Source organism: Orbicella franksi, chromosome 13 (genome assembly GCF_964199315.1).
Source record: "Orbicella franksi chromosome 13, jaOrbFran1.1, whole genome shotgun sequence".
Classification (NCBI taxonomy): Eukaryota; Metazoa; Cnidaria; class Anthozoa; order Scleractinia; family Merulinidae; genus Orbicella; species Orbicella franksi.
The window spans coordinates 17,301,021-17,441,020 of NC_138157.1; the positions used below are offsets into that span (position 1 = coordinate 17,301,021).

General features: G+C 39.0%; 7 protein-coding genes, 1 long non-coding RNA gene and 2 pseudogenes across 15 annotated transcripts in view; 3 read left to right on the forward strand and 7 right to left on the reverse strand.

Annotated features, from left to right (window-relative positions):
* The window catches only part of LOC145466423 (rotatin-like), a 193,396-nt gene extending 177,934 nt beyond the window's left edge, over window positions 1-15,462 (reverse strand). For all 3 annotated transcript variants that reach the window (XR_014041887.1, XM_081450137.1, XM_081450136.1), the window contains exons 1-14: window positions 15,223-15,462; window positions 11,978-12,165; window positions 10,169-10,409; window positions 9,764-9,991; window positions 8,552-8,754; window positions 8,020-8,170; window positions 7,107-7,212; window positions 4,991-5,276; window positions 4,236-4,439; window positions 3,297-3,509; window positions 2,786-3,157; window positions 2,028-2,586; window positions 1,117-1,345; window positions 273-419 (exon numbers count right to left, since the gene is read on the reverse strand). Coding sequence is in view for 2 of the 3 variants with exons in the window: in XM_081450137.1 (XP_081306263.1) it covers window positions 273-419; window positions 1,117-1,345; window positions 2,028-2,586; window positions 2,786-3,157; window positions 3,297-3,509; window positions 4,236-4,439; window positions 4,991-5,276; window positions 7,107-7,212; window positions 8,020-8,170; window positions 8,552-8,754; window positions 9,764-9,991; window positions 10,169-10,409; window positions 11,978-12,165; window positions 15,223-15,313 (3,218 nt within the window). In the remaining variant the exon portion in view is untranslated. The remainder of the gene's footprint in view (window positions 1-272; window positions 420-1,116; window positions 1,346-2,027; window positions 2,587-2,785; window positions 3,158-3,296; window positions 3,510-4,235; window positions 4,440-4,990; window positions 5,277-7,106; window positions 7,213-8,019; window positions 8,171-8,551; window positions 8,755-9,763; window positions 9,992-10,168; window positions 10,410-11,977; window positions 12,166-15,222) is intronic.
* A 67-nt stretch (window positions 15,463-15,529) lies between these two features.
* LOC145466486 (cytochrome b-c1 complex subunit Rieske, mitochondrial-like) lies at window positions 15,530-19,673 on the forward strand. Its single transcript, XM_081450216.1, has 4 exons — window positions 15,530-15,820; window positions 16,557-16,823; window positions 17,367-17,659; window positions 19,357-19,673. The coding sequence occupies exons 1-4, from the start codon at window positions 15,613-15,615 to the stop codon at window positions 19,402-19,404; spliced, it is 816 nt and encodes a 271-aa protein (XP_081306342.1). The 5' UTR covers window positions 15,530-15,612; the 3' UTR covers window positions 19,405-19,673.
* Window positions 19,674-25,975: 6,302 nt separating this feature from the next.
* On the forward strand, window positions 25,976-57,611 carry LOC145466451 (uncharacterized). Of its 4 annotated transcripts, XM_081450171.1 has the most exons (6): window positions 25,976-26,279; window positions 26,407-26,488; window positions 46,560-47,094; window positions 52,699-52,930; window positions 53,644-53,756; window positions 54,209-57,611. In XM_081450171.1, exons 3-6 carry the CDS (start codon window positions 46,663-46,665, stop codon window positions 55,013-55,015), a joined length of 1,584 nt encoding a protein of 527 aa, XP_081306297.1. In that variant the 5' UTR covers window positions 25,976-26,279; window positions 26,407-26,488; window positions 46,560-46,662; the 3' UTR covers window positions 55,016-57,611. The 4 variants fall into 4 exon arrangements, with proteins under 4 accessions (XP_081306297.1, XP_081306296.1, XP_081306298.1 ...); XM_081450170.1 differs by lacking the exons at window positions 25,976-26,279; window positions 26,407-26,488 and adding an exon at window positions 38,989-40,076; XM_081450172.1 differs by lacking the exons at window positions 25,976-26,279; window positions 26,407-26,488 and adding an exon at window positions 45,082-45,413.
* Window positions 57,612-57,705: 94 nt separating this feature from the next.
* On the reverse strand, window positions 57,706-76,467 carry LOC145466438 (eukaryotic translation initiation factor 2-alpha kinase 1-like). The gene is made up of 18 exons (XM_081450160.1): window positions 76,251-76,467; window positions 74,874-75,035; window positions 71,664-71,692; window positions 71,302-71,409; window positions 70,884-70,939; window positions 69,751-69,868; window positions 68,944-69,024; window positions 67,645-67,756; window positions 66,964-67,030; window positions 65,838-65,992; window positions 65,207-65,451; window positions 63,886-63,979; window positions 62,468-62,568; window positions 61,751-61,922; window positions 61,569-61,660; window positions 61,053-61,190; window positions 60,055-60,150; window positions 57,706-59,412 (listed from the first exon to the last, which is right to left on the reverse strand). The coding sequence occupies exons 1-18, from the start codon at window positions 76,330-76,332 to the stop codon at window positions 59,176-59,178; spliced, it is 2,145 nt and encodes a 714-aa protein (XP_081306286.1). The 5' UTR covers window positions 76,333-76,467; the 3' UTR covers window positions 57,706-59,175.
* Window positions 76,468-76,480: 13 nt separating this feature from the next.
* LOC145466445 (uncharacterized) lies at window positions 76,481-90,079 on the forward strand. 2 transcript variants are annotated; one of them, XM_081450164.1, is made up of 6 exons: window positions 76,481-76,569; window positions 80,158-80,290; window positions 83,581-83,650; window positions 85,086-85,189; window positions 85,885-87,205; window positions 89,033-90,079. In XM_081450164.1, exons 1-6 carry the CDS (start codon window positions 76,481-76,483, stop codon window positions 89,191-89,193), a joined length of 1,878 nt encoding a protein of 625 aa, XP_081306290.1. In that variant the 3' UTR covers window positions 89,194-90,079. The 2 variants fall into 2 exon arrangements, with proteins under 2 accessions (XP_081306290.1, XP_081306291.1); XM_081450165.1 differs by lacking the exons at window positions 76,481-76,569; window positions 83,581-83,650 and having other exon boundaries at window positions 80,257-80,290.
* LOC145466556 (collagen triple helix repeat-containing protein 1-like) lies at window positions 90,080-94,072 on the reverse strand. The gene is made up of 3 exons (XM_081450271.1): window positions 90,722-94,072; window positions 90,296-90,567; window positions 90,080-90,260 (listed from the first exon to the last, which is right to left on the reverse strand). Exons 1-3 carry the CDS (start codon window positions 91,019-91,021, stop codon window positions 90,173-90,175), a joined length of 660 nt encoding a protein of 219 aa, XP_081306397.1. The 5' UTR covers window positions 91,022-94,072; the 3' UTR covers window positions 90,080-90,172.
* Window positions 94,073-97,191: 3,119 nt separating this feature from the next.
* Window positions 97,192-103,623, reverse strand: LOC145465083 (uncharacterized). The gene is made up of 5 exons (XM_081448873.1): window positions 103,335-103,623; window positions 102,839-103,207; window positions 101,869-102,222; window positions 98,182-98,511; window positions 97,192-97,551 (listed from the first exon to the last, which is right to left on the reverse strand). The coding sequence occupies exons 1-5, from the start codon at window positions 103,449-103,451 to the stop codon at window positions 97,192-97,194; spliced, it is 1,530 nt and encodes a 509-aa protein (XP_081304999.1). The 5' UTR covers window positions 103,452-103,623.
* A 2,523-nt stretch (window positions 103,624-106,146) lies between these two features.
* LOC145465084 (uncharacterized) lies at window positions 106,147-109,126 on the reverse strand (annotated as a pseudogene).
* A 13,942-nt stretch (window positions 109,127-123,068) lies between these two features.
* LOC145466541 (uncharacterized) lies at window positions 123,069-127,818 on the reverse strand. Of its 2 annotated transcripts, none has more exons than XR_014041928.1 (2): window positions 126,999-127,281; window positions 123,069-124,470 (listed from the first exon to the last, which is right to left on the reverse strand). It is a non-coding gene; the product is annotated as an uncharacterized LOC145466541 (long non-coding RNA). The 2 variants fall into 2 exon arrangements; XR_014041927.1 differs by lacking the exon at window positions 126,999-127,281 and adding an exon at window positions 127,347-127,818 and having other exon boundaries at window positions 123,081-124,470.
* Window positions 127,819-137,946: 10,128 nt separating this feature from the next.
* The window catches only part of LOC145466506 (uncharacterized), an 8,730-nt pseudogene continuing 6,676 nt past the window's right edge, over window positions 137,947-140,000 (reverse strand).

The following is a 140,000-nucleotide window of genomic DNA, read 5'->3' on the forward strand; positions in this document are numbered from 1 at the left end:
CTTGTAAATACCAAGGAGACAAATGATGTAAAGCTTTAAAAGTAAGGATCAAGATCTTAAACTTTATACGTTCAGTTATTGGTACCAAGTGTAGGTCTTTTAAAATGTCTGAAGTTACAATGTCTGAAGCAGATCTTCAATTGCTCTGCAAAACGGAATGTGACCAGATGGAAAAAGAAAAAGTCTGTAATCAACTCAGGGACTCAATCTGAAGAACGTCTTTCTCAACAGACGAACTCCCTAGCAATTTGTAATCATTAACTTAAACATACCTTCTAACGAGGGATTTTGGCAGGCTGAAAGGAATACCACTATCACCATGAGGTAGAGCGACTGCAACCTCATCAAAGAGTAGAAGAACCATAAGGCAAGAAGCTTCATATTTAACTTGACCGTTTAGCTGGCACAAGAGAGAACACCTAATAAGAGAATAAAATTGTTTAAGTGTCCATTTTCTTTAAACGCCGGCTTAGATGCCTGGAACATGTCTTACCAATGCGGCCAGAGAGAATGCCCAAGGTTGCCCTTAGGTGGACACCCGCAGGCAAAAGAAAAAGGGGGAGACCCAAAACCACCTGGAGAAAGACAGCTGAAACTGAACTAAGTGAGATGGGTTTGTCATGGGGAGAGGCACAGGCAATTGCGAAAGACAAGACTCGGTGGAAAAGAGACATCGTTGCGGCCCCATACCCCACTGGGGGCAATAAGGATTGATGAGGATCCATTTTCTTTAATCGTACGCTAAAAAGGTAAAGAGTTAGTGAGGGAAATGTTTTAATCTTTTCGAACTCTAAACCAAGCTTACAGCTTCTCAAGTGCCAAATGCAAACAGATTAAAATACGGGGTAAATCGTGAACGTACGTCCATATTCTACAGCTGCAGATGAAGCACTTTTGACTTAAAGATACGTCACAGATCGCAGTGCCATGAGGTACCCTTGAACTACTACGGTATGCATATTTAAATGTTTTACTATTTTGTCTCCTCCTTTCTCTAATCAATACTGATATGTCCTTTCAGTAAGACAGCAGCAAAAAATGCTACTCTGTTATTAACAAATAGTCAAAGATGTTCCAATTTTTAATTATTTTGTATGTTTATGAGCTGTAGATTACCTTGTGATCAGACTGTACGTGGAAATTTTTCTTGCTAGCCTGTGTCTACAGGTAGTGTTATACTCTGCTAACAGCCTCAGAATGGTCAGGCAGGGAGGTATGAGCTCCACCCTTGGACAAGGTATGGTCGAGGAATGCAGAGGGGCATCCTGATCCAGTATTTCTTGAAGAGAGGACATGCAAACTTCATCTGTATGTTCCTGTAGCATAGGCTCATGCCATCGAGGGTCTAATAAAAACAAAATGGGAGAAAGAAAAGAAAACAAAAAAAGAACATAACCTCACCATATTATAGCAACACTCATTTTCCTTTACTCACTCAAGGTTGATTGTCTGAAGTTATTAGTAAGAAAGAAAAATTATGTACGAATGGGAAAATATTTGGCTAGAGGTCAGGACGTACATGTACGGCCGAGGGAGGCGAGGTTCGTGTGTGCTGCTGACTAATACCTCACTCAGTCAATAAGCATTTTATCATATGACAATTTCGTTGTTGGATTCTGATTAAGTTGTGAAGGTCGTCATTTTTGACGAGTGTTCACTTTCTTTCTGTGCTTTCGAAGTAAGTTGGCGACTGAAATAGTCCTGCATCGTCTGCAAAATTCGATGTCAGAATGTCTACATTCATCCGCTCATTTTGAAGAGAACATCAATTTTGCGGGGGCCATAAGCATTTCTAGTAGAGCCGTACGCGTTTTCTGGCCCAATCACGTTGACGCGTACGGCCCTCTTATGGCACCTTTTTTCACGGCTCATATGTTTAAAGAAAGTATGACAATAAATGGGTCCTCAAAATGAACCCCATGGTTCCTTTGTCATGCAGTTTCAACATGGTAAACATCCTATTTGGTATTGTTAATCACTTTCTCTCACTGTTATTCTTCTTTTCTAAATATTGTTTCTATTCGTACCTTGCAAAATGATGGCCAGCTGCTGTGCTGACGACTTCCTTAATGCAACATCCAAGGACGAAGATGATAAAATGGAATGAAGATTAAGAATTTCACTCTTATCCATGCTTGTGTGCGATACTGGGGCGTGTGCATGAACAGAAGTGGTTAGTTGATCCACAATAAATAGATCTGCAACATTGTCTGCGTGGATGCCATGAAACACACTTTGTCTTTTTTCATTGCTTGCTTCATCTGTCAAATGCCACACAACCGATTCCAAGCCCTTGCTGCGCAGTTTAGGGTCCTTTACAAACATAAGCCGCAGTGCACCTCTTAGCCTCTCTAGTGTTGGTAAAGTTATGATGTCTCCTTCAGCAGTGACATGTCCTCCTGTGGCACCCTTTGATGCTACAAGCTCCAGTATGCACTGGTCCAGTGCTGGATCAACCAACAGTGAACCCTGCAGCTGGGGAAGTGATGCCACCAGTCCATCTAAGAGTGTCTTCCACAGTTCTCCACTCATGCTTAGGCGGCCCAGAAGGAGGGTGGTGATGAGTTCTACTGCAACATCATTGACCTGTTTGCAAAATGTAGAACTCACCACTTAAGAAATGGGAAGAAATCTGGGGCAAACTCAACTCACAATCACTTATGGCACCATTAATGGGGACAAAACGGAAGACAAGAAGCCATATTGTCCCCAGTAACGGTTCCACAGGCAAGATGTGGCTCACTTTAGATTTCTTTTTATTTCATAAAGTAGTGAAAGAACTGACCTTTCCATCTTCATCATAGATCCCAAAACAGCAGATCTGATGCAGCACTGCCCTGTCCAAAATAAACAGTGCTTTTTGGCAGACAACAGAGAAGGGTTCGGTCACGTGACTGACACTGCAGGCTTCTTTCACCAGACTTAGTGATGCTTTGTAAGCTTGCAGTCTAACTTCAGAAGTAGGATGAGCAAGCAACTGAAGTACTATTTTCTGACAAACAGGGATGGCCCGTTCATCTGCTTGAGTTAATGGATCACAAACCCTACTACAGATCTTCAGAGCCTCGCAGATGAATTCCATATGCTTGTGATATGTCACACTTGGTACAGATTTTTGAACAAGGTTTGAGAGTTCTTTCAGGGAGTTTCCAAGTTCCTAGAGATAAAACAAGAAACCAGATTTTAACACAATGAATGTCATATCTAGTGGACTCCCATTTTTGGCAAAGAAACCCCATGCATTTCAAAGAATGTTAGATACAATGTACAAGGTTGTACAAAGACCCATCACCTACCTTGACTCTACATGCTTTTAAGAATTTGCAAGTGCTGGCCATCGACTCACAAATGTCTTGGGCAAAAATGCAAAGTTTGTGTGAATATGAATCCAGAACAGCCAGGTACTTCATTGCAGCAGGTCTTAGGTGAGCATGGGTAGCAGCCAGGAGCTCATCCATAGAAAGGAGCCACATGACTGTAGTTACCTCAGAAGGAACCACTTTACAAGCCTAGAAAATTAAATAACAAAATTATATAGTTACATATTTGTAAGATTATCAACAAAAATAATGGTCAAGAGTACAGTACAGAGTTTATTCATAAACTCAGGGTAAGGTCAAAACAGCTGCTGATTCATCACAGATAGAAGTAGATAAATTACATTTATTTAAAAGCCAAACACTGCTTAGGGTATTTAAGTGCCTGGAATATCACTGGTGAGCTCATTCTGAAGTATAGTCACTGATGATCAAAAAAATGGATTACAACTCGGTGAGTCAGGGTCTTCATATAAGCAGCCAGTGCTCCACTATAGAGTAAACTGTCATAAACAAGTAACTTGGTCATATAAGAAGTAAAAAGAGTTTCCAAATCAAGAGGAAATCAATAGCTTTTGACTATTTGTATTCTTATACAGGATTCATACCCTTTTTCAGAAACAATTTTCCAGGACTTTTCCAGGACTGAGATTGATTTTTCCAGGACTCTAAAATTCACATTAACCCTTTCACTCCCAAGATCTCAGTGGTAATTCTCCTTACTGTCTGCCATACATTTCATTTTTTTTTTTACTTGAGTTTAACAGATTTCCAAAACTTTCCAGGACCAGCAGCCTTTTTCCAGGACTTTCCAGTCCTGGAAAATGCCACAATAAAATTCCAGGACTTTCCAGGATTTCCAGGACCTGTGCGAACCCTGCTTATATTAGTTACTTCTCACATGACCATTGAATTTACCGTTTCCAGAGGCACCAAGTTCTCCAAAAATTGCAGCAGAAATGTTGCCAGATTAATAACTGTCAGTCGATGTATTGGTAGTGTATGCTTTAATGGCTTGACACCTTCCTCTTTATCGTCATCACGTCCTAGCTGAACATAACACTTGATGTGGTGCACTATACTCTCACCCAAGCTCTTCATAACATTAACAAGAGAAGTGGCCTGACAAAAAAAAACACAGAAATTTAAAGCTTTGTTATTTACATGTAGTTTATATTCAGAACCCGTTTTTGTACATTACATGTTACTCAATCAGAGGTGCACACCAAATAAACCTAAGACATTATGGTGTACATATCACATTGGTGTACAGGGTTAAACTGTGATGGCTGGTTGAATGTGTTTTGACCAGTTGAGTTCCTGATCTTTGATATAACTACTAGATTGAGGTCTTTACTGGATAATTTCAAACTGAGATTAATACGGCAAGGCTGAGGTTTGAGATTTTCATCGTAAAAAACTGAACACTTGAGGTTAATAAACTCTCTGTAACATGGCTTTTTGCTTTGTTTTTGCAGGCCCGTAATCCGCCTGTGGCATTACAGGAGAACAATGACCCAGAATTAGCCAATCACGGCATGCCCTCTATTGGCTACAAACACAAGCCACAGAACAAATGGTAGTGACACCTGCTAGAACTGTCTCGCACCTCGTCATTTTCAGTCATATTATTGACACATGCATGATAATGCAGATGAATCATCTTCACTAACCATCAAAGAGTTCAACTTGGTTCCACCTCTCCACAGATCAACAGGAAAAACTTTTGTCATTAAACTCAGAACTTTGTGTAACAAGTTAACTGCAGACTCAATTAAGGCTGAATCAGTACACAGGGGTCCCTGAAACATGGGTACAACTCTGGAGAGTAGAATGATGCAAAACTCCTCCAAGGAGAGTTGGTTAAATTGTAGTGCTTCTGTTACCATCTCGTCTTCATCTTCATCACTTGCTTGGGAGGCTTTGTTGTCAGACAGATTAGAATTTGACTGATCATCACTAAAATCCAAACAAGACAGAAGTAAAGTGTGTTCAACTGCTTGCTCATGAGAGACACTAGATGTAGTTAAATGCTTAGAGACAGCAACTGGGTACAAAGAGATTAGCACTGTACATCTTAACTAATAACATGTTTTTTGATAGTGTAGTTATATAGTGTGATACAAGTAAAGAGAGATCTAACATGTCAAAATGCATGTCTGAACTATTCCCCATTAAAAACCATGTTGCTTTTATATCCTCATTCTCCTTCCTGCCATAAGTCTGAAATGTTGCTGTTCCACCACACAACCCAATAGTCATACCCAATGTGCGTGAATGGGAAGCCCAAACTGACAGGTCAAGACTCATTCAGTTTTGTAAAGTCAACACAGAATCGAGATGTTCTTCCTTGTTTTAGCATGACCAGTGACAAGTGTGATGGCCTACTAGTGAATAGTGGGTCTAGCCCTTGATTGAATAGTTATTGCGTCTTGTGCTCTTCCCTTTTACAGGTCTTTTGTTTGTTTTCACTATGATCAACAAGTGCACAGTATAGTATCTGCACTTTTCACTGTATTCGTATCCTCCTTTTGGTAAACTTAACCAAAGGGTTACCCATCATTTACTTCTACTGAAAAAGTTTCCTCTGTTTAGTAGGAACTCATTCATTACAGGCAACAGCTGCTGAAAGCCACCCTTAACCTCTGTTACAGTTGCAAATCAAAAATTACCACCGATTGTGATTTCCACACAAAAGGAACCCAGTTACATTAATTAAGAATTAACAGGTCAAGTATATGGTCTCTCCTCTCATTTGGTTGTATGCATATACTTGTTTATAAAAACTGTCTGGTCCACTATTATACAGTGCTTCATGATAACAATGCACCAGTCATTTGAACCCCCTCACCTCCCTCTCTTGGGGGATACCCAAGGCATGCATTCACTTTCACTCTCAGTGAAGTGCAGTGAAAGCCCTGTCTTGCAGGGAAAAATTTAGAGTGAACTCCCCTGCCCTCTAAATATCAAGCACAGTTCATTAAATAAATTATAATTATTTTCACGACTGGAGCTTTCAAAGGATTTTTTTCATGCCACTGAAGTCAAGCCAAAGCATGATATTTCGCGATTGAATTCATACCTTCTTCGTCAATTGTTCAGCTTCCATGTTTTCTGTGAACATACAACTTGAACCTTGCCAGTCTTCTAAAAGAGGTCGCGAACCGCAAGTGAAATCCCCGCCAAACCCCCACTCATCCCCTGCATTGTGTAGTGAAGCGGTGAAAAAAGGTGCATTCCCTGACTACCAGAGAACCTAAATTGAGGAGGTGTAAACCCCCAGTTTGCCACTGGTATCCCCCAATTGGGGGGGGGGGGGGGTTGGGGGTTTCAAATGACTGTTGCATAAAGCACAATGAGCTTACCATAGACTTCCGAAAGTAATGACCCTTGTTACTCTCTGGATAAGCAGCCTTTGGGGAATGCTACTTTCAGGGGATCATTACTTTCAGGGGATAAGCGTTACTTTCCTTGAACAAAAAGCATTGTAAAAATGTTGGTGCAACAGAATTTCAAAAAAAGGATTTGTAAAACATGAATGAAATTCTTCATTCCACATTAAATTTATGTTGCTGCCACATGAATGGGCTCTTCATATTGGGGTCGCTACATTCGGGATTTATTAGTGGCCACAATTTTTGACATTACATTTGGAGGGCTGCTACTTTTGGGAGGTCATTACTTTGTGAAGTTTATGGAATAAAGGTTTTCCTGCATAAACCCTCCCTTATGGTTACTGCTGGATATGTTGCATGGTGAACAGAATTTAATACATATGCAAATACACACCTGTCAACGCCTCCATCTCCAGTTTCTCTTACATTTGCCACCTGATGATCAGTGCCTTGATTCTTTGTTTCCACTGATACAGTGATATGTCGGAATTTCCAGCAGTCTGTTCAGTTTAAAAACAACATGTTCATCTTAAATATGTATTAACAAATGCATCGCTAAATGGAGCTTGGGTGCCTGAGACATCCAGGAGCTTCCACTATTGGCACCCAGCTCCTAGATGGAGACCACTCGCATGGCTGGCAAATTCTGGAAACCAAGCCATGAGCACCCATGCCAAAGGGAAGACAGGCACCCGTCATACTGAATTAACCGTGGAAAGAGAGATGGAAGGGAGGGGGAATGTTTGAAGCTGTGTTCCCATGCAAAACAGCGCTCACTGTAAATGCTATGGCTGCAAAGGTCGTAAACCCGTCTCGGTCTAGGAGCACATGGAATTCTGGTGCATGCACACATCAAGACACCGCTGACAACTACATGAAGGCAGGCACTCTTTGTTGTTAACTCTGTTAAATTGCATTTAACTGCATTTAACAATAGACAACTCTGCAAAGGCGAAGTACATGTACAACATGCATGCAGTTTAGGGGATTGCAGTTGGTTACCTATGTTTTCTACAAGAACAGTGCATGGTCAAAGGAAACGTTTGTCAATCAGAATATCCCAAAGCACATGTACACTACACATGAAATTGTATGAGCTTGGACAGGAAAAGAAGAGTTTGAAGACTAGCCCATGGTGAAAGACATCAAATATTCCTTTAAGACTTACAGTTCTTGTAGAGATTGTTGGGATCACAAAGACACACTACCTTACTACCAAATAAATGTGTGCATTTACTTGAACATCTTTCCAAATACCATACAATGAACTAAGATACCAGCTTACTAAAAAAAGAAAAATATCAAACCTTGGTCAGGACAGAACAGTACAAGATCAGACACTGTCATGAGTCGCACATGGACATGACGACTTAGGTCACACAGACACTGTATGGCATTAAGCACAAGGGTGACATCATCACCAACATGGACCTTATCCTCCAGTAGTTCTAGGAGAGACTTGGTTAAACAAACATTACTTGTTAGTGCTTGAAAAGGGAAACTGAAAATGACAGAGTAGTCCCTTCAAGATGGACTAGAAGTACTTATTGAAAGTTGTAACTAGTGGCCCATTTTGATGTCATTTGCATTTTTAATGAGAGTATAATATCTTCCACATGACAGATCAAAGTGTCACACACAATTGTATATCATATCATTATTAACAATTAAATACACGTACAAAGATATTTGTTGGCCATTCCTGAGACCTGGTATGCTTTTGGCCATTGGCAGGCCATATTAACTCTTGCAAACAAAGAGTCGTGAGCATGACTCAAGTAACACATTCCACATTCGAAATATTAATCATATTTCCATAGCGAGAGATTGGATTCTCACCTGAAGCACACTTGGCCTGTGTAAGAAGATCTCTGCGGGGAAATCCTTAAACAGAACATCCCTGAGAAACTCACAAGACTTGGAAACCAAGGACGAGCTGCGACTCTGTAGGCGACTGGCTGTCACAGACAAAATGTGCCTGTCACTTGCTGACAAAGGTAGCCATGGAAGAAAGGTCAGGCTTGAATTGTCACTAGAGTTTCCTGTAAATAAATTATGGGATATGGAAAAGAGAAACAAATCAAGGTTCTGCGTAATTGTTCCCCTATCTTTATCTTCTTCTTAGTCTTCATTGACTGATTGATTACTACAATTCAACTCCTTTCTTCCTGTTTCTGACACTGTATAATAACAACTTTGTATGCTAAATAGTATAGTGTGTAATACCACTTCATCTGTGTCAAACCCGCCATGTTTACATAATATGTAATGAAGACACTGAGAGGATCTTTCTGTGTAAAATTCCACTGTGCAGGAGGTGCAGTGGTCTTACATGTACATGTATATTCAAACAACTAGGCTGGATTAACAATCATTGTTTGAGGCTTGGTCAGAGTTTGCAATAGTAGGGTTACTAGTGCTCAGTGAACTACTGAACAGAAGCATGCCATCTCCATTTAATGGAGTACAATGTAGCTACATGTACAGGTTGAGTGTCCAAGCTATATCATTTTAAAGAAACCAGAGTTCAGAACTGGCCTGGCCTGGCCTGTAGATGAGCTTGGGAACTGGTGGCTAAAGGGTTAGCAGGGAGCCAAGTGCCATAAGCTGAAGGGAGATATCCATGGCAAACCTCGAAGTGGGAACCAAGAAGCAACTGCAAACTGGCACCGTCACACTACAAGATATCAGTGGAAATAACTTACCTGACCGCATACTTACCAAAAAAAACAGCAAACCAAGAGGGAGGGAGGAGAGGGAGGAGAGGGAGCAAGAATCCACAAAGATTCACTAGCAAGAGCAGCAAACAATCTGCACATGTACATGTTACAGTAGTGCAATGAAGCACAAGAGCCCTGCAAATCCCCTGAGGGCTGTCCCACAGGTCATGTACCATCAAGGGAGAAACCGCTGGCTGCATTGGTTCGAGTCTAACTTTGCCTGATGATATTTACAGTAACCACATTTAAATATCTATTTTACAATTCCAGTTTTGAATCTGTGTGGTAGATTTGCTAGAATTAATTATTAATTGCAGCTAATGTTGCTTACTTGACAAGGATTCTGCACCATGAAGTGAGTTCACCTGTTGTGGAATGACATTATTTCGATTTGAGTCCTGCCCTTCTTGTTCTCCAAAGTATCCAGTAGCAGGGCTTATAGATGACAACACAGATATACTATGAGTGCTAGGATGGAGACCATTCTGAGCAGGTGACGACTGTGTGTTCAAAGACACTGGTGCACAGTGTGGTTCTCTGTGAGTTGTACTACGTTGACCTGGAAAGGAATTTATATCAAAAGAATGTAATTTAACTCATTGCAAAAACAACTTTTAAGCTCAGTAGTGAAATGAAGAAGACCCTCCAGGAGCATGGGACAAAGAGAACTTTTGAGTCCAAGATGGGAACTGTACCCATGACCTGACCACATGTACTGGCTTGAGTCGACACCCACCATAAGATTTGTCTTTTTCACTGTGGTTCACAGAGGTTTGGATGCTTTCTATCACCCCAGGGTTATGATCCTTATACAAGCACTGCTGATTGTGGTCCACAGCATCATCCTGTGGTAAGCTAAGCAGTTGATGTATCACACTATCAATGCCGCGATGTAACTCAGGATCCACATCTTGCCTCAAGTGTGACAGGAACTCTATAGCTCCAATGCTTAACAGACCTTCCGCTCCAGACACAGGCTGTTGAAAATGTTAAAGAAATACAAGTGGTTAAATTAAACCCATCAAAGGATAGAGAACCTAAAAGCAAATTCTACTCATTAATACATTTAGGATCTGAAGAATACAGGCTTCACAAATCCAAAAACAGACATACTTTGCAGTGTACAATGCATAATGGTCTAGGGAATTACAATATCCCAAATAGACACAGTTTAGGAAATTTTATTCTTAAAAACTTATTTTTATATTTAATTTTGGTTACAATTGTATTAATTAATGCAAGTACAATCAAGGATTTACACAATGAATATCTGAAAACTCTAAATTTCACCATTGTACAAGCCTTAAAGTGCTACTATGACAAAAACCGCATCTTTCCTATCAAAGCCATTTTAAAACATAAACAAGTAGCCTGTAAGAGAAGAAAAAAGCTGCTTCCTATTTTCAAATATCTCTTTTTGTTCCAGAGATATTCAAGTTTTTAAAATATGTAAATTAGCAAAATGATGACATCATACACTCAACCAAATTTTGATCAAATATGATGAAAAAAGATATCTCAGCCAATTTGTATCAGAAATGTTTGATTCTTTGCAGGAGGATTCTATTAAATGTGCTCTACAATACTAGCCTATCAGTTTTGTTACCATGGCAACATACTGGGTTCCAGACCTCCCCAATATTAAAAGCATTTCTGGCCACCTTTGCCGTTCCATTTTCCTATTTGCAAATGGTGCCTCATATGCATGATCCAGCAAGTATATAAATATGTTAGCTCCAGTTTGTGGCCTCACTTGAGGTTTTTTGAGCTAAAAATCACTAACATATTGAAATCAAGTGGGTGGGGACTGGAAAAGAGTAAGTTGCCATGGCAACAGAATTTTTTCACAGCTGTACGTGTGCTTCCTGTAGAGCTATTAGCCTACCAAGTTTTAATGGTCTGCGCTGCAAATTGGCCAAGATAGATCTATTTATATACTTGATATTATATTGCGTTGAGTGTATGATGTCATCAGTCACCTCATTTGCATATTTTACACATTTTTCGAACTGAAATATCTTAGGAACTAATGCAGATACTTGCAAATGGTAAACAGCGTTTTTATTCTTTCATTGAATTCTATGTGATACGCCTAAAAAATCAAGGGGTAAAAATTTGATCATGGTACCACTTTAACGCAAATATAATTTGAATGGATTTTCAAACATACAATGACTCATTTATTGTATAAAAAAATGTAATTCATGACTGAGAAAATTATTATGAAAAGTCTGCATGCATGCCTTAAATTTTACTACATGTACACTGCAAATTAAAATGAATAATAAAAAAAATTGCCTTTTCTCAGCCAATCACAGTCAAGTTATGTAATAATCATTGATATTAAATCAGTCATATTCCATTTGTGTGTGCAATACTGCAACCATCACTAAGCTAACAAGTACATGTTAAAATAAAGTTACATTACTGCCAGGTTCTTTGTTTTAAATTATGCTAATGAATATAGAACAACGGAGAATTAAAATCAAACTGGTTGGAAAAATTTGATACCTAGTAAACAACAACAACATGACATTGTATGTACCTTCGACAGAGTTCCAAGAATTCCCAGCACCTCTTTCTTTAGTGGAGCATTTGGAAAGTTGAACCATTGCAACAGATTAATCAACAGCTGCCTTTCCTGGACCAGATCAGCTGCACACACCAACTTGTGCTCAAGCTTGAACAGAATGTTCTTTAATGCTCTCACACGAATCTCTTCCACATTGTGCGCTGTCAAACGGAAAAAATGTCAGCAACCAAAACCAAAACCTCTGCAAGGAGTTTAAGCTGCTGTTGCCACAAGAAAATCAGGGTTGTCATTAAGTTTTGTGTCACCTGTTGCCTCAATCTTCACACTCATAATCACATGGCACCCCAGGAAATGATGTTCTTTACACCCAGGGCTGGAAAAATGTTCTGAACTCCAGTTGCCCAGGGGGCCAATAGATTTCAGTTTTCAGTTGCCCAAATTTAACCTAATACGAGAGCAATGTTCATGCCTTACATGTACATGTACCAACTGCATCATTTACTTAAGCACTGTCTATATAATCAGGATGAACGTGAGCAAAGTGTGCTTAGATTTTAAATTAAATGTAATCCATGTTTTCAACTCATTGTTTTACTCATCTTGCAGTCTTAAGTTTTGAAATTGTTTTTTATTGGAAATTATCACTAACAAGACTACTAAAGGCTAATTTCACTTGCCCACTGGACCACCAAATTTTCATTTTCACTTGTCCAAGAGAAAAATCTACTTGCTCCAGGCAATTGGACCTTATTTTTTTGCCTGCCCTGAATTACCACCTACACTGCAATAAATCCAGACATCTTTTCCACCCACAGTATAGGGCAACTACAGTGTACATGCAATACTAAAACTGACTTTGCTCTGACCAAGGGCCAATGCTCAAACCATCACCTTCCATAACTTGCTATGTTGGTACATTTACCTTGACATGAAAACACAAACTCAACCCCAGAGCTGAGAAGCAGGAGGAAACATCATAGGGAGGGGAGGGAGGGAAAACACTAAAAAGCTGCACATGTACATGTAAGCTTGACACCATAACAGAAGAACACAATGCCAACACAAGCATGTGGGAAGGTGCACAAATAAGTTTCATCTGGGGTCCACTAAACATAATCTTGCCTATTTATAAACCAAACAGGTAAGGTGCTGAATAGTAGACACCAGGGGCCCGTTTCTCAAAAGCCCCAGAAACTTTTCGGGCCCGTAAAGCCATTTTTAGTTCATCTGCATCTAAAAACAAAGAAGTGTATACACCTGACACCTCCTGTACATGTATGAAGGGAACATCTGTTCATATTAAGAATACGTGAATAAAACAGCTCTGTAATCGTAAGGTTCGAGATTTTGCTATGGCTTTTCTGGTGCGAAACCTTTTCAGGACCTTCGAGAAACGGGCCCCAGCATGCTAAAAATGCTTCACATGTTAAAGAACACCAGCCATCACTAATGCCACACGTGCTCCTCATTGTTAACAAAGTTAAATTTACATCTAACAATAGAGCATCTGAAAAACCAAAAGTAAAAAACTTGATGTAATCAATCACTAGGAATGTAGAGAATCCAGTGAACTACATGTAATAGCCATCAAAAGTCAAACCAAATACATGTATACTCTTCCTAGATGTCCCAGTTGTTTGAAGGATTGGAAACCCCATCCATCAGATACATCATTGGGGACTTTACGATACGCTACATGCACAGAGAGGTGCTACTACGGCTACTTTGGCCGTGAGGGGCTAGGCTGACGACAGTGTGTTACACCACCAAACTCAAATGATTAAGATTTTGCTGTACGGCAACAGTATGTGCAGTCTCTACGTGTCTTTACAAAAAGGACTACTTTCACGGAAACCAGAGATCATTCTACTTTCATACAAAACAGGCTTGATTAATGACAATGATTTCCTTCTCCCGTATCTGTCTTGCATCTTCCAGAACTCAGATTTGCCTTTTAGAACTTGATAGAACCGCCTGTAATTCCAACCAAAAAACAAAATATAAACTCTGACATAGAAAAGCTCGATTTCAACACGGACAGGTTTTTTGTACAACGATTACCTGATAAGCCCGAAAATACAAAACTTTCAATTAAATTAAAATACATTTTGAACAATAATATCATAGCTCAGCTTAGAACATACAAAGCCTTCTTATCTACGGCTGTTCAGCCCAATAATAATATGACTGAATTGATCATCTCGCAGTAGGTGTTAAAATCATTCACATTTTCTGTACAAATGACAAAGAAACAATGATCTTAGAACTGATTTGTGTGATTGAGAACTTTATCTTCAAACTAGACTGTTCAAACAGTGAAAAAGCGTTAAAATGAAAACTAAACAGCAGGCTTATACTCAAGTAGTGAAGAGTATGTGAAACCAGGCACTTTCCCATAGTAGAAAGCAAGGTTATGGCGGGAAAGCCGTACTGGTTCATACGTCATGACATCACCGGAAGTGATTTTCACTATCTGCTGCCGTACTACAACCTAGCCCTACCATATCTTAAAGTCCCTATTATCCAGTGAGTAACAAGTACAGAGGTATAAACAAAACCAATGACCCTACCTAATGCATTATGGTGTATTATCCAGGAGGTAGATAAGTATAACTAACTCCTTTGAATAAATGGTCAATGGCATACATGCACAGCATGTACAAGTCAAAACACACAAATAATGCTACATCTACACTATATGGCTGAGTTCTAAATAAACATCACCAGATTTTTTTGAGGAATTCACTTGAAATACATACCCACAAAAGGTTTCAATCCTCCACCCCACCTGAGGAAATTCCAGTTAAAGTTCATACTTTCCTTAAAAATTTTGGTGTTTAAAGATCCCTAGCCTACTTGGAATATCCAATGCCCTTCCATTGGGTGTGCCTTGCTGTTATCTTAAACTGCAGTTTAGCACCTCACCCCCCCCCCCCCCACCCCTGCCCCCACCCCCTTCAGCATTGTAACATAGTTTTTGCTATCCAAGTGGAGAGAGGCAGAACACCTCCAAACAGGGCTCAAAAACTCTAAATCTTAATTAAGCTTACAACATAACAACCATTTCGACCACCAAGGAAAGTAGCAAAAATGTTCTGGCTAACAAATTTACAATATCTAAGAATACCCTTAGGTGGGAATATCTAATCGACTTTCTTTGATACCCTGATCGGCCTTCTTTGCGCTGCTTTGGTTCGATAACGGTAGAGAATGCTACGTACGTCATGGATTTAGAGATGCTATGTTTCATTTCTTACCAAGTTTTGCAATAAACGGCTGCAGCGCAACACAGTTACCCGGTAATATAACTTGGTCTTTTCTCGCGTGTGACTTAGTCCCATCGTCCATGATTATCACTATATGCAAGCACTGACATGCAAATGGTCTTTGGTATCATTTTGCTGTGTTGTGGTGCGAAACAAGCGAAGTTTTCAAGACATCTGCGTTCCTAACTCAACCGCAACACTCACACAAAACTTCGAAAATGGCGCCTGATTTGCAGCACCAGTCCAGGCACCAGTCAGCGGTTTTCTTATCGACTTGCACAGCATTATGGGTAAACGTGACGCAAATATTGTCGGCCATATTGTAAACCTTCAACTTCGTCAAAGCATCGCGAGTTTTTGGCCTGAAATCTCTCGTCCAGGATGTTCTCTACTAAATGCTTATCACCTGGCTTTTCAAGATTTTTATCTGCCACCACTACCCATGTTGCACAGTCGTTGAAAGGTACTCCCGCTGTCGTGATTCCTGTGGCTGATACGGTAGTACAGAGTCCGCCGGCTACTCTCACAAATCACTCGTTAGCGAAAATTGTGCCGACTGGGAATCTTGTTGCCACGACGAAACATTTTGGTAAGAATAGTTTTTCATTTTTTGTTTGTGTGTGGAATTGAAAGTAAATTGTTGTTGTCTGGGATTTCCTCTCAAAGCATTTTAGCTCGCATGCGCTTTAGCAGTCCGATATGCAAGACTGAATTACGCAATACGATGTACGCAATATAGGTAATCTTGTCGTCAAAACATTGTGCTCACATGTAGTTTTAGTTTGGTAAGAATTGACGTTCGTACTGCATGGCATGGTATTCGTCAAATGTAGGGGATATTTATTGTCAAATTCAATCAAACCCAGTCCCTTGATTCAGTGACTAAACACTCTGAAAACAATTACAGCAGTCAAGCATACATGTAATCCAATGTTTGACTATATTGATTTTAAGTGGATGGTGAATAGATTGCATATAGCTTTGTCTTCATAATAGGAATGCAAGAAGTGTGTAAATTTTGTTTCCTAGTGGATGTTTAGCTTAATGTTGTACTCGTCCTTGCATGTAAGGACAGTCTTTGTTTAAACATCTGTATAATTTTAAGGTGATTCAAGACTGTGTAATTGGGTTCAATTGGACTTGGGAAGTGAGTGTACTCAATCACTCTTACAATTGTTTGATGTTCTAGCTTTAACTGAGGAGCAAAGATGGTTGAAATTGCAAGAGACGAGATTCACTGTACTGGCATACATGAAGCTTCTGTAGGAAAAGGAAGAGAACAAAAACATTCCAAAGTATTGAACACAGTATTTTTTTTATCCTAGGCAAAACACAAGTGCGATTCAGCCACACAGATGTTTCCATGCCTGACTTCAGTGCTTACAGAAGAGAAGTGTCACAGGATCCTAACAAGCCTAACACATCTGAAATCAGTCGGAGAGCATTTACTTATCTCATGGTCGCTGGCATGGGTGTTACCGGTTTACATGCTGGCAAGAATGTTGTGCTTGACTTCGTGTCTACCATGAGTGCATCAGCAGATGTCCTGGCTTTGGCAAAAATTGAAGTGGATCTTACAACCATTCCTGAAGGTAATAGATGCCCCTCCTGATGACTGACTGCATCCAAACTCAGTGTTACAGATTCAGCTGTAAAATAGGGGTCTCAGGTGAAACCCTTTTAAAAGAAGTTGTCTAGCTGACCCAAAAAAAGTGATAGAAAGTGTCTGTTCATTTGGCAAGGCTCCATTGATCTGGTGGATTCCTTATTGAGACTTTGCCTTTTGAAACACACAGGAATTTAGCAAACTGTAATGCCTTGTTGTAGATGAAACATCCTTCAACATATACAGTGTATAAAAATGTAAACTTTTCAATATACAGTATTGCCAGTAGAGATACATGTCACCATGGTTTAAATAACATTGACTCGCATTGTAGTGATACCCCCTAAAAATGTAAATTGATTTTCCCTGCTTGTTTTGTATAGGTAGATAATGCTTTCAGTTGGTACCTTCCTCATAATTCAGCTCAATGTGGTTGTTTTATGGTTCATTAAAAGGCAGTATTCATCCTTTGATTATATTGGTTAGCTTGAACTGTTATGGAATAAACTCTTGTCTCGTGTACATGTAGGAAAGAATATGGTGTTCAAGTGGCGTGGAAAGCCTTTGTTTGTGCGCCACCGCAGTGCTGAAGAAGTTGATGATGTCCGCAATGTTGATATGTCCAGTCTACGTGACCCTCAGGAGGATGTTGACCGTGTGGTAAAGGATGACTGGCTGGTAGTAATTGGTGTATGCACCCATCTTGGTTGTGTGCCACTTGCCAATTCTGGAGAGTTCGGAGGTTACTACTGCCCTTGTCATGGATCACACTACGATGTTTCAGGAAGAATCAGAAAGGGACCTGCACCCTTAAATCTTGAGGTGAGAGTGCTTCCACACTAAAGCCCTGATTTACAAGTATGTTCATGCCTGTACCCTCTTTATAAAATGAATGAAATTGAGGTTTTCTGTATGGCCTGTCCTACATGTATAGGCATGCCATCTGATAGGGTGTGGAAAAGCATAACAAATTATGTAAAAATGTTTGGGGGGAAAATGCGGAAAAATGCATCAATTTACTCAATTATGCAGAAAACACATTGAATTATGTGGAAATTTCAACAGTTAACAAAATTTATAATAAAGCCTTTCGAATGTACCGTTCAAAGGTGAAACCAAAAGCACTTCAAAATCTTACCCACAATTTAAGCTCTTAGATAGAATGCACATTATTTTCGCCAACTTTGACATAAGATTGATCTTTTTATGGTATTTGCTGACAGGTACATGTATTTCTTCATTTACACAGTTTTTCCATACAAATTGTAACATTTTGCATGATGTTGCACAAAAGCAACAACGAATTCGGCCATAGCTCAGTAACCAGGCATTTTTATTGGAACTTATTTCCAGGCTCTTCGCCTGAAGTAGGTTGGAACCTCTGGAGGTTAAAAATTCATCAAGAATGAAATGGTGTGTTTTCTTAACTGCTTTAGGAGAAAAACCACTTCAAAATAATCAATCTCTTGGGAAATATTGCTTGTGGAGTTGTAAGGCAGCTGCTTTTTTGCTAATATGGATCAAATTTTCTGTTTTATGCGGAATAAAACTCTGATTATGCAGAGGATGCAGATGTTAGCAAATTACAATGTGTGTGGATCCACACCGCCACATCCTCTCAGATGCCCTGTAGAAGGAACAAAGTAAATGAACAGTACTGTGACAATATTCTGAAATGAAATTCCACCATTACAAAAATTATACTTTGCATGTAGCTTGCTGTCAAAGACTCATTCAGTTGTGTATCAGATCATGTCCTTCAGTAGCCTCAGTTGCAAGCTACATGTACGTGTACCTTATGACATGAAATTTCCACAACACATTTATTTTGCGATTTTGAGGTGTGCATATTTCACAACACTTAAATTTTGCGATTTTGCGAAAATTTTGTATTTTGAATCACTTTAAGTTTGCGTCTTCATGCAGTTTATTTCCGCAGCAGTGTTACTTAAGCATGTCCTTGAATTTAGTAAACCGACTTTATCAAAGGTACAATAAGGTCAAAATTAACAAAAATGCAACGGCTGGACTGTATGTTAGCAGTAACATGATGTGAGTCACTTAATTTTCACATCTTGTTATGTTAGCGACACTTATTGTTCGCGTCACGTTAATTTTGTGATTTTTTTTGTTAAATCATGAGATTCGCGAAATTACATGTAAGGTGTCACAAAAATTTTATGTGATGAGATAGTTCCAGTCTAATAGTTCTAGTTCTAGTCCAGGAATAAAAAATGTTCTATTGACTGCTGTCAGCTGAATTTTTTATGATTAAAATTACTTGGGAGTCTGGTTTTTCAATCATGAGTCCTCAATGGTGCAAATTTGAACAAAATTAACAGCAGTCTTCCAAATCATTACAGTGATTAATTTACATCTATCATGTTAATAATTAGTTACTGTATGTTGTAAGTGTTTCACTTGCCTGCTGATGTGGCAAAACAGTTGTATGCAGTGATATCTGCCTTATTTCCTAAATGGTTATTTTCATGAATTCCCTCTTTATGTTGTGCTTCCAGGTTCCAGAGTACACGTTCCTTGACGAGAACACAATGGTGGTCGGATAAACACCACAGCATTGCAAAGAAAATTTTACCAGTTGAGTTTTTTTAAAGAGGACAACAATATTGTACAGTGGATGTGATCAGCTTTGATGGAGGAATCCAATGCTTCAGAGACAAATAAGGCTGTTGTAAATTAACACTTCCGCTTTACAAGGACCCTGCTTTGAATCGAGTGACAGGCAAGATAGATTATTATCAGCAAGTTTCTCTAGATTTGTCTTGAGGATAAAGTGTATCATTTTGAATAAACAAGGTCTGTGTCTGTAAACGAAGTGTGGGGTTTATTTTCTTGTTTACACAGCCAGTCTAAGACAAGAACACAGGTAAACAAATCAAAGGGTTCTCTTAGCCAGCATCTGAATGCAACCACACGGCTTAAAGTTAAAGTTCAACTGCCTTGATATTCAGATACACATTCTCTCCGTTTGAGATGTCGTCTGCAGTAGTTCTTCTTGTTTATTTGTATTAGCTTTCTTACTGTTCATGTGTACTTTCAGCAATCCCTTAAAAAATAGCTGCCTTTGTCCTAACCCTAGTCAATCCCCAGCAAGCAAAATTCCTCTAACAAAGCTACGACCCACTAACTTTTCTACCGAGTCATTTTTTTTTTTAACCCACTCCTATTACTCCTTCAGACAATACAAGCATTCAGTCGTAGATGTAAATTATGGGAACAAATCAGAGAGGACTGGGGAGAGTGATCGTGACCACCTTGATTTACTAGCCTAGTCTCCTTCACAGCCGCTTGGCTCGAGGTCACGCAACACTCAACGTCCCGAAGTGCTTCACCGTGACATACATTCCTTTTCCATTATCATGATCATGACCATCTTGATTTACCAACCTGGAACTAGTCTCCTTCACAGCTGCTCGGCTCGAGGTCACGCAGCGCTCAACGTCCCGCAGTACTTCACATTGACATACATTCCTTTTCCATTATTTGCCACATATTTACTTGGAGCAATCAGCGCCGGTGATTCTATAGGCTGCTTAAATAACAGCGTGGCTTGCTTTGATGTTTTCCCGGGAAAAACTGACCGGCCATTGATCGGTAGACATTTTTAACGCGAAACTCTGTAAGGAATGACATTTTGGTCAATAACCATATATAAATGTAGTTCTAAATGTAATGGTATGTTTGCTCTAATTCGTTTCTCAGATACGTTTTATCTCGTCGTTCCGAAATAATTCTTGTATTCCGCTTATATGCCTCGGATATAAGCCCCCCCGTTTGAACGCCCACCCAAACCCCTTATGATATGAAGTTATTATATATTAACGTGGGATTTTACGGCATTCAAAGAGTTCAGTCAAAGATAAGGTGAATGAAAATTTAAGCCGAAGAAAAGGTTGTTGTTATTCATCGTGGTAGATGCAATAATAAAGTGTATTATCGTTTGTCTCACGATGTAGTCACTTGAGATGTAGATCGCGACGTTTCGACTGCTTACTGCTAGTCTTCTTCAGGCGATAAGGTCGACTGATTGCACGGTATCATTTATATCACAAAGGTCGGCTGTGATTGGTGCATTTTGATCCTCCTATTGTTCCATTGTTCCGGCGAGTAGCTGTTCCCTCAGTGGTCCGCTGTTGTACCGTTTTCCTGTTGTTGTGTTTCTTGATCGTGGGTATCCATGCTTCAGGAATTTCAATTCCGCTATCCCTGTTGATGTTGTTAGGGTGAAGTCTTATGTGAATAGCTTCCTTGACCCTACGTGTGTACCAGTGAGGATCTCGATCAATAAACTTGACCTCATTCCAGATAGGATAGTGGCCGGTCTCGTGGGTGTGTTCAGAAACGGCCGAGGTCTGGGTACGGACGAGTCGTATATCCCTGTCGTGTTCTTTGATCCTCTCCTGCATAGATCTCCCTGTTTCCCCGATGTAGACTTTGCCGCACTCACAGGGAATCCTGTAGACAACACCATCTTGTTTAGCCGGGTTGACGGTGTCCTTTGGTCGCACTAAGTGTGACCGAAGTGTCGTGTCGGACTTAAAGACGGTGCGAATGCCTTGTTGTTCTAGGCAGCGGCGGAGAGACTCCGAAACTCCTTGGACATAAGGTAAAACGGCGGTGGATTTAAATTCCGCGACAGGCTCTCTTCTTGGGGTTGTTCGTGCCTTTGTGATCTTCTGTACAAAAGAGGAGGGATATCCGTTAGAAACAAGTACAGATGACAGATGTTTCTTCTCTCCAGCGATTACTGATGGTTTGGTCACGAGACGTTTAGCCCGGTCGTACAGACACTTCACAATACCGCGCTTTACTGACTGAGGGTGGTGTGAATCATACGCTAGGTACTGATCAGTATGTGTTGGTTTCCTGTAGACACTGGTGGTAAAGCGGCCATCAGGTTCTCTGTAAACTGACGTGTCGAGAAAGGCGATCTTGTTGTTGTTCTCGATCTCCATGGTGAAACGGATTGATGGTTGTTGACTGTTCAGGTGTTGCAGGAAGACGTCAACTCTATCCCGATCCAGGATGGTGAAAGTATCATCTACGTAGCGTTTCCAGATCTTAGGCTTGTAAGGTGCGGACTCTATTGCTTGTTCTTCAAATATCTCCATGTAGAGATTAGCAATAACCGCGGATACAGGACTCCCCATGGCTGTGCCGTCTCGTTGTTCGTAAGTCGATCCGTTGTACTGGAAGTACGTAGATCTTAATACGAAATTCAAGAGGTCCGCGATTTGAACTGGTGTAAGTGTCGTGCGGTCAGCCAGGCCTGCGTCGTTCTCCATTTTTTTGTAGCGCGGCTTGTACGGCGCCCTCGATCGGTACGTTGGTAAACAGTGACTCTACGTCGAAAGACAACATGATCTCGTGGTCCTGGATCTCTTCACTGGCGATGGTGGAGGCGGAGTCAGTTGAGTTCTTCACTGTGAAGTTCGAGTTACCTGCAAGAGGAGATAATACGTTAGCCAAGAAAGCAGACAGGTCGTATGCAAAGGTGTTGACACACGACACAATTGGCCTAAGCGGTGTGTCGGCCTTGTGGATCTTTGGCAGACCATAGATCCTGGGTGGTTGTTTGTGTCGGGGTCTGACCAATCACAGCCGACCTTTGTGATATAAATGATACCGTGCAATCAGTCGACCTTATCGCCTGAAGAAGACTAGCAGTAAGCAGTCGAAACGTCGCGATCTACATCTCAAGTGACTACATCGTGAGACAAACGATAATACACTTTATTATTGCATCTACCACGATGAATAACAACAACCTTTTCTTCGGCTTAAATTTTCATTCACCTTATCTTTGACTGAACTCTTTGAATGCCGTAAAATCCCACGTTAATATATAATAACTTCATATCATAAGGGGTTTGGGTGGGCGTTCAAACGGGGGGGCTTATATCCGAGGCATATAAGCGGAATACAAGAATTATTTCGGAACGACGAGATAAAACGTATCTGAGAAACGAATTAGAGCAAACATACCATTACATTTAGAACTACATTTATATATGGTTATTGACCAAATGTGAGGTAAAGATATATGAGTTATTGACCAAGTGTGAGGTCAAGATGGTTGGATATTGGCCAAGTTCTTTTTAGTGCAGAGTGCACTATTGGGATGGTTATGGGAGCTGCCTGCCGCTAAGGAACTAAGGCGCTATGGCCCTATGGGGCTATGGCGCTAGGGTGTAAACTTTAATGTTTGTGTAATTAATTAATTTCAATTAATTAATTAGTCTAGAGGCAACGAAGTAGTGGGGGTAGGGTGGGAAAGGTACATGTGTATTCTACGTAAAACACATTTCATCGCCGTCACTTAGATTTGAACATCGCAAAGCTATATATTTGTTTCAGGTAACCCCTTGCTCTCCTTGTGGTACCATTCTCCTTTGAACAAAACTAATTTGCCCTAAACGCATGCGTAGATTAGTTAGCGTTCGTGGCTTCTATATTAGGTAAAGGATACATTGCATATGGAATCACGCACAAATGTTGAGTGGTTTTCCTTATGGTAGAGCTCAACATGTAAGACGCATGCGTTCTAGCATCGTTAGTGTTATACACTATCTTTCCACATGGTATTTTATATGTCATGTCATGTGACCAAGGACGGCAGTTATTTTTCAGGTAGCGCCAATTGTCCCTTTTTATTGCAAAAGTGAAACGTTACTGTGGCTGCGTAGCTTTTAGAATTACACACAGGTCGGTTCAACAAATATCACCTGCTGTTTTCAATCTACAGTAATGTGCTTGTCAGGGTTCAAATGTATTGCTTCTCCTTTGCGGCTTGTTTATTTCTTGCCTTAATTGTGTCTGTAAGAGAGACCAAAAAGTTCCCAAGTTAGTGGCTTTAATACTCCGCAAATTGTAAATTTGTAACAAAAGAAACCAGGAAAATGCTCAAATATTGCTGCAGACACCGTGGTACCTGATGAAAGCACAAATTAATTTAATCAGTCTTTGAGGAGACTCATTCATATTGGCTAAGTAGCGCTGTTTATCTTCAATACTTTTCGTTGAAATGCTTCCCAGCCATCAATATCGTTGTGTGTTAATTTTGAATTGTTTTATTGTTAACAACAAAGGTGGCAACAGAAAAAGAAAGTGGTATTCCGTGACTATCTGATAATTAAATTAGTTCTTGTTCATCGGTAAAAATTTGCATTTGTAGTAAAGCAACATCGTTTCTGTTCCGTTTCTTCATCACTACATCAGATGTTTAACTTTCTTTCATTTATCTCCAAAAAACAAGGACATCTTCCGTATGTTTTGGAGAAAACAAGGGTTTCATATTACATGCCTTTGCGAGGAAAACAAAAGTATCAAGTTACAAAGTTGGCGTGAAGAGGTAAATTGTCGCGTTTGCTGCTTCGGCGTATTATTGAATTTAAAATGAACGAAAATCAACGTAAAACACCACTAGTAATTAAATTGTGCGTAATTTTTGGACCTTGAATTAAAATAGGACCTTGAAACATACACACTGCAAAGGGGAAAAGCCGTAGCAGACTACCAAGGTAGACACAAACCGGAAGTGAACCGAGCAGGGGTGAGTACTTATGGGACTACTGTACCAGAGCTATCAACTGCTCTCTGCACTATCTGAGTTGTCTCACTAGTTTTGCGTGTTTATGGACCGAGACGGAGTCTCGGTCCATAAACTCGCAAAAAAAAAAAGGAACGAGGACAATATCCAGGCATCTTGACCGAACAAGCTTGGTCAATAAAGGATTTATTATATGGCTTTCGGTGAAATTTTTCTTGCGGGACGCGGCGGTAGTCCCGAGCGGGCAAGATAGCTCCATCTTGCCCGCTCGGGTAGCCAATCACAGCGAAGGATTTGATTCATCTTGCCCGCTCACGGAGCTAGCCATATAATAAAATACATTTATGAAACGCAAAAGAAACGCACTTATACATTAGATGGGCTTATATCTGGGGAGGCTTATATCCGGAATAATATCTTTGTTGGTAAATAGCAGGGCTTTATATTCGGGTGGATTATAGCCGGGGGCGGTTAACGTGGGATTCTCGCATTTCTCGCAGCTCGTGGTGCAGCGCGGGAGGGCCTGCTCGCAGGCTAGATTCTTAAAGTGTTAAATCAACAGCCGATTCCCTGTAGGTAATTTTGCTATTTCAATCGCTATTTAACTTAGCATGCGGCCAACGCCAACTTATACCTACATGACAGTGACCAACTCAAAAACTCATTGGCTACTTTGGTCACTGTACACAATTAAATATTGTTTCTTCTAGTTAATTTCTATATGTATTTATTTTTCCTATATCATTGTAAACCAACTTACGCTAAGTTGTTTTTCTGTAAATAGTGTGCGATAATAAAAAAACTGTCCTCTTACTGATGATAAATTGCGTCATAACATTGTCAAAGTGGCTGTGGAACCACGAGCTACAGGCGAGTGGTTCCACAGTAAACTTTGACAATGTTATGATGAAATTTATCATCAATAAGAGGACAGACGTATAAAAAACTGACGTCAATTTGTTTTTTTACAATAACAAGACCCCAGAATGGTCAAATGCCGGGAATAAATGAGGGGAAAAGAAGCCTTAAACTTGCCGTAAACAAAGATAAGTGAATCACATTCAAAATGACGGAAGCATTGTCAATAGCTTTTCTCGCTTTTTGATTGGCTACTTAATTAAGTCCATAAAATCTCATTGGCTAAAAAGTTGACAGTTTGACAGCTGAAAGTTGAACTTGAAAGCTTGCATAAATTAAAATTTTATCCGTCTGTACTCTTATTGATGATAAAAATGAGCCAATCAGCGAGCGAGAAATTAGACAGTTATTGTGAAATAGTTCATTACAAGTAACGCAGTCCTATAGATTCAGCATTGAATATTTGGACCGACATGGTAACTTTTAAAACAGCTGCATAGTAAATAAATAAGGCCTTACTGTTTGGGAGTGTCAATGCGGCCACAGTGAAAACGCTATATAAGCACAACAAAAGCAACGAATAGAAAAAAATAATAATGCGGCTGGAGATATAAATTAAACGGCAGTGATCAAGATCTTTTTTTCTTCTCATAGCATCCATACATTCAGCTTGGAGAATTAAAAATTAACCCCGCGGCGAGATCGTTTCCAGGCGTTTTATCATTATGTACTCATTAATATTATAAAGTAGATCAAAAAAAGCGCTTAGCTAATAAACAAGTTAAAAGAAAAACAATTTTTTCAGTTTGCTGATGTACGAGACAAAACATGCCAAGTTCATCCCACACATTCCCTTATTCGGGTGATTAATTACAAAATTAATCTCAGAGCACATTTTTGTATATTCACCGTCGCATTATACTCTTGTTGAACCGTGTCTATTTGCATGTTTCGCGTAGGACGTTTTTTCTTTCCTCGACAAACAGTTCCCTGTGGATGGACAACACGCCAACGGTCAGTAAATTGTCTTATTAATAAGGTGTTTCAAATGATGATCTCTGGCGCTTGTATGTGTACCTAGTTTTGTCTCTGTGCACGTGACTAGTCGACGTTTTGAAAACTGGCCAATTTCTCCTTGCAGATTTTTCAACTACAACGTTTAAAGAAAAAGCTCGCCGCAAAATCACTGTTTTGAGCCAAAAGAGCGACAAGACACAAGCCAGGTAAAATCTATGCTTATTTGATATTGATTTGTTCATCTTTTTAGCATTCATTTGCGATTCTTCGAACCATTCTGTAAATCCTGTGTGGAAGGGATTTGCTGTGAAAAAGGACGCACATTCAAACAGCTTGTTTGAGTGCTGAGTGGTTTAAACTTGTACTTAATTCTTGGGTCTTTTTTAGTTCGGCATAGACCACTTTTAAAGACTGTGGCCTTCGGACGAAAGATCGGTTGAAATCTGTTCCACTTGTCTGAGAACAAAGAATGTCTCTGTACGTCCGTTACAGGGCGATCAAAACTGAGGCAATTTCCTTTTAAAAGAAGAAGAAGCCTCTTGAATCTTATCGGCGTAATAAGGGATTTTATCAAACATGTGATATTACATCAATGTATGCTTAGACTGATTACGGAACAAATTTAATACACCTGGTCTGTTTTCACCACGACGAGACTCTAAATTTCAAGCTTATTCAATTGTATAAATTCAATGCTTTTATCGATGTCTTTCTATAAAATTATAAAAATAAGAGCAAACGTATTTGCTGTTCACTCAACCAACGTTAAGAGAGTGTTAAATTTATAACTCTTAGCCAGGTGTGATATCTGTTTTGTTTACTTGAATTCTGGTATATATTATCTTATATCTCTGATTGTGCTATATCATTCAAACTGACTCGTCAAAGCGTTCCGGAAGAAATTTGATTTGAAGAGAGGATTTGTTATCTGAAGTGAAGCTTATTAATGGTTGCCTGTCTTGCCTGTCCATGTCTGCCGGTTACTTTTCCGTTGATAATTTTATTTCGGTCGGACTGAAACTGGTGGCGATGAAACACCGTCATGGTGACAACTGCATTATCGAAACTAAGGAAGGGTTGTGCCACGTCTGGAAGTCTTATTAGCTTGAAATAACATAAAATTGTTAATCCATTCACTGTAATTTTGGACAGCTGAATGTACACAGATAATACAGTTTGGGGGAGGCAAATTCCAAGTTAAGATAATAATTTGCTCAAACGTATAAATTTGAATAGTTAAGTGGCCTTTTTGTGAAGATGGGAAAAACTCTTTAACAATTTGAACACCCGAGTTCAAAATCTTTTCGAGACAAACTAAAATACCACTTCTTCTTTGTCAGTTTAAAAAATCATACGCGGTGTGTTTCCAAAACGTTGCGAAATCGTTTTAGAAAAGTAATTTTCTTTCTGTTTTAGATGTTTACTCTCAAGTCGACAGTGAGTCTGTTATCTAGAATAATTGTAATATATACGTTAATTGAAAGTGCTTTGGAGAGCAGAACAGCACTTGAACAACGTCTATAAAATTCGAAGAAAATTTTGCGTGAAACAATATTTTACAAATATCCTTGAAACAAAATTCAGAGAACGTGTCTTAACGAAGTGTATTATGTCTGAATTGAACAGAATTTGCTTCCTAATTTAACTTCAAGCTTGGTTATCGACTAAATTAGAAGAGTAAACTTCTTTTGACAATTTTCACGAGTTTGACGTTTGGTTATAAGAACCTATATAACGGTGGGGCACGACTATCATTTTTGTAAAATTTACACACTTCAAATTTTACATGGAGCTTTGCATTTTCGTTAAGATCCACGCGGAGAAAATTGTTATGAATGTTATTATGATAATCAATGTAAACGTCAGTTTTGTTGGATTGTCTAATGTGTGGCCTCTTTAATTATTTACCAGTCGTTAAGATGATACGGGGTCTAAATAAAACAAAAAATCCATAAGGCTTTCAAAAGGAGAAAAACTGCATGATGTCAGTTAATATTTTCGAGATATGTTCTTGAAATCCAATTTTGTTTCTTTTTGCTCGACTCTACTATGGTTCTGTCTACATGTGCAAATTTTCTCAGTGTTTTCATGCCTTAAGGGGATCCATGATCAGTATTCGAAGAAGAGTTTTAGTTTTTTAGTCGTTCGCAGTGTAAATTAATTTTGTAAGGTACGGTTTTAATTTGACAGCATGGGTAATTTATCAGCTACGTATTTAGTAAAAGAAGTCTACCTTTGAAATCGTATTTAACGGGCTGCATACTTCACAAGATATTATGAAAAACGCTTCCAGAGTTTGTTTTCATGGCTAGGGAGTGAGATTATACATAGATCTTATTTTAAAAGTGCCTGGGCCATCCTGAAAGAATACCATTAGCAGTTATCGAATATAGCTTGGTACATAAGGCCAATATTCTTTATTGTACGGTTTCGAGCAATTCAAGCTTGGCCGGTTTGCAAAAAATTTTATTACCCAGCAGTAGAAAGTAATATTCCAGGTCCGATACTAAGAAAACAGTATATTTTAAAAACTGATTTGTAACCAGGTGGTTCCATGAAACCAAAACATTGTCCATGGCTCCAAGACATTATATCGTACAGATAATAAAGCTTTCCAATTGGCTAATTTCAGTATTATATTGGTCTTGTTAACGGTCTTAGTCGTGTACACTGAAGGCCTAGGAAAACCTCCGGGTTATAATGTTTTATCTCATACGTTAGGTTGGATCGAGTTCACGATTTTACCGTTTTCTTCAACCAATAACGACAAAACTATTATAGCTCAAATATATGTGTATCCGATAACACATATCGATTGAAGCTTGCTTTGTTGTTCTACCAAGAGCGGCTGAATTTTTATCAGTGACCAGATCTGTAAACTATGACTTGAAAATGACAGCGTTTAAAGCCAAGCACCTGCCGAAGAGGACCCAAGGCGACAAAAAAAATTCATTATGCATAATATTTTTAAAACTGACTTGTAATTTATTGCGGGCAATGTCAAAAAAGCCAACGAATTATGAAACGAAACCTCAGGCGAGATCATCGGCTCTTTCGTAATGAAATATTCATGACAACTTTCTGAGCTAAATGACTTTTCCCCACAGTAAATGGAACATAGTTTTTCCTCCAAAAAGCACTCAAATCTGTTTAACCAGCTATTATGTAAACAAGTCCTGGAGTGTTCCATTTCCTTAGCACTTGCAATATACCCTTCGGGTTCAATTGGATGTTGACATTTGCTCTCTGTATCTCTAGTAGGATGTTTAATAAGTAACAGTATTGGCACTTTGCGGTATATACGACGGTCTGAAAACTAAGGTTATTGTCGGGCGAAATATTCTATCGTACATGAAGCACCTGTGGAAACGGCGATGATGAAAAAAACAGGTTAGTTACCTATTGTGGTATTAATTCAGCGAAATAATTTTGCTTATAGCATTCTATATAATTAGCTTTCAGCTACTTTCGTTTCCTAGCTAAGCGTTCTACCGCGAAACATTTCCAGCCTCTAAAAGACGTCACCTAATGCAGTTAATTAAGGCGGCTTCCAAAGGAAGTTAACGTTTCGGCGGTCCGTTTTTGAGTGGACATCAACCAACGATTTAATTCGACGCGGAACTTATGGCGCCGCTTAATGCTAACAACACTAACATAATTCAATATGGTATAATCCTCAATAAGATATTTTGGAAAAACAGAAAACAATAAATTCACGACAATTAAGTGCCGCATTAAAACTTGGGAATAATTTCAGAAAACATTGTTACTTACAGGAAGCTTTCATTGTACCTAGCATTGAGGGTCGGTTTTTAAGTTGAGAGCGACGCAAATATGAAAATTAACAATTAAGACAGAGGAGTTACGATAAAATTTGCCGTCATGCGTCCTGTTTGACGGACAATCATCAAGTTAAACAACAACAACAAAAAAAATACGCGAAGGTCTATGCCGAACTGAATTTTACCAGTAGGTTACATTGGCATTGCTTATTTTAAGCTTTTTTTCAGTGCGACATCATGTCGTTCAGACCTCAGACTACAAAATCGACGAATAATTCTAAGTGCCAAGGTATCCCGTTTTTGACATCAAATTTGACCAGATCAAAGGAACCTTCAGTATTCGTCAAAAGCTAAAAAACAGTTTCAACTTGTAGGCTAACCTGTTTCAGAATAGCGCTCACTTGGAAAGCTGCCAAGAAAACAGCTAACTCGCAAAATTTTGTCTCCAGTGCCCAGTCCCTTTCCGGCCCTATAGGGGTTGAACCTAGGCGAGAGACCAGGTAGACTCTCTTCTCCCGCCTGGGTTCGATCTCGGCTCTTTATTATATGGCTGCGTCTCACAAAGACTATGAACTACCGAATTCACGAATATCATTGGCTGAAATCGATATTGACCGCGGTCTAGATTTTCCCATCTAGACCGGCATCTAGCTAGACCGGTTTCATTTTGCGTTGACAAAGTAGCAAACTAAAATACAAAGATGTTCACCATTTTCTTTTATTTTCTTCTCAATCATTTATGGCACTGCCAAAAAGCCTGATGACAAAACAAACAAGTAAAGAGAACGAGCAAATTTCGGCAGGTTTAAGTTAAGCTCATCGCCGTTCGAAAGCAAACTGTCGGCAAACCAGTTACGTTAAACGAATTAAAGTTTTCTTCTTTGCCATATAATAAACGTCTTATTAACCGAGCTAAGTCGGTCTGTATGGGAGAATCTTGACCTCGGTCGTGTGTACAGACCTCACTGCGTTCGGTCTGTACTCACGACCTCGGTCAAGATTCTCCCATACAGACCTCCAGCTCGGTTAATAAGAGCTAAATATAGACCAGAGATGGGAGAGTTCATGGAACTGGAGTTCGCAAAATATTGACCGAAAATTAAAATAGGAGAAGTCCTTCTTTTTTCTACACCCGAAATCCTTCATGTGCATGCTTCTGCCAGTTGATTTAAAATTATTCTTATTTATGTCGTTGATGTCTTCACTGTTCTTATGGTGATGCGCATGCGTACTGAAAACGAAGCTTGTGTTGGCGTGCGCGATCTTTCCCACTTTTCGCACCAGTTTCTTGTTTTTCTTTCCTCGAGCTCTGATTGGTTCATTTGTTTGTTTTCGGAGTTTGCCGGATGTCCATTGATTCTGGCCCCTACGATAGTCATTAGCGATTGATCTGATGACCAATATATCCTTTCCATCAGGGATTATTGTTCGTATTACCGTGTAACTGGTATAATTTCTACCGTCGCCATAAAAGCAGCTTTCAGAAAGGCAATTTGTATTGCCTCTTGTTGATGTACAGTTCCAGAGGGTAAGAGTTGAAAAGGCAAAATTGTCGTTTTCACGAAGACTGGTTAATGATCAGTGGATTGAGGCTTTGTCTTCAGGTGTTGTTTTAAGTTCGATATTGGTTCTGTGAAAGTCCGCACATCCTGTAGGAAATTGAGATCTTATTTTTTTTGGAAGTTGAAGATGGCTCTTAAAATTGTTACCAACAGCTGAATGACAAAACAAAGTTTTCGCCCATATTTCGACGGCGTGTAATATTCTGACGAATAGCCAAATTCAACGAGGATGGGAATCTACCGAAGGAGAGAAAGGGAAATTCACTGACGTCTGCGTCATCTGGAAGAAAGTACTTCCGATACCAATCAAAAATATACGAGGATGGGAAAATCTGATAAATAATCATCCTGGGCTTTAACTGTCATATTTGTTTAGTGACTTGCCACGCTTGCTTTACAAGTCTGTTTATTTCAGCAAGTTAAGCGATTTCCTTCAAACTAAGCTCGACAAAGAAAGAAATGATCGTTTTCTCCTAAAACAGGTCGATTTATGAGATAATTTTTGTATAATGCTGTAAAACCACGTCATCAGAAAGTCCTAGGTATGCGGGCATCCTCCGTAAACAAACAGCAGTGTTTTTTGTACTCTTCAAATCAATGCCATTTGCAAGCTACTCCGATCCGATTTGGATCCTTAAGTTAAAAAGTTTTCTCACGATAGTTAACTATCTCGTTAAGAAACTGGTTACACTCAATAAAAATTTTGCGTATTCCTTCAAAGTCTCTGCACAAAGTGAATTTCCCATCTGATTACGTAACCCAACAATTCTGGATGCAGTTTGTGGCAGTCAATCACGTGTCTGTTTAGTTTGAAGGCCTTATATAAGTCCACTCCCCTTTCACCACGGTTAGTTCATTTAATCTTTTCAATGTTAAGAGTGCTTTCTTTCGCTTCTCATGGGCATCCCAGTTGTGATGTTCCAGCACTTCATCAGCAGCTCCCCATCACTACTGACCGCTGAGCTGACGACAATGTTAACAACAGCGCTAACCTTACGTAATTTTTGGGATTTATGACCTTGAAGGTCATGAAACACTTTCAACTCGCGATTGTTGAAGATAAATGAAGGATACTGAGTTAAAACATTCATTCCACTGTTGGCATGGTTTTAAAAGGACTTTTCGAGAAGTGATGGAGAGATATACGTATTGCTGTTGTTGTTTTTGCATCTACTGTTTTTGTTGTCGTTGTTATATCTTATTGTTGTTGGCATTGTTATCTGATATTATTTTTGATGTCGTCGTTACTACTACTTGTTTTGTCGTCGTTGTTATATGTATTGTTGTTGTTGTTACAAATGTTGCTTGAGTTTGTTTGAGGTTTAGAAACACATGGCATAAGATAACATCACTTTGTTTTAAGGGGTTTGCAATGATAGTTTCAAGCTTACAATTAATTCTGGAAACCATTCTGTGAGATCTTTGATGATACTGATCTGCGTCAATTTGTTGCTTTTCCATTTCTATCCTCTGTTTTCAGCAAATATTCTTCAAATACTTCCGATCTTCTGTAACTTCTCTACATTTTTTTTTATTTTGACTAGTTTCTCCATCTTTATAATCCATTTTTTTCCCTGTATAATACACTGAAACCATTTTATCTCAGTAGGGATAAGTCGATATCAGTTTTATTAGTGCACGACCGTACAATATCCCTCGCTGATATCAACAAGCGTCCTTTAAGCTCGGCAATAACAAGATTGCCCGTAAACATTGACAATGCTTTCAATCGCTTATGCTCACTTGAATGGGTGCAGTAAATTTCAATTAATAAAATTGTTAATTTATTTATGCAATTGTTTCTGACTCATCTGGATTGGTACATCAGACGAAAAGGTTTTATATTATAAAATGACAAGCACGTAATTGGTCACGCGGCATGCAAAAACCAAACCAAAACAAAACAAAACAAAACAAAAATCCACAGAGGTGCATCTAAAAAAGCGAAGTGTTACATTATTCAAATTTTTAAGGTCTAAGATAATTTTTCTGTTGATGTCGCTCAAGGATCCGTAGATATCTTATTGCATGTGTGTGTCTCTTATTTTTTGTTAGCTATGCATGCACTCCCCTGGCTTCTTAAGACAAAATAAATTCTACCACGGCAAATAAAATGTATCTTAGATGAAGAAAAACAACAACAACAACAACAACAACAACAACAACACTTACGCCAACTAAAACATAAAAGGCTTTTTTTTTGTAGCTGACCTGGGGCTCAAGTAGCAAAGTTTAAGATGGAAAAATGCTAATCAGTTGTAAAGTGCAAAATATGAAGAAACAGATATGCTCCACATGAAAGTACATCCATTAGCTTTCATTTAAATTATCGCACAACGGATTCAAAGTTCGAACGATCTTGAAATAACGTGCACCCCATGAACGTTCTCTCAACAGCTTTCACTTGAATAACTTCACAATTTGTGGAATCTATCACGAGATGTTAATGAACACATGCGAGCAAGACACGTGCGACTGACTCTTGAAGTAAAAAAGGTTTTAAGGTTGTTGTTTTTTTTTTTGCAATTTGGAAATTTTTGATGTACATATTATTAGCTTCTAATATCACGCTAGGGCACAGTATGCTTTTTAATTTCCAAAGTTGTATTTTCCATAATATTGTCTTTTTTTGTTTTTTCCAAACTAAATAGGGGAACTAGAAACAGGGTTGTTTAGGTTGCGGTTTTAAAAAAGAGAAACAAGAAATGACGTTATTGACAGTTTTTTCACAAGTTGTTCAATTCTTATCCCTTCATTTTATTTAACAACTGAAGCTAAAAACAGTTTTTTAAGATTCTCACTAAGTGAGCATGCACCTTTATATTTTCGCTCTTGGTTAGAAAAATATATGTATATTCAGAAAGAAGTATTAAAGCCATGTATTCATACAAATGCGACGGAGTGCAATATCAAATTGACGCCCTCAAACCCTGGAATTCTAAAAGGATTTAAGTTTAGCTAAGCAATCTAGAGGACTTTCATTAGCTCCACAGTTTCGTTATTAAAAGACTCGCCCACGCCAAATTAAGTTAAAGTAATGGCCATGTCTTTCCAAACACAGCTTAAAGGTAAACATATATTTTGATATCTTCATAGATTTTTGGGCCAGTAGTAAACAAGAATCTTGGAAAAAGAGCTGAAATGAGTAGGAAAAAATTGTAAAATTGTCACGATTTGGGCACGCATATTTTGTTACAAAATATACACAAAATATTCAGTAAGACTAATATATACGAGCTACGATTGCTGAGGCCCACGCAGACACAAAAATTATCCTTGTTTGTATTGGTTTTCAGAGAATTTTATAAACAACAGGTCTGCTTCTATATTAACTTCAAACGTTCCGTGTAAACAACTACTGGAGATCAGTAAATGTTCCCCACGGGCCGCAATTTTGCGAAAACAGAATTAGCATTAACCGTTAAATAGATCCTGGACGCTTGCTTGGCGTTATTACCTTATTACATGATATATCTACGAGGGTCTGTTTTGTGGATTGAAGACTTTAGGGGGTTCGTGGGGCCAAATTTCTGCGTTTTGGAAAGACTGCTGTTTCTTGAAGAGTTGTCTAAAGATTATCTTTTGTCTTTGTCATATCACGGTAAGTAAATGACAGAAATGTGGATTAACAGATACCATTAAAAATAGTTATTGGTTATAGTTATTTACTTCTGTCCATCGGTGAAAGTGGAAAAATATCATGCAGTATTGCTACTTATCCATGGGTTAGTTCTCTTTTAACCTAACACACAAAAACGCACTCTTTTTCTCAAGGAGATGTTATTAATTTCAATGGTGGATAAAAACTTATAGTAAAATATTGATGCTTGAAAAATCAGTATTTTGTATTTTTTGCGGTGTGGAAAAATTGAAACCCGTCTGAGAAGAACCTGTGTGTTTATTTAAAAATCAAAATTAAAATCAAAAGTTTATTCATCGTAGAAATATCAGCTATTTTATTGAACAAGAGGGACTTTTGAACTTTAAAAAATTCCTGAACATGATTACATACGAGATGGAAGAAATTAACGTTTGGTTTTCCAGCCTATTTCAATCGGTTTCAATTTTAATGGTTTCATTTGACTAATAAATCCAGGTTTTATTAACGGAAACATTTTGCATAAAATTGCCTCATTTTGTGAAAAAGAAAAAGAAAACAAAAAAGAAAGGTGAAAAACTAGCAGGAATAACACTTGTAAGTACAATTTCCAAAAAAAAATCTAAGAAAGATATCTTTTTAAAGTTAATAATTTGTTACGGAGCAAGCTGAGCTCGCTGCCTGTTAATAAACGAAATCTGAAATTTCGAGTTGTCAAGCTCCACTTTGACTTTCTTGACAATTGACTGCATCTCTTCCCTCTACACTTCCTGCAACTTGATTTCCTACTTGGAAAGGAAGCCACCAGAGAGCTGTTAAAAGGTTGAAAAGTTTTAAATCAACAATTTTGTCAAGAACTCGGCGTATTTCACTTTCAGGTGATCGATTATCATTTTAATTCCAGTTCTGAAGGCGAAGACAACACAAACTATAATGTCTCTGTGTATACCTAACTTACGCCTAACATTTATTAACATCGGTTTCTTTGAACTCCATGCGTGATTGATTAACACTTGTCAAATTATATTTTTGTTTTTATGTTATTTTTACTAAGGAAGACTAAACATTTTAAAAATGCATAATGTCAGTTCGAGTACATTTTGGATGTGCCGATGTGAAATGTTAGTCTAAGTTGTAACGGAACAAATAAGTTACGTAACAAAAGGAGAGATGTCGAAGAATATCAAAGGAAATTTAACTGGGTAACTTACTGAAAAGGGTTATGATCACGTGGCACGTTTCTAAATTATCTTTTTCAAAATTACGTCTGAGTTCTTAATATTGAAGCATCACCTTCCTTCATATTTTTATCATTAGTAAAACTTTAAATGGAGAAGACATTCTTTCTTTAGGTAATTCCTTAGAAATATCCCAATAGATGGCGATTTTCGACGATAGCGCTTAAGTGTGACACGTTAGCGTTACGTCATAAATATAGGTCTTGTCACTAAGCAACGAAGTTGTCAAAAGCAGCTCTTTCCATCTAAATTAGGGGTCATCCCATGTTGATAACAAATCAGTCTTTTTATGGTTTGTGACATTCAGCTGTCCGATCCAACAATGTTGTCTTTATGTCATCTTTGCGTTCGTCAGTACATTTAACAATTTTGAGGATTTAAAGCCAGCCGAACAACGGTATAGAATTACCCATAATATTTCTGCATCTTCCATCTTCCAACTAGAAATCGTCGCCATTTTGCAGACGACCTTCAACCACCGCACACTAAATTAACAATTAGATTATTTGCTTGAGATTTCTATCGCAGCTACGCAAAGAAGCGGCCGCCATTCTGTTAACAGCCGCACACTGCTAGGCTACTCACTATCTACACCAGAATAGAAGGTGGGTAGCGTAGCCAATAAGAGAACTGTATTTGTAGATTTGTACTAATGATTGTGTGCAATGGCTCCAAAAAGATTGCAGCATTTGCAATTGCAGAGTACCACTAATGATCGTTACATATCATAATTATTATTGTTAGGGTTTTCTTGTTCGAAGATCCATATTTATTCTAATTAGAACTGAAGGTATTGACGTTGTCATGACAACTTAACTACAATCTTTTGTTGGCGCCAATTCTAGCTGATTTTGAACATCTTGCCACTCGGAACGTCACATCCAAATTGTTTCCTATCGCGTGTGCCCAAATTTCATATTTGAATTTCCACGACGAAACATTTTTCTTTAAGTTAGATCCTTGGTAGATTTGTAATCGTCTTTTTTTCTCATAGGGCATCAAAAAAGCAATATAGAGCTTCAGTAAGTCTCAACAAATAGAAACAGGGGTAAAAACGGCGTTAGGACACAGAAAAGATAATTATAAAACATTATTTATATTGCTCTCCCGTCTTCTTTGGGGGGAAGGGGTGGGGGTGGGGGAGGGGTGTGTGACAGGTTTTAAAAAGACGAGAAAATGGTGATCTGCCTGATATCATGGAAATTTAATTTGGGTGAGCGTTTTACACTTGCATTGCTCATCAAATCCAAGACTCCTCGATGAGATTTTTAGCTATCGTACATTTATGCAATAAGCCAAAATTGCCTACAGTCCATCGAAAATGTAAGTTTTTAAAGAATTCAATGCATTGTTCTGTCTAAATAAACAGCTAGCCCCCCCCCCCCCCTTCCAAAAAAGAAAGCCGTTTGTTATCTAGGAAAGCGGAAAAAGTGCTTTAAGGTGGCTGACAAAAGCAAGAATTGTTAATTATTCACATTAAGTTTTATTTAAGGTTCCGTCTTTTGGCTGGGCAAGCGAACTAAGTATTTTCATTTATTATATGGCTAGCTTCATAAACGGGCAGCATGACCCAAATTTTACATTGTGATTGTCCACCCGAGCGGGCAAGATGGCACCCTCTTAACTGCACTTGCTGTGTACCGTAAAAAAAATTTCCCCCCCACAAAAAAATTTCCCCATATTACATCCTTTACTGACCAACCCTATTCGGTCAAGATGGCTGGATATAGGCCTTGTTTATGGACCGAGACGGAGTCGAGGTCCATAAACATGCAAAATAAAACTTGGCCAATATCCAGCCATCTTGACCTCACGTTTGGTCAATAACCCATATATACATGTATATAGTAGGGAGATTAAATTTTAAACCCTAATTTGGCCCAGCCGTTGCCAATTAGACAGGGTAATTTAACTTTTGAATGACTTGGTGAGTTTCTGAGCCATTTTAACGAAATGAAATTCAGTTTCTGTCCCAATATTAAGTTGTGTTTTCACTCGTCGGAAGTCTACGCTTGATCGTTTTAGCTTGTTGTTATTAAAAGAAAAATCGAATTGACGCCAGCGTTTTTTCCTCCAATAGCTATAACGAAGATTCTTTCATTGAATTTGTTGCTGATCCCCAAACAGGTTTGATCTATTACGCTGACAGCTCTATGTAACAATTTTGGGAACTCTCGAACATATTTATTTTTTTTACTTTACCTGCGCCTGCGATATGATTCAATTCCGTTTTACAATTGAGAATATTTAGACGATTTTAATTTGAGATTAATTTTCTGAAATGAAATGTTTCGCTATTGCATTACACATTAAAATGCTTTCAGTTCAAATTAATTCAAGTAAAAAAACAAAAAACAAAACAAAAACAAAACAAAACACTTTTTATCGATAACTGTCAATTTCCCATTCCCTTTTAAAGCAGCTGAATGCACCCAGTGCAGTATTTATAAATTCAAATCATAATTTTCTACTTCGCTGTCACGAAAATGATAATATGAGGTATTAGACCATGGTAGAAATAAACGCTCTTTAGTGGTTAGTTGATACTTTCCATACAATGGTGTAATACACGTTAATCTCATGTTATATTCAGAAGAAGAAAAAGACGTGAAACATTAAACAGAAGCCCCTTGCAATTTGCCTATTTTGACTGAAGAAGATAAAAAGACTTTACCAGAGTTCACGAGGAACAAAAGAAGACAGCAAACTCTACCAAACAACAAAACCAACGAACGGAAACAATTACAGGTCGTTTTGAACCTGTGAAGTACCCAGTGTCGGTTTTCATAATTATAATCATTGTAAGTAAGTAACTCGACAGACGAACGCATGGTAAAAATCTTGATTAATATTCGGCTTGCAGACTATGGGAGTAAAATGTTTTACAGAACAGGAGAAAAAAACAAAGCATTGTTCAAAGTTCCCCTGTTCGTTTAATTTTTAACAGTGTTCCATATTCGTAATTTCAGCGACGTAAAATATCGGACCCGGTGCAGAATTGTTCATTTGCACCTAATTTTGTATACTGTCAATTTTGGGGACTTACTTAAAGTGTTATTGTTCCTTTTTATTTACCTTTCACGACAAATGGCAGAATTTCGAGCACTTTCCCAAAGAAACTATCATTACCGTAATCACGCACTTTAAACAAAACACGCAGAAGTCAAGGTCTCTCAAATCTCTCACAATTATATTTAGTTCGTAGTTAATAACGAAAATCATATAATATTATATTTTAAAGACCCGAGGGTAAAACAGAGAATGTATTATGGCAAACACTTAGTTATGTTTTGTCGAGGGATTTCACTCTGTTCAGTTGTGCTTATTTCTGTCGTTCATCTTGCGTCTGATTGGCTGAGAATCAGCTGATAAGCATCGCTTCCACAAATAATTGCTAAAAGTCACGATCTCGAGCCGCTCTGTAAGAAACGTCTCTTTTCATGCCCAGACAAGTGGTAAATTTGACTCCTTAACTCGATGAAACCTGGCTGAAGAAACCTAATTTAGAGAGACGTACTATAGGCCAGTTTAAAGAAGTGAGTATTCTTGGAAAACTGTGCTAGCAAAAGTTGGAACTCATATCAAAAGGAATCGAAATACAATGTCTTCAAAAGGTAAGTTAATGTCAGTTGAATTGCAAATGTAAGAGAAGAAAACCTTTCAGTATTACACAGCGATGTCGATAGTAAGAGAACACTTAGCGAATGAGCAGTTAGAATAATTCTTACGGTGTTGAATCCACTGATAAAAACGTGATATGATATATTATTTTATTTACTGGAGAGCCCCTAGCCTTGCACAAAGTTGCAGCTTTTATAACGTAGTCGGTTGGCCAATAGGGGTATTTCAATTGTTTTATATTATTTATTTTTTTTTTTTTTTCGCCGCGCAATGTACGGACCCGTTCTATCGTAAAAAAAAACCAACGTGTTTTCCATTTTGTGCAGCAAAAAGGCAGCGCAGTCACGACATTTAGTGCGAAGAGGAAAGCTGCAAACACCTTATCTTTTGTGCATCTATTAGCAGCTTTTCTAGACCTCACTATGTACATTAATGCTCAACATCCGTTTACACTGGTATGAATTTCTTAATTTTGATTGGCCCTTTAATTTCATCTAAAAAAAAAGTGGCTTAAAATTTCCGTCCTGTTAAAAGCGAAAATAAAGTTCGACACCTCGTCGTTTATCAAAACTGCAATGCATACATCTTCCAAATTTTCCACTTTGGCCTCTGTTGTATTCACTAGACGCATTGACAATATTGAACTATTCGCAGTGAATATTAAGTAAAGTGATGCACTTTGTGTATGCTGTCAACAAACTAAATACAAATATGGCAAGGGATCGCAAACAAAAATGCTGCTGGTATACGTAGGGTCTGTAAATGATCTGATCAGCCAACAATAGAAATAGAATGTCAATTAAGCAAGGCCGATACCAAGTCGAAAACTAACACGGCAAAAACATGATAGAGAGTCCAAACTGAAGGCCAATATGAAAGCATGGACAGCTGTGTCCGCCTTGTTGAGTCTCATATTAGCATGGCGTTGACGAGACCCAGCCAGGTCGAAATACTGATCTGTCCAGAAAAGGCTTTCATTTTGGATTTCATCATGTCATCGCTTTACGCTTTCTAATTTAATTAACACAAACACGTGTACATATTTATTTACTGCCAATATGACAAAAAGTGCATTGTTTTTACACTGCACTGTGCTCACGTGCAGTATTTTCCGAAGAATTACAATTCCTCCAATAAAAAGTATTCTTACATGCAGTGCAACGTTCGCGAGGAAAGAATATTAACTCCCTCCAATATCTGGCCGCTTGTCAGCGAGTAAACTTGAAAAGTTTAGTTCAAAAAAAATGGTACCTATTTGTCAAAACTCACCATAGAAAGTCTGTAAGTTTCCCGTAAAGAAGGTATACCGGTTATCAAGTTTTAAAATGAAATTCACGCAAATGTAACCTGTCTAAAATCAAAATCAGCAGTAGTAGAAAAAAAAAAGAGATGTGTTCGTTATAACTGCAAGTCATTTCTTGTTTTTTTTTTTACATCATTGAACGATGTATTCTTTGAAAACAAATGCGGGCAAACTTGAATTGCAATTTTTGTGTCCCGCAATGTAATATTTCATGGCGAGAATGACCTATATTGGAGTTAACTTTGCTTATTCGTGCCAACTGCTTTATGTTGCCATGCAGTTTTGTGAATTTTATTTGTCTTTTCAATTTGTCGTCCAAGAAAGAAGATACAGTCTTTTCTCTTTTTAAGAATGTATGATTTTTTATGCCCAGGCTATTTTTCTGCCAACTTTAACTTTAGGCTGAAAATTTTCCTGTGTATATTCTCAGATTGCAGAATATAGTGCATGTATTTCAGTAAAATTAAATGGATGTGACTAGGAATTGAATTATCGAATTAAACTTTACGCTGTCTGTATCGTGTTACTTTGCCTACGTGCTTTATCTCTTTACCTTATTTACCCTTATTACCATAGTTTTCATAAGTAAAATATATTTCATTAAAAAAACATTGCGATTTGATTGTAATTTATTTTCTATCAACTCGCAAAAATGCTCTTAAGAAAATTTCGGCTTTGTGTATATTCTAAACATATTCTTTAAATTTGCTATTTTGAGCCTTGATATTGTTACAAAACAAAGGATACGAGAGTTTCACCACGCACGTTTCGCAGAATTGTCATATTTGCTTGGATTGCGAAACAGCTTTGTTTCTTCGAGCGATTTCTCATGACGTCATGGCGACATATGCATATTAGCGTTCCTGAACAATGGAATTTATTTCCTGTAGGAAATGAGTTCTTTTCGTATTTAAAAACTTCTTTTTCTGAATACCAATATGGCCGCCGGAAAAACGTTCTCAAAGAAAAATGAATCATCGTTAACTACAGGACTGCTGCACCCAGTTCCAAACTGTGCGGATCTGTGCGAGACAAAAGTCACTGGATTTTAATGATAAAAATTGATACAAAAATTGATAAAAATTTGATACAAATTCAACTATAATACCGCTTTTCGATTGTAATTAAAGTACCAATAACGTAAAAAAAATGTATAAAATGATGTAATCCTTGCATACGGTGGTTGCGCGCGCGGTACGAGCGGCAGTCAAAACTGAGCTGTCCTACCGAAATGACATGATAATAGTCTTTTTCCTCGCAGTTACCAAAAAACAAAAACAATGCTAACGTTGCTTTGGCCTCTTCTCATGCTTCACGCGTGAATTCTGAGTTTAATTTGACGAGGAGCAACATATGTTGTTCAAAATAACTTTAAAGGTTTATGGCACCGCACGATCGAGTCAATAGCACAACACAGGAGCCCATAACATGGAGCGTCCATATTGACTACATCCGGGAGTCATGCATGCAACCATTTGCGGAATCTTTTAATTTTTAGAACAGCGCTTCCTGCTAAGAAAGTATTGTCCAATGCATTGACAGTGTAGCAATGTAATGTCTTAACTGTATTATTTATCGGGCGTTTCGAAGTGGGGGCGCGAAAACTGCCAGATAACAGTAAATTTGGAATTAAGTTTGAGCCAGTATTCCTTTGGAATCATAGAGATTTGTATGAATTTATTTTTTCAGTGATACTTTCTTCTTATAGCTTTCGACCGTCCGTTTTGACTTAGACTAATCTCGAACTCAACCAAGAAATTAGAAGTGTGAAACGTGTTTGTCTCAAAGAAATTTGTGACTTTCAATCCTAGGTTAGGTCACAGTCAACCATTTGGGGGAACTTTTATTTTAGAATAGCGTTTCCCTTCTACTAACTATGGTTAGCTAGAGTTGATAGTCTCTGAACAATCCAGTCAGTACAACTTCTGTGCTAATTCTCTCAGGCTGCATTCCTCTTTTAGCCACTCGCTTAATGGTTTTCTTGCTTCTGGCGTAACAAAGCTTAATTTGCTTTTTCATAAAGCTGATACTTGGCAATGTTTAGTTCAGCCTGTCTTATTGCAATTTTGCTGTCCCGTGGCAAGATAAGCTAACTGTTTTTTTGTTAATGCGCCCCTAGACGTTAGTTGAAGAGCTGTCGCTATCGTCGTGCTGAAGCGTAGATCTCAATTTTACCTCATCAAGTGGGAATGAAGCGTAAGAGAAATAGCAACCATACACATGTAGGCCTTAGTCCTTCAATAATCCCTCACAAGTTAGCAGGCGCGCGAAATCCCGGGAGAGTATAAAATTAGCCAATCCTATGACGGGAAACTCTACTCACGTGGGCATCCCAAGTGGCTTTACACGCATTTTCATCTTCCACGAAAACATCCACGCAACGCTCGTGGTAACCCGCGGAAGAACTGGGTACCATATCTAAAAATAACTTCAAAGGGATCCCTTAGTAATGAGTCATAACTCTCTTATCCTTTATCGTGTCTTGCGAGGCGTGCTTTTTCAGGGGTTGTTACTTTAGGCACGTTTTCGTACAACTAAATACTTTCTGTCTATAGTCCATTCAGATCAAAACTGGCTCCCAACTGATGGCCTTAACATAGATTTCTTTCGAAATTTCTTATAAAAAAGGTTTTAGGATTTGTTAGTTTAATTATACCAAGAAAATGCCCCAAAGTTGGTGGATAATTTTGTTTATTTACTTTCTTCTCCTGCCGTCTTGACGCACGGTACAGCGTTATTGGGCACGAAAATTTAACTGCCATTTCACAAAAAGAGGAACAAATGCAAAATAAATTCGCCATCTAATATATCTGATCAAGAGAGGTTAATGGAAAATTTTCCATATTTTTTTGTGTCGAAATAGCTTTTTAATCTCAAAATTGTTTGCCTTTATTTACGTTCTCAACCTCAGCCTTGTTTCCCTAACACCTGCCCAGTCTTCAAGCATGATTTAAGTAAACATTCATCAAAATTAGCGAGCCTGTTATTGATTTTCTATAAAAGTTATTTATGAAGAACTTGAGTAACGCCTTACCAGTGATTACCTTTCAAGTTATGGGGACTAATCACTTGACTCCTTTGTTTGGCTCTTCGAGCGACTTTTAATTAAATATTTGGGCCATAATTATGCGGGTAAATTTTTTCCCCTTAGTTTCGTCTCACTTCTGCTTATGTTGCTTGTCAAAAGGTTATACTATTTAAATCGACTTCAAAATTTTCATACTCGGGGAATCTAACTTTTTGCTAACGGAAAAAAAAACCTTTTTTATCACTGAAACGATAGAACACTTTTGAATCGTATAATTTCAGTGTCTTCTGTTGTCATGGTAACCATAAAGACCATGACAAGACTTCCAAAACTTGAACAGATCACAATTGAAATACATACCTTCTATTGAAGCTCTACGCAATTGCTTTCAGCGAAGAAAAAAATAAGGACTTGAGCCAAAATGCTTGAGACAGATTAGGTGCAAGGTATAGTCGCAGTTTCAGTTTTATTTGTCGTTTGTATCCCATTCTCAAAAGAAAGGAACGGGTTTGTTGATGATCGACAAAGAAGTAGTGTGTATTTTCTAGTAACCAACGTAAACAAACGCGTAATTTCTGTTCTTCTGACAACGCGCTGGGCACAATAAGGTTCGAAGGGTTTCACTTCAAGTGGTGACAAAACCGGAGTAAAAGTCATTGTTGATGAAAACAGCTGCGTTGAGTCAATGGCGTCATTAACAGGTCACATTTAAGCGTGAAATGCGCTAAAAACGCAAAAATAATGAAGCAAAATAAGAAGACAAGAACTAAATCCCCAGTTCATCAATAAATAAAAAAAACCTAATACTATCGATTCAACCAAAAATTAAGAAAGAGTGGCCAATCGGAATAAAGACAATCTCGTTATGACATCATCGACCCACTATCCTTTTGAGGCCTCTTTTGACGATGTTCGACTAGACATTTTGACTTTGTTTTTCATTTTGACATCAAAACACTACAATATGTGTGAGGGACATCCGAGCAGAACGTTCTTGAGGTAATATATATATCTGGTAAATGGCACTTGAATAATTTGGGAGCAATGCTGAGGAAAGTTGTAACAACACAACACGACCTTATTTTTTCCGCGAGGGCTAGCTCAGTTCAGGAAGCGATCCCAGGGTACCGGAGAATTGGCCGCTGCGAGCAAATTTAACGAAGGGAAACATCACTGCACTTTTTCATACACAATGCCCTGTAGGGGTTTCCTAATTCACGGTCCCTTCTGTTTTAATTTCATTTCATTATGGAATTCAAATGAGTCGAATCTCTATGTAGGATGCAAAAAGGCCTGTTATTGAGCAGTATTGCGTTCGCTGCGTAGCGGAGGAAAACGTTCTTTTTTTTTTGTCGAGTGAATTCCAATCTAGAGAGTATCATTTCACGTCAAGAGTATTCTAGCGCCTGGTTTGCTTGATAACAAGGTAGGAAATAATGATACTGTATATATCTGCATGTGAAAAGTACGTTATCTTAGTTCTTGACGGCCGACTACGTGCAAATTCAAATGCGATTAAATGTGAGAAAACTGCGGCAACAAAAATCTAAAAACTTCAAATTGAAGGAACATGTTTCTTTAAATTTGACGTGCAAACCGCATGCGTTTCGCTTTCGTTGAAAAGAAACGTGAAAACGTAATACATGCAAACAACAGCAAACGAATTGAGGTTTTTACACAAGAGCCTCGTGTGGTAAACACTCAGCAAATGATCTTGGTTTGTTTGACAATGTTAAATTGCTGTTTTCGTTTCTCGAGGGTCTCTTCTCTAACGAGAGGAAAGATAAGATGTGGACAACACGAAATATTCAAATCAGTTTCACTGATAAGCCATTAGTTCGGCGAAAACTCGGACACAAGCATGTTTAAGGCCAGTTTTAGATGCCTGGCAACCCTTGAATAGATATTCGTAAGTCCCCTATTCGAAAGTAACATCATAATAAAGAGCACGATTTAAACTGTCTGTTCGTCAGTGGCTCTATTTGTTCACCTGTAGAAGTGAGATTTTATTGACTGACAAGCCGCGAACGGGACGCGAGGAAGACGTGCGTACATCGCATGCGACAAACAACTTCATCCGTCTGTTGGCGGGTATCGCAAGAGGGTTTTACTTAAAACGAGCCTTAATTTGCTTGTTATTTGCAGGGCAAATGACTTCACACCAGTTCCTGCTGCTTTCATCAATTAGAATTTCTAGAAAAGGTTCATTCACCTGCGAAAGAAGGGGAGCAGATTTCCCGCTTGCATCATGGCGGAAAAGTCCAGACTTAGCACAATAGTGCGTTACTTTAGGTCGCTGAAGAAAATGGCGTTTTCCGACAGAAATGCGCCGCGGACCGTGGTACTGAACCGCGAAATTGTGGACAAAATACTACGGCCGGTGCATCTTATGACGGCATTTATAGGACATCGAAATAAGCACCATCGAAAGTTGGGTACCTTCGGCCTGGTGCTTTGGATCTGTAATCTAGTATGCCATTTCTCGCTGGATTTTTACGAAGCGGCACACATATTCGGTTGGGCGTGGGCTACAGCCATAGGACTGTTCTTCGTTTCCTTCAGCTCGGGAACGTACGTGCTGATTAGGGATACACTCCCATGGCTCGAGGATGGTCTGGAGATCTTGAACGTGGATGGGAATTTTTCCGAGACGCTGGAAAAAGCTCGTACCATCACAACGGTGAGTATCTACAACATCGATTTATTCATCTTTATATAACTCCGACATACTTTAAACTTGATCTGATGCGCACAGCGCGCTTCAAAAATCACTGCATGCATAAATGAAAAATCAAGTCCGTTGACTTCCCTTACGAGTTTGTCATCTCTTATTTTATATTTTGCTCATCAGCGTTTCTCAGTCGTTTCGCCAATGATTTAGAATTTCCGGACTGCACGATTTCGACACTAACAAGTGTTGCCTTAACTTTACCTTCTCTCTGGTCCCAATATTCACGTCTCCGAGGACGTTTTGTTCTCACTTAGTCATTTTACTTTGGTCAAGACTTATTCACCTCGCATTTAAATCTTTTGTGTTATATTTCAAAACGTAAAATATTATTGATGTGAATTGTGATTAACTTTTTTGCAGGAATACACGAAACCCATTTCTTTCGAATGATTATTACTCGAAATGAAAGCAAGGAAAGAGACAACGTTTTGTGCCAATGAGTATTCACTATCTTCGCTGATTTTACAATGAAGTTTGTCTTCGGCAAAGCTATATTACAGCACCTGTCAAATAAGAATTAACCTCAGCCTTCACAAAAAGATCCTCTTCAAATAACTCTCATTTCAATAACAATAAAAAAAGTGGGCAAATTTCGGATATTTCCGTCATATTATGTAATACATTAGAAGATGTCGTTTTTCCCGAGTTTCTCGAGCACGAATATCGAAATTCACGGTGCATAGGTCTTAGGGAAAGGTGATATAATTTATTTTCATGCATAAATATTCATTAATACTCTCCACAGTTGAAAATAAAACCATCCTTCGCAGGATTAGTGCTGTGTATACTATATAGTGAGAGAAAAGAAAAACAAACACATCGAAATTATATATTGTAACATAACACTCTTTCTTCTCTGGCCGGATAGGCTCGTCTTGAATCATAATTAAGCTTGATCAGATAGAAGAGAAAGAAAGCGGCTTTTTACATCAATTGATCTAAATTGGATCTCTAAACAACCCCTTTTGCCTGTCGTTTATAGTTATAATATGAAGTAATAAACATCAAAAATTACGGGATATTTGTTTAGATGAATCTTGATTCGGATCTCCCAGATGAAACAACGAGCATTGTTTGAGCTCAGCTCATAACATGAGTCCTTTTGAAAACAAATAACTGAATCTTTGAAATTATCTCCAGTGCCGGCTCTGCATTTCCGCACAACTGTGCTTTTTAATTTCAATCGCAAGTCCTTACCTGGTAAGTAATTTGAATATATTAACAAAATATTTAAGGACAACATAACGTCTATTTGGTTTTCTTTAGATTTTGTGAAAGATGCGAACAGATTTAAAGTGCCAGGAAATTTAGAAGGACTGCATGTTTATTTTTCAAGTGCGAAAATATTACTTGCGAGATTTCTCAAACGACATTTCCATTTGCAATCACCTTGTTTACCAACAAACGAAAAATATCCACCGTTATCTTACATTATCACACTGTGAATTTATTGAAACCCGCGAGAGGCTTCGATATTCGAAATTCGAAGACTTAAATTTGTCATTCGCAATAATAACATATCACCTTCTCTAAACAACACTGTATTTTGCAGTCAATATACTTTCAAGTAGCTTATAGAAAGTTAGGATTTGATCTAATTTGTCTTATAAATTGACTTGCCAAAATGTGTATTATAACCTTTAACATTTCTAAACAGCGCTTGTCATTTTTTCCCCTCAAGATTGAATTGAACCAAAATTCCGAAAAGAATGTTCTATGCACAATTTCAAGTTTATCCAGTTTCAAAGATATACGAAAACGTGACACGAGTTAACGCAGTTTCCCAGCGTTATAAGGTCATTAGTTTTGCAAATTTCCTGAGGACAAATCGCACTCTTTTGTTAAAATGCTAAAAGCTTCGTTTGATAACGTTTCGAATATCTAGTCCTGTTTTTCAATACACATCACTAACGTCAGTTATTTAAATGAACTTCCTCCTTTTGAATTCACAAGAAAAGAGCTCATTTTCTAATAATGTGCTTAATTAAGGATCATACCCACAAAAATTGCTTGAAAATTCGTACAACTGTAGTTATATACCGCTAAGCTTCAATATTGTTATTCCTCTTGCAGTTAATTGTTTTAAAAACATTTATCCTTGGTAAGCAATGTTTTCATTTTGAATGGCAAAACGTTTTATTTTGATAAAACAACAACAAAAACAACGGGGGTTTTCGTGTACAGCGCGTGTATATTCATTCAGGCGTATTAGACAATAACTATTACATTTGGGGTTGTGTTTTTCTAAACATGGCTTCTCTATGGATATAGTAATCCTTCGCGGTTAGAGAGATATCCTGCGGAAATTACAATTGATTTATAAACAATACTAAGCAATGAATGAACCTCACCATTAACACGGTGTCTGGGGTGGAACTGAAAGGTTTTGAGAAAATTTACACGAGTGACTAAATCTGAAGAGAAATATGGTTCTCTACACAATTCTGAATCAGAGAAAACTCCAAACCTCACTCGAGTGAAGTTGAGGCATCGTCCACACCATACAGGAGAAATTTGAAGACGCAGCTTTATTTCTACGGTTAGGCCTACCGTCCACACTAATCCGTCACGAAAAAGGGCCTTTTCGAAAACACTCTTCAAACAGAAGGAATTTGAAAACGGCTTTTCATTTTTGTGCGGACGGAAAACATTTTGAAAACCGAGCTTTTCGGAAACGATGAAGTCACGATAATCATGTGATTTCCCCGACCGAGATTTCGCTCAAACACAAATAAAAACTGACCGGTGATTGTTGCGTTTTTAAATTCCTCCGGCGTGGTGTGGACGGAAAGCATTTGATGCGTTTTCATAGGGAAACCTCCATTGTCAAATTCCCTCGGCGTAGTGTAAACGCGGCCTAAAACGAAGGTCAAAACAGGCAAATGGCACAAGATTCATTAAAGCTACATCTGTTATTTAAGTAGTTTCTGTCAAGGACTTCATGTCTTCCTAATTACTTCATTCTTGTTCACAAACGTCTATTTGCAACTTTGCCGCCGACTTTGAACCCTTTCAGTGCTAAACAAAACTTGTTAGCGGTTCAAGGGAGACCGACTGAGGAATGTTAATAAATCGTTTCCACTAAAAGAGGCGAATAAGGAGTTCCTAATACGTTGCATAAGCATTAGTTGATGAAAAGATGTTGTAAACTGATTAATGTATTAGAAAGTTATCCAGGAAAGTAGGAATTAGAGCGTGTTCATTATTTTCAAATCACATATGCATCTTGGTAAACCTTTAGTTTCTAAAATTTCGTTTACATATGAAAAAATTGAAAAAATAAAAAAATAAAAACATATAAAAAAATAAAAGCAGAAACGCCACAACGAGAAAGTACTTCTGTAATCACCGTAGCATTCACTAGAGGAGACATGCACCGACTAAAACGGTAGAATCGCCTTGCATGACATAATTAACAGTACCGCATCAAAGTACTATTCAATAGCTTTCATTCGAAGGATCACTAGTGTTTCAACACGAGAGCCTCCTTCGACAGTATAATTAACAGTACCACATGAAATAACTGATCACAGCTCCTGATGATCAGTAGCTTTTACTTGAATACAGTTTTTTCCACAGATTATATTGAGGCTAAAACCGGCAATCTTGTACATCATAATAAACGTGAAGGTGTGGTGCTTTTTTGAAATTGTCATCTGAATGATTGCTTGTCTTGAAGCAAATGGCATCGCGCACGCATCACTCTTGGGCATTTTGAATTAAGGTTCCGTCCACACTACGCCGAAGGAATTTGAAAACGCAACAATAACCGGTCATTTTGGATTTGTGTTTGAGGAAAACTCAGTCAGGGAATTCACATGATTATCGTGACGCCATCGTTTTCGAAATGTTCCGTTTTCAAAATGTTTTTCGTCCCCACGAAAACGAAAAGCCGGCGTTTCCAAATTCCTCCTGTTTGAAGAGCGTGTTTGAAAATTAAGCTCCATTTTCGTGACGGATTAGTGTAGACGGTAGGCCTAACCGTAGAAATAAAGATGCGTTTTCAAATTTCTCCAGCGAAGTGTGAACGGGATCTAAGTTCGTTTAGACGGGGAGTCAATTTCGAAACTCGCGAGAATTTTCATTCGTTTCTCATATTCATCTGAAGAGCAATTGGAATCAATGGGCGGCCTGCGAGACAACGGTTGAACATTGAAGCATTGTTTAAGCGCTCGCTAGCTACGCGTTATTCTATATAGAGCTTTGAGCTCTGATTTTCAATGACACTGAATTAGAATATGCATTGTAAATTTTATCTGAGCAGATTGTGAACTTTACGGTTTACACAGGTGCAAACATTGAAGGTCACCAATAAAGAATACTGAATACATGATGTTATTAACCAAGCGCGCGGTCCGTAAAAAGGTAACGGTAAAGTCTGCACACGAGCCAAGTGGCCCATCAGGCCGGAGCTTATCCCGGTTTCTGCAGCATGAAGCGACTAGGAGTATTTCTTCTCCCCCCTGGATGGGATGCTAGTCCATCGCAGGGTTACCCCCAGCATTAAGTTCGCCGGTACCCATTTATACACTTGGGTGGAGAGAGGCACTGTGAGAGTAAAGTGTCTTGCCCAAGAACACAACACAATGTCCCCGGCCGGGGCTCGAACCCGGACCGCTCGATCCGGAGACGAGCGCACTAACCATGAGGCCACCGCGCCAAGTGCGCGGTCCGTACTTGAGGAATATCTGCCCTAGGTCTTGACAGTACACAGATCAATCGTAGTGAGGAAAGAGTTCAGAAAAAAAGAAAGTCGCTATTGTCCCAGGCAGTCCCGAGCAAGGTTGGTTAATAGGAAGTTCATTGAACGGTTAAAAAAGGCCATAAAAAGAATTGAACTCCATTAGTAGAATCGGCGAATCTCGGTTGTCTCTGTCGTCTTTTCGCTGATGGAAAACGATCGCTCGCACGTGCACGGTGCTTTTCAAATAGAAACATTTCTTGAGTATTGACTAAATTATGGCACATAAATGTGACTGTAATCCTTTAGAATGTCTACCAAGACAATTAGACTTAACTCGCTCCTGTGTCCTGTAAGCGATAGTCAACTTCGCTGATTCGTTGCGTATTCACTACTACTATTCACCAATAACTATCGTGATTTACTCTTGTCAGGCTGAGAACCTAGCTCTCTCCGCTAGCGTTGCCTCTAAGTTGTGAATAAGATTCGGAAAATCTATGGGTACTTAGCTACTTCAGCTCTTGTTATTTTGTGTCAGTTCGTAATAGGAATCGTAGCTAGAATCTCGCTCGGAGGTTACATCCGCTCGTTCGAATTCCTAGTTCACAATAAGACTCGGAAGATCTTCGAGCACCTCGGGTATTTCAGGTCGTGCTTTTTCCGAGTTCACAAAAAGTAGTCCGGCAGAAGATCTTCGGGTTTTCCATTCTATATCTGAGTTGACTCTAGGTTCTTCCGCTCTTTTCATTTTTGTGTTCACAGTAACAATCGAAAATTCTTTCATCTTCTTGGGTACGTTCGCCGTAAATCTTCTTATCTGACTTGAAAGGATGATTCTCTAGCTTATTTACTCTTCGTTTGACTTTCCACAGAAACTGCCCTGGTTATTACCCACAGCAAGCATATTAGCAGCGTGCGGTCAATACGTGTGTTATTTCATCGATGATGCTGTACAGCTTGACCTGGGAATACCGTGGCTGTCCATCCTTCTAAACATAGTTAGAGTCTTCAGCTTACTTCATGTGCTATACGGATATATATTGTTCCTTGTCATTATTCTGTTCGTCATGTATGTCACTGGTACCTCGATGAAGGAATTTAGAGGTAAATAAATACTAGTATCTTTTAGTGTTATAAAAAGCATGTTACTCTGGCCGCAGCGACTCCTCGCTGAGTCCTCTTTGAGTCTTCTTTCAATTGACACGAGAAAATATTACTGGCTGTTAAATTTCCGCCGTCTCCTCGAGTCGCTCAGCTGAAATATTGTTGCAAATTATAAGCAAGTTTTGAATTTTGCTGAATTTCCATCTCCTTCCAGGAATATTGTCTGACTGTTTTCTTCAGAATCCAAGTCTTTATACCCTCACTTAATCTCAAAAGTTGATTCCTAAATTTAACACGGCTTAAGGATGAAAGTTTCTTAATTATAGAATCGCACTTCTCCAACTCATTATGATTCAACGACTTTAAAACTGCGATGAGATTAGGATATCTGATGTACCTGCCATTTAGATTTTGTGCTTTTATTTCTCCGTTTTCTCATTAGTTTTAGTTTCGAATAAGAGGATAGATCAACCCGCTCGAACATTGCTTCCCCATAATTCCAAACACCTCGAGTTTTCCAATGTCAGTGCTCCACTGTGCGGGAAATCATTCTGTTCACTGTGTTCTGAAATATGATAAAACACGGTCTCTCTTGCTTGCTATATTACTGCAATCATAATAGCCTTCCGGTATTTAAAGGCTTTTATTTATTTATTTATTTATTTGTTTGTTTGTTTATTTATTTAATTATTTTTCTGTTTTCTTGTTTTCAGACGGAGTGGAAGGGGAATTTCGTGAACAGCATGTCAGACTGACGTTTCGTGAGGCAGTGCAGCTCTTTGAGCATAGATCACAGTTTATCAGAAGATCTTCAAATGCTTGCTTGGTAACGAAACATTTGTATTATCTTCTTTTCCCAGGGACAGGGGTGGGCAGAAAAATATGCTTTGCTGTAAAGAATTCACGGTGCTCAAGAAATATTTACTTTCACCTAACAACTGTTGCTGTTAGCATTATAATTTGGCATAGCCCAAAAATGTGTTTCCGTGATCCATTTTAAATTTCAGCGTCCCAGATTGAAGAAATACCGTGAATACTCTAGCTTCTTTTTGTTGACAATTATTTGGAACTACAGTGTTATTGTATACGTATTTATGAGAGATTCACAGGAACAGTGATTAAAACAGGCCAGGTTTTGATAAGCTCCGAATTCCTTCCCTTCGGGGATATATTCTCTCAAACATGACAACATGCACGTTACCCTACCACCCATCACGCCTTCCACTGAAGACTTAAAGTAAGTTTACTTGATACATTTTTTCGTTTTACCATTTCTAGTTCATGTTGTGCAACCTCGTTCTGACAACAGTGCTGTCCTTTGTCATCAACGGCTACAACTTTCTGTTTTTCAATCGACGGGCAATCTATCTTTGGTTCGCGCTAGTTCCCTCGATATGGAGCATATTACCGCTGATCCTAGCAGCGTGGGCTACAGAAAACTACCAGGCCTACGTCGCGTCGGTCGTGAGGTCCTGGGGAGAGCACCCCGAATCGGACGAAAGCGAGTCCGAGGAAGAAGACATGGATGAATATCAAGAAGCGATGAAGAAGCTGAAAGTCAACCGCTCTCGAAGCGTTTTGATAGCCAGTACGAACTTGTTAAAAACGCTCAAGCGAAAGAGACTAATTTTACGGCAGGACAGACGCATGTCACTCGCGGCAGTGAGGCGCGAATCGCAGACCAGTGAGCCTAGACCCTCTCTGGGGGACGATGCGGCATCAAATGGAATAAATCGAAATCTCTTGGGAGTTCAAAACCCGATGCGATTGGTCGATGTGGAGACCGGTGACGAAGACACCTTTTCAGAGTCACGGCTGCCTCCGACTTGCATTCTAAACCCAGGCTTCACGCCACTTTCAAGTGACCCACCGACCGCTAACAAACCTGGCAAGAAAAGCAAGTTTAATTTCAAGTCGTATGTTATGTACTTACAAGGCCTTATCAAGGAGGTGGGTTTCTCTGTAGGTGGAATGATCCTATCGTGGGAGAAGGTGTCTAGTATTGGTATATTATGGGTGTCGGTGCTTGCAATCTTCATCCAAGAGATCGTTTTTGGCAACAGAAAGAGCACGCTGCTTACATGACGCAGAATACGAACCGCTGTACATTGGTTGTAATTTCATCCCTCTATGCACGGAACGGTGAAGCAAGAGACTTCTAAAGACAGATCTATGTTAGCACTAGTCAAAGTTTACTGAAGAGAGCTCGAGTTAAATCCTCAGGTCTTTGCAGAAGTCTGAATGGGGCAACTTTCTCTTGCCTCATGTACAAGAGGAGTTTGGTTAAGCTGATTATAGAAAGCTAAGGAGTATCTTTCAATATTTTCTGACAGTGACTTGACGATGGCTTTAATTTTCGAGATGCACTTTGTGCCTTGTCTGAGGCAAAGAAGGGAAGAGCAACCAAGGGGACTATCACAAATAAATTCTTTTGAAGTACAACAAAAACTCCGCTATCTCAAGTACTAAATTAGTTTTGTTCTATAATCGAACCTCCGCTACCGAATGCGGGCATCTGCCGTAGGCGGACACTTAGTAATAGTCCCAGCCACATACATACACTGCATTTTTAACCTCCCATAAGTGGACACCTCTCGTAAGTGGACACTTTTTCTGGTCCCGAGGGTGCCCGCTTACGGGAGGCTTGACTGTAACTTTTTTTGACGGTAACTTGATCATGAGGTATCTTTTGGCCAAACGTTAACGAGGACCGCAGCTCCAAGAAGGATTATCAGAATCGATAAATAACTGACAAACTGTGGACGAAACCTTTTTCATAATCAATCTGCCTTTTCTTCAAAGTTAGTCATTGATTAAAAATATCGTTAAAATTAAGCCAACAAAACACACTGATTACACGTCATACTCGTGTTAACATCAGCCAGCGAAAAACGACTCGCAACTGACCGCCAAGAGCGCCTGTTACATGATCGAAATTTTATAATTAGATATAAAACATTTATTTATATAGTGTGTAAAAATCACGAAAAGCACCTCAGGTGGAGTAATTTAGATATAACATCACAGTTTTTTATATAGAAATTTCGAAAAATAGCGATCACATTCTCAACCAGTCCCAGTTAACTTAGACGTTTCTAGTCAGTGTAAACGTTATTAAAACTAATTGTTAGCTAAGAGAGTATATCTTACGTTAGTCGACACTGACAGAAGTGCCAGTCATTGACCGATAACAGTCAACTCTCAGCATCTTTAAATTTCTTCTTTATACCCCACCTCGCTCCAAGGGCCTTTCTCCCTCTCGCCCCATTCCTCTCTCTCGCTCCTGGGGGCGGGAAGTAAAGAGGTCCTGGGAACGAGGCTGTTTTATACAGCGCTGGAGCGACATAAATCACGAGAGAAATTTTCCTTGGGGTGGGCTCAGTTTAGTTTTCTTTTCTCGGACTTAGAGTGTCAGCGTCTCTAAAAACTTTTGTTGAACAATTTGCTAGCATCGAAACGCCTTTACCGTTACATAAATGCTGTTTTTTATTTCTACAAAGTCAACATCAAACACATCATTCCCAAGTGCTTTGCGAGGTTGTGGCAGTATATTAAACCAAGTATATCAGTCTACTTATACATGCATGAAATAAATTGTCTATTTAGAAATAAACACAAGTTTCTTTAATTTGACTTTTGATGTTCATTTCCTTTGGGACTACACCACGTTATTTAGAGAGGCACGTGGATCCAGGAAAACACCAGCGGGGTGGGTGTGAATTTTGAAAATTTACATCGGTCTGGACTTGCATCTGATTATGTGATCAGCAGAATCCCTCTTGTACTTTATTCCTGCCAATCTCGAGTGTACAGTCTAAAATAAGGAGGTTTATGGACTGGACCCTTGATTCTGGACAGTGGAGGGCGCGTAGTAGAGAGAGTGCTTATCCGCGATACAATACTTTCCTATCCTTTCTTATACTTGACCAAACTAAAAAGTAACAGGCAGTCTCGTCTTCCGTAACTCATGGATAAAAATCTCTTCCGCTAAATAGTTCTCATCTCAAAACTAAATAAGAGAACTGGTGTCAGAAATGGAATACATACAAACAGCTTATGAGGTGGGGCCTAAATCACTTCGGTCACCATGTTAGAGGACAAAGCAATACTCTCCAGCCAGCGGCACTGATTTCCACACGATTTTTGAAAACTCGAAGCGTGGGGGAAAGATTGCTCGAGAGAAATGCTGTGAGGTCACTACGTGCCGAACGCGAACAACTGGACTAGAGAATACTTTGTGGCAGGTCGGTTCTCCTCATGAAAGGCCTACAAAGCTTGCAGTTCACCACCCGGATGCTCTGTCAGTGAGCGAAAGGAGAGTGTTGGAATTTCACATGCACTTTTGTATTTTTACTTAACCCTAGAGATGCGAAAAAGTTAAGCAAGTGTTTTACAGACATTAATCAGCCTTGTTCTCATACGTCTCTAACAGCTAAGTCCTATAGCAGGTAATTATTGTAAATTCACTGATCAACAATGACTCCTAGTGGACGAAGACACAAACATTATTTTCCCAAGTTAAACTTGTATTACGAGCCAGATGGTCAGCCGTTCTGTGCGTCCCTAGTTTATCTCAACTTCTTTCCCAGGATCTCTCTTCCAGGGGACGAAAAGACGAGATACTCTGGGACGAGATTGAGTTTCTCCGTGCACCATGCACATGTGCCAGACATAACAAACAAAAGAGCAAAACCGGACTCGCACAGCGACCGGGCATAGATCCTGCAGCTTCCATTACAGACCAAGTGAACATTTCTTAACCATGACGCTTACAATTAATAACACCAGATTTTTTATTAACCTTGCTTCATCCAAAATCTAAAACATATTTTACAACCCTATGTACAGATCCAATAATAAATAAAATTGTTATACAGCTGGAGTTTAGTTCTGATTCTGGTCACGAACCAGAGGTTTCTTTGACTTCTCCTTGCCTTACTACTTCACACTAAACTCCAACCACATAACAACACACTTAATTACTGGTCCCTTGGAAAACAGTTAGTTTTGTTTTCCCTCGAATCTCGATATTTCTCTCGATTTCGTCTCGGAAAGCATCGAGGTTCTCGGGAAAACATAACTGTTTCCCAAGAGACCAGTAATAAAGGGTATATTGAAAAATTCCTTAACTAGTACAGTTACAATATGACGATACTATCAAGCCATAAGCTATGTTACGTTAGTGCTTATTTTTATGAGGCTTGGTAATAGTTTTAAGGGACTGACATGTTAAATTAGTCTCTAGTTATTTAATGAAACCTAGATAAAATAATTTAGTAACGCAGAAAAAAAGAAAAAAAAAAAAAAAAAAATGATATGCCAAAAGGAGACTTGGGGCAAAATTGAAAAACAAAGCTAACTCTTTTTAAGGGATGTCATCTTATTTCATATCATTCTTTTCAACGCACAGAATTTTCTTCGAATCGAGGGAACATTGACCAAGATAATAATTTATTACCGTAGAAAGGAATGCCACAAGATGTCATCATAAACATGGGATTAACGAACAAGGAAGGTTTAAATTGGAACCCGACCATTAAAACAGTTTACGAAAAATCCTTTCTTTGAATATGATTTAAAAATTGTTTTCAAAGTGTGCTATTCACAGCATTCATTATGATATGCAAAGTTGACATACGTAACAACAATGCAGTTTTCTCGACTAGGTGAGCATTCTTCGCATTAGTTACGTAATAGCTCTTCAATAAATACCGAGACGACTTGTTCACTCCATTCGTGCTCGGTATTCCACCCGGTTTTCCAGCAGAGCGCGGATCAGGGAACAGCCCACCCTCCCACCCTCATCGCAAGGGTCGTGCCGCTAGACCTCCCCCCCTTAATTTGTTTCATCAAGAGTTTACCAAATGGTTTTTAATAAACAGTTATTTTAAAGTTTCATTCAATTTACTCTTGATAATAACAAGTCTGTGAGTGTATGCATGTATCAAAATGAAAGAGGACCGGAGAGGTGATGATAAAACTCGGTCTACATATAACCGTATTCAAACATGTGAAAATTTTACATTAATGCAAAATGTGTACACAACATCAAATTAACAACAAACAAACATACAAAGCACTCACCGCCACAAAGCGATAAAAACAAATACGAAAAAAAAAAACACCTCCATCTCCCCACCTCAACCTTTCTTTAATTCATCTTCTTAGAGAAGTGGGTGGAGGGGGCACTGAAAACACTAGCATTTCCTTCCCTCTCTCTCACCCCTCCCTACCCTAATGGGTTGTCATCCCGTATCCATTTCCTCCACTTGATTGACAAGTCTATGACTGCACGCGGCACACAGTTTGTTATTAAACATCTGTTCGATAAGTTTGTCTCTCTCTTCAAGCTGCCGCCTTAGCTTGCTGACCTCGTCTGTCCTGGCGTCCAGTTCTTCCTCTTTTTTTAACAGCATTTTCCTTAGTTCGATGATCTCTGAAGCTTGCTCTTTGACTTTTTCATTGAGATAATCGCTCATTTGCTGTAGGAATTACCACAGCGACAGTTCAGTTACTTCTCTATTAAGTGTACCCCAACAAATAGCTGTGTCTACTTTCTAGTGGAAGCGAGATGGTTTACAATTTAAAGGAACTGAGAGAGCTCTAGAGTCCTAGAGGAGAGCGACGCTGTTCAGCGAATGGCCCCGAAGTTCTTTTCTGACTAGGTTCTCGAAAAGTTGCAAGTGATCGACTATCGGTGTTTCCTTAACTTGAATGAATGAATGACAACTTTATCTAAGTCTCAGTCTTAATAGCTGAGCACAAGTGCTCTACTAATTGGGGAGACTAAAATATAAAGTAAAATGTATTCACCTAAGATTTAGTAAAATTAAGAAAATATTAAAAAAAAAAAAAAAAAAAAAAAACCAATTTGGTGATAAATACTATCATAATATTATCACGTAATAGTTATTTAAGGAAAGACACTTTCAAATGGAGCTTAAATAATCTTGCAGTTTCTCCGAGGCCTAAAAGTTCGAATCTCTTTGCCTTGAGCTTCAAGGTAAGCGTGGTGTTATCTTTCACTTAGTCGCTTTCAAAAACCGCGCAGTCTGCTGGCTAACAGTTACTACGCATAAAGCGAAACAAATTAAATTTATACAAGAAGACGGTTGAAGCCTTACCGTGTGCTCCTCTTTGAAAACATCAAGCTCTAGGAGAGACTCCGCGGTTGGTCTGTTGCTGGGATTTTCATCTATCATCTTTAATATCAGCTTGGACTGAAACGGCAAGGTAACAGAGGAATTAGAACGTCACTGAGAGGCTAACTTCAACTGACTTGGTAAATCTCCGTAGAGACACTCGGCTGTCTAGGTCCTCTAAGGTACAGCCCTAGAAGGGACCTTTGATAGAGTGGTTCTTCAGCGGTATTCGTTACCAAAACGCATGAGGGTTCAACCGTCGGCTCAACCCGTTATGAACACAGCTAATTCAAACGCACATCGCGCGCGAGAGACCTAGTGGTTATAAGGGTTTGTCTGAGAATTCTAACGACGACCTTACTGTTGTGACTTGCTGTGACTTGCTGACCCTTGCTGTATTCCGTGGTGATATCTAAGGTGGGTTTTTTTTTTCTACTGCTGTTGGTTTCCTTCCGATTTCAAGCATAGTATTCAGCCTTGACTAAATCTTGGAAAACCCAAGACTGTCTTGGAAAACAGCATCGGAGAAACCGCTTAAGATAGCACCACAGGACTCCAGAGATACAATAGCACACAGCCAACAACAAAAGTAAGTTCATTTTATTGATCTACTCAATTGCAGGCTAGATTACCGCAACGTTTTGTTTAGGTTAAAGGAGCTCAGTCACGGTATTTTGAGTTATTTTGGCCACATACAAAATTACCTTTAAATGGTAGGAAACCTGAAAATAACAGTTTAATAAGATAGAAAAACACCAGAGAGAGAATGATAAACCATAAAGGAACAAGGATGGCTGAGGATGGAGAAGATTAACACGGATTACAAACGACGAATTTGAAAACTTGAGGCTAAACTTTTTAATATGCGCAAACCGTGACTGAGCTCCTTCAAAATTCTCATACAAAACCTTGTTATCACTAGGTCAATCAACGTGCGATTGGCGGCCTGTGTTATGAGTTTCTGGTTCACCATATCTTACCTCTTCCGGCCATTGTTCGCAGAAGTCTTGCGGCAGTCTGCCCTGCCTGAGGTCCTTGATGTTTTTCACTCGCTCCATTTCAGTACCAAATGGACAGAACAGCTCAAACAAAATGATTCCTAAACTGTAGATGTCAGCCTGCATTCCGGTAAAAGATAAAACAAAATAAAAAACAAGAGAAGCAGAAAACAGAAAGATTGACGCAACGAGCAGTTAAACGCGTCTGAAAACCACCAAAATAGTATTCACTATTTTCTTTTCCCGCGTGTGAACAAAACTAGATAGCAAATATATTAGAGAAATCTGTTTGACATTGACCGTGGTAAACTAAAACCACAGGGTAAATACGATAAATCAATCAAAAAGTAAGAGTCGCCGATAGCGAACTCGGGAAAACGTGTGACGGGAAAACAAGTAATCAGACGAGCAACAAGCGCGGGAAACACAAAACTGAAAAAGTGCACGAGACGACATGAAGCCAATAGCAAGCGCTATGATTCAGTCCCTCTACCCTACCTTGTTGTCGTATATATTGTTCCTTAGTTGTTCGGGTGAAGCATATGTACATGTTCCTACTCCTGCAGTCGGTGCGTCCTTGCCGGAAAATCCTGTTAAAAATAACAGAAATTAAACTTTAATGCCAACTTAAATGACCGCGTATATGTAAAAGTAAGTTCGCTAGTTGGGAACTTTCATACCTGGAGGAAAGAGGGGCGTGAGCGGTTCAATTAAACTGGCCAGCGGACTGGAAGCCCCGGGACTCACGACCACTTCTTTCCGAGCCAAACCAAAGTCGCCGATTTTGACCTGGAAACTAGTTGGTCGTTCTTCTTTGTGGTGCCGGAGCCCGTGAAGAAAGATGTTCCTTGGCTAAAAGGAAACACAACAATGAAACCGTCAATTAAACTGGACCGTGCACGATAACAACAGCACTCCGTGTATCTGATGTCACGCATGGTTTCGAAAACCTAACAGATATACAGCCCTTTACGCAGATCACAATTAGCCCGTCACGAAATCTCTTCTCCTTAGAACTCGTGACAAGCCTAGGACTCGTTAGGAGAAAAAGACAGCGTGAGAAACCCAAAGAACATGTCCTTAAAAGATAGAGAAACTTGCTAAAATGATAGTTGTTTGTTTTTTCTGAGGCCATCCCTGTAGGCTTGATCTCGTCCGGGGAGGGTGGCGGTGAGAACTAAAGATGGGAAAGAAGCTGTGATTCAAAATATCAACTACAAAAGCAACCCAAGTCAGACTACGAATAATTCTTATTTTCCGCATAAAATAGAATTTACAAACAATAGTGAGAGACTGCAAAAGAGAAAACAAGATTGCTTGGCCAAGAAATGTGAGAAGCCATTAATAGTAAAAGAAATCAATCATTAAACATTATAATTTCGCGCTGACATCTTTACCTTCAGATCACGATGAAGAAGCGCCTGGGAGTGAATATACCTCACTCCCTCCACAACCTGGCGAAAAATGTCCACAATGGCCGCTTTATCGACTTGGCTGTCTAATAAAGGAGAAAAGAAAGTACGCGTAAATCAAAGTGCTCTATGAGCAAACCCGTCGATTTCCCAGTGGATGATGATTGACACGTGTGACTTAATCTAACTCGGGTCCACTAGATTGGAACGTGGGAGCTAACCATAGTAACACGTAAGAAACCTTGCTTCAAGGGGCAAAAATACAACTACTTCAGTCTTATCTCAAATTGGCTAGCAAATATGCGAATTAGCTAACAGATATGCGACATATAGTCTCTTAAATCTACCATAAATAGACATATAAAGCTTTTCGCGAGAGCTGTTTTGTGACTTTGGGATATGATAGCTCATCAGCATATTCAAGTGTCAAAGTGTATCAGCTTGAACAAGCCCAAAACTTTTTGTCTGTGGGCAAAATTTTAACACTCGGATTGCATTTCAGTTCGTGAAGTTCTATCTAGTTCTCCTCGCTCCCGCTATGCGGGATTCGTCTTCCAATGTGAGTTATGTGAGTTTGTCCTCAAGACCAAGCGGGATTTTCTCGCGGTGGATTCCACGCCCGCGGTTGAAACTTATAATCTGGTGTAATCCTGAGCGTTTTAGAGGCTTGCAAGAACGTCGTGTTCTTTATTAGAGACTTTTTCGACAAATGCTACGGCGACCTCAATGAAACTGTTCGCTTTGATTTCCGAAATGTAATTTCAAGAGCTCAGTCTTCCAGTAGTAGTACCATGGATATGTAGAGAGGATTGTCTCCTGTCAATCTTTACTAAACTTCAAACTTCGGAGCAAAAAATTTACAATAGAAGCTTCCAGCAACTTCACCTCTGTCATCTAAAACTTTCCCAATGAAACACTTGTTACGCTCAAGGAACATACCCCACCTCTTTAAGCTGAAAACTTTACGTAATTATGTAAAACTGCTCTAAAGCACAGCTTAATCAGAAACATCACGTTTTTTGGTTATCAAATCCTTTCTTTAGTTGCTTTTGGTCGAAATCTCTGTTCTTAATTTTGCCCCCTATAGAGGGCAACAAGGTTTTTAACTTCGTCAAGTAATGACAGTTTCTTAACAACAGAGTGAATTTATTGAAGAAACCACGAAGACAAGTTCTTCTTCTGCGAGGCATTCAATAAAGGGACGTAAGCTAGGCTGGTGTTGGCTTTACACAAACCCTCGTTGACGTACCCGGACAGTGTCCGACTGTTATTGCCCAATCAGAAAACAGCATGAACCATTCTAGAGTTACAAAACTCCCGCCCAACCGAAAAGCTTGGTGTGAAGGACTACAACAGAGAAACTTCCCTGTCTGCCAGACCAGCATGGTTCGCTAGGCACTTACCAGGCACGGTGATGTTCTCATTACGCTTCACAAGCCAGTCTCGGAGTGTCGTGGTACATAACTGCATCTGAATGAACAACACCATTCCCAAACGCTAAAAAAAAGAGCAAATGCAAGTTATTAACTTGTATTCTCTACTTGTTAAAATTGATTGTTAGATTTTTGTTGCAGAATTTCTAGTTATAGTTTTATAGATATTATTTTAGTTTTAGTGTGCACGACCCCATAAGCTTCTTAGCTTTAATTCTTATCGTTTTAACATCTATCCAGTGGTGGATCCAGACCTTGAACTACGGGGGAGGGCACGGTTTTGTTTTGCTTGCCCTGTCGGCTTTTCTTCCCTCTGTGATTTCTTCTTTTTTTACCCAAAATAAGGGAGGACTGCTATCTATTATCTATCATCTATCTAACACTTTGTGTGGCTGTATGATAGCGTTCTTCTGTCAGTTAACAAGGCTATGAGAATTAAGAACTTGCATTTTGTATGATAACTTCAGGAAAAAAGAGAAACTGCAGATGAGCAAAAAGTAAAGGTTTTGACGCGAGCAAATGAAAGTACTGTACAGATCTGTTCAGTACTTCTATTTCAATGGTTACACAGGCTTAAAATTCGGAACCACCGTCTTATGTAGAATAACAAATACTGTAGTACCTCATGAAAGTACCTTGTTCTACAGCTTTCCTTTGAATGATTACAAATTAGGGTTTCACTCACAGAATCAAAAGTCAAAAAGAAGTTGTAAAAGATAAAATAAAGTTTCGATACAACACGAGCTCGGATTGGTTGAAAAAGCGTGCTTTATCAGAGTACAGACGCACGACAAGCTACGGTATCACATGTATTATACACGTAGCAATAGAGTTCATAGACAGACTGAAACGTCATGTTGCTAATGGTACCACACGATGTTACAGCTCAATAGCTTTCATTTGAATGGTCACACTTTAGGGTTTCATCCACAGACTTAACATTGCACAGGATAATAGATTGACCACATGAAACTAGAGCTCAATAGCTTAGATGGTTGAACTCTAGTGTCTCTCTCCACCGCAGAGACTCAAAGCAGTTCTTTCAGGTGGGATAATCTGCTGAACGATATGATTGCAGGCGCCAGGGATACGTGAGGGCGCTCACTTTGCACAGCGGCTTTCTATAACGAACGTTTCGAACCTTTGCACAGGAGAGAGCACTAGAGTTTCTTACAAACACTCTGAATAGTTTGTAGCACATTGAGTGAGTTGAGGGTTGTCGCTGGAAGCAACAGTAAAAGCTAGAGGCATAAGAAAATTAAGGAAGGGCTAACATCCCAATAGGAATCACCTTGTTGACTGCCTTTCTTCTCATGATGTTCTCTGTTAATACACTGCTGTGCTCGCTGCTCATTTCCCCGCTCAGTTCGTCATCAATATGGTCGCCATCTTTACCAGCCATGGAGCCTAGGCTAGTACTTGAGACAGATCGGCGCATGCTGCGCCGTGAAGCGTGATATGGGGCCCTGCTACTACGACTACTACTGGTACTGCTCCTGAGGTTGCTTGAAGGGATTTTACCCAGGCGACCCTCAGCTGAAAAACGATAAAGAGCTGCGTTTAAGAAAATGGTGGTATGTCAAATTGATTTTAACCCAGTGGTTGTAAAACGCGTCCTTAGAGAGACGTGGCTCATTTACGAAACAGATTTCCGAGTTAACACAGTTCTGCCATAGCCAGGTCTAACTTTGACCCCTGACTTTGTTTGAAAATCAGACCTTCATATCTGGTTTTTGATTCGACAGTAAGCCATGTAATCATTCCTTTGTGCTTTTCTGAAAACGGAATGCAAGCTTTAGCGAATTGACAGTATACTTTTTCTAAACCCGACAGTACTTGTCACTGGGTTTTTAAGTCTCATTCAAATTAAGAATTGCGGTGCGTTTTGATTGTGCACAGACGACTCGACTGCAAGCCTTTACCTTGCGTACCCCGCTGCTTTCCTTCCGCCTGGCTCCCAATCCCCACTGACTCACAACTCGACCTACGAGCTGCGAACACGATGCCACTGTTGGAGGGATCCTGGGACGAGCTTTCAAACACGATACTTTGACTGTCCTGACTCACTTCCATGATTCTGAAAAGAAGGAATGTGATTGGACGAGAACTATTTTAAGAGTCAGTAGTGAACATGATAGTACCATTGTAACGACACATCTCCTCCATTGGCTCAATGTAAGAGAGATAGCACATTATAACAGATTTCACTTCAAACCATAACAAAGACTGGAAGTTGAGCAGTGTACGAATTTCATGCCAAGCACTTTAAATCCAGACCAAAGTGATGACATGATTCACATATGACCAATCACAGCATACTGGCATATTGCAAGAATCCAATCAAAACTCAAGGCACAAAATGCAACTGGTGCCAAGAGTGGGAAAAATGTTTGGGCTTCGTTTTGCTCCTTATTGGTTGAGAAAACAGCATGTTTGGTTTGCATTCAGCTAGTTCTAAGAGCATGTTGCCCAACAGACCTTTTTACCAATACAGCAGCCATTTTGATTTCTACTGATTTGAGAAACATTATAGGATGCTCAGGGGGCACATTAGTATGCATTTGCCCCCTATACATCACATAATATCTATTTGAAACAATGGATTTCAAAATGGCTGCTGTATCAGTAAAATGGTCTATTTGATTAGACTAAGGAGTGAAGTCAGCTTAACTCAGCTCCTGGTTAAGAAACATCACCAGTGAGGGAAAAGTTAAGAAATTATCTTTACATCAGACACATCTTGTCCACTTCCTGCTTGTTGTCATAATTAGACCTACTCATCGAATAAAGTAAGTATGTATTTATGCTTGCACCGTTCCTATTCCCATACAGTCAAGTTCTGCTTTTCGTTGGCAGTCTCAGGAGTTATACCTATGCATGCTTGGCAAGGGAAATCAAATCAACCTGATTTAATTAAATTGCTCCCAAAATGAATGGCTTTGCGAGAGAAAGATCAGATTACAGAGGAAAGATCAACTGCTTTTGGGAGTATTATGGAAAAGAATGCCTACTGCAGACATTCTTTTTGTATTTCTTACATGTACTAACCTGTGAATTCCATTTAAAGATGAGAAATCACTGAGCTCCTTGAGACTTGTAGGAACTGTAGCCACTCCTAGTGAAAAGAGCATTTCATTCAGTCAAGCTTTGAGATACAGTGGAACACCATCTTATGACTAGCATATGACACCTTGATCATTATAACAACCACTTTTTTGGTCCGAAGAAAACACTCATTCAGAAACTACTGCCACTGTGGAGGTAGCATGTCCAAGTGGTTAGGGCACCGGACTTGAAATTCCGAGGTCATGGGTTCAAGTCCTGCTCTGACCACTAAGCTGGATTTGTTTCTCGGTAGCCTAATTCAGCTCCTCCGTCATGCTTGTAAATAGCCAACTGGGCTGCCTCCCACCATTTGGGATTTTTAAGGCTATTACGTTTATTTGAAATATTTCTTTCTTTCAGTTAAATGGCATGCCTGAGATCTATATGATGTACATGTAGTTAGTTGTAGTTTATGCACATCAACCACTATAAAACTTATAAACATTCAACATTTAACAACATTTTTTGTGGTACATTTTGCACAATCTGGACGGCTCAGTAAAGCAGTCAGAATTCTCCCTTCCATCTTGGACTGTCATAAATAACATATTTCCAACGTGAACATTGTATTGTATGTTGCGACAATCTCCAGCTGATGTATACAAGCACAAACGGATCACTTACTGGGCAAAGCAACACCAACAGTATCTGTTGTAACATATTCCAGCCATGCCGCATGATATCCGACCACATTACTGTGACTAAGGTTGGCCAACACTTTAACTTCACGTAGAACCTGTTGGAAGTTAACAAAGATGCATGTCTGTTTCATTTGGCAGCCAACGGATTGGCTTCATCATCAGCTGCTGTTTGTGAGAATGAGCACACGTTCCTGCCTGAAACCCAGGGGGGGGGGGGACCTCTCAGGGAAGAACAGGGGCCCTTGGCAAGGTACATGTAGCACTCTATGAAAAGTAGGAAAGGAAATCTTAAAACTCCTATAAAATCCCAGATGGATCTAGATTTGTAGTACTTAATAATATTTTTGGTTCAAAGAAAGTTTGTTTGAGCAGCCTGATTTTGTCATCTTCGTCATAAAAATCTCTTTCTTGTTATATCCTAACTAAAAAACAAACAAACAAGAGTTCAGAACATTGGTCCATGTTTGTAGCTACCAAGACACACATACACCTGTAACAATTCCAAGAAAATTCAAAAGAAACAATTCTGTGAGTAATTTCAAACAAACATAATCAACATCAATTTTCTTTTGCTGATAAACAATAAACCACAGATCGAGCAAATAGTGCAGCCTTGCATTGGGTGGGTTAACAGATAACAAAATAAATATAAATGTTTACAGATCACCATCTGGTTACATGGACACTGAAGCATACAGTACACAAACATGCTGGATAAAAGGGCATGCCAAAACAATAAGGGTTCGCATCTTTTCTTAGACTTCCTAAAAGTCCTTTCCAATTAATTCCTCCCTGGCTCGAGGGAGATAAATAGGTGAAGGATTACACTGTAGGAAGTCTTTGGCATGGTTCATGAATGGAAGAAATAGCTCGGATCATGGATATAAAAAATTTGTTTTCCCGAATCAAGAAAATAAGCAAGTAAGATACATGTACTCTGACTTTTTAATAACCTGCTCTTACACTAGAAAGAGTGTTTGAAGAAAGCAAAATCATCAAAGACTAAGTCAAGGCTCCATATTGCAAATCGCATAACCAAAGTCACTCTCGACAGACAACTCTAACCATTCAGAGGACTCACGAATATCGGTTAATAATTCATTCAACTTCTTCACGAGTCATGCAAAACCTTCAGGTCATGGATCACAAAGAATGATCTCCTAAATTCACGTTTCACGGAAAATAAAATTAGCTAGCATGCACTACGAGAATACCTCTCTACGACCCGCAATGTACATGTAAATAAAGGTCGACTTGTGGAAAGTCTATCTTTACTCTTTACCTTTAAACAAAGATCAGGGTCTGTTTCCTTGAGAGGGACCTTTTTCACTGCATATTCTCTCCCATCTAGTTTGTTTTTCACCTAAAATAATAAAATATTTTTTCATGAGTACCAAATTTGATGACTGCAGATGTAACTGAGAGATTGAATACATTTTACTGTGAAGTTTCTAATCAGTTAGTTTCACATCTTAACTTTAATTTACAATAAGTTTACACTTAGGTATCTCACCAAGGTCTGGCCTTTCTGTTAAGTACTGTACATGTACATAACATGGCCCTGCCTCTGTTTAGGAGGCAGGAGGTAACATGACTCAGAGGTTAGGGTGCTTGACTTGAAATTTGGAGGTCTCAAACTTAAGTCCCATAGCTCAGTTCTGGCCCATAGCTGGTCAGGAGTTGTTTCATGGTATGCATGTACCTGTCCTGAATTCAATGTCTTGGCCAGCTTATAAACAGGCAACTGGTTGGCCTACTGTATGACTAGCTGGGGATTTTAACCTTGTTATATTAATCTGAATATTATATGATTGCTCAGCCACACTACCTTTGTGCTATAAATACTGAACAAGGCTATAACTTTCAAGGTCACATGTATGTCCATGTACAGTATTTATTCATTTATTTTGATCTGTCATAGATAAATCCCTTTGTATCATCTTAGTCTGTCTTGTTGATTCATGTGTTTTCTCTAACTATAACTTAACTAACAATAAAACATTCAACATAAACATGTCCATGCACAAGACATATTTTCCTGTTTTCCTGTTTTCCTATTCTCCTAATAACTTCAAGGCAGGCAACAAACCTTGAAAACACTACCAAATCCACCTTTACCAAGTCTTATGATCTCAACAAACTCCTCTTTGTATCGTGAAGTTCCATTTTGCAGCAGATCATGCATCTTTTGAGGAGCAGATAAGCTCCTACAAAAGGAAAGAGATAAATACGTGAAACAATCTAATTACTGTATTTTAATAATAAATGAATAGATTAAATTGGAATTAGAAAACAGTCCTAAGAAAATATGCACGTTGATTGGTTAAAAATTGTGTTTCTATAACTCAATAGATACACTGAAGTAGCATGAGCTGTTTTGTACATGTAATGATGGCACGAGCAAAGACAATTTACATTTTGATAATCAATGTTAACAAGTTGTTTTCTTTTTCTTTGTCGCAGTGTTTTCTAAAGAAATTGAAAAATTAACACGCTCTCCGTGTTTCTGTCAAGTTATAGAAACACCCGTGAAAGTTTGGGAGAACTCGAAAAAGCTGTGGGAACACTCGCCTACAGCTCGTGTTCCCATAGCATTTCTCGTTCTCCCAAACTTCCACTCGTGTTTCTATAACTTGATAGAAACACGGTACATGTTTTCTATTTCTTAATTACTCACTAGAAGATCTTGGGACTTTGCAATAATAGTTATTGTGCACTCATGAGTGTCTACTGGCATGAGGCTAAAAAACCTCACAATAATGTCTGTTGCAGAATTTTTCCTAAAATCTAAACTCTGCTTGAGCAGCAGGTACATGTAGTAGCAGCACTACTAACACCACCAACACATGAGAAGTTACATATACCTCTACTACATTACTATATCATGAAATCCCTAGTACCGCTGCAATGTACCAGCACTACAACTGCCACCGCCACCATCACCACAGCTACTGTCACCTCTACAACACACAGACACTACTGCAGATTGCTGCCAAAAACAATGCCACCGCCAGTACCTTACTGTCAACAACATCATCTCTAATTTTAGTAGTACAGCAACACCACATAATATTTACCACTGCTGCTGCTGTAATCATTGACACTGTGATGCTACAGGTATCATCACGATTGCAAACTGTGATTCTTTCCTACTGAAAATAGGATTATACGTTCTAATTGAAGTTTTATTTAATAATAGAAAACAAAACTCTTTTGGCTTACCTATAGCTATGAAATGGGCCTAATGGTGGCTTCCTCAGACCAGGAATCTTTACAAGCTGAAAATTCAAGTTAACAGGAAAATTACTATGTGCATGTACATTGGACTTTAATAGTTTGTACACTGTAAATGCCATCAACCTCGGAGTTTGCAATTTCCTCACCTCTCTGGCCTACATGTAGAATGATTTATTTAAAGTCTCAGCGAATCATACACGTCACTGTGCATGTTAAAAAACATAAAGAGGGATTGCCCTACATGCCTACAGTGTTTAATTTCTATTTGTTTCAACATAAAATCAGTGAGTGAAAAACTTGCAAAAATGGCCTGTGGCTATCACACTCAAGACATAAGCAAAGTTTTTTTTAACACAGATGCTCTGCCAGCAATTAAGATACAATGTATATGTCTTACACGTACATCTGTTCCAGTGGTCCTTGCAGCAGCTTGCATAAGATCACTAAATGCTGTCTTGTACTTAGCTCTGATGACGCTGAATTCCTCGAGAAATGAAAAGGATGGCATCACCTGAGGAAAGATAGGAAATTCTTTCAATCAGAGCCAAGTCTATGTATGCAGAACCTTGTGAAGTCATGTGATTGCCTTAGAAAGATTTCACCAGTACATCATTGGTGCTGGTGAAGGTTTGGCTTCTTAGTTTAGAATATTGCAATGTACATTATTGACAACATTAATTCGTAATTTAGTTCATTTTTTTATTTTGTTTTTAAAGCAATAAGCAACTCCACGAATATAAACATGACATGTACATATGTACGTACCTTCATCTTTACAAGCTGTTGACAAAGAACTGTAAAAAAGAGAACGACAATTTACTTGCAGTTAAACAACATGTCTCTCATCAGTTATAAACGTACCATAAGCAAATGCCTAAAACAGAGCTTTGCATCCAGACTATTCATTGTTTTGAAACCAATCAATTGCACAAATTGTTCTGTGACTGATAGAGAAAACATCTCTGTCAGTGGTTTTTGGGGTCTTGACATCTCACTGTGATTGGTTGCAATACAGTATACTGTTCAAGGGAACATTCCAGATCTAATTTAGGTGTTTGTGCACTACTTTAATTGAAGGGGTGAGTGCAAAACCATGCTAAGTGACGATTTGGGTGAAAAAAAAAATTTCATGAAAGGGCTTGAATTTTTGCATGTGTTCATCAATGTAATAGAAAAACATGGTCCTGTATTTTTCCCGCTGGTTTTTTCTTCATTTATAAAGACGCCTCTAGGAAAACTGAGTGGTTTTTTTGCATATGCAATATCTTGGAAACGAAACGAAGCTTAGCAGACTACGGGACATTGCTAAACATACCTAAACAAAACTGCATGTGAAATTTGGAGCGTTTTTGACTCAGTTAACTTTTGATTAAAATGCCTAACGCCGTTTTCCCGCCAAGGCCTTCAAATAAACGAAGCCGGGCCTTTGTTATGATAAACAGAACCAATCCTTTGTTATAATAACCACGCGAAGCTTTTGTTATAAGTCGAAGTCTCGCCTCGGTTTATCATAACAAAGGATCGGCCCGCCGCGACCACAAGGACTTTGATTTCACTTAGAAAGCAGCCAAATGTCAATTTCACGTAATGCATAAGCTCAGTGATGTTGATTTCAGGTCTAAATAGGTTAAAATGTTGATTTCACGTTAATGCATGACAGCAAGGATGTTGGTTTCACTTAGAAACCAGCAAAATGTCAATTTCACGCAACATATAAGCTCAATGATGTTGATTTCAGGTCTAAATAGATTAAAATGTTGATTTCACGTTAACGCGTGACGGCAAAGATGTTGCTTTCACATAGAAACCAGCAAAATGTCAATTTCATGCAGCGCATAAGCTCAATGACGTTGATTTCAGGTCTAAATAGGTTAAAATGTTGATTTCACGTGAACACTTGACGGCAAGGATGTTAGTTTCACTTAGAAAACAGCAAAATGGTAATTTCATGCACCGTATAAGCTCAGTGATGTTGATTTCACGTGAAAATGCTCTATAAATAGGGCTGACGGATTAACAGATTAACCCTTCTGCGCAACGCACAGGTCTCCATACATCTGCATGTCCGCTGATCCCAGAAGCTCAAAACACTACAAATCATGCCGATTTGAAATAAAATCAATGGAACCTGGATCACAGATCTATGTTACAATCGATCGCTACTTGTTGGCCATCATTATGTTTAAACAATCTAGTTACCAGTTTGAGAACATCCGCAGAACGTGATCGCAATGCATGCCAGGAAGGGTCTTTACACCTTGTGCGCAGGAAACATGGCGGTCGATACAAGACAAATTTTATAAGTCTGAAACCAGTTCTCGCTTTCCAAACTTTGACGCTAGCAATGCTTGGCAACTGGGCCACGACTCACCAGAGGGTATTTTTCTTGGGCAAGAACTGCTCTTGGACTTTGCTGCCTGGCTCAATCTGACTTCGAACGCCGATAACACGATTACAGTATATCAGCTGCCTTCAAAGTTTCAGAACACATTTTGATTCTTTAAAATGTGCCGGTTACTTACGGGTTTATCGAGACTTTATGATGCCTCTCAACCACCAGGCAGGCATACAAGGTAAGTTAAAACAATGCTTAAGATATTAGTTGACAGAGGTCTAATGCAGCACATCTCTTTTTTGTTCCATGTATTTCGTTTGACGCTCGATTGATTCACGTGTTGTGTTCACGTCACAATAACCGATGTAAACAATCTGTTCCCAAATTTCCGCTCTATATATGCTGTGAGATTTGATTTTGACTTCATACACTATAAACAGTCTGCCTGTTTGCTGTTGAACAAATAAACTCCTAAAGACATGGCTAGAAAAAGCCAAGTATTTTTGCATACATTATAACTCAAAAATGAAGCAAAAACCAGCGACAAATATACAGGGTCGCGTTTTTCTATTACATTGAAGACCACATGCAAAAATTCAAGCCCTTTCGTGAAAATTGTTTTTTCACCCAAATCGTCACTTAGCATGGTTTTGCACTCACCCCTTCAATTATAATCATATCATTCTATAACAAAATTCTCAACTGTGATTGGTTCTCCGCATGCCTATTTCCCACATAATCAGTGCGCAATCACGTGGGTGTCCAAGTACAGGTATCGAATTTGAACTTTTTGTAATTGGATAAATTTGTTATAGATTAAGATACGATTAATTTGTAATTGGACCTCGTGTCGTACAATTCAGGGAGTAGAGGTAATCGTGCTTGTGAAGTGTAATAATTTTCAAATCAGCCTCACGCTTCGTGCTCGTCCGATAGTGAAATTACTTGCGTGATTACTACCTGAGTTGTACTCCACTCTGTCCAATTACTCTTACTACAGGCTGTAAATGTAACTTTGACATGTGAAATTACAATGTACAGTAGGCATACAAGTGAGTGATGAGGGTTTTAAATTTCTAGTATGAAACATAAAGGCTAAAAAGCATTTTGACATGAGCTGATACGTGTACATGTAAGAAGTGAATTAAGGTGTTGGGGGTGGGGGGTGGGGAGTTGATTATAACTGGAGCAAATGCTCGAGGACAGAGGAACCTAAGTGTGTGTGTGTGTACTCCTTTAGGAAGATCCACATTAAGATTATGATCTAATAGATCATGTGGATTATGGTGCACCAAAGAAACTAAAAAATCCAATGAATTCACCCTTACAGTGTAACTTCAGAGTATGGGAAACAAGGGGAGTAGAAAGGCAGGGAAGGGAGAGGGGCTTAAAGCTGAGAATCCTGTTTTAAAATATGGTTGGCAATGAGCCACAAAAATCTTGCCCTATTCACAGGGTGGCCATACTAAAGTAAAGGGGTTTTCCTAGTACGAAAAAAATGACTGACTGAGTTCTTGTTCCAGCCAGAATAAAGTGGCTGCAAAATCAAGGTGGCCATATAAATGGGGTGGTCATAAGGCAGGGTTCTGCTGTACATTTATCAAGAGTAAAAATGATAACCTTCAGGAATTTTATCGTACCGTTAAAGATCTTTTTGCTTTTCTCTGGATCATTCTCATACAAAGAACAAAGATGCTCAAGTAGAGAAACTAACAGCAGATAGTTAGGCACCCTTCCCTCCAAAGCCTGGACACTGGTAGAAGGATCATCATTTGGGACATATGTGTCTGTGAGATCTGCATCTGTCAACAATAACACATCACATCAAAAAGACATCACAGGCCATTTATTCATAGGGTGGATAATGCTGTCCAGTGAATAAATCGCTCTCTGTTGGATAAGTGTTAATGAAACAAACTAAGCTGTCCATTGGATATTGATAAACAGTACTAGATGGATAGTGTTATCTACATGTACCCATTGAACAACCATGGCCAAGTACTGAGAGATTTAATGTCATATTAATAATGTAAGGTAAGGGAGAGTACATTGTTGATACAGTTGAGGAATATCCCAATTTCCATAGGACAAGGCCTCTAAGAGTACAAGTACTACCTCTTGCCCTGATGAGCTGATAATAGTGCTGTAGACTATTGCAAGCAAGCAGGCAGGTATTTACTGTAAGTCTGAGGCTTCCCTGGCCTTACAACTTGCAAGTAATCAATTCTATTATATGGCTACAATGCATGGGTGACAAAAGTAGTTGAGACACTAGCTTTTAGAAAATGACACTTTTCAATATGTTTTAACATCTAATAGTGTCATTCTCTAAAAGTGAACACCTCTTATTAATTGTTTGTAGCATGAATTTTCTGATACCCCCTACCCCCGATTCGATGTTGTGTAGGTGCAGTGATCTCTGTAGTGATCTGTGAAAATTGACTACTACATGCATGCACATCGCCAACATTTATTTCCCTCTCTGTAATATGTTGTAGTTTAATTGATGATCTATATTTAATATGCATCTATGTACACATCAAATGTTGATTAATGTAGATACATGAGGCAAGGAGCTAACTACAAAACCGAACGTGACCCAAATAATAATCTTAAGCTAATATATATATTAACCTACAATTTTTTATTAGCTCAAAGTGTTACATTGATTTTATATACATGTACATGTATATCCATCTGAAACTATTTATCCGTCTCAGGCAGTCGAATTTTTCTGTCTTAAAAGGCCAATTTGTACATAGCATATATTCGGCCATTTTCATACCTACGCATACACACATTGCTTCCTGTCAAAATACCCTGCCATGAAATTTTGCTTTACTTGCAATTTTTTATCGATGCCTGATGCAACAATAAACCAGTGCTTGCAAATAATCATCCAGATGACACAGTTTTAAGCTTTAGTAACGGTATCAAACATATCTAACACAGCAAAACAATCTGCAAACCAAAACAACAACAAGATACAATGTATTAGCGCTTAAAATTCAATTTACCTTGAAACTCGGTCAAGCGGGGAGGTAGGCGAGGAGCCTCTAATTTCGAACGCGTCCACTTTGACCTTGTGTTCCATGCCATGGCGTCACGAACTCAGAACGCACGTGGACATTACTCCTCCGATTTTAACAAAGCAGGAGGAAACCATCGAGCTTTGATGGGCGATTACCACTGGAAACGTTGCGCTATAAAACCTTCCTGAAAACTATGCGACCATGTTTCACATGACATGTCATCGTACATGTCATCGCCAGACTTCTTCGGGTGGTTACCAAGCCTGCTTGGCAAGATGGCGACCGCCATGTGCAACGCGGCGAGGTACACATGCCATTAGGGACAGCGCGTCTCCCAACCCCAAAATGCTTTGGAAACGAAAGAATATCGAGGTCGAAATGTATTATGGACCAAAATATAACAAGACAGCGGTAACCTGGTCTCTAACATTAGTAGGCCTGGTTAATTTTATCATTTTTAGCGGGTAAGGTAAATCCTGAATAAAATTTTTCACTTGAATTGCTCCAAGCATTGTTCAATATTTATGTATAGAATGATCCTTGCAAAGTTGAGCCGTCGACAGCGCAAACCCAGTGCTTACAATACTGAGATGAGGTGGTTTTCGAAAGCTTTTCGCCAGCCCAAAACTCGGCGAGAAATCGATCGACAAATTCAAAGCCATGATCTGGGACAATCCTACTGACGATATGCTACCAAGTTATGGTAGGTTTTTTTTAAAGAAAATTAAGAAATGACTTCATGTGGAGTGATGTCGTGATGTGTAGGCTTATTTTTCCAGGTATATCCTGAACTAGTACTGGAACCGGCTAAAATATGCAATAAAGTTTATGTAATATAAAGATAAACAAAACGAAAATGTGTGCACGGGCCCGAAAAAGTAAAATGATGTAAAATAGAATATGGGATATGCTTATTTTGTAGCTGAAAAAATGCGATTAGGGTTCTAGACATGGTGTGGAAGGGTGGAAAGGGGGTGGGGAGGGGGGGGGGGGGGTTGGGTTGGGGGATGCCATCTCCAATACAGTATCACAGTTTTGTTGAATTAGAAAGCAGTGATGCTTAGAAATTTATAATCTTATATACATCTTTGTCCGCTAGCAGCCCACTCCAACTCTACTTTTTGAGGTCTATTACCCCACTCCCTTAGAAAATATTTAATAAAGCCAGATGAAAACTTATCATGTTGTTACTAATTAACAGGATTGACTGCAGATGAGCTTGCCTGTCTTGCTGCATCGGGAATGCAAGGCTGGGTCTATACTGATCACGTCACATGGGTTTTAAAACAGCTTAATGACATGCAAAATGATACCATGCTACTATGCCCAATGTCGTTGTTAATATCCACAACGAGATGATGAGGAAAGCTAAGTTACTTAACCCTGGACCATTAAAAAGGCTGGTTTTCACTCTGAATGTGGGACAAAGGAATGACAAAACTTTCATTGGCAACCCTCAAAATGGTGGTAATCATTGGGTACTGGTAGATGTTGAGCTGCGACCTTTCATGAAGATCATATACTGTAAGATGCTGGCTTGGCAACCTCCCCCAGACATCATTGATGTCATCAATGATTTTGCACGGTACATTCCAGAAGTTGGAACGCACAAAAAGAGTCATTTGGTGCTTGCCCACTCTCCCAGTGTGACTAATTGGCAGGGTCATGAATGTGACTGACGATGCCGTAACTATTCCCTGCAGAGTTGCACTGATATATGTGGTGTTATTACTCTGGTAAATGCAGCTGTGGTAGCCTTGCACAGCCCTCTTTTCTGATGGTTAACGGGTCCAGTGATCAAAGAATCGATCTTCTTGCAACACCTGACCCAATACTGGTTATATTTTGTGTCGCCCATGAGCAGAGACGAAGCCGTATTCTTGTCAGTGTGAAACAAATTTTTAGTTTGTTTATTGTGGAACTACCACAACTTCCACTGATGACCACTCCATCTTTCCCTCACCCCCATTAGTGGTCATTATATGGTTTTACACATTGTGCTGGCATTATTTTGAGCATAATAGCGAGGCAAAAGAATCTAGCATTATGCGGGAATAACAGTGACAAAAACTGGCTGATGTCTTTTGAGCATAATATATAGTGAGATTTTTTGATCATCAAGCATTTGCATAATGACAACAAATTTGAGCATTATGTGTAAAACCCTATTTCATGACCCATTTCCAGTACTATTCTGATATTTACAACACAACTTTGCAAACACAAAATCCTTTAACAACAGAAAGACAACAATGTTGGGAAGGAATACTCCTTCTAACATGAACCAAATACATTGCCCCATGAAAAATGCAGGACATGTGGTTAGTGAAGTACAAAGATAGAAGAGTGCTTTTAAAAACCTTTTGACCTAAGTTTTCATCTCTAAAATGGCCCTTGTGATATGATCAGTAGCAGGCTGTACATGTTTTCGTGACGATTTGAACAGCTAGAGATAACTGTGCAACCTGGCACTAGCCTTCTAGCAGGCTACTGCCATATTGGCTTATGATATTGGCTTATGATATTGGCTTATGTTATCCACAGGTCTTTAGCTTCTTCATTGTGAAGAACATCATCATAATTTACTTCTATCAAAATGAAAAAGATCACCAGGGATAATGAAAACCTGGATCTACAGGTCCCTTGGCAAAATTGTTTGTTTGATGCTGTGCTAAATAGAGAAGATGATATCATTATTTAGAGCATTTAGAGCAGGAAACATTTTCACACTAGGAAATATATAAAATCATTACAGGTCAGACTAGTGAAATTTTAAAAGCTGATTCTAACTGTTTCTGGACAACCTATATGGAACATGCCAGGTCTCTTTCAATTGAAATCATTTTGTTATTAGCAAAAAAAGGACAGAGCAGTCATTCAAGACTATTCCAGCAGCTTGTATTAATAATAATATTGGACCATGTTTTTGATGTTCTGTTAAATAGAACAGGGATAAGCATGTGAAATCATTATTGGCATGAGGTGAAACTAGTCTTGTGTTTCACACATTTAATTTCAGTGAGCTATCACAATACTGGGCATTGTGCTTTGCATAAATATTTGATCAATCAGCTCATTTCCATAGGATTTTTATCAACTTGATCCCCACCACAGATATATGCTTGTACATGTACATGTAAGTTCTGAACGGCACAGTGCGAACTATATTGATTTTGCAACAAGTTTACTATTAATTTAATATTTTTTTGCCATACATGGCTCGAGTAACATTCTAAGGAAAATTGGACTCTGAGTACATGTCTGACATCTATTGTCATTTCAATATTGTCTTATAGTTATTTCATATTGTTCTAGAGTTTTTACTGCTTTTAAGCAACAAATCTGAAACAAACATTACATGCAGAAACAAAAAAAACAGATAAATATTATTATATATTATATTATATATTTTCAGGCTTTCAATGTTGGTATGTGTGTGGAATTATAATGGGATTACGGTATGAAGTTCTGTATTACTGCATTAAATACACGACAAGCCGTTACGATTATTGTTAATCAAATTAAAGAAACTACATATAATTTCTACATACACAACACAAGCTAAGGTTCGTTTACTGGTAACAAATAGGTCAATGAATTGCAAGATAATGAATACCGTGGTGCACAACTGATCTGATGAGCAAAAATTTCTGTGACTGAGACGTTCGAGGGATAATTCGTGTTTCCTTTCAGAAATATTTCGAGAAAACGTGGGCTGGTGGTCGCTAACTGCGTTTTAAAGCTGAAATCAACCAGGCGTTTCAAGTGTTAGAGACCAGGCTCCCACTATCTGATTATATTTTGGCCCACAATACATTTCGATCCCGATATTCTTTCGTTCCCGATGCATTTTGGGGTTGGGAGACGCGCTGTCCCTAATGGCATGTGCGAGGTACGTTCTGATCAGAAAGTTTAATTTCGAGGGGGCGAAAAAACGATTATTTCATTCATTTGGAATCAAGGATGCCTTAGTGAAGAGGCTGGCTAACTTACGAATCGAAAAACCGACAGCAATTCAAGAAAAGGTAAGTTATGTCTAAAACACGTGTTGCATCCGGTTGTATGCACACTTGTCATAATGATTTGAGATTCGAACAAGGCGTCACAAAACCAAAACTTTTTGCGTTACAACAAAGTGTAAAAATCATTGCTCAAGGTGTCACAAATTATCACAAGGTTGTATCAACATAGCCTTGCACTATATATATATCATTACATATATAGACATTAGTTTTAACTTACATGTACAGTGCAGCTCAGATATATCCGAACCAAAATATACGCGTAATTCGCGTCAGTCCAGTACGCGTATACGCGTATGGATATACGCACATACGCGTATGGATATACGCACATACGCGTATGCATATACGCACATACGCGTATGCATATACGCACATACGCGTATGCATATACGCACATACGCGTATACAATATATACGCGTATGTCTGATTAGTATGTATGAGCTAACCTATTGTTTTTTCTTTTCTTAACAAGTCATTGTTGTTTTCAATGGCTTGACTGCTTGCCACAGAGCGAGAAAGAGTTTTCTTTATTTTGAATACGCGTATACTGTATACGCGTGTATGCCTTCAGACTAGAGTTATTAGCAAAATGTTGGCTGAAACTAACATTTTGCAATTGGGCACTTGACAGAAAATTAACTGACTGAATATAATTAAAAGAGAGAGTATTTTGCCGTTAAATCAAAAATTTACTCCTTTTTTTGTCAAATAGAACCTACACGCTTCAACAATCCATCTTCATGGAGCAAACACAACCGAATGAACTTTTTTTCGACACAAAGTAAACACGGTCCAAGCAAGCGCGCGACTTGGAAACGTGTGCCGAAACACAGAACTTTTCCTTGCAGAAAATTACAAATAACAAAATGTGAGCGGCGCTCCATAGAAACTTCAGTAAATAATTCTTTCGTTGTGGAAAGAGTATTTTACCATTTGCAATGGTTTGTGTCAGATATAACCAGAGATATTCTTTTCTCGACAAGGTCTTCGGAACGCTTCAAACAATAAACATTCTCGCAAGCGACTTGCCGACGCATGCCGAAACACAGAACTTTTCCTCGAAGAAAAAATAACTAAACGTGAGCAACGTGCCAGTGAAACTTTGATAAACAATTATTTAGCTGAAGAAAGAGCATTTTACCGTTTGAATGAACGATTTGTGTCAAATATAATCAGAGATATAATTTTTTCGACAAGGTCTTCGGAACGCTTCAAACGATAACCATCTCGCAAGCAACTTGCCGATGCATGCCTAAACACAGAACTTTTCCTTGAAGAAAAAAATAACTAAACGTGAGCAGCGCGCCATAGAAACTTTGATAAACTAATATTTAGCTAAAGAAAGAGCATTTTACCGTTTGAATGAACGATTTGTGTCAAATAAAACCGGAGATGTCATTTTTTCAACGAAGATCTTCAGAACGGTTCAGACAATAAACACTTTCCAAATGACTTGCCGGCGCGTGCTGAAACACAGAACTTTTCCTTGAAGAAAAAATAACTAAATGTGAGCGGTGCACCATAGAAGCTTTAATAAACAATTTTTTCGTCAAGGAAAGATTATTTTACCATTTGCATGAATGATCTGTGTCAAATATAACCAGAGATATCATTTTTTCGACAAGGATCTTCAGAACGCTTAATTCAGACAAACATTTCGCAAACGACTTGCCGACACGTGCCGAAACACAGATCTTATCTTGTAAAAACATTAAGTTCACGTGTTAAAATAGGAAGTTCAAGCGCCGGTTTCAATTTTCTTCCCATGTTTGGTAACTTAAGATCAAGCAAGTGTTAATAAACGGTAGTTTGTCGGTGAATTTGTGAAGTGAATTGAAAACTCGAAATATGATAGCTTTCATTGATCGGCAGGACGTTTTAACAACATGCAAATTTCGCTTTGAAGCCTTTTTCATTCCCAGAAATGTAATGTCCTTTGTTTAACAAACACTGCTTCACATAAAGAAACTTGTGGGAATGCATGACAAAGAGACATATATGCCCGTATATACATGCATATGTGCGCGTATATACGCGTATATGTGCATGTATTAACATACGTGTATACGCAAAATACGCTCATATAATACGCGTATGCGTAGTTCGCATCTATCTGAGCTGCAGTGTAACCTTGTCTGTTATATACCCTTGTATATATTTTTTACAAGTGACATTTTTTTTTTTATCGTTTCTTACCTTTATTGACAATTACATGTACATGTACAAAAAAACTGTTTAGTACAACTTCCTAATAAATTTACAACAATGAAATTTTTACCATTCTTTCTCCTACATTACATTTTATTTGTAGCTGTTTTGTAGCCGGCAGGTATATTTTGCAGGTTGCAGGTTGCAGGTTGAAATTTAATTATAACTGGAAAACCGCTGGCACTAAAAATAATTAATAACCTATATACTCATCAGGGGTTCTTACATAAAGTAATTTGCCTCTTTCACATATTGAAAACATGATCGATCCGCTATAAGTACTTATCGATTGACATGCTGAGACCAGTGAAATCTCTTCAAAGCCATCTGGATGGCTGCTGCACAGATATATGTTTCCATTGATTCCAGATTTGGCTCGGGTCTTCCCTCAACAACAGAAGATTGCCATCACAAATGAAGCAAATAAATTAAGAAATGAAATAATGTAAGATTTTAACCGATGAATATACTAACACAAGCTCAGTGTGCTTTCATTTTGGTACTCACAAGGAAGAAACCAAACTCAGCAGATATTTCAGATGATATTTCAGATGTTTCTTCAAAAGCAATAATTCATTGCAGGCTTAAAATCGTAGGAATATACTCTCCTCCCATCACTTCGGCCAGTTTGGCACTTAGGTGGAAGCCACCTTTCTGAGCGATTAGAAACAGCATCATGTAACAGTCACGGTAAGTCTACCACCTGTACGTTTCTTTTAAGTGCCAGCAGTTTTCCAGTTATAATTAACTTTCAACCAGCAACCTGCAACCTGCATCCCACAAAATATACCTGCTGTTTTGTAGTGGGGATTCGCTAGCCATCATCAGGTGGTATTCTATCTGGGGCCTTGCTGGACACAGTGGAGGCCCCGAGATACTGCGGGCACCCACCTTCCATTTAAGTGTGGCAGCTTCAAGTAGTTTATCTATGATGTGGAGATATCATTGTAATGTAGCTCATGATCATATGTAATATGAGTTGTACATGTAATCTGACATCTAAATCTGTTCAATTTTGTGATGGAAACCTGAGTAATAATTCTCTTTCTGAATATTAAAATTTTATCAACCTGTGTTATAGGCCCTAGGACCAGTACTTGAAGGGAAAAACACAGTAATCAATGCTGAAACAGGGAGTGGCAAAACACTTTGTAAGTGGACATTAGTGAGAATATGTTTTCTTACGGTGATGTTGTGTAAAATTAATATCTTTGACTTGTACAACTCATGTTGAAATCTCATATCTGATCATGTACACATGTAGTGAATTAAAGACGAAGGCTACTCTACAATCTTGTGAGATTAAACATAACATGGACAGCCAGTGAACTGATATACCTTTACTTGTACATATTTAGACTTAACACTGAACAGCCTGGAAAAGTGCCAGTATACTTCTTAAATTGTAGATCTTTAGGCAGGAGAGTATAATATTTTTAATTTCAGAAATCTATAAAACTTTTATCTACAAAGTCATGTATACATATATCAAGGAAAAGCCTGATTTAAACTCTTTTTAAAAGATGCTCTAACAAAAGCCTGATATGACTGCTTGTCATGTTTTTTGTGAGGATTGACGATGTTATTTATTAATTAGTTGCCTATTTTATTTAGTACTCTTGGTTTCCTCTGGCAAGTTTTAATGATACTTCTTTTTGTTCAGTACATGTACCTGTAAATGGTCAGACCACATGTACAGAGTTCCCATTAATGCACAGGTGTGCATGTTATATGCACAAAAAATGAAAAGGACGCACAGTTTTTTGGTAAAGTGCGTCCTACCCAAAAATCTCTGCGATCATCATGGTATGTACTTTGAGCTGCCATTTCCATTGTCAGTTGTCGGGTCATCTCTACGCAAAAGAGTTTATTTGATATTGTTAAGCCTTCAACATTGAGGAAACCTGAAAAATGGAAACCTGAAAGTGATACAGATCTGGGGCATGATGCCCAGGTGAAGAAACACAAATTTTGTCCGAAATGGCTGGAGGAGTTTCAATGGTTAAAATATGAATCGACCAAAAAACAAGTGCAAAGTTTGTCTCAGTGCTTATTGTGTGGCTGTAAACCTACATAAATCATCCTTCCTTTGCCTATAACTAAAAGTTAATACATTTTTAATAAATGTTTTTTTTATAAAATTTAATAAATTTTAGTAAGAAAAAAGAACCCCAACTATCTGGAACTGGGACTCCCAAGGACCCTTAACTATCAAAACTAGTGGGTACTCTGAATGTAGTTACTGGTAATCATCAAGTTTTTAAGTACATGTAAAAAGTACAGGATTTAACCACCAATATTACGATTTGAAAAGCTGACATTTCACTTGAAAGATGTAGCCCTTATCAGAGTAAAATATGCTGCTATTGCACTTCTGAAAGAAAGTAGTAAATTGCAATATTCAAGATTTGCCGCTTGCTGATTCAAGGTTAGTCTGTTGCATGTTCTTTCACTCTTGAATGAGACTAATTGAGGAAGATACTGTACTTCATTTGTTAATTTGGATGTTACAGTGTATCACACTGTGTTTGCTGTTCTCTGCATAACCTATTTGCTTAAATACCTTATAATTATTAATAATTATAGGTTATTTGCTTCCCATTGTCAATAAACTTCTTGTGGACAAGGAGGTACTTTCAAAGCCACCATATGCGCTTGTTCTTCTGCCCAGTATTGAACTGTGCCATCAGGTGAGTTCTAAACTGACAAAATTCACAGTAATTGCTTGAAGGTTTATTGGTTGCTCAGCCCAAAGGTTGGGAGGCGCAGTGGCCTCATGGTTAGTGTGCTCGTCTCCGGATTGAGCGGTCCGGGTTCGAGCCCTGGCCGGGGACATTGTGTTGTGTTCTTGGGCAAGACACTTTACTCTCACAGTGCCTCTAATCAAGGATTCAATTTTTTTTAAAAATTAAATCTGCATTCCAGATGCTTATTGAAGAACAATTGTTTAGAAGTGTAATTGTGTACATCTGCTAAGACGTCACTCAATTGAGACCAGTCATAAAATTTGATCTTACCCCGTTAATATGGCCACCCTGTTAATACAGCCACCCTGTTAATATGGCCACTCTGTTAATATGGCCAAATTTTCATGGCTCTTTGGTGACTTTATAAAGAGGGTTCCACTGTAATATTTATCATCAAGTCTCCGACTGGCACACTCACACACTTGCATTTCAGCGCTCATGGTTTTGAGAGGCTCAAACACTTTTAAATCATTTATTGTTCATGATAATCATAATTTTATGATTTTCTTTTTCATATAAAGGTTAAGTACATGTAGCGCTGCAATAGACGCACAAGAGCTTTTAGACTGTAGGTAAAAGAGATGCTATTGCTTATATGTGTAAGAAAATTGATTATTTTTCTTCATTTATTTATTCAGGTTGCCAATGTGTTTCAAAGTTTAACTGATGATACAATGCATCCATGCATTGTTCATAGAGATTCCAGGCTGCGAGTTAATCCCAAGTACCCCATTGTACTGGCCACGCCCAGTACCCTGTTCACTTACAGTCTCAAAACTCTTAACAATGTACAAGTGGTGGTTACTGATGAGGCAGATCTTGTGATAGCCAGTGGAGGAGATGACATCTGGGAAATTCTCAGCTTTTTTAAGGGTGTTGATAGCCTAAAGAAGCAAAGGAAACAGCAAAAGCATTCAGCGAGGCAGAAAGCTTTACAAGGACGAATTGATGCTACAGAACGGGGAAGTGATTCTATTGTGCCCAGGTCAAATGAAATTAGAACAAAAGGTTTGAACCATAGTGGTAAAAATGTGAGTATTCAGGCGGATGTTTTACCTTCACAAAGGCAGTTTGTGTTTGTGGCTGCAACTCTGCCTTCATGTGGTAAAAAAGCAGTTTACAATGTGCTGAGGAGATGGTTACCAGAAGCAGAATTCGTGTCCACTGAACTGGTACATCATACTGTGCCGACTGTGGATATCTTTTATGTCAAAGTACAAGAAGCTCTTAAACTGCCTGAGCTTCTGCGTTGCTTGAATTCTTTTGTTGGAATTATTAAATATCCACTGACTGGCATGGGAAAGAAAAGTAGTGATGAAGTGATGGTTGGAAATGAGGAAAATGTTGGTGCTAGTGCAAATAGGTCTTCAGATCAAGACGGGAATGCAGAAATGTTTTTCGCCAAAGAGAAACGTGACGTCTCGGCTACAGAGAAAGGACACTTTGTGGATGGAACACGTGAAGGTAAAAAAGAAACTTTTCTGGAACCGGTAGGTTTAATAAATCTCCGAGTGTTAGTATTTGTGAACACACCAAAAGCAGCCGAGGGAGCTTTTAACTTTCTCAGTGATACCACAGAGGAAGGAGAGGGTGACTCTATCCCTTGGGAACATGTTAGTCAGCATGACAAAATTATAACTACATGGCAAACTGTTCAGGATGAATTTGATGAAGATGGCACAGCTGCACATGAACACGTTGTGACTCATACTGGCTTGAAGGATATGTGGTTAGGGAGAGTTGGACGGATTCATGGCGATATCCCGCCTTCTGAAAGAATTGAAACTTTAAGAAAATTCACCTCGGGAGAATTGCGGGTCTTGATTTGCACTGATCTGGCCTCGAGAGGGCTAGATATCCGGGATGTAAGTCACGTGATTCAGTTGGACTTTGCCTCCAATGCAGCGCAAGTGCTGCATCGCACAGGACGGACAGCAAGGGCAGGCGCCTCAGGGAAAGGTAGGGAACTGAGATTCAAATTGCATTTGCCGTGTCTCCGCTTACAATGTATATAAAAGTGAGAATTATATGGTGCTGCGAAACAACGTAAATAGTTACATATAAGAGTTTGTATGCGAAGATAACGAACGTATTACCGGCTCTCTCAGTAGAAATACCGAGAAGCACGCAGTAAAGACGCCTTCCCTTGCTTGCCTTCAGTATTGCTTGTGTTTACATGAATATCGATAGACCTTAAACACTGCTAATTCACGAGGGAAGCAGGGGAAGGCGTTGTCATCGATTTTCTCTCATCATTATTTCATTGTTGCGCCCTTTTACCATATTACACCTGTAAGTCAAGAGAACACGCAAAATGTGAGCCCGTGTTGAAATGTAAACTAGAGTCGTATTTGTTTCTGTAACGCACCTTATGCTATCGGTACGATTTTCGGATGATGCAGGATGTATTTTAAAAACTACACGTAGAAGCAGAAATACTTGAAAATGACTTAATGATATCATAATAAATCCCTTATTCGATGGTTTAACATAGAACACGAATGGACCTTTTGCTCATTGCTCGTTTCACTATGCAACTCGCAAAATATCCGCTCGTATTATACGTTAAACCGTCAAATAAGGTTTATATATGTTTTATTATATGGCTGTGTCTTACAAAGACTGGGAACTACCGAATTCGCGAATTTGATTGGCTGATATCGATATTGACCGCGGTCTACATTTTCCCATCTAGACCGCCATCTAGACCGGTTTCATTTTTCGTTGAAAAAGTCGTAAACTAAAATACAAAAATGTTCACCATTTCCTTTTATTTTCTGCTCAATCATTTATGGAAGTGCCAAAAAGCCTGATGACAAAAAAAAAAGTAAAGGGGACGAGCAAATTTCGGCAGGTTTAGGTTAAACTCATTTCCGTTTGCAAGAAAAATGTCAGCAAACCGGTTACATTAAACAATTAAAGTTTTCTTCTTTGCCATACAATAAACATCTTATTAACCGAGCTACGTCGGTCTGTATGGGAGAATCTTGACCTCGGTCGTGTGTACAGACCTCACTGCGTTCGGTCTGTACTCACGAACTCGGTCAAGATTCTCCCATACAGCCTGGACCTCCTGCTCGGTTAATAAGAGGTAAATACTAGGTGGAACTTATCTTTGTGTCAAAGTGTGGCGTGACGACTCATGTAACGGCTGCGAAGGAGACTAGTACAAGTCCGTTTAAGTGTGGGCGAGGCCTTATATTTATGCTTTTGTACTGTCATACATGTACATGTATATTGACGCTTGCGCAATGAGGTTTAAGAGACCTATGCGTTAAAAGAACACAACCCAAAGGCGGCAAGAAATATAGTCAGAAACGTTGGTAGGGGAAACCTTTCTACTTTGTGTTTTTATCTTGTATAATACAAGATATGTTTTATAGGTGGAACAAATTCTGAATGAGACACAAAGAAGAAATTAATTTTTAATGCCGTCACTTACTTACCCTTCTTTAAACCCGGACACGCGGCGCGACATTACATACAGTAGTGCTCGCAATGGAATGGCTATGTTAAATCGTGCGTCCAAACCTGAAAGTGCTGTGCGTAATTTTCCACTCAATATTGCAGAAGAATCCCGCTCTGCTTTTGTCATGTTGCGAGCAACAATTTCAGGGCTGGGCACACGAGTGAATAATGTCCGGACCTTTCGTGTCCCTCGGTAAGTTTCAATTATATTGTAGTTAATTTTTTTCTATACTCTAAAACAGATCAGATCCAATTATTTTGCCAATCCTCAAGTGTCGTTTGTAATCTGAGTTAGATGTGTGTTTTATCCCTTTGCAGTAATAAATTTTGTTACAAAAGATGACGAAGATCTGGCGAGGGCTGTCCGAGCTTGTGAAGAATCTCCGAACAGTGATGGCTATCAAGCCACTTTCAGCCGAAACCGAATGTTTAGGAAACGTGTGAAAAATAGTACTATTCCTTTAGCTGACAAGCTGTAATGGGCTTGTTCCTGACAAGGGCTAGGGAAGGTCTGGTGGTCAGTCCTTGTCAACTCACTTGTGACCCTTATGTGCATGCGGCTGGCAAGATGATCTCCCAACAGCTCATGTTGTCTAGAGGAATATGTATTTTGTAGTTGGGGTCAAGTTTCCTCTGAATGTGTCCAAGAGGTGGCTGCTATTGTTAAGCAAATGTTGTACTGTAACACCTAATTTAATGTAAACTTGACTTTTCTTGTGAAATATCGGGACATAATCACGGGGATTCTTCTTCACGTTTTGTCAATACGGTGTTAAATTTGGGACAAAGTACCTGTCATACACGAAATGCTGCTAGAACACCAGGGATAAAGATCTTGTCAGTGAATTCTTGAAGGGACCGTTATTTGAGGTTTCATTTGATGTAAATGTGATGGGTTTTAACGTTTGGAAGTCATGTTCATATGACAGTGTCCCTATTACTGCTAATGAATGCCCTGTTTTATTAATTAATGGTTCTAGTTCAGGTTGGGCTGCTTCCTTTAATCAGCAGGCGTACTATGTACACTGTATCCGCCAAGGTGGGTGGGAACCTCTATGAGATATTTTGAAATCACGCAATTTGGCAACAATGTGGAGGACCATCAGAGTGCTCGATATGTAAATCTACATCCAGAGAGTACAAGCTCGTAACGTATCGATGGCTAAACTGCAAATAATTTCAACCGCATGCCCTAATATCGAAATATTTCTTGTCTCAGTTTTTTGTTATCAACACGCTCTACAATGGGTTTATTTCATTGCCAAGTCATTTATTTATGGTTACTTAGACAGCAGTAATCTGCTTTATCAGCAGCATCTTGCCAAAAGCGGCTAAAGCCCAAACTGAGATCCCTACTATCTTACAATGACCCTTAAGAGCTTATTTTGCTTTGCAGAGTTTCATAGTGTCTCTACTTAGTTTACTCCAAAACCGGACTTGGTATGTTATCTGCAGAATTTAAGCCTGTGGGGGTGGTACTTCCTCCACGTAGATCCGGGACACTGAGTTCCAACCAGTCCGTGCGTCAGCCGATCCAAAACCACAGTTACACAGTTACCTACCCAGAATCCCACAGTTACACAGTTACCTACCCAGAATCCCACGCGCACAGTGCCTTTGGCGACTTTCTCACACACCCCTTCAATATGGCGAGGGCGGTGCAAGTTCTTTTTGTGGCCATTCCCCTGTACCATATAGACCACGCCATCAATCGCCTCTGGAGCTGAGCACTCGGCTCCGTTGAAGGTAAAATACCATCGTCTGCAGCAGTCATGACAGTTATAGATGCGAAGGTTGCCATTCCAGTACACGCGCAGACCAGTTTTGTCTGACTTTTTATTGAAAAGACATTCCTATAAAGAAAATGATAGGAAGTTTTTATAAAAGATGTTATTTGTTTTTCTTTGTTTGAGACTGACAGGACAACTTCCATGAGGAAAGACGTCACCATTTAACTTGAATTATAAAGACTTACGGTTAAAATAACTATAGAAATGTACTGTTCACCTTGAGCAATCCAGTGTTCATGTCGTCGTTGACATTTTTCCAAACGCACTGTTTCCAGTTACTTGTTAGCGTCCCTGGAGGTCCCTGGGGTCCTGGAGGGCCTTGGCTTCCTGGTTTGCCATCATAGCCTCGCTCTCCACGCGGTCCTATGGGTCCTTGCGGGCCGAGCAATCCCGCGACTCCTGCTGGTCCCGCGGGACCAGCGCTCCCAGGGATACCTGGGATTCCTGGCGCGGCACAACAGCAACTTTTACCGCAAGTCTGTTCAATTTCCCTAAATGTAGATGACGATAGGCGCATTTGTTAACTCTGAAAATTTCTATTTTTTCATTTGCTTTTCGAATAAATTATCTTCACTTATCGTCCTTGACTACCCTCAGACTTCCAGAGTGAAATTTCGATTTGCAGAAATTTACTGAGGAGAGTCTGCCTTTTCATTAAATGTATTTGTGATCAAAAACTATTTTCGGTTTGGTTAAACGCATAAAATGATCAAAAAATTCGGGATACACCATTTAAATCAGATGCGAGTATTGTGGCAGAATCAATATTTTGAGGGTTTTTTCATAAATCAGTATTTCACGAATCGTCTGTGTTAGTCGTCGGTATTAATCGTCGTGCATATTCTTCACATAAATGCATGCTCATGAGTATTCCATCCCACGCGTTCCTTAAAAAGCAGTTATGCAAACTAGGCGTAATTGGTTTGGTTTTAGTTTTGCGACACACATTTGAAAGCCACTCTATTAATGCCGCCGCACACAAGCCGATGGTTTGTCGGCCGACAAAAAAATCTTCACTTGTCGGCTAGTGTGCGATGAATTCAGACAAGTCTGCGACAAGATCGGGGCTCGGCTCCAGGCCTCAACACGGTTAGTTGCGACAAAAAATCTACTAGTGTGCGGCAAGCTGATGGCCCGCCAAATGTTAACCCGATTTGACCCCGGCAAAATAATCTGCAGTTCTACAACAAAAAATCGGCAAGTGTACGGCAGCCTTAAGTTATTAAATGTAAAGAACTCACTTCGTCTTGATTTGCACCTGGACTTGATTTTTTTCCTGCTGTGGTACAGAAAGTGATCAGCGGTAAAAAGAGTAAACACAACATGGTGGGGAACATTTTCATATGTGACTGCGTCATCGTTGTCACTTGATCTGCGAGTATAAAAAATAGGGAATATACAAGTGTGTTGGTGGGTGTGTGCGGAAGTATGAAACGTTTCTTTGGATGATTAACTCGATATCTTTTTATGTTATACAAATAACACAGAATGAACAGATTTTGTTGATCCTTGAAAATTGTTTGAAGATGGTCTGTAGGCCAATCGAACGTTTCCGAAATAAATTCCGAAACTTTCCGAAGATATCCGGAAACTGCCGAACATTTTAGTAAGACATTCCCAAAGTTACGACTAGCAATGTCCAGTTTATGGAGGCGCGGTGGCCTCATGGCCAGTGCGCTCGTCCCCGGATCGAGCGGTACGGGTTCCAGCTCTGGCCGGGACACTGTGTTTTGTTCTTGGGTAAGACACTTAACTCTCACAGTGCCTCTCTCCACCCAGGAATATAAATGAGTACCGGCGAATTGTTGGGGAAACCTAACAAATTGCGGGGAAATGACCTGCGATGGACTAACATCCCATCCAGGGGGGAGAAGAAATACACCTAGCCGCTTCATGCTACAGAAACCGGGATAAGCTCCGGCAGCTATGAGCCAGTCGGCTCTAAGGCTTCACTTTTTTGGTAGGCCAGTCGAACGTTTCTGATCATTTTCCGAAACTTTCGAGGATATCCGGAAACTGCCGAAGATTTAAGAGACATTCCAAAATGTGGGTGTCTGGAAGACCCGAATAGCGAATAGTCGCGAATAGTCGCGAATAGCGAACAGGGAATAGTCCCGAATAGCGAATAGTGCGAATAGTCTCGAATAGTGCGAATAGTGGCGAACAGTCTCGAATAGTGGCGAATAGTGGCGAATAGTGGCAAATAGTGGCAAATCGTAGGAGATAGGGTACCCAGTATCGCGCAGTCAACCTCATAGCAACGTTGGATGAGATTTTCCCGCTATCAGGACAAAAGGTGTTTCTAAACGTAATTTCTTCTGTTTTAACCGCTGCAAAAGCGTAAATACGTCTTTATGAGGTTATCCTTGTGTTTTCTGTTTTCTTAATGTCGGTGATGGACAGCCCTAGCCTGAGTCCGAAGAAGAAAAGGTAATAAATTCACTGAAATTCTGTGGCTTATTTGGATAATTAGATTTAAAGCGGTGACTATTGACGACTATTCGTCGCTATTCGCCACTTTTCGCGACTGTTCACCACTATTCGCACTATTCGAGACTATTCGCACTATTCGGGACTATTCGCTATTCTCTATTCGCGACTATTCGCTATTCGCTCTTCGGGTTTTCCAGACACCCCAAAATGTTACGTCTAACAATTTTCAGTTTGTTCAATGCCTGAGAAGTTGGCAAATCGTTACTCCATCGTAAAACTGTCAGTGGAAAAAAACATCTACCCCACACTGAGTTTGTGTGATAAGATCAACCATGGTTCACATCAGATGATGTTCCGCTTATGACCTCGGTCCTTTATTTTGGTTTCGGCTTGCAGTGTAGAACAAGGACAATTGTGAGATTCGTTTCTTCTGAATGTTACTGTAGCTACTGTCGCTGCAAAGAAAGCTGAGCAATCCGACAGCAAGTTTCCACATGATAGCGGTATGCTACAGTACACAAAAAAGACCCGAAATGACCTGAATTAAACAACTACGTACTGCTCTATTCTTCATCTCAACGACTGGCCGTACTCTTGAAAGTGGTTTCCATATTGTGGCAACGATCGCTACGGTTTTCGAAGTAAAACTCTTCTTAAATACTTCTATATGCTACATACGTTTCCTTACTTGTAATCTTTATCTCATAGAGGGCCCCACTGAAAACCACATTATTGTGAAGTGGGCTCCCAGTTGAAATATCTTTGTTATTAAACTGAGGTCTGTCTCAGCGATAACAGAACTTAAGTCTACTTAGGTGATCGCTGTCCCAACGATCCCGACTGTTGAAGAGCTGTTTTCATATGATTGTAACGATCACTGAACTTTTCCTCAGCTATTAGCTTCACATGGAAACCAGCCTTCTGTGGTTGTTGTGTGGTCTTAGCTCTGTTGGTTTTGTTTTGTTCCACTCGCTCGAATGTAGTTTGAAAAGACGTTTTTTTGTGTTGAGTTTCCAGTGTTCAAACATTTACACTGTACCGCACAAAGTAATCCGACAGCCGAAGAATTGAGGTTAGCCATTATGTAGAAATAGTACAAAAACAAACAAAGTCATTGCATTTAAGTTCATCGATCAAGTACCTACGTACCTTGCTGCTGTGGTTGTTGAAGAAAATTGTCACAATTTGAAGTACGTTTTAGCTTTATATGTCTCTCAATTTTGCAAAAATTAGTGTCACATTACTGAACAAGTAATCTTATTTTTCTGCTCTGTTTTAATTGATTAATGAGGTACACGTTTAGACAGATTTGAAAGTTGACCACGTCCCCCAGAAGAATCAAAACAAAACAACAAAGAACAACTTTTCAAAATACCCTTCAGTTTTGAGGAAAAATATCTTGCACTCGCATGTTAAGCAAGAACAAGGGTGTAATATATCAAACACGGGAGACCGTGTTTTACCGCAACCCAAACTGCGAAAAGAAGGCCGAAAATACGGGAAGTTGATTGTCCTTAAAGTTGGTTAAAGTTCATGATTGTTTCTTTGTGATCGATGGATACGGCAGTTCATGTTTCAAACACGTCGATAAATTTGTACGTGCGCTTATTACCCAGCATAATCTCATAATGACTTCGAGGTCAGCAGATCTCACGAGTGGTCAGCTGCGTGCAATGTTGTTTGTATAAGGACTGCCACATGATTCATGCATGTGAAAAGCATTTCGATTCGTTAGCACCTAAAACCTCAGTTCAGTCTACTGAACCTGACTGACATTTACAAATGTATGCACTGATTTCTGCTAAAATAGAATTTAGTCACATACAGTGCAAGTGACTACATCTAGCAGCAAATCTAATACTAGCCTGTTCCAGGCTCTCGGTAGTTGGGGACGAGCGACAAAAGAGGGCGACCGAGAGAAAAACGAGGGAGGACGAAGGCGAGGAACGGCGAGAGAGCTTAGTCCCCCTCGTTTTTTTCTCACCCGCCCTCTTTTGTCACTCGTCCCCAACTACCGAGAGCCTTGAGCTTGTTACGTATTTTGTCAACCCCTTGATTGAATTCACGAATTAATTAATCTACATTTCTCAAAACTCAACAAATGTGCGGCAATCCACGCCCGCCCGACGTTTCTTCTGAACTTAAACGCAATACAAAATATCACGTGATCACAAAACATGATGGCAAGTCCAAAGTCCTTATGTAACGCCAAAACAAAAAACGTGACAAGTTGAAAAGTCCAAAAATATCCTCCACAGATACTTGTACAAATAAATAACAAAAATAAATAACTACCCAAATACCCAGCAAGTTGATAACTCAAAACTTTACAATTTAAGTGGGTGATTTTGAAAACAATTCAATCGGGTGATTTTGGAATGGCGACATTTCGTGATATAACATTCTCTGGATTATCCCTGCTGACAAGCAGGCAGGGTAATCCTAGAACTCGTTAACACAACAAAAACGTTACTTTAGCACGTGTACATTCCTTCTCTTTTTATCGACCCGTTCTTAAGGAAGCTAAGGGTTTTGGCTCAATCCTGTAGATCAGCGTTAGGCTATCCCTAACGCCAGGGTTATGTTTTGTCCATGGTTTCCATGCTTAATTGTACTGAAGATGTTCTTTTTTTAAACTCGTGAATACGAGTTTATAGCGGTTAGTAGAGATCACTCGCTCGCTCGATCGCTCGATTGGTCGATTCCTCTAAACATTCGGGAATTTCTAGGCTTGCCAGTTTTTGGGGAGAGGGGTGTGGGTGCAGTGGTGAGGAAAGCGAACGTGATTTGCTATTTGGGCACCGAACTCAGGGAGCAGAGGAGTCCTTTTTGACTGTTTTCCTAATTAAATTCACCGCACAATTGATGTATTGTTGATTTAATCAAACTGTATACACGAGATCGTGTTACGTGTCTGTTGCATTACCAAAATAACGCAAAACATCCAGTCACTTTTATTTAAATTCTTTTCTACGCGTAACATGTAGAGCAAGGTGCTAAATGTTCAGGGGTTGTCCTGGGGATAAGCAAATGGCCGGCTCTCAGTTAATAATAAAATTTAAAATGCCCCACCTCCAGAATCAAGACGTGAGCAAAGCCCGGCTATTACCGAGAGGGGTTAGGATGGACACTGCTTGAATTGACTGATGCATCGCGTGCCCTCAAGAAAGTTCATTCCAGGACGGCGGGGCTGATAACATTGCATGTACACACAGCTAGTTTTCGACCACGTTTCCCCACCTTCTCAATCAAGTTACATGGCCTTATGTTCATACAGTGACGTGTTCATTTCAATTGTCACGCATTCTTATCCAAATGTCTCTTTGGTATAATGTTGGCAAACAAGAGATTATGATCAAATGGCAAACAACGACTACTTATACGCAAAGGGTGCAAAATCAAATACAAAATTATACGCATAATCAAGAGGCTATTCAGCAGCTCCTGACATAATTTCATTCCCCATTTGAATTCACGAGTTTTGCATCATGATACTCCTAGAACAATTTGATAGAGAACATTCTCTCCATGTCAAACATTTAATTCACTGTGAGGTCTCCACATGTTAACGCTGAAAAACACTCGAAAAACAATTTCGGCTGCTGCTAACAAATTGTAAGCTCATTTCAGAAGTTGATCAGAAGTAAACGAACTGATCCAATCCAGTGGTCCCTTGTGTGGTAGATAGACATAAAGTGCAGAAGAGGACTAAATTCCCCAAGTTGCAGAAGAATCATATACATTGTATAAGGAGACATGACCTTCCTGACTGTGTTTAAGGCAAGGTGGGTAGGGAAATATGTGTGGTTATTTTCTGGAGTCACATTATTGCAGAAGTGCAGCTATTTTAACTACAGTAACGTGACGAAATTGTCCGCTAAACTGTAAATACGCATTGGATGCCAATGTTTATATACCGGTTAAGTTATCGCATCTCAACTCCGATTCAAAGATAACGTAAACGGCTTTAGCTAATAACAAATGGAACAAGAAGTGGTGAACTTTAAATGAGAGCCAATCCTGTGCCCCATTTAATTTCCAAACCAATTATTTGCATACTTTTACCTTTACATCATCAGCTTCAGCTTACTTAAGCGGTCACTTTTTTTCTTTACTTGTTATGTAACAACAATAGTGACATTAAACCCCTTCATGTTTATTTTGCTTATCTTTAACTTCAAAGTGACGATCTAATCTTAACTTTCATCAAAACAAAAATTGAAGTTTTATCGTCGTCTCTTTCATAGAGCCACCTTAAGCCTGTGGGGGTGGTACTTCTTCCACGTAGATCCTGGACACTGATTTCCAACCTGTGTGGGCGTCAGCAGAACCGTAACCAGCACAGTTACCGACCCAGAATCCTACGCGCACAGCACCCTTATGGAGTTTTTCACACACTCCTTCGATTTGTCGTACACGGTGCAAATTTTTGGTGCCCGCTTCTCCACGATTCATGTAAACCACGCCATCAATAGCTGCTGGCGCAGAGCACTCGTCACCATCGAAGGTGAAATACCATCGCCTGCAGCAGGCATGGCAGTTATAGAGGCGAAGAACACCATTCCAAAAGACGCGCAGGCCAGTTTTGTCGGACATTTTGTTGAAAACACATTCCTACAGAGATTAATAAATCATCATCAACAACAACTAGGAAACGATATCGAAACGGAAACTGATCAAAGTCTTCGCGTTACAAGTGCGATGTTAGAATTGAACATTCGCGGTGACGATAAACTGACGTAAACTGTTTTTATTTACTGCAGGTCTTATACGTTACCTATTTGAGCCCGCATATATATTTTTACCATGTCTGGTAAACTTACATTGATCAACAATGATGCATCGAAAATGTGAAAAACTATGATTATTTTTTACGTTTCCGGCATCTAAATGCATTTTTGGCTTTACCTGAATGATAATCAATCTGAGACGAATTTTCTTTTACATTTCTTTAATTCGGCCTGCCTTCGTTGAGACAGGATTTGCCATTTGATACTCAAATATGCATATGGTCTTTATGTAGATTCCTCGGGATTTTTGTTGTTGTTGTCGTTGTTGTTGCTGTTCAATTCATTCGATTTGCGGAAATGCTTATTAGTGAATTTGTTTAAAGGTTATTGTGTCGAGAAGATGATTAGTATCAGCTATGGGAGGCCGCTTTTAGGCTTGGCTGGATCTATATCCTACATTTTGACTTCATGCATACATGGCCCATTGACGTGACTGGTAAAGGCTTACACATACCTTGATCAATCCAGTGTCCTTTGCGTCGTTCAGAGTTTTAAACACGCACCGTTTCCAGTTACTCCCCAGTGTACCTGGAGGTCCCGGGGGGTCTTTATCGCCCGCGTCACCTTTGGCTCCTGGTGGGCCCGCTGGGCCCGGGGGGCCTTGGCGTCCTTGTTTGCCATCGTAGCCTTGATCTCCTCGCGGCCCCGTTGGTCCTTGCGGGCCGGGCGATCCCGCAACACCTGCTGGTCCCGCGGGACCAGGGCTCCCAGGAATACCTGGGATTCCTGGCGCGCAAAAGCAAGCACTGCACCATAACCACAAGGTCCATGTGGGAATGTTGTTTTAGTGCCCTACAGGAAGAAAGTAAAAGTCCATTTATTCTTTCAAACAGTTCCAAAAAATCGTTCGTATCCATCTCTAGTAGTCTTTCGTAGACTTCCATGTTGCTCCTATCTTGTAATCGTTCGTTTAAATGTTACTGGTGTTTTTAATAGAGCTCCGTTACAAAATGAGCCCAGTTTAACTACATTTGCTTGAACAACTGAGGCAAAGAAGAAATTTGTCAGGATACTATGGAAGCTAAGAGTGAACCGAGGAAACTTACTTTGTCGTCACTTGGTTTACCGGTGCTGGAGTTGTCCGCGGCACAGACAGTCAGCGGTAAAATCAGTAAGCATAGCATAGCGGTCGAAAACAAGTTCATGTCTGAAAATATCGAGAACTATCCTTTGACCTGTGGACAGGAAACGATTGTCATTCGGTTGGTATCTTTGCAGTCATTGTAATATTTCCTACTGCTTCTGTACTGGTTCCGAAAAATTCGCAACCAGCTAACATAAGGAAAACATTTATAGTTCCTATATAGTGTGACGTATGTCTGTAGATGCGAGAGAAGTTTCATATTTGTTCATGAGATGGATTTCTTGGCTTTTTTCTGTGGCTGGAAGTGATCGCTGGAAAAATGTTTCTCTCTGTAGAATATTCCTCAGTTGAAAACATATTTCAGACAGTCAGTGAAACGCCTTAATAAGCAGATAAACGAGCATAGTTTAATTCGATAAAAACCACCAGCACTACAGTATAGGTCACTGATCGCGTAAGTTTTCTAAGCTTTCCTCCATGCAATCCCTCAAATATAATTCAATATATAGTGAACAAAACATAATGGGTAGGACACTATTTTGGCGAAACTAACATCAAGTCTTCCTACGCTTTAGAAAAATGCTCACAGGTTTAAGTTGGTGTCAATAGTTTCCTCCCAACACTGAAAAGCAAACTTGAGAAACTTCAATTATGCGCGTTTCTCTTGAAGGAGCAAAAGTGTAAGCATGATTTTAGCCTCATTCGAAAATCACTGAAACGGCCTGAGGCGACAAAGAAAATCGACTTGTAAACACAAGCTTGTTACTAGAACAAAAGACACCATTTGCACAATATGATGCTTACCTGAGACTTGATCGATAGAATAAAGAATTTTGTAAGCGGTAACTGTTATTTATACAGGATATAGTTCTCAGTTTCATCTCAGCTGTCAACTTTTGGCATAGGTTTTTACAATATTGGATTTACTTTTGCCAGTTTAGACTATGGGCTAATTCAGCTTGAAGTTTTGGCTTAAGTTTTTTGCATAGCGTTTTAGCTTTCAGCTTTTTGACCTATTGTGAAATGTTGGCATTTTAGTGCCGGAGTAGCCAAGTTGTTGGTCTTCAGTTTTTGGCAAACAGGCTTGTTCAGCTTCAAGGTTTGGCTTCAGGTTTTCGTCATGGCATTTTCAGCTTTCAGTTTTTGCCGAATTGGCTATTTTCTTATTGTAGTCTTCAGTTCTGGCAAACAGGCTCTTCCAGCCTCAGGGTATGGCTTTCGTTTTTGGTACAGCGTTTGTGGCTTTCAGTTTTAACCATTTAATGGCTAGTTCAGCTTTCAGCTTTCATGTGTGGAAAGCAGATTGATTTCGTTTATCCAATTTGTCAAGTGATGAAACGGTTAATGACAGTTCATGTCTCATGGATTCTCCGGTGCCACTTGTCCCCCCTCATTCTGTCTTTATCCTGTACGTGCAATTACTGAGAGAACGAGCGATTGTTTTCTCAAATCGGAACGATCGCTGAACTTTTTTCTCAGCTATCGTAACGATCGAATGAAAGCTGTTCTTAAATTCTGTACGTAGGGTTCACAGCCACCTTAAATTTCTAAAAATGTAAGATGGATCTGAACGTCATGAACAGAATATTTTCAAACATTGCCAAAAGTTGCACCTTATTCTACTGTAATCAAAATTCAAAGTCATTAAAAATGGGTGTCACCTTGTCGTTCTTGAAAAAGAAATACTGAAAATTAAGATTAAGGGTGTGTTTAGCGCGTCATACTGTTGCTATGGTTGCCTGTTGTGTCACGAAAATGATAATAGCGTGCTCACCAATGAATGGCCATTTTCTTAATACCATGACTGTAGCATCAACTGATAAAGAGTGGCTATAACGACCCGTCAAAAGTCTTGAAAAGTGTTGGAAACTGTTTTTAGCCACCCTAAGAGGAGAGTTCAAAATTCGTCCGTGAACGTCTTGCTGGTTTCTATTTTTGTATGTAAACCTCTCGGCATGAAGACTTCCTTTTGCTGACTTTTTCGTTTTATGCTTGTGGGGTGCCTGTTCGATTATATATTGGCGTTATGAGCAGAAATGGAATTCTGATCACGTCTCCTAAACTATGGATTTGGACCATTACTGACATCACTGGCACACAAAAGCAATAGACCTTTCTAGCTTGGGCGGTTTGTTGTCCCATTTCAGACCATGTGATGAAACTCTTGAGAATTCTTTTTTGCGGATTTTCAAATAGTCGCGTGTATATGAGTGAATAATTTTTACATGGATATTCTCTAGAGGATATCACGTGGTCTATAATGGGAAAACAATACCTTCCTGTGTTGCTTCTCTTTTTTCCATTTTTTCCCGGTCAAAACGAATTTTTTAGAGAAGTATACATCAGACGGGTTAAACCGGTAGGAGGTGCACATTTTCTACAATAATCCGCCACCGATCGCATTCAATATTTTGTCATTGGCCTGATTCAGATGTAAATTTTATCCTAGACGGTCGAAGCCGGAACCGACATATCTGAGCAGCGAGTGAAAAGTAACGCCCTTTTTTAGCTGAGAAGCTTAAATGTACTCGCTGTTGATGAGATGATCTCCTTACAGGGGTTGTTGTGTAAAGGTACTGTACCTGGCTCTGATAGTCAACTTGTGACAGAAGGGGTCAAGTTTTCCCTGAATGTGTTCAAGAGGTGGTTGCGTTTTGACGAGCACAAACTTTTACCTGATTGACTTTTCTTGTGAAATGCAGCGGTACAATCAAGGGGACCTGCGAAAGTACCAGCTCATAACGTATTGCTGGCTGAACTGTAAATAATTTCCACCGCATGGCCTGATATCGAAATATTTCTTGTCTCAGTTTCATGTTATCAACACGCCTACAATGGGTTTATTTCCATGCCAAGTCATTTATTTATGGTTACTTTGACATAATTATCAGCAGGATCTTGCCAAAAGCGGCTAAAGCCCAAACTGAGATCCCTACTATCTTCTTACAATAACCCTTAAGAGCTTATTTTATTTTGCCCAGTTTCATAGTGTCTCTACCTAGTCTACTCCAAAACCGAACTTGGAATTTTATTGTCGTCTCTCAGCGGAATTTAAGCCTGCGGGGGTGGTACTTCTTCCACATAGATCCGGGACACTGAGTTCCAACCCGTCCATGCGTCAGCAGATCCGTAACCAGCACAGTTACCGACCCAGAATCCCACGCGCACAATGCCTTTGGCCACTTTCTCACACACCCCTTCAATATGGCGAGGGCGGTGCAAGTTCTTTTTGTAACCAGTTCCATGTACCATATAGACCACGCCATCAATCGCCTCTGGAGCTGAGCACTCGGTTCCGTTGAAGGTAAAATACCATCGTCTGCAGCAGTCATGACAGTTATAGATGCGAAGGTTGCCATTCCAGTACACGCGCAGACCAGTTTTGTCTGACGTTTTGTTGAAATGACATTCCTACATGAAAAAAAAAAAAAAAAAAAAAAAAAAAACCGTTTGTAAAAACCGAAATTTTTTTTGGACATCCTGGCAACATAGGTTCTTGTATTTTGGGGTAGTTATTGGCAATTTAGGCTAAGTAGGTTCCTAATCAGGTTCTTAATTTCTATGAAGGAGATAGAGTTGTTGATTTCCAGAAAAATGAATAAACTTGGATTTAGTTCTTAAACATACAGTATTTATTCATAGCTGTATGATAAGCCCAACACAACTGATTACAGAAATTATGTATGTGTAGTGTTTTCTCCATAATATTGGTACAGTATTTGCTTGTAATATAAATTTGTAATCTGAAGTCACACTCCTTGGTTAAAATGTTTATTACACTTTAACTGTCACCCACATATAAGAAACTGTTTGATCTCGCTCGGCTAAAGAGGAGCTTATATTTTTGGGTTTTAAAATACCAGATTTCTGCCAGCAGGTTCTTAAACCACCTGGTTCTACATGCAGGTTTTTTACTGTATGTTCTTGTCCACGTTCTAAACTGATAGCTCCTAAGAGGGGAGAGTCGCCATTTCACTTGAATGATTAAGACGTACAGTTAAATTAAATAAGGAAGTGTGCTGTTTACCTTTACTAATCCAGTGTCCTTTTGTTCGTTCATATTTTTCCAAACGCAGTGTTTCCAGTTACTTGCCAACGTCTCTGGTCCCTGAGCGCCTGGAGGACCTTGACTTCCTGGAGGGCCTTGACTTCCTGGAGGGCCTTGGCTTCCTGGAGGGCCTTGGCTTCCTGTAGGGCCTTGGATTCCTGGAGGGCCTTGGCTTCCTGGTTTGCCATCATTGCCTTGGCCTCCACGCGGTCCTATGGGGCCGGGCGATCCCGCAGCACCTACAGGTCCTGCGGGACCAGCGCTCCCAGGGATACCTGGGATTCCTGGGAGTCCTGGGAATCCTGGCGCGGTACAACAGCAACTTTGACCACAAGCCTGTTTAATTCCCTAAATGTAAATGATACAGTAAAATGAGCATTTGTTAGCTCAGAAAATTTCTATAGAGCAAGATGGCCTTGTTTGGAGTAGTCGCAGTGGAGGTGATGACCTAGTGATAATGATAAAATGAACTCACTTTGTTTCCACTTGGTGTGCCGCTGCTGTTGTTGTTCATCGCAGAGCACAAAGAACTCAATGTTAGAATCACTAAACATGATATGACAGCTGCCATGTTCATACGAGAGTTTGCCATTAATATCCTTCAATCTGTAAGGTAATAGGAAAACAACAACAATGTTAAGTAGAAATCATTGATGCTTCCTGCACCGAACACAAAATGGCACCTAATAACTTTGTAGTTATAGTAACTTTTCTTGGCCGATTATTAGCGCCTAATGAGAGCTTAAGTGAATAAGTTACGGGTTGAGATGGAGTATTATCGTATTTGACGTAAAACAAGGTTTTCTCTCAGTTGAGTATCAGTAATATAACAAGCTTGATCTATCTTGGCTCACAAAATCCGTAACAAAAAAGTCCGATTATGCCATTAAGGAAGACTACTTTGTCTTCGTTTCAAATGACTGAGCTGAGTAAGAAAATATAAGATCATTATCCTTTGTTTTCAGTGAACTTTCTTTAAAAAGTATACCCCTTGCTATTCTGGTTATAAAGAAAACTTATGATGCCCAGATTTTGTGTTATTCTCTCTCAGGTAAATAGACAAGCTATACAATTTTTCGATTTAATAAGCGCGCAAAAGATCGAGTGGTCTAACTTGTCGAAATTGTTCAATGAAGTAATAATTTTGCTGTTTGTGACGTTCGCGTAAATACAGGTTCGAGAGCTGATTGTAATTTTTAGCAATTTTATTGGGCGGGTTAATGCATGTGGCATCTTTTTTTGAATTGGTTAATGTTGTAAACTTTGACGTTGTAAGAATAACTTCTGCTCTTTGTAAGTTCACGATAAAACATTTTCCGGTGCAAAAAGCATTATCATTTGTCGATTGAGCAAACTACATGTTATTATACGACCTGATGCAAATGTGAAAATCATTTTGTCTCTTTTCTTTTGAGGCAAATGAGCAAATCAAAAATTAATGACTTGAGACGACGAAAAAAATGGCCTCAAAAACAAATGCACAGAACTCTCGAAATGGATTAAATTTATACCTGTAAAACTAGCTTATCTGAATTTTGCTTTTGTTCTCCTTTCGCTTAGTCAAAAATTCGCCAGATATTTGTTGTCGAAATCTTTACTCCAGCAATTCTGAAGTCTTGAATGTTCATCTGCGAAGCGAGTCACCGCCTGGGTTGTCTGAGTGGAAGATCAAACCTAGACGCCGAACTTGAAAGAATTGAAAAGAAATTGAAGACTTTTCGTCAAAACGTGGAGGAAATAAGCGAAACAGTAATAGGCTTGCACCGTTAAATCGTCGATCCTTTGAGTTTCTTGGTGCTGTTCAGAAGCGAAGAACAATATTTGACTTTCGCTGGGTAATTTTTCCAGTGCTTTGTTTAATACAATTCTGGTCAGAACAAGTTTGTGAAACAGTTTATATTCTTTTTCAAATTTAACCCCTATTCTAACAAGCAATACACTATTAACTAAAATGATTTTTTTCGTCGCCAAATTTTCTAATGGAGTGACTGCTTGTGTTACCGACAATTATCGTAGAAACTTTATCTAACTACTCATATACTCTTACCTAAAAGGAAAACTCCTTTTCTACAATTTCTTTGAATTTAGCTCTGTTTCTTTGTCCAGAACATTTTCGGATTTTCGGATCGCTCCTTTATCGTTAGTCCACATGAACGTATTCTGCTAAACCTTTGCCCCAGCAATGTCATGCATTTTTAGTAAATTCTGGGAAATATTCAGCCGTTTGTTTGATATGTCAACGCAAATAGGCTTTTATAAGTATACCATGCATTCCTGATTACATTTTGCCTTCGCCGTGAAGCATTATCAAAGCAATAAAGTGACTCAACTTTGTACAGCTCAAGGCTTAAGAAATATTGAGGGTTTTTGGTTACGAATTCTAAAATAATGGTCCTAAAAAAGTTAATGGTCTTGAGTGAATATGGCCTTACTCGTTTTGAAAATTTTGAAAACCTGATTTGGAAATTTTGGTATAAAGAGTACTAGGTAAACAACAATTCTCGTATTCGTACAAAACTGGAAACTTCGAGTTCAACAGTTTAAAAACAATTATCCCGACGAGGCGAAGGAGGACATTCTCTTCTTGAACGAAATCTGTAGCTGACGCAGCGATTAATGTAACCAACGATCTGACAAGGGATGTTTAGTACTCTATTACTTACCTTTGAAGTAACTTAGCCTCTTTGTAACTTGATGAGGACAGAAATTCTAAGAAGAGAAGTGATAAGTGATCATTAGATTTAACCTCAAAATCAGAAAAGGCTCAATAAAAGCGGCATGATAAGGAGATAATGATAAGCTTACATCGTCTGCCTCTTTATTCTGGGCCTTCACGCTTGTTGCTATTCAGAACTAAGTTACCAAATGAACAACCCGTTGATTTGAGCGAGGTTCTCGTCAGAACAAGTTCGTAAAACTACATGCATATTTAAATGATTTGCTCATTCTAACAAGCAGTGCTATTTGCTGGAGCTGTTTGTTTAGTTGTGCATTTGTCCAATGAAATGAACCCTTACATGCTCCACTGATTTGCTTGTCCCGTTTTTCTAAACGGACTTGAACTTTCTGAGATTTACTGCAAACAAAGCTTATTACACAACTGTCGTGCTACTGTGGCTAATGATAAAAAAAGATCACTTTAATTTGTTCTTGTGTGTTTCACATGATGGTTGCAAATGTCAGTTCTCAAAACCTGAACCCAACATAAATATTTTGTAGTTTTTATAGATTCTCAGTTACGTGGAAGTGCAGGTACACTCCTGGACTAATTGTGTGAGTCGTGCGATTTATGGCTTTTTCCTCTTCTGAGGTGCAATGTCAGAAATATCCAGCCTAAGGTCGATGCACATGTCTCTTAGCCTATCCACTCTTGAAGTTGTGAGTGTACGTTTTTGTACAAGTTCGCAGATGTTAAGATCGAAAGATACAATCGGATGGCGAATAGCCACATCTCTCATCACATTTGCACACACAGCAGATAGATGACTCTCAGCATCGGCGAACTTTCGTCCTCGTCGGCACTCTCCATGGCCACTTCTGAGACTTCACTAGCTTTTGCTTCGTTACGGCGGCTGTAACTTCTAATCGCTTCTTTGCTGAAAGACGGCTAAAATAGCCACTAATCTGCTGCGACGTAAGGACTTCATCAGGTTGAAGTCGGCGTTCCCCCGCCTGGTCTCTTGCTAAGCACATTGCTTTCGAAACTCCCTGTGGATCGCTTTTCCGTCCACTTTGCTCCCCTTTTTGAAATTGGTCAGTTAAGAATTCGGTCTGTTTCTTTGTAAAACGCGCCTTTTTCTTAATTGTCTTCAGGGCCCATCCCATTGGAAGAGGCGGCAAGGCGTCACTCTTTGCTTGGACAGTAACTTGAATGCTTGGAATTCGACTTCATCCCTCCGTCTGCTTGGAAGAATATTCTCTTTTAGCTCTATCGTAGAGAGTTTCTTGTTCGAGCATCATTTGATGTTTTCCAGTATCTAGGTGTGTCTGGAGTTTTGCAAAGCGACTGTATGCTTTTACACATCCATCCTCTGGACACGGGAAAAGCATGTCATCTGGCTTATTTTGACCAGTGCTGCTTCGATCTTGGTTTTCGTTTTCAGTTGAGAAATCTGCTTTGACAGAGCTTTTCTTGATATGTCGATGTCTCACAATCTTGAACGGCGGCGCACCACTTACATTCTGCGATGGGGGTTCTAGGATTTCCAATTTTTCGGGCTGCTTCATGACTCCTTCGAACTTTGCCCATGGCACTACTTTACCGGAACCCACATTGAATGCTCTCCACACTCGTTAGCCAGTTTCATCGTACTCAAAATTGTTGAGTAAGCTTATGCCATCCCATTTGATATTAAAGGTGCTTGACGGCTTGGCAGCAACATAGCTTGCGTTCACTCCTGTGGTTCCTTGGCCAGATTCAATGGCTGTTTTGAGCTGTAAAGCGTTGATGACATCATTGCCTTCGTTTGCGTACCTTCCAGCGTCTCCTTTGATTGTTGCTGCTTTGCGATCACATACCCCCTTTCCACCTTGAGGGTCCGAGAAGTCGTTTCTTACAGCAGCCACTCCTACTGCATCACTGGCCAGCTTAGCTGAGATGATTGAATTTCCGCTGTGATAACAGCCAGCGTTATCTTGTTTGTAATAAGCCATTTCCAGGTCTGGGATTTCCTTTTTCAGGGTAGTGAGGCAGTCAAGCATTATCGAAGCCACAGTCACACTGTCTTAGGCGCAGCTTTGAAATACGTGAACAAGTGTATGCGATTCAAAGTGCTCAGAGCCCTCCGACCGTCTTATGGCAACGCTAATGTGCCATGGCAATCCTCGCTTCGCAAACCAATCTGACTGTGCCTCTCGATATTTTCGGGGCATATATTTCATTGCCCAGTCCTGGACTAACAGCACCGATCGGCTCTCGAGTTTGGCTAAAACTGAATGCTTTGCGTCAGCTTGGTGGACTGAACGTAGCTGATGGGCTTTCCAGCTAATGATATCATCCCTTGCCTGTTTGATAGTATGCAGCATGTCAGCTTGATCTTCTGCTGACGAAAGCGCAATTGATCACTCATCTTCTATGGTACGCATGACTTCCTCTAACTCATAACACTGCACACATGACTCATTGTGGAGATGGTCGCAGGAGCCCTGAAATTCTGCATTGCCTGGATCACTTAGCGCATAAATTCGACAATGATCGGGAACCTCTGAGGACTCCACTGCATGTACCTAAAAAAAGAAGTAAAATGACAACCGCGTGATTCAGTGCATATTTGCAAAGCAACGCATGCGCATCGACATTTCAAAAAGATTACTTAACCGATTCTCGGCGGTGTATAAATGTGTGTAAGCGTATTACAGTGAATTGCAAACTCTTGTTTCGTGAATTAAGCATAAAAAGGACTTGGAGAGAAAGAAAAAGGTAGCCGTGTATCATAGTAAGAAGTCTACTACATCACTTACGCAAAGGCAACGCATAATTATAAAATATGCACCGACCTTATAGTCGCCCTTTAGGTACTGCTTCGACAAACGAAGTTGCTGCTTAATTTCCTTCGCCCATTGCTGAGTCTTGCCACAGTCAACAAGCTTGTCTACGAGTTTCTCTAAATGATCAAATGCGTCCGCTCCTTGTGCTGAAAAGTTATCAAGTCCTTGAAGAGACTTGCGAACAGATGAAGAACACACCGCCAAAACTCTCTGTGGGGTTCTCTTACTCATAAGCTCAAAGTTGGTTTCACAGCAATATTGTTGATACTGCTGGACAATGCGCTCTGGTATCATTGTTCTGATCACATTGGGTGTTTTCATGATCTCGCCAGTTTTTATGATCTCGCCAGTTGACAATTTCAGAAGTTTTTCCCCAAAAGGAACATCTTGAATTACGTGTGGACTCGTTATGAAAGAAACAAAATGTTCTAATTTTTCAGGTTCAATCCTCATTCTCTTTTTCTCCTGGTTTGGAAGAGGAGCAGCTCTTCCAGGTAACAGCCTGTAGCGTTGGGCAATGTTGTAGCGATAGCTAGTAACGGCTGGAATAAACTCTCTCATCTCCTTAAGGGATAACTTATCTGCCATCAATGAGAGTATTTGTCGTCTGGTGCTCCAATGTTGCGCGTTCAAGTAGCTCTCAGCAAATGCATTAAGAAGCTCCGTCTCTTTTTCACTTCTGCCTTCGACCACAACCTGACTCTCCCTGCTTACAAAATGACGATCACAAAGCTCCGTCCACAGTTCTTGCGAATTTTCAGGTGCCAGGACATCAAGCATTGCAGATATACATTGTTGAACTTTCCGTAGGTATCTGCGTTTAGTACGCTCGTGCGCTGTATTCCACGGCACTTATAACGTGTGACGTACTGGACTGACGTCTCGAAGCTGTAAGAGGCGATTAAGCTGCACCTGGGACTCGTTGTCTAGACTGGAGCCTTCATCACTGTCTTCGGAATCTTCTTGCGGAAAAAAAAGGCTCTGCCGTCTGGATGTGGAACCTTCTGGCAGTTATTCATCAAGAACAGTTACAGGACAAGTAATGGCAGGAATATTAAAGTCACTCGCTTGTTCATCAACCTGACAAAAAAGTGGACACATTGCTTTGGATGGCGTCAAAATGAGATCAACCGTGTGCAAGCGCGGGGTGTCGTGTATAAAAGCGCAAGTCGCATGCGAGCTGGAAAGTAATATTCGATAATTAATTTATTTGACTGGTAACCTATCCTGATATCTTTATCCAGTTACTACTCAGTATTATTTTCCATTTGGAGCATTTAGAAAAAAGTTGAGAAGCCATATATTAATTTAAAACCTTTATTATTTGGCTATATTCTGGGATGTGATTGGCTATCCGGGCAGGGCATGCTTTTCCAATTCTTGTGCCATGTATGGTCTTGCCCAATCGTTGACGGGCGGCAATGGCGGCATTTTGAGGATGCGCATGCAAGTTATCCTGGATACGCCCTTCTCCCGCGTGGGTTGAACCCCTGAAAAGGGCAGAGAAGGGAGAATTCAGAGAATGCGTCAAGGTTTTCCACTTTCATTAACTATATTGGATCGAAATTTTTCATAAACACTTTGAAGAAACTCGCCAAGCTTAGACCACATAGACCTTCTGTGATGTTTTCTACACCTCCTGTGGCACCCAATTCCTGCGATTCTAACTGATTTTTTGTTTTTGCCAGAGACTGTCGACATCGTACACAAATTCCTTTAATATTTGGATAGAAAGGATTAACTTATTCTTTCCTACTTTACACATCCCCCTTGAACAAATAGCTCTGAATGTGGCAAAAGTACAAACCTAGCCCAGGAAAAAAGCCCCACAAACCTCAAACTGATTACACAATCTGTATTTTACCTTTTCACAAGTCAGTCTTTTAAGTTCCTTTCCTTTTTTTCCGGAACATTGTTGGAAGGAATTCTAATATTTGTAAAATATGTCAATTCGAGTGTTCCCCTTTTGAATAAGTCTTGAAGAAGGTGAAAATGCTGAGTAGATGCCAGTGTTTGAACAAGATTTCGACGTAAAAGTATTTGCAAAAATCCTGAAAACTCGTGAGACATGAAAATAATTTTGCTGTTAAACTTGGCGTTATTTTACGCGGCAGTGAAGTGATTTGAAGTAAGGATATGAAGTCTGTTATTCCCGCCAAGTACCCTGCGCGAAATGAGAAGTTATACGGATGTTTATCCTTGCATAAAGTGAGAATAAACATTGTAATCGTTTACCTGATCCGATGGGTACGAGGTTTTTCGTAAGCTCAAAAATGTGTATTGAGTGCTGCAAACTAATTCCCCTTTCTGCTGCAGGTACTCTTTCAGATTCCTTTTTGTGACCGGAGACATCCTGAGGCACAGAACATAATCTACTGGCTCTTCTCCATCCGATTCCAAGGCTTGATCGATGTAACGGGCAAACAGTCATTTCCGAAAAATTGACGGGCTTCACGAAAATCCCGCTTCTCGCTAAGATAAGTTTTATTTCTGTCTCAACACCTGGAAACTGTAAAAAACGCTTGTGGCTTCTGATATCCTTGCTGCACGATGACAGTGATACTGTCTGAGTGGACGGATGCCTTGGGCGTTCCTCTGCACCACAAACGCCACCAACAATATCAAGGAAAGAACAAGACATTTTTTTCTGCTGGAGTTAAAGCAACCGTTATCTTTGTTGCTTTCACCGACGATCATTACGCTTTTGCTTTTTGTTTACTTTCGTTAACTGGTTACATTTGTATCCCGTGGGAAAATTAAATCGTTATTTTCGTTCCATAACGTTTTGACTGCACGTTTTAAATTTGTGACATTTTGTAAAGTCTGTTTCTTTGTTGTATCTTTTTTGTTCATGACGGCAATATTTTTGTTTAGCTTTTATTCGTGTTGCAGAATGTATTGTTAGTTGATCTGTTTACGTGACAGATTATCACATGTCACGCAGTCCACACGCAGACAGGAACCTGTGCAAATCGCTAGCGGTGCCTGCCGTACTTGAATGGGATCTTGTGTGTGTGGGACGTCAAAAAAGCCAAAATTAGGATCAAAGTAGACTAAACGAAACTGGGTTGCGACACGCTATAGAAAATGACGAAAACAAGTAACTTTTAAAGTTTACTCATCACCGGCTCAGTGACTTCATTGAGTGCGCCGGTCGGCCCCCTTTACACCAACTTGCAGAGGACAGTATTTCGAAAGAATATTCCAAGTGGCATAATAAGGGCCTATAAAAGATTTCTAAGGTAAGGAACTATTGATATCAAAGCAAACATAACAAGCTAAGTGCGGCTGCGACTCAAACAATGGTTTGCTTGTGTCACTGCAATGTTGATTTTGTTCATTTCAATATGGCGCCATTTACAATTTTACCGAAGTTTGGTTGGTTGGTATATTGAAACAGTAGAAGATACCAGAAAAATGAAACGATAAATTTGAAGACCTACCTTATAAGCCCTCGTGATAGTATTGCTGGAAATTTTGAGACACTACCACATGCACGTTTGCCACAATATATTAGGCCGGGTTTGACGTGAACTAAAAATGGCGAAGACGTCCTCTGGTAATTAACCCGTGGTTTCATCAGGAAGGACACAATACAAAAAATATCAGTATATCTTGGTAAAGGAAGGCCAACTGTATATATTTATAGCTAGACAATTCCTGCTGTCGCATTTTAGTTCATCTAAGGTCGGCCTGAAAACTGCATAATTTCGAGCTCGCACGCACTCATTTTCGATCATGCAATTCATAACGGTTTATTCGCGTCAAAATGAATATTTACACAAACTAACCTCATTTCACTTTAGCTAGTACCTATAGCTACCTGTAGACAAAAAATGGGACGAAACGAATTTTTGACCATGTCCGCGATTTTTTTATATTTCTTTGATTTTTAGAGACATCCACTCTTAAGGTTTCTAACGCAATATCTGTCAGTTAACTTGCTTGGTGCCGAAGACGTATTCGGTTCGTTCATGGCCTATTGTCTTTTTTCGCCATTTTTGGGATTTTTTGGAGCGTTACATTGTGGAAAAATTGTCGATTTTTGTTCTAGGTTGAAGATAGTTTCGCAAGAACAGTGTAACACGTTAAACAATAACCAAACATTTCCTTTTTAACCTTCCTGCTTTTTATTTAGCATCGTTATTAGCAACGCGAAACAATTGAAAGTATATCCTGTAATGAAAGAAACTACTCACTACAAAATTCAGCAATCACCGTTCAATTCTAATCAACTTGGAAGGAATGGATTCTCCACCTTTGGTTTTAATGCTGAGCTTTAGGGACCTCCTCAATGAAGATCCGGGACGCTGAATTGCAGCCCGTGCATGCGGCAGCATTTCAGTACCCCTGACAATCACCAACCGAGCGTCCTTATAAAATGATTAAAAGTTTTGGGGAATACTTTCAGGCACTATCTTTATTATTTGTACTCTGTCGAGTAGACGTGGGCTATGAGGAGGTCTTAGGAGTCCTCGCTTTAAAGAACAAGGCGGTGAAGAAATCGCATCTCGATCAAGGTAAAATTTAGTCAAATTGCCATCACCCTAACATAAATACATCCTTGATAATCATTTAAAAGAATAACCTGAAAATTGAAATATGCAAACTGACCCCCTAGAAAGAACTACAGACTGTATAGATTACTACGAAATGTGATGTAAACTTATAGATGGATTTGAACTTTAAAGCCTCAGTTTCTTTTGGCTTACAACGAAAGTACCATTTTCGTTCTGAAATCTTGTGGCAAATAAAGATAACGTCGAGGAAAAGGTTGTTGTTATTCATCGTGGTAGATGCAATAATAAAGTGTATTATCGTTTGTCTCACGATGTAGTCACTTGAGATGTAGATCGCGACGTTTCGACTGCTTACTGCTAGTCTTCTTCAGGCGATAAGGTCGACTGATTGCACGGTATCATTTATATCACAAAGGTCGGCTGTGATTGGTGCATTTCGATCCTCCTATTGTTCCATTATTCCGGCGAGTAACTGTTCTCTCAGTGGTCCGCTGTTGTACCGTTCTCCTGTTGTTGTGTTTCTTGATCGTGGGTATCCATGCTTCAGGAATTTCAATTCCACTATCCCTGTTGATGTTGTTAGGGTGAAGTCTTATGTGAATAGCTTCCTTGACCCTACGTGTGTACTAGTGAGGATCTCGATCAATAAACTTGACCTCATTCCAGATAGGATAGTGGCCGGTCTCGTGGGTGTGTTCAGAAACGGCGGAGGTCTGGGTTCGGGCGAGTCGTATATCCCTGTCGTGTTCTTTGATCCTCTCCTGCATAGATCTCCCTGTTTCCCCGATGTAGACTTTGCCGCACTCACAGGGAATAACATCTCCAATATGAAAAATCGAGAAAATGTTTTTCTGTATATCTCCGTCATGCCCATATAACTTCTGTTTTTCAAGTATCTCTACCCACTATGTATAGGGCTAGGTGGTGTTAGGGCAGTTTGCCAGATTTTTTGCAAAAAATGGCTAATTGTATCACTTACCTCCTAATGTCTGGGCACAGAAGACAAAAAATGCGTTTGCGAAAATGAACTGCCAAACCTTCTTTTGAAAACTCTTAGAATACGGTCCTGTTGCTGTATTTATAACCCAAAACCAAATTATCATTTTTCAATTAAATTAAATTATGGTTAATTAAGATTAATTAAAAATTAATTTGGTTTGCTTGGTCGTAATTTAACCTGGTTTGTTATTGCTCAATTCGTTAGAAGAACAAAACGAGTGAACGAGCGAATAAACGAGTGTTGAATTCATTTGATGTCGAAATCAGCAGTAAATATAAATCACAAGCATGAAGGATTGGTCAAGACTACAATTAAAAGTTCGCAGCTTTCCAGATCCAAAGATAATTATATTCTTCGAAGTTAAGCAATCTTTTTTTTATTTGTTCGACGAGGTTATTGTTCCAGTAAGAACAAATCTGTGATACAACTTAGGTGTATTAAATTCTTGTTTTCATTATAACAAGCAATGCTATTCGCTAGCAAAGTTTTTTTTCTTAGATTTACCAATTCATCTAGGTCTGTTTATTTTTTTGCTATTTGATAATGCGAGTCATATTTGTTTTTCTCTCCGTGTTTTAACTGAAGTCAACTCGAAGTCTTCAGTTCTCAGCAACTGAGATAAAAACGACTGGCAAGGAAAAATTTACAGGAAACGACACTAAACGAGTCTTTCACTTCCCTGCCTTCAGGCGAGTATTCCTAAGAATAGTTACCAAGTACTTCAAGTCTCTGTGTTAATTTTCTATTTTAAAGAGTCAGCATTTTTTTTTCTTTAATTAAATGACTATAGTACTTGCTAGTTTAAACTGAAAATGGAAGTATTCACGATCAACCTTTTGATCCACAACTGTCTTTAATTTATTAGTTTTCAGTTCTGTTTACTAAGTTAAGCAACCCTTTTATTAATGTGCTTGACGAAGCACAAGTCACAACATATTTGTCAAACAACCTACAAATTGAACTCCTATTTTCGTTATGGTTGCTAACTCTCATCTAGAACGAATTGGCCAACGACCTTCTTTTTATTCTTTTATTTTTTGGTCAATTAATGGAGTCACTTTTTTCAGTGTTTCTTGTTGGGTTTATGTGAATTTTTCACTAACTTCTTCTCAGCATGAGAGCAACTGAAAAAAGTAAAGCACAGAACAATATACAGGAAGAGGTACTAAAGAAAACTTTTGACTCCCTGCCTCGGGGGTATTTCAAAATGTAGTTGTCATTCATTTCTTCAACACGCTGTGTTTGTGTTGCTATATTTTGAAGTACGTACCAGCAATTCCTTCCTTGACAGCAGTTATATACTACCGGTAAGGTGGAAAATGAAGTCTTCACGACTGCGGCTGTTTAGTCCATAACTGTTTTTTAAATTTTATTAGTCTTCAGTTCGTTTTTCTAAGTTAAGCAACCCTTCTAATGTGTTTGACGAGGCACAAGTCACAACATATTTGTCAAACAACCTACATGTTAAATTCCTATTTTCGTTATTAAACACGCTGTGCTATTCTATGACGGTTGCCGACCCTAATCTACGACGTCCGAATTGGCTAACGTCTTTCTTTTTATTCTGTTTTTTGGTAATGGGAAGCCAGTTTTTCTGTTTTTCTACCGTGTTTATTGTGAATTCTACAGCAAAATTTTTCTCAGCATGAAAATAAAGAAAAAGTAAAGCACGGAATAATTTACATGCAGGACGAGATACTAAACGTTTCCCTCCCCCACCTCAAAACACACCCCTTGTGATACAAACGTAGTTGCCATATCGTTCTGTCCGGTCCGCTTTGTTTATTTCCTTATCATGTTCTAGGACCCATTTGGTGTAAGCCTTCACGACTGAGCAGTCTTGTGACCCAAACATGCCGATTAAATTCTTTTACTATAAAAGCCAGAAGCCACTAGGGGAACTTATTTGATTAATTTTAACTATTTTTCTAAGTTAAACAATCTTTTTATTTGTTTGACAAAACAAATTTGGGAAATGACAAGCATTAAATTGCTATTTTCATTATAACACCAAATTCTATTCGCAGGAAAGATTTGTTGAGGGCCTCCCAGCGGGGGATATATACATGTTCAGTTGATCCCTTAAAAATTTCACTATTTCTCCCTTGTCCCTTAGTTCCCTAAAATGTCTTAATTGTCAGTCTTCCCTTTAATAGTAGAGACAACCCATCTTCCTTCAAATTAATACCCAAATATCGCTTGTTCTCTTGAAATGAATGATCATGTTAAATTGTTCCCCAAATCTCCTGAAAGACCTTCTTTGTTGACCTTTCTGTTTTTTCTGAACCGCGATAGAACTGGAGTCTCACACTTTTTTGGGTGTCATAGTTTATTGCGCTCTTCGTGTTTAATGAGAATGTGAATCGTGCAGTTCTAATCCTTTCTACATAGGTCATCGTATGAATGCGAGTGCAATTAAGGTTTTACACTACGAGTGATCACGAGAAGTGCAAATCCTTAATTGCTTGAGCTTTCATGAAATTACTCATTTATTATAGGACTGAGAAAGTTGAAACTTGCGAATGACAATTTACACTGTAGCGCAAATTCGCCGGTTTTCAGCCAATCACAATGAAGTAATTTTCTCTGTCATATAATAGCCATGCACTGGAAAACTACGAAGCAACTAGAGCAACTGACCGTGAAAAGATTTTTTGACCGTTCGTGCTGAATAGGACGAGAACATAGAGTACACTGCAGTATCCATGAAGTGCCGGACAAACTAATCCCCGGAGGGACTCCCATATAGAGAGGACGTGGGTGTTTGTCCGAAATTTTGAAAAGAACTCCTAATAGGACTACCGAGATCCTGCTTTGTGAGCGCGGCTTGAATGTTCTTTTTCTTTTTCACTCCTACAACACTTTATCTCCTGTCATATTTTTGTCGGCTGAATACCCTAAAACGTACCACGAACGGTTCCCGCTCTACCGTGGACCTTTTGAAGAGGAACACCGCCCCGAGAGGGAGGAGCAACCTCCTTCGTTTTTATATGAATGCCATCCCCCGCACTGCTAACCGTCCTTCCACTGCTGATGTCGAACGCTCAATTGGATAATTTGTGTCACTTATCAGTATTCCATGAACACGCCACATTGGATATATACGAGGAGGTGAATGACAAATTAAACCAGGTGGATAGCCCCGAGTTTATACATACTTTTGTTAGAATCATCCCATAATTGTTGTATCGGCTGGATTGGATAATGGACACTTTAGTACGAAGTGATGGTATGCCAATGAAAAGAGGCAAAAATTTGTGGCGCAGTGTGTCCTCTATCTGAGGTAAACGAAACGCGAGGAAACGTAACGGGCGAGACAATTTTGTCGTGTTCCTCTGGTTCTTCGGAGAAATCTGCTCAAAGGTCGTCTGTGTTGTTATGGGATAATTCAATTTCGGAGTTAAAAGTTGTAACCTTAACATTGTTTTAAATTCTCTAGCTCGTAATCTTGCTTCTGTGTGATGATAAACATTTGTCAGCATTGTCATTTGCATATACGGCTCAAACTCAGGGCCTTTACTGGCAGATAACTGAGACTGAATGAACCAATCAGTAAGCTTAAAGAGTAATGTTTGTGGTCAAGAAATTTAATTCATTTGTTTTAAAACGCCTCCTCTCACTCTCGCTCGCATATTATTGCACGTCGCGCTGTAACCATGGTAAAACCGGTTCACTTTTGCACCGCTTATTACTAGGCAACGCATTTCGAGCACCTCTTTAATTAATTTTTAGCTACTTTTGTACATTTAAGTTCTCGTGCAATTAGTGCGTCTTCCTTTTTTTTAATCTATGCTAGAAATCCACAAATTAATAATCAGGATAACTGAAACTCACTGAAACCAGAGGTCTTTTGTGAGCGTTCCGAGACTTTTATTTATTTCTCAGCTGACACACACGGTCCAAATCATCTTGTTGATATGAGCGTTTTGAAACAAACCAGAGTCGTTTTTCTATCAATACTCTGCTAATGTTCCTCTAACAAGTCCAGTTGATCACGTGAAACGTGTTTACTGCTGAGCTTTTGGCACCTCTTCAATGAAGATCCGGGACATTGTTTTCCAGCCTGTATACGCATCGGCAGTTTTCTCGCCAGAACACTTTCCGACCCAGAATCCCACTCGCACCTTTCCCTTATGGATGTTGTTACAGTGACCTTCAATATGGCGGTGACGGTGAAGATCGTGTTTCTTGCCGGTTCTCATGTAGAACACACGTTGCGTTGCGTTACGTTTGCGTTCGCAAATACCTTAGGAAACCAGATAAATTTTAAAAGCAAATTGTTGCTTCTCAGATAAAGAAGATTTTTAGAAAATCATTGTAATAAGACTAACGATTCGATCCAACGTTCTTTATTTACATGATAGCTCTTTCGAGACTGTTCCTTCTTCGCTACAGGTCTCCGAATAAGGAAATATGGCGTTCAGTAAGAAATATGCACAATTCTAGGTCAGCTCCTTGAAGGTTTTGACATGAAGTAACATGGATTTCTTTTAGGTGTTTAATTAGGTTGCTTTGTATTAGTTCCCATCGGGATAATCAGGCCTTTATATACCACTCCTTGTGAATATCAAACCACTTGACGCCGACCAGTTTACTCGAGGCTGTTCTTTTTTTCTTATTATTTATATCGTTGTTTAAAATTGCGTGTGACATTTTCTTGTATTCTTTGGCTTGTAACCTGTATTCAGCGTGTCTTAGATTCTTGTAAATAAGCTCGATCATTGCTGGCGGCTCCCTCCACTATTTGTTGTATTACTTGTCTCCTCTACTTATAATAGAAATGTTTTCTACTCGGCTGAGCGAAGCGAAAAAGAATAGAAAGGCCCTTATAATCGAACGGGCAGGGAATTTACATGCACGATGTCATAATGGATACATTTGCATCTTTAAGGTTGTTGAGCGGAAAAACTCTAATATATGCATATCACCACTGTATTGAGAATATGTCTTTGTTCATTTTGTTTCACTTCTCTCCTGTATGTTTAGTGTGATATTATTCTCAAACCAGATAAACGTGCCAATTAATAAAGTAAGCCCGTGTAAAAATCAATGGCCCCATTGATTATCTTGCTTTGCAGGTAAAGGCTCTTCAGGCATGTCGATCAAAAGTTCTTTGAAGATAAGAGGTTGACGCTGGAAACAATATTTATCAATGGAGTGATATTTCGAGTATAATATGAATCCAACTTGTTCAAATACTCGCCCTCGAAAAAATTTAATTTGATTGAATTTGGCTAGATCGGACTAGCACACTGTAGTAGTTTTTCGTTCTGTGTTAGTTAAAAGGTGTAACTGGTTGCATGCAATGTTATCACGCGAACATGATTGAGGCACACCCATGAAAAACAATTGACCACTTTGTGAAATCGATTTTACGCTTAGCGTTTTTGCAGGCGAGCTTGCATAGCTGTACTAGATTGTTATAGCCTCTGTGACGGTCGATCATTCTGCCAAAACTACCTTCAAGCTTCATGCTTGGTAATCCGAAGCTTGGTACTTGAGTGCCGTTTAATTAAATAAAGGAAAACGTGGATTTAATACCATTGCAGCAATCTCTTGTAATTTAACGTTCACGACGTATGATTTGTATAGTAGTCCTGTTTGCGAGTACGCAGTATTTGAGGTCCGAACACACAGAGCCGAATTAAGTGATATAAACACAATCTTGTACCTTACCCAATACTTCTGTTCCACCTTTCGCTAGCCTGCTGCGCCAGTGATCATGGCCTGTGCTACTGCTTAGTTCAGCAGCAGGTAACGTTTTATAGTCTCACCGACCAATCAAATGACAGCAATATGATTGGTCAAACGATATCAATCATAATATTAATTCTGATTTGTATCGCGTTTATCTAGGTAATGGTAATTTTTATCTTTTATTAAATTCAAGTGATGCACTTCTTAGAAGACGTCCGCAGTCAATTCCAAGAAGAGCCAAAGTATAGCTGGAATGCGCCATAAAAATGCACGATTCTCCTAAGGATTGTCATGCAGTGCTTAATTACGTCTCAAAGGAATAGCTTGTTTAGAAGTATATTTATTCCGTAACACTTGATTATGTAATTTGTATTCTTTCATTACGTAACCAGTTCTGTTGTATACTTTTGCAATTAGTCCTTATCCAGTAGTTTTCTTTTCGATCCTTTGGTTGTAACAACTTGCCTTTATTATTATTATCATTGTTATTATCATTATCATTATCATGATAATTATTATTATTGTTATTATTATGATGATGTTTAGGATTTTGGGGTTGTAAGAGTTGAGAGGGTTTTCTGTGAGTTGTAGTGTATTAGCAAGCGAAGTCAGAAAGCGGGGAAAAAACGTTTAGAAGCACATTCATTACTGAGAAGTCTTAAGCAAAGGCTCCTTAAATTCATGACATAGAGTCATTTGCCAGGGAAGCTCGAGTGAAAAATAGCTAGCCATAGTAGTCGAAGAACAAGTGGGAAGGGCTGCCAGTGAGCCATTATTTGCTCCGCGAAGCAGTGAAGTAAACCGGAGAACTGATGTAAACTGGAGAGCTAAAGTAAACCGGAGTAAAACGTAAACACGAAAAGAAGTAAGTTGGAGAGAGGAAGTGGTAAACAGGTTTGGTTCGTTGTGTGGATATTGCATGTTGGTAGTTCGTTGTTGTGGACAAGAAGAAGTACAAGGACAAGGCGAGCTCTTGAATTGAACTGCTCAAAAAACAGTTTAAATTTAAGGGAATGACCGGTAAATAGATTATATATATATTAAGTTTTTAATTTGTTTCCTATTATTAGAGTGATACTATTTATATTGTTATTTTAGTATAGCTTTCGTAATAACTGGTTGTGGTTTTGTTCAGTTTTAACCCCTGAGGAGAACAGCTTTTTTTCCCCCCCAAATCAGCAAATAAATACTCTCTGCCTACATGTATATGCAATAAATCATTTGAAAGCTACTGATCAGCCTACATCAGAATTGACATCAGCAGCTAATGAAGGATCGGTAGTCATTTTGAGAGAAATTGTTTTAAAATGTGAAACAAGTCTTGCATTCCATGTGCATCTCGAAAAAGAAACTGGAAAATTGTCAGTGTGGTCAACCGTGTCTTAAATAGAGGGATCACAAAGTTTTGACTTCGATGAGAAGATTTTTACAAGACAATTTTTGTGACAGAATATACATTGAGTCAGATAGTGAGCTAGTCAGGATGTGAGGTTCAAAGCTTTCATCGAGAACTTTTCATATTCGTTTTTGGTTTTTCTCAGTGTGACCAGTGTATACAAGAGTCCTATTCAGAATCTCCTTTCCGATTTTAATGTGATATTTACCTATAATCTTATTGATTTTCCACCAATATTGAAAATCCAATTTCCCTTTCATTCTACTCTTTGAATTTTGACCTGATGTAATGCATCTACACCGTTAAAAATCAAGAAGGTCGATAGTAGATAATTTCGATTTCGCGGCTGAGGAAGAGTAAAATTATAACAAGGAAAAAAAGGTTTATGAAAATGGACAGGGCATCATAAGGTTAATTGCGTAAGTAACCTACAGGAAGACTGCTGGGGCCTCACTGGAAAAGTTGAAAATTTACAGAGTATGTAAATAACATGTAATTAACATGTAAATAATCAAAAAGAGACTGTAAAGATTAATTTACATGATTTTTCCCCTTTTACATGTTTTGGAGGTTTCATGTAAAAAACATGTAAATATTTCAAGTGAAACATGTAAATGATGAAGAAAACACTATAAATGTTTCAAAGCAAAGGGCTAAGATCATGTAAATAACATGTAAACTGTTCCTGCAAATACTGTAAATAGCCTGTAAATTTCTTGTGATTCAACTTGGAAACCCGTAAATAACATGTAAATTTAATACAGGGAGGCTGCCATAATACTGTAATTAACATGTAAATAAAAAGGGGAAGCTGTAAACAACCTGTAAATAAAAAAAATGGAGGCTGTAAATAACATGGAAAATGAAAACAAGAGCCTGTAAATAACGTGTAAATCAAAAAAGGGAGCCTGTAAGTAATATGTAAATCGAAAAAGGGAGCCTGTAAATAACGTGTAAATCGAAAAAGGGAGTCTGTAAATAACATGGAAATCAAAAAAAGGAGCCCATAAAGAACATGTAAATCGAAAAAGGGAGCCTGTAAATAACATGTAACTCGTAAAAGGGAGCCTGTAAATAACATGTAAATGGAAAAAGAGAGCCTGTAAATAACATGGAAATTGAAAAAGGGAGCCTGTAAATAACATGTAAATCGAAAAAGGGAGCCTGTAAATAACTTGCAAATCGAAAAAGGGAGCCTGTAAATAGCATGTAAATGGGAAAAGACAGCTTGTAAATAACATGGAAATCGAAAAAGGGAACCTGCAAATAACATGGAAATTGAAAAGGGGAGCCTGTAAATAACCTGTAAATTGAAAAAGAGAGCCTGCAAATAACATGTAAATCGAAAAAGGGAGCCTGTAAATAACCTGTAAATTGAAAAACGGAGCCTGGAAATAACCTGTAAATTGAAAAACGGAGCCTGGAAATAACCTGTAAATTGAAAAAGGGAGCCTGGAAATAACATGTAAATCAAAAAAGGGAGCCTGGAAATAACCTGGAAATCGAAAAAGGGAGGGAGAAACCCTGTACGATAAATAACTTGTAAATGATAACTTGAAGAAAAATGCATGGAATGTACTGTTTTATTGTAATCAAATCTGTTGACCTTAATTATAATAGTAGAAAACATGCAAATTTATACAGAATCAGAAATTTATTGCAATCAGAACAAACTCAGTAAAATTCAAATAGTTTTTAAATGCCATGAATAAGGTTTACAATGTACACATTACAACAAATAAAACATTTTTTCTTTTCTTTCTATCCATAACAAGACGACTTAAATGTAATTTTGTGCATGGCCAAAATATTTTAAAATACCATGACTGAGCTCCTTTAACCGAATTCAAGTACTTTTCAAGAAGACTACTAAAATTCAGGACCTTTTCAAGATTGTGCAAAACCATGTCATATTCAACTCTATTTAATTCATAAATAATAAAATGATTAAGAACTATGCTGTTGTCAGCTATAACTAGTGAAAATTTTGCAATTTAGGCGTATTACTAAATTAAAATTGTTTACAAATGGATACCTGTCTTAAATATATACTAAATTCACAAAGTCAAATGTAACATAATGATAATACCTTTGTCATAAAATGAATGAATAAACTGTTTTTTTCTTACAAAGTAATTAATGTAGGATTAAATTAGCCTTAATAATTATTATGAAAAATGTGGGAGGCACGATGGCCTCATAGTTACATGTAGTGCGCTCAACTCCTGATCGAGCGGTCTGGGTTCAAGCCCTAGGTGGGTACATTCTGTTATGTTGTTGGGCAACACACTTTACTCTCAGTGCCTCTCCACCCAGGTGTATAAGTGGGTACCAGCGAATTTAATGGTGGAGTAACCCTGCAATGGACTGGCATCTCATCCAGGGGGAGTAGAAATAGTCCTAGTCGCTTCCTGCTACAGAAAGCGGGATAAGCTCCAGTCTGTTGGACCACGTGGCTCTTATGCAGACTTTACCTTTACCTTATTATGAAAATTACTGCAATGTAAGTGTGAAATATTGATCAACTTTTTTCATAGAGTGAATTGTTCTTTTGAAATAACAGAAAATAGGGAGAAAAAACATTTACCACAAGATAGAGATTGACATTTTAAATTCATCATAAAAACATTCATGCCAAAGGAATACTACATTGCATAACATAAAACAAGGCTTCTGACATCTTTTAGGCTATGTTTACAAAGTCACAGTTTCCTTTTTCCAAAACTGTACGGAATCCAAACAGGACAAACATTTTGGACCCCTGACAAAACATTCACTGTAAACAATATTCAAAATTTTACTTTTTCTTTTTGTGATAAAAAAAAAAACTGTACTGTAAAACAAAAATTCATAGGGACCTGTTGAAATTGAAAGGCCTATCTAGTACCATAGTTCCCATAACACATCATACACCTGTAAGTTAATAAATTATTGTTCTGGTACTACATGTATGTAAACATAGCCTTTGCTTTTTATGATGAAATCTTATAGCTGCTGTATTGAACAATAAGTATCAACCTAGCAATCTAAGATATTCAAATTTAATGCTAATTCACTAACACAGGTACAGTGTAGGTGATACTTCAAAGCATTAAAAATAATGTTTAAAGTGGTTGAATTTATGCCAGAAAGCGTTGAAGGTCACCATGTTAGACTGTAATGCACCAGGGGCCCATTTCTCGAAGGTCCCAAAAAGTTTTCGCACCCAGAAAGCTATACCAAAATCTGAAATCTTATGCTTACAGAGCTGTTTTATTGGCTTATTCTCAATATGAACAGAGGTTTCCTTCACACAAGAAGTTTCAGGCATATACAGCTCTTAGTTTTTAGACACAGCTCAATTAAAGATGGCTTTGTGGGCCTGAAAAGTTTCCAGGGCCTTCAAGAAATGGACCTTGGACCCCTTATAGAGTCATAGGTACTGTAGACTTCTCAGTGGCTGATTTTTTCCTGATCAAGCATCAATGCCAAGGAGTATGCATGTATTGACCACTCTCAATTTTACTTCATCCTACAAGTAACATAAAACATTTCGTTAAATAAGATAAGTTATGTCTGAGTATGAATCAGCAAATTCTATGTATGATATCAATCAGCGAATTTTACACTGGAGTTATTATTTTGTTTCTTATCATTCCAATTTATACTGTGACATTTGAAATCGGACTGTAGCCGGTCATGTTGACTGGTAAAAGTAATTTTAGCTCAGTCACGTCTCATTTCTGACTGGTCAAGATATTTACGAAAAAATCAAGTACACATAATGTGAGCCAAATTAAACCCACAAACATAGTTTGTTTGTTCCAGTCACTGCTAGACCGTTTAAAGATTGGCTTAATATTTTTCTGAACAGATTTAACCCCAGTCACTCGAATGGCATTCCTATCGATCTTGAACGCATGACAAACAGCAAGCGAATGGTCTTTAGCCGTTTGAACAGATACATGTATGCATTGGTGTATGTTTTCGTTAGAGGTCATAATAAAAAAAGAGATAAAAACTCTCAGATTTACAGTTGGGGATTTGATTGTTTATTCAAGAATGAACAATGTGACCGTCTCAACATGACATGACTGGTCAACATGACCGGCGAGTAAAGTTTTTGGCCGGTCAAGTCACCATTCTGGCCAGACATTGCCCGTTGACTGGCCATTATTTTGAGCCCTGAATATTCATCAATCAAACAGATCTTACATCTACGTCTGTAGCTACTGTGTGACAAAAAATTTGCATCTCTGATTGGAAGGCACTGAATGTCAGAGGATGTAGAAGAACTAAACTCAAAATCTGTGGCAGTAACTATTCAATGTTCACTATCTTCTACATTGTAATATTCATGCACAATAAATCAAACTCCTATCAAACAATGTTTAAATAATAAGTCGAGTTATTTGCAGGCACAATTTGATTGTTTCTTACGTGCACTTATGCTCTATTGGTGGACAAAGGTACAGATGATGTCATAAAAGTTTGTTTTTGTTTCTTTGTTACATGTATGTATTACGAAGCAGACAGATTCTATGTTGTCGTGCATCTGTTCAGTAATAGATCACAGAAGACATCAAAATGTGGTAAAAACATCAGTGACACACACCTGAAAAATTTACAAATTCTGTGACACACTCTGGTAATGCCTTATGTGATTATTTTTTGTTTTTACCACATTTTGATGTTATCTGTGATCTACTCAAGGCAAGAAAAAACCCAGGTCTGATTTCCTCAGCCAAGTAAATTTTGCTCTTGGGCAAGCGAAAATAGAAGTTCAGTGGCCCAGTGGGCAAGTGAAATTACAATGTAGTGTCAGTAGTCTTGTGAGTCTGACTAAAAATGCCAGCTTGATAAATGATAATTTCCAGTCATTCCATTTCAAAACTTAAGACCTAAAGATTAGTTAATTATTAGGTTGAAAGCAAGAATTAGTTTGGAATCTGAGTGTACCTCATTCCCATTTGTCCTCTGATTTCCTTACTGGCCACCACACTGGCAACTAATATTTAAGTGGGGCAAGTGAAAACTGAAATTGACTGGCCCACTGGGCAAGTGACTTACAATTTTTTTTCCTGCCCTGCTACAGATGCATGAACAAATGCATGACACATGAAACCTACATGTAATTGGTAAGAGCCCAATTTTGTACAAGTAAAATGTACAGCTGTGACAGGGCTCTAAAGTGCTGTCTGGTCATCCCAGGGTAAGGCAATCGATTGAAATCGATCCATAAATTGATATAAATCAATAAATTGAAATTAATGTAAGTGTTATCAGTGCTATCGATCAATTGAAAGAAATTCATACTCACATGCTAGAAAAGTTTCAAGTTATTAGTTTGATTTTACCAAATTTATCAGTCATTAGAGAATCAATTGAAAGTTGGTCTCTCTTTGTTAGTTCACCTAAACTGTAGAAAAATTGTGTCCCTCAACACAATGTTTGATTGTAACTTTTTTATGTAGATTTCAAAGGCACTACCAAAAACCCCCAAAACATAGTCCCTGATACATGTATGCCAGCAAAATATTGTTTACGAGATACAATGTTATGTTTTTATGCAATTGTATTCATGATTTCATATTTCACTTTAAATCTTTTGTTCATTTCTTTCTTATTAAATGTTGCTTAAAAGATAAGCTAGTATCAGCAAAATTGATAATGCTTATTGAAAATTTGATCACAATCGATGACTCATGACGAATCCTTTTATTGATTTCTGATATCATTGACTAATTTCTATTGATTGTTATGAGATAATCGATTGACTATACTGTGTCGTCCAATACAAGTAGATTTTCCTACCTGGGCAAGTTACTCTTCCTTTTTTTCAAGTCCTGTGTAGTTTTCACGACAGTTTGAGGTACATACATACCTCTTTATAAAGTATCATAGTGTTTTTTTTTGTGAAAGAAAATACCACAACATTTAACTTACTACAGTATCAGCACCAGTGGGTGCAATGTCCATGTACAGTTGTGTATAACAGCATATTGTAACTTGCATGTAGGTACAACTGTAGACACTTGAGTAACTTCAGAACTGACTTACTCTAGCATAAGAGAAATTTCTCTGCTGAAGATGGCACATTACATTTTAGCTTACTAGCATTCACATCAGAGGGCAACATAACCTTACAAGAGCATGCATCAGAAAGAATCATGAGGTGCATATAAGCCAATAACAAATGTCGCATGCTCATGCTCAGTTATCGAGAACAGATAATAACAGATAATAAAGCTCTTTATGCACGGCAGGTAAACATCACCAAAGTCGATTCCACAAGCAATGTAACTTCTCCTTGATAATGACACATTCACAACCAAAGGCAAAACGAAATATATACGTATCTTGACGTTACTTTACTCAGCTCGTTGGATTTATGCAAAACTTGCTTACCTGTTGTTTTTGTTACCTGTAATCGCTATCTTCAACTTCTGGGTAACGGTAAACTTTGCCTTGAAACCGTGCACGGTGACGAAGCCAAGGTAGAGTGGATTTTGGCCCGCTAAAACAGAGCTCGAGTTCGATGCAAGTTCCAACGAACTGCCAAACATGGCGGGAGAACCGAGAGAACCTGGTACCTAACATGAAGACCGCTGATTCCTGCTTGTTGGAGATCGGACACTCACAAGGCTGGTATGCTCTTATAAAGGGACTGGGATAACAGTGATGGCAATGAAAGCACAAAACGGTAGAAATCACCAAAAAAACAAAAAACAAAAAACAAAAAACAAAACAAAAAAACCCAAAGAAACAGTGAACATGCAATGGCAGACTTAGTTGTATTAATCTTACTTGTAGAATGTTCATGTTTCGGAATATTTAACGCTCTAAATCGATGATATTTCGTTCATTCTCAGCGGCTCAGGGGCACAGCTGTGACCTCGAACTTTCGCGATATGAGAAGTTTAATGTTTGTTGTTTTCGGATTGTTAAAAATGTCATTTTGGGTATCGAAAAAAAGTCAGCTATCATTTTCGGAAAGGCGATAAGACCTAACGTTTTCCGGAAATGGACAAAAAAGCCCTAATAAGTTCGAGAATACTCAAGCTCATCTAGAACAACCGAACGGATAAATGTTTTTTTGCGCAACCTAAAATTAACCTACAGAGCTTTGAAAGTACACCAGATAGCCTAAAACAGCGTTGAAAAGCATTCGAGAGGAAACGGTCGTTGGGTGTCCCTTATGGTTCCCTACCTAACCTAACTCCGCGTCAGTTCAAACTCGGTCACCAGGGCTCTTTCCGTCTTGAACTCACACAACACGTGACGCTTTCATGGACCTTCATGAATAAACACGTACGTGTCCGAGAATTAATTTTTCTCTTTTCTAGAGACGTAAGCTTGGGACGCCTGCATGTGCAGTAACAATTCTAGTTTTATTTTGTCGTTGTGGATGCGCGGAAAGTTCACAAGAAGACAGCTTAATTAGTGCGGTGTCACACCCGTGCAACTTCTAGGTTTTCCATTTACATGGTTTTTACATGTTTCTTACAGGCTCCCTTTCTTTCATTTACATTGTTTTTACATGTTTCTTACAGGCCCCCTTTTTTCATTTACATGCTTTTTACATGTTTCTTACAGGCCCCCTTTTTTCATTTACATGCTTTTTACATGTTTCTTACAGGCCCCCTTTTTTCATTTACATGCTTTTTACATGTTTCTTACAGGCCCCCTTTTTTCATTTACATGCTTTTTACATGTTTCTTACAGGCCCCCTTTTTTCATTTACATGCTTTTTACATGGTTACAAACATAACATTTCCAGACTTTTTACAGCATTCGCTTGAATTATTTACACGTTCCTCACATGGTTTAGCAAAGCAATTTACATGTTTTTTACAAAGGCAGATACTGTAAAAGTGTGTAAAATATTTTACAGGTTTTTACATGTTCTTCAAATGATCATTGTCGACAAAGACAATGTAAATCACTATTTACAGAACATTTACATGCTGTACTAAAAGCTGTAAATTTCCTGGAATTTTATTTTACAAAACCCTAACATGTAAATTGTAATTTACAAAGAATGTAAATCAAGATTTACATACTGTAAATTAAAATTGACATGTCCATGTAAATTTTCAACTTTTCCAGTGCCTGTTTCTCGAAAGCCCCGGAATCTTTTCGGGCCCGAAAAGCCATTTTTAGTTAATCGGTGTTTAAAGACAGAGAGGTGTATACGCCTGAAACTTCTTGTATGAAGAGAACCTCTGTTCGTATTAAGAATATATGAATAAAACTGGCCATTTCCGAGTTACCTTGTGTCTCTGTTTCAAATCGAGTCTTCGTGCAAAACCCTTCTTATGAAAATGAGTTTGAACATTTGGAAGGTGGATAATATGTTATGTCCTACAGTGGCTGCGAAATTTTTTCGCACCTAAAAAAATCCTCGAAACAAACATTCCAAAAGATTCTACTCTATACATACTACTTGTAGCTTCTGCAGAAAGAAAGAGAAGAACTTGTAGATATCTGCTAACTTTTTCGAATTGTTCATTATTTTAACGGATACATTTTTCCCATTTTGCCAAAAATTATCAAAGCTAAATAATTCTGATATAAACCTCCGCGCTTTTGATATTCAGATGTATTATAATGTACCCGCTTACATTTTATAATTTTTGTTCATGGACCATCTCTTTTTCAAAAATTTTAAGTTCGAAACTAATTTCTGAATCAAAAAGTTGATTAGTTGTGAAAACCCATGTATGAGTAAAAATTAAAGAGAAAAAACAAGAACATTCCATTGCGATAGATAGACCTTTCTACCCTGTTGTAAAACTAGCAATGCCATGACCGTCATGCAGAAAAAACCCGCCATCTAAACTCATGCCTACCTGTTGTACGCTTGGCTTGTACCTGGTGATACTCCTGCACTTAGTCGATAGACAGTTTAATCTGCCAGGTGCTGTGTCTTGCAATTTATTACAACATCATTTTAATACAACAGTCATGGGAGAGTGTGTACAATTCATGAAAGATTTATTTTACCAGCGGATTGTAACGACAGTACGTCATTCCTTCAAAATTGCCGAGCAACTATCCAGGAAGTTAATTCCAAACAAAAGATATCGGTTACTGTTGCCGATATAAAGAACCCCTTCAAAACGAAGTCGATTGCCCGTAGAAAGTAGAATATTCTATATGAAGCCAATGAAGGCCCAGGTAAACCCATAAAACATTTAAGTGCGACATTGTTGTGCAGAACAAGGGGGAGGGGTGGGTAGCGGGGGGGGGTGCTGAATGCGTGACACATGTTGTGTGCTACTGAGGCGAGGTTAAACTAAGTGTAGTATATTTTCGCACCCCCCCCCCCAAAAAAAAAAACCTCGAAAAAAAACATTGCAAAAGATTCTTCTATATAAATACTATACAATACTAGCTGCCTCAGAAGATACTGTAGTAAGTTACTTAGAGTCGAAGGTTGTAAATATGTAATGACTTTTCAAACTCTTAAGTTGTATTACGGATGCGCGAATCTCATCTTGTCAAAATTATCGATGCTAAATTCTTCGGACAAAAACCTCTGTGGCTTTTAATTCTCGGATGCATTACAAGGTATTTGATTTAAACTTTTACGATGTAACGGACCTTCACTTTGTCTGAAATTCAATTAACTTGGAAACTAATTTCTGAAGTTTTAAAAAAGTTGATTATATGTAAAACCTCATATGTATCCCACGTATCGGTAAAAAAATAGCAAAATAGGAGCATTGAATTGCCATAGATAAACCTTTCTACTCTGTCGTAAAACTAACAACGTCATAGCCGTCATGTCGAAACAATCGCCAATTTAATCTACGTGCTGTTGCGATGTTATGACGATATTATTTTAAAATAGTCACGGTGTGATTGTTTACAATTCATGAAGCAACAATTAGTTTACCAACGGGGCGTTTATTCAATGTTAAGAATATCAAAATTATTTTACCAAGGAAAAGAATTTATTGCTAGCCAGATATTTTCAGGGCCATAGCTAGAAGAACGATATTGACCCTAAAAATACTAAAAATACGTCTTGCTAATTTAACTTTCGGCCGATTAAGGTCTGCATATCCTCAAGTAAGGTACTCATGCGTTTGCACAAAATGCCGCTGCAATTTCGTTTTGGTTAATTAGCTTTTGTTTGCTGCTTTCGCGGAAAGGGTCTTTGCTTTAAACGTCAGTCGGTAGAACGAATCGAGTCAGAGTTCTGGCTGAATTTTTTACTTAGCACGCTAATAATTGTTTTTTAGGACAAAACTGGTTTATAGAGTTCGCTGTTACGAGGGCCACGAATTTCGCCTGAAAATCTCCGAATTTTTCAAAATTATGGAGAAAGTATTTATATCTACTGCGTTTTCGATTGGTGTAATAGACGTTTCAGTATTAATCCTCAATTGTGCCCGAAATGTAAAAAAATGGCTGGTCCAATGATTAAGTTTAATCATCAATCAAGCTAGCTGACATTTAGCCCTCAGCCGCGAAATCGAAATTATCTACTATCGACCTTCTTGATTTTTAACGGTGTAGATGCATTATATCAGGTCAAAATTCAAAGAGTAGAGTGAAAGGGAAATTGGATTTTCAATATTGGAGGAAAATCAATAAGATTATAGGTAAATATCATATTAAAATCGGAAAGGAGATTCTGAATAGGACTCTTGTATACACTGGTCACACTGAGAAAAACCAAAAACGAATATGAAAAGTTCTCGATGAAAGCTTTGAACCTCACATCCTGACTAGCTCACTATCTGACTCAATGTACATTCTGTCCAACTCAACGGCGCAAGCCTGCCTTGATTTTTCTTCCGCTTTTCATTTACTTTTCTCTTAGTAACGTAGTGCGATAGAGAGTCCGACGCAAAATAGCAGTCCAGACGGGAAAAATATAAGCAAGGTTCGCTTGGAATTTTTTATTGGGTAAGAAAAGGTGTAGGTAGACGGACCAGAACGTAGTTCAAGGCCAGTAACACAACCTGACTTTAATGAACACGAACAAGGTTAGGAGTAAACAACTTAGCTTCGACGAAGTTCGACAACATGTGCTCTCTTCTGACCGTTTTCAAGTTTATACGCTACGTGGCGTAATGGTCACCAAGTGTACCACTACACCTGGCGGTGACGGTGGGGGTCCTATTTGAACCTCTTTTTGTGCTTAACGAGACAGATTTTTGACAGCAGTCCGTTTTTGATCGGACTTAAATCAATTTGTAAAAAAATCACAGTTCTGTACTATATTGATATTAAATTGACAGAGATGCCTGAATTACCGAGGTAACTATCTTTCTTCGAAGAAAATTGTTCGCCCTTGTTTCCCTCGCCTCGCTTTTCATAGGATCATTTTCCTTCGAGAACTACTGTTTAGAAATAAATTGACGTAAAATGAAAGACTTTAAAAAAAAAAAATAAAATAAGGAGGAAAATATTTGCCAAAATGTACAGGGTTGCAATATGACGTTTATTGCATAAGAAACTTACAGGAAGAGTGTTGGTCGTGCGTGATGGGGGATGTTTAATCAGGTGTGCTTGATGTATAATGTCAAGCTATTCTTTCGAAGACCTCCTCGGCGCGAATCGTAATTTTAGTTCAGCAGCTTGTGAGTTCTCCAAAAGTTTCACTGTCTCTAGCCTGTGACTAAGCAATACTTTTTTGAGGAATTCTATGTACTTTTTGCAGATATACGTAAGATTTGAGTGCATGACCAACCATACTGTATTTCTCATTCTGTTTGATGAACGGGTAAATAAACTTAGTTTTATTTGGAGGTATGGAAAGTTTCAGACCTTTCTTCTTTTTGGCAAGTGTAAACCTCCATAGAAATAAAACTGTTCAGCACATTTTTCGAACATGGCCACTAAAATTGCTGAATAGTGAGGGATTAATTTACCATGTCCAATAATGTTATTTCCATCCATAAAGGCCCCAGGCAATCTTCGATCATATTAATTTTCGGATACATTATTTCCTTACAAGTCATATATGGCTAGTGCATGAGTGCACTATGGTGACTTTTAAGTTGTGATAGAGACGCCTTCCTACTCAGTCGTAATATTAACAATGTCACACAGTCAAACAGAAATATCTGTCATTTTAAAACCTACTTGTTGTACGTTCTGCTTTCAAACGTTTCTGTTGATTCTTCTTTACTCGGTCAATGGACAATATTTGTTTAATCTACGTGGCGTTGTCTTTTCCGATGCCATTATAATACCATTTTAAATAATCAAGTGGCGAGCGTTTACAATTCATAAAAAAATGGATTTGCAAGCGGGGCGTATATTAATTTGACATTTACAAATTCTAACTTTTAACTGTCTCAGGAGTCAAAATGTCTCAACTTTTTGCCTATTAGTACCTGAATTCATCGCTCACGGCCATTGAAGGCGCGGGTATTTTATGTTCCAAAAATACGCCTTCATCGTTTAACTTTCGCCGATTAAGAGGTTTGCTATTGAGGGTTGTAAAACCAGAACCAAAGTAAACACTCCTGCCAATCAAAAACGACGCAGACAATCTAATTAACCAATCAGCACTCGAAGTGACTGCAGGTAGCTTGGCGCGAGTGTTTTAAGCCAATAGTTTAGCGTAGTAATGCAAAGCGAAAGTAAATGCGAATTACTTTCGACACTCGAGTGAAATCTGCTCTATCCTTGTGCATTCTTAAGTTTGCGCAAAAAGGCCGTCATTTTGGGCAGGTCGCTACTCTCGCGAACGTTTTTACGTCATAAACCTTGGTCGGCAGAAAGATGATGTTTGAGTTCTGGTTGGATTTTTGTTTACTACGCCGACGAATGTTATAAGGAAAGGCTGATTTAGTAGGAAAAACAGAAAGAATCAAGGTCAAGGTGGCCTTGTGCCTAAATAGATGGCTTAATAGATATTGTAGTTTGAAGATCGACGATTAAGCTTAGAAAGTTTCCCGGCTTCTTCTGCACTAAATGTCGTATAAACCAACTTCTCCAGTCAGTTTTAGCAACCCGGGTCGTTTCTCGTGTGTTTGAATAATCGGAGGGACTATTTAGTGCTTAACAAGACAGACTTTGACAGCCGTCAATTTGTGTTCACAGTGTTTAACCCTTTACCCCCTAGGCGAACGGCAGGTTTTCCCAAATCGGCAAATAAAGACACTCTGCCTGTGTACAATATGCCATTTGAAAGCCACTAATCAGCTCATTCAAGAGTTCACATCAGCAGCTATGAAGGAGGTAGACGTTTTGAGAGAAATTGTTTGAAAATGCGAAAAATGAACGATTTCAAAAGGCAACCTTCTACTATATTAGGTAGACCCCTAAACTATAGCCTATTAAGCAGCTCTTAGTGCATAGCTTCATATGAAACAAGTCTTGCATTCCATTTGCTCCCTAAAAAGGAACTAAAATCTTGTGGGGGTGGTCAACCATGTCTTAGATAGGAAGGGGTCACAATTTTAAGAATTCAATGGGCAGATCTTCTCAAGAAAATTTTCGTGGCAAAAATTCATAGAAATCTATCAAATATTCACAAAGTTATGACTCTGTGTGCCAATTTGGCACTCTTGGGGAGTAAAGGGCTAAACGTGAAATTTGATAAGTGCGATTTGACAACGGCGATCGGGAAAAATGATAGTCTCAATGTTGGCTTTATCGATTTTTAGCCGCATGAAAGAGAGAGCTGCGAGTCATGCTCTAAATATAAAACTTGTTACCTACGTAGACCGTTTTAACTTTACTTTATTTAGTTTGTTTTGTTCGTCATTTCCGCCACTCCTTTTAGTTTCGAAATATGTGTTACGAGATCCACCATTATAAAATATTGTAATTTAGTTTGGCTGATTAGATCTCCTGTGAGATCCAACGTTCAGTCAAGCAGGATCTTTGTTCATGGCTTTGCAGTTTATTTAGTTTCCAAATGACTGATCTTTCTCAACGAGGAAAATTCAAGGCATATACCCGGTATCGAATATCACAAAAAGAAAAACATCCTAATATAAGAACACTAGAGACTATGATCTGATGAAGAACAAAATGCAAGGGTTGTACCGACTGTGGCCCGACTCTAAGCCGCTTCCAGGTCGCTTGCTCCCACTCCCTCCTCTCTGCTCTGATTGGATAAAATCCACGATGGACGATGACGTCAAAAACTCGCTCTCGTACAAGCTCTATCAGATGCGGTGAAGGGGAAGTGAGTGCGAGCGACCTCAAGCCGTTTGGGAATTGGGCTAGGCTGTACTGTGTTTTGTTTTCCAAATTTTACTTGTAGTGTGGTCAGATATACGCCGTGAGAGGACCTACAGTCGTCGCTATCGCCTGTGAAAGGTCGCTCACAAGAGGTTCCGAAAAGAGTGATTTGACTGGTAAAAAATGGTATGTTGGAAAAGTGGTTAAGCACACTGTGAGTCTGTGAGGATAGATGGTATAAGCAACCAGAAACAGAGGATTTTGTAATGATAACTTTACTGGTACTATAAAATGGCCGGCGATACAAGTAAACAGTTCAGGTGAGCCTTGTGACGAAACGATATGTCACACAAACTGCTAGACCATAATGCTCTACTGCGCTGTGGGATTTGCTTAGGGGCGGTGGCTTGGGCGAGAATTCATGCCGGGTGACATCAGAGATATTCATAGAAAACCGTGCCACACGCAACACCTCTTGGGCCATACCTACATTAACTCAACAAAACCAAATCAAGAACTCTGATTTCTCTGCATGCAAAATTCTTCCGTGAATTACTGATTTCCGAGTTGGAAAATAGACGGCGTTGTCCTGGTAATTAGAACAACGCAAACGAAAAAAAAGAAAAGAAAACTCTCATTCTGTAAGAGTTACCTTACACTTCCAAACTTCGAAATTAAAAGGAAATAATCGTTTACCGGCGAAGCAAGCAACAAAGAATATAATCGTTATTACACTCAACGTCTCTCAAGCTATTGCGTTACTGACAAGTATCTTTAAAGCTAGACCATCAGTACTTTTCCTGCTTCTTGGTTAGTCTAGTACACCTTGTATTTTGTACGAATTATTGAAACATTACATTTTTAGCAACATGTGTAAGGATATATATATATATAACAATATTTTAATTTTCGGAAATATGGCACTACATGATATAACTTACAAAAAAACACCAGGTGCCTACTGAGGAGTACTGTTATTTTATCAAGTTTCAAGTATACTTTAAAATCAAATCGCAAATATAGTAAAAAAAAGGCAAAGTTGATATTTGTTACAATGGCCCAGTACTGGAATATATTCCTAACAACCAACATAAACAAGTCTAACACTTGAACAAAAAATGCCCAAAGAGATTTAGTTCAGAATTGCTATGAAAAAAGATATTTTATCCAATTCGCAATTCTGATTGTTTGTTAATTCTCTATCTATAATTTTTCGACTCGGCTTGCTTTGTTATTCGCCTGACGATATCCTTGTAATAAAGATGGTATATTGCATTACAGCATTTGTCTTCTCTCCTACACCTTAATTATCTATATATTAGATCTATGATGCACTATTTTTCAAATTAGCGTTTCTCCCGTATTATTTCTAGTTGTCAGATGGCAAACGTTTTCAAATTGCTTGTCTGACTATGTACGCATTGCGTATGTATTTTATATGACTTGTATTCTCTTGCGCATGAGTATAGGCTACTTGGAGCCTCTTGTTTTAGATGGATCTTGTGCTTCGCCCCTTTTCAAGGAAGTTTCGCTGGTAACTGGCTACTTTCTGGATACGATTTTATTTTGATAAATTGTATTAAAGTCAAAAGAAGGCTTTGAAATCAATCAAACAAAAAGTGAATTTTGTCGCAACATGGAAGGCTTCGTGCGGTAAGCTTTGAGACGGCTTCACGAGATACACAAACCCTCAACTTGTCGCGAAATGTGAGCAAATTTTATGCGTGACAAGTTGTGAGTTTGATGAATGAGCAACAAAGCCAAAATTTGTCGCTCAAAGTAGACCCGCTCTCTACTATTCGCAACAACAATTTTGATCACGCAAAGTGAAAAACCCGAAACTTCAGCCAAGTTGAGAGTTTTTGTATCGAACATACCATCGTCCCTTTTGAGCGGCGATATACGAGATACGGGTTTTTGTTTTTCGTATTTCGCCGCCTTTAGAATATAGCGTAACACATTTACTTTTTTTTTTGTAGTACACGTTAGGTGGCAGGACTGCATGTGTTCGAAGAAAATTTGAAGGTGTATGTTTAATAAAGAACCATAGAAATAACCTCTTATTTAGTTGTTATAAACTTGGATTTCGGTGTTTTGAGCTTACTTTATTTTCGCATTGCTTCGATTTGAAATATTTAAACCTGAACAAGCGTTTCGACAGTTTCGAACGCTTGAAGAAGGACTTATTGTTTACCCTGCAACTTACTTGATCGGACCAAATGTCTCAAATGTATGTTGTTTACGCTTCCAGATCAGACAGCAGCGTCTTAAGAAACTAGCATTCATTTTTAAGAACGAGCAATGCCATACATAGCAAGCCGAATGAGAACTCAATGAGAACTGTGCGGCTGGTAGAAAAAAAGGTCTAACATTCGCAATAAACTGTTCAGAATAATAGAATAATAGAATAATAACAACATCAACTAAGGTTTTCTCATTCACCATTTTCATTTAATTTCGTTATCAGGTCTCACTCTTCGCACAGAAACCAACGATGGTGACTGCAAAAACCATCCGCGTTAAGGCCTCTTGTTTGTGATGTAAGAAGTGATGTTGGAAGTGTGTTCTTTGTTTTTCCGGTTTTTTTTTCCACACTTCTTGGAGGGTTACATTACATTGTATAGACCAACAATTGTGTTGCTTTTTTCAGCCAGTTGGGCGCGAAAAGAAGAGAAAGGACCATAGGCAAGCAGCCATTACAATCAATCTTTTTCCTGCTCTTTATTTTCATCAGCAAACGTGAAACTATAGTGCACCCAATAATTGGAGAAACCACTCATATATAATTTCGAAAAGCGAGTTATTGCATTCCTTTAATAAGCGTTTACGGAGGAATAGAGATTTTGTCTCAAGATCTAAGCCTGAGGTTTGGGAACTTCTTCAACAAAGATCCGGGACACTGACTGCCAGCCTGTGCTGGCGTCAGCCTTAGCACCATGAGCACAGTCACCAACCCAGAATCCCACGCGCACCTGGCCTTTGTGGACGTTGTTACAGTGCCCCTCAATATGGCGGACACGGTGTAGGTCTTGAGTGTTTCCTTGCCACATGAACACAATACCGTCAATTGGCAGGGGAGCTGCACATTCAGCTCCGTTGAAAGTGAAATACCAGCGTTAACAACAATTTGTGCACTTGTAGATTCTAAGGGAACCAGTCCAGTAAACATGCAGGACTGTATCAGAAAAGTTCTTGGTAAACATACAGTCCTATAGAAAAAAAGCTTTTAATTGTGGATTTTCTTGGTAAAAGTTTTAAATATGAATTTTTAAATTATATTATACAGTGAAAATTGGAAAAAAAGAAAACTAAGTCCCTAATGAGACATCTGTCGACAAAATGAACAATGACTTCGTCATTATATACAAAATCGTGTACCTTGATCAGACCGTAGTCTGTTTGATCATTCAGATTTTCCCATGCGCACTCCTTCCAGTTTTTATAATGCATCTAGCCTGGCGTCCCAGGACTTCCAATTTTCCCAGTCTCCCCACGCTCTCCTTTTGGTCCGCTAGGGCCCTGGACACCAGTTTCTCCCTTTGTTCCTTTTAGCCCTGGAGGTCCCACTGGTCCAGTCATTCCCGGGGGTCCCTGATTTCCGTCACTACCATCACGTCCATCTCGCCCGGGTATCCCTGGGCTACCAGGCTTGCCATGTGAGCCGGGTTGACATGCGCAGCAGAATGAGGACGGCTTTGAACAAAACAATATTGTGTACGCAGTTAAATCAGTAACATCAAAAACCGTTTTTAATTGAAGCTATTTCACGCATAGAAGATCCGCTTCCCCTTATGGAGAATCCTAAATGGTTTCTTCTCGTTGGCCTGACTTAGAGCGGCATTATTACAAGTTTCAAGCTCAGTAGAAATGTTGCAGTTCTTTGCATTGGAGTGCTCCTATGAAGTATTGTCTCGACCCTTCCTTCGCTTAACCGAATTATGAGTAATTTTTCTAACAACTTTGGTACAGAGATAGCGTGTGGAATTGAAGGACAGTTATAAGTAATTCTTACAGCAATTTGAATGCATACATTTGACTGAAAGACTGTTATAATAATGTGTATTATCGTTTGTCTCACGATGTAGTCACTTGAGATGTAGATCGCGACGTTTCGACTGCTTACTGCTAGTCTTCTTCAGGCGATAAGGTCGACTGATTGCACGGTATCATTTATATCACAAAGGTCGGCTGTGATTGGTGCATTTCGATCCTCCTATTGTTCCATTATTCCGGCGAGTAGCTGTTCCCTCAGTGGTCCGCTGTTGTACCATTCTCCTGTTGTTGTGTTTCTTGATCGTGGGTATCCATGCTTCAGGAATTTCAATTCCACTATCCTTGTTGATGTTGTTAGGGTGAAGTCTTATGTGAATAGCTTCCTTGACCCTACGTGTGTACCAGTGAGGATCTCGATCAATAAACTTGACCTCATTCCAGATAGGATAGTGGCCGGTCTCGTGGGTGTGTTCAGAAACGGCGGAGGTCTGGGTTCGGGCGAGTCGTATATCCCTGTCGTGTTCTTTGATCCTCTCCTGCATAGATCTCCCTGTTTCCCCGATGTAGACTTTGCCGCACTCACAAGGAATCCTGTAGACAACACCATCTTGTTTAGCCGGGTTGACGGTGTCCTTTGGTCGCACTAAGTGTGACCGAAGTGTCGTGTCGGACTTAAAGACGGTGCGAATGCCTTGTTGTTCTAGGCAGCGGCGGAGAGACTCCGAAACTCCTTGGACATAAGGTAAAACGGCGGTGGATTTAAATTCCGCGACAGGCTCTCTTCTTGGGGTTGTTCGTGCCTTTGTGATCTTCTGTACAAAAGAGGAGGGATATCCGTTAGAAACAAGTACAGATGACAGATGTTTCTTCTCTCCAGCGATTACTGATGGTTTGGTGACGAGACGTTTAGCC

Excerpts from the sequence above, each read along its gene's own strand:
- LOC145466486 (XM_081450216.1), top strand. The coding sequence starts at position 15,613 with ATGTTCTCTACTAAATGCTTATCACCTGGCTTTTCAAGATTTTTATCT. Across the intron at positions 16,824-17,366 it reads TCTTACAACCATTCCTGAAG|GAAAGAATATGGTGTTCAAG; the intron begins GTAATAGATGCC and ends GTGTACATGTAG. Across the intron at positions 17,660-19,356 it reads CTGCACCCTTAAATCTTGAG|GTTCCAGAGTACACGTTCCT; the intron begins GTGAGAGTGCTT and ends TTGTGCTTCCAG.
- LOC145466451 (XM_081450171.1), top strand. The coding sequence starts at position 46,663 with ATGGCGGAAAAGTCCAGACTTAGCACAATAGTGCGTTACTTTAGGTCG. Across the intron at positions 47,095-52,698 it reads AAGCTCGTACCATCACAACG|AAACTGCCCTGGTTATTACC; the intron begins GTGAGTATCTAC and ends GACTTTCCACAG. Across the intron at positions 53,757-54,208 it reads GATCTTCAAATGCTTGCTTG|TTCATGTTGTGCAACCTCGT; the intron begins GTAACGAAACAT and ends TACCATTTCTAG.
- LOC145466438 (XM_081450160.1), bottom strand. The coding sequence starts at position 76,332 with ATGGCATGGAACACAAGGTCAAAGTGGACGCGTTCGAAATTAGAGGCT. Across the intron at positions 62,569-63,885 it reads TGAGAACATCACCGTGCCTG|ACAGCCAAGTCGATAAAGCG; the intron begins GTAAGTGCCTAG and ends CTCCTTTATTAG. Across the intron at positions 59,413-60,054 it reads TTTTCAAAGAGGAGCACACG|CAAATGAGCGATTATCTCAA; the intron begins GTAAGGCTTCAA and ends TAATTCCTACAG.
- LOC145466445 (XM_081450164.1), top strand. The coding sequence starts at position 76,481 with ATGTCATCGTACATGTCATCGCCAGACTTCTTCGGGTGGTTACCAAGC. Across the intron at positions 80,291-83,580 it reads CGACAGCAATTCAAGAAAAG|GCCCTAGGACCAGTACTTGA; the intron begins GTAAGTTATGTC and ends CCTGTGTTATAG. Across the intron at positions 83,651-85,085 it reads AGGGAGTGGCAAAACACTTT|GTTATTTGCTTCCCATTGTC; the intron begins GTAAGTGGACAT and ends TAATAATTATAG.
- LOC145466556 (XM_081450271.1), bottom strand. The coding sequence starts at position 91,021 with ATGCGCCTATCGTCATCTACATTTAGGGAAATTGAACAGACTTGCGGT. Across the intron at positions 90,568-90,721 it reads TGAACACTGGATTGCTCAAG|GAATGTCTTTTCAATAAAAA; the intron begins GTGAACAGTACA and ends TTTTCTTTATAG. Across the intron at positions 90,261-90,295 it reads GGATTCTGGGTAGGTAACTG|CTGTGGTTTTGGATCGGCTG; the intron begins TGTAACTGTGGG and ends GTAACTGTGTAA.
- LOC145465083 (XM_081448873.1), bottom strand. The coding sequence starts at position 103,451 with ATGGCAAACTCTCGTATGAACATGGCAGCTGTCATATCATGTTTAGTG. Across the intron at positions 103,208-103,334 it reads GCACACCAAGTGGAAACAAA|GGAATTAAACAGGCTTGTGG; the intron begins GTGAGTTCATTT and ends ATTTACATTTAG. Across the intron at positions 97,552-98,181 it reads AGGACACTGGATTGATCAAG|GAATGTGTTTTCAACAAAAT; the intron begins GTATGTGTAAGC and ends TAATCTCTGTAG.